This window comes from Lemur catta, chromosome 14 (assembly GCF_020740605.2).
Source record: "Lemur catta isolate mLemCat1 chromosome 14, mLemCat1.pri, whole genome shotgun sequence".
NCBI classification, from domain to species: Eukaryota; Metazoa; Chordata; class Mammalia; order Primates; family Lemuridae; genus Lemur; species Lemur catta.
This window is the reverse complement of record NC_059141.1, coordinates 68,526,122-68,659,603: the sequence shown is the minus strand read 5'-3', so window position 1 is coordinate 68,659,603 and position 133,482 is coordinate 68,526,122. Positions and strand designations below refer to the sequence as shown.

At 42.2% G+C, this 133,482-nt stretch overlaps 1 protein-coding gene and 1 non-coding gene across 4 annotated transcripts; one reads left to right on the top strand and one right to left on the bottom strand.

Moving 5' to 3' along the window:
- The first annotated feature begins 12,003 nt into the window (after positions 1–12,003).
- BMS1 (BMS1 ribosome biogenesis factor) lies at positions 12,004–69,441 on the top strand. Of its 3 annotated transcripts, none has more exons than XM_045568192.1 (23): positions 12,004–12,045; positions 14,089–14,298; positions 15,166–15,356; positions 16,309–16,388; positions 19,495–19,683; positions 20,200–20,342; positions 21,036–21,157; positions 21,573–21,766; positions 22,592–22,731; positions 24,528–25,300; positions 25,490–25,591; positions 26,707–26,861; positions 30,495–30,576; positions 51,943–52,016; positions 52,593–52,769; positions 55,217–55,405; positions 55,492–55,672; positions 55,879–55,937; positions 56,716–56,838; positions 57,767–57,914; positions 58,258–58,433; positions 68,281–68,442; positions 68,922–69,441. In XM_045568192.1, exons 2-23 carry the CDS (start codon positions 14,123–14,125, stop codon positions 69,147–69,149), a joined length of 3,864 nt encoding a protein of 1,287 aa, XP_045424148.1. In that variant the 5' UTR covers positions 12,004–12,045; positions 14,089–14,122; the 3' UTR covers positions 69,150–69,441. The 3 variants fall into 3 exon arrangements, with proteins under 3 accessions (XP_045424148.1, XP_045424147.1, XP_045424150.1); XM_045568191.1 differs by lacking the exon at positions 12,004–12,045 and adding an exon at positions 12,058–12,151; XM_045568194.1 differs by lacking the exons at positions 12,004–12,045; positions 56,716–56,838 and adding an exon at positions 12,058–12,151.
- A 651-nt stretch (positions 69,442–70,092) lies between these two features.
- Positions 70,093–70,196, bottom strand: LOC123650490. Its single transcript, XR_006739359.1, has one exon. It is a non-coding gene; the product is annotated as a U6 spliceosomal RNA (small nuclear RNA).
- Positions 70,197–133,482: the final 63,286 nt, after the last annotated feature.

Genomic DNA, 133,482 nt, shown 5'->3' with positions numbered 1-133,482 from the left:
TGGTTGATTTTTAAATTTTTCATACATTAAAGTTCACCTTCATGATGTGCAGGTCTATGGGTTTGACAGGGATAGAGTCACATATCCACTACCTCAGTGTGATACAGAACAGTGTCATCTTTTTAGAAATTCTCCTGTGTATCCTCTTTGTAGTTAATCATTCCTTTCCCTCAGCCTCTAGCAACTACCAATCTGTTTTCCATCCCTATTGTTTTTTCTTTTCTTGAATGTCATATGACTAGAATCTTTTTGGGGCTAGCTTTTTTACTTAGCAAAATACATTTAAAATTTGACCAGGCCAGGTGCGGTGGCTCATGCCTATAATCCTAGCACTTGGGAGGCCGAGGCGGGAGGATCGTTTGAGCTCAGGAGTTCGAGACCAGCCTGAGCAAGAGCGAGACCCCGTCTCTACTAAAAATAGAAAGAAATTATACCCGAATGTTTATAGCAGCAAAATTCACAATTGCAAAGATGTGGAAACAACCCAAATGCCCATCAATCCGCGAATGGATTAGTAAACTGTGGTATATGTATACCATGGAGTATTACTCAGCTATAAGAAATAACAGTGATACAACATCTCTTTGGTTCTCATGGAGAGAGTTGGAACCCATTATATTAAGTGAAGTATCCCAAGAATAGAAAAACAAGCATCACATGTACTCACCAGATAATTGGTTTCCCTGATCATCACCTGAATGCACATTGGGGAAGGATACCAATTGGATATCAGACTGAGACGGGGGGTGGGGGGAGGGGATGGGTGTACACCTACATGATGAGTGCATTGCGCACCGTCTGGGGAATGGTCATGCTTGAAGGTGCTGACTTGGGGAGGTGGGGGGTGGTTGGAGGGGATGGAGGTATGACTACATGGTGAGTTCCAGGCGCACTGTCTGGAGAATGGACACGCTTGAGGCTCTGACTCAGGGGGATGCACGGGACATGAACAATGTATATAACCTGAGCTTTTGTACCCCCATGATGAGCTGAAATAAAAAAAAAATGATAATTACTGGTCAGGAACAGAATATTGAGAAAATTCCAATAAAAACTACTTCTTTTTTCTGTCGGTTAAAAAAAAAAGAGAAAGAAAGAAATTATATGGATGGCTAAAAATACATATAGAAAAATTAGCTGGGCATGGTGGTGCATGCCTGTAGTACCAGCTGCTCAGGAGGCTAAGACAGGAGGATTGCTTGAGCCCAGGAATTTGAGGTTGCTGTGAGCTAGGCTGACGCCACGACACTCCAGCCTGGGCAACAGAGTGAGACTCTGTCTCAAAAATAAATAAATGGCGGGGGGAAGATGGCGGAGTGGAGGTAACCTCCTGGATTTGTGCTCCCGGACAGGAAGGCATAGATCTCGGCCTGCCACAATGCTAGTGGATCGCTCCCCCACAAAAGCAGTGGTGTGAATCCATGGAGAATCAGCATGGGACACAAAAAGCAAGAAAAAATTAAGGTGAAAGGGAGATATGATTGTGAAAATCTGGAGAGTGTGGGACAAACAATAGAGAGGGGAGTGGGAGATGGCTGTATCCGCCTCTCCAGCGACTGAGGTGAGTTCAGCCCCACAGGAAAGCGGCTTGTTTCCCCACTGATCTCCACACCCACTCAATTAGGGATCTGCCTGAAGTTGGTGCAGAATCACCATGGGAGACGTGGGGCTCTGTGGAGAGGAGACATTAGCAGGAAGCATCTTGGACTCCCGAGCTCTGTGCCAGGACTACACTTGGCAAGGAAGGGACTGATCTGGGCTGCAGCTGGAAACAGCTGCCTCTATCACTCGGCAGGTCTCTAGCCTGGAAACTGCTGCAGGCTACTGGGCTCACTCAGTCCCCGGTTCCAGCACCTGCCAGTCCCTGAATATTCACCCACAGTGCTGGAGATCTGTGGGCCGGCAGTTGCCATTTTTGGGGTCCACAGCCCAGTGTGGTGCGATAGGGTGCTGGGCGGCTGCCTCCCCTAGTCCGTGGAGCCTCACTAAAAGCTCTGCCCTTGTTTGAACACTGAGTGCTTCCCCAGTCATTAGAGAGTAGAGTGTGGACCTTGGAGACATTGGGGCAGGGCAGACCATTGCCCGCGGGAGCTGCAGCAGCTGGGGCACTGGGCGAGTGAGGGCACCACCCCCTCCCCCTAGCCAGTGTCTTTCATGCGAAAAGAGACAGAAACCACCTCTGGAGAGGGAGAGGCAAGAAAAAGACACTATCTGTCTGCAGCCAGTGTGAATCCTGGCTGCTAATCAAAAGTTGACAGCCCAATGACTTAACTCATCAAACCAGTTTTAGGTCAAATCAATTCTCTGGGGCTGGATCCACCAGGAGCAGCCCCCCCAACTGAGGTAGAAAAACCCTAAACAATACATAACTGGCTCCCATAGTGAGAAAGGAAGCAACACACCTAGGCTGCTACAGCCTAAGAACAGAGCACAAGGCATGCTACTATCCAGACTAAAGCTGAAAGAAGAGATCTAGTGATTGATCCAGATGGGAAGGACTTAGCAAAAGAACTCTGGGAGTATAAAGAATCAAACAGAAATCATGGCCCCGAAGAGGAATACCAGCTCTCTACCTACTGACACAAACCAGATTCAAAATAGCAAAATGTAACAGGAAGAATTTCAAAAATGGATTATAAAGAAGCTGAATGATATGCAAGAAAAAATGGATAACCAACACAAAGAAACCACAAAAGAAATCCAGGACTTGGAAGAAAAATTCACTAAAGAAATCAAAATATTGAAGAAAAATCAAACTGAACTCCTGGAAATGAAGAATTTACTCAGGGAGCTACAAAACACGGTGGAAAGTCTCAAGAGCAGGGTAGAACAAACAGAAGAAAGAATCTCAGAGATCAAAGATAACACTTTCCAATTAAATAAGTCTGTCACAGAGATAGAGCAAAGAAATAAGAGAAAAGACTAGAGTCTACAAGAAATGTGGGATTATGTGAAGAAGCCTAACGTGAGAGTTATCGGCATTCCTGAGGGTGAAGAAGACAATAAACAAGGATTGGATAAGCCATTTGAAGATATAATTGAGGAATATTTCCCAGGCCTTGCCAAAATTCTAGATATACAGGTTCAAGACGCTCAAAGGACCCCTGAGAGAGTCATACCACATAGGAAGACACCACATCATGCAGTATCAGACTGACCAAACTATCCACTAAAGAGGCCTTTCTTCAAGCTCTAAGGAGAGCATACAAAGGAAAGTCCATTCGAATCACACCAGATTTCTCAACTGAAACCTTACAAGCAAGAAGAGATTGGGGCCCCATTCTCACTCTTCTGAAACAGAATAATGCCCAGCCTAGAATCTTATACCGAGCTAAGCTCAGTTTTATATAGGAAGGTGAAATTAAGACATTCTCAGATAAACAAAAACTCAGAGAATTCACCAAGACAAGACCAGCTCTCCAACAAGTACTCAAAACAGAGCTACACACAGACCAGCACAAGAAAGACCCACGAATGTAAAACTACTCAAGAGATAAAGATAAAAACCCAGTTATCACAATGGCTCAAGAGAGAAAACAGAACTATGAAATTAAACCCAACATGAGGAACAGATATCTGTCTCACTTATCAGTTCTCTCCTTAAATGTGACTGGATTGAATTCCCCACTCCAGAAACATAGACTGGCCCAACGGTTAAAAAAATACAAGCCAAGTACCTGTTGTCTTCAGGAAACTCATCTAACCTGCAAGGATGCATTTAGACTGAAAATATAAAAGGGTGGAAATCGATATTTCAAGCAAATGGAAGGCAAAGAAAGCTGGCGTGGCGGTTTTAATCTCTGATAACTTAGTTTTTAAATCAACAAAAGTAATGAAAGACAAAGATGGTTACTATATACTGGTGAAGGGTACAATTCAACAAGAAGACATAACTATACTTAATATATGTGCACCCAACTTAGGCGCACCTAGATTCATAAAGCAAACCCTACTTGATCTGAACCAAACGATAGATAACAACACTTTAATAGTCGGAGACTTTAACACGCTGCTGACAGTACAGGACAGATCCTCCAAACAAAAAATAAACAAAGAAATAATGGACTTAAATAGAATGCTAGAACAAATGGGCCTGACTGACATCTACAGGACATTCTACCCAAAATCCACTGAATATACTTTCTTCTCATCAGCTCATGGGACATTCTCCAAGATTGACCATATCCTAGGACATAAACCATGTCTTAAAAAATTTTAAAAAATAGAAATTATACCATGCATCTTCTCAGATCACAGCGGAATAAAAGTAATAATGAACCCTAACAGAAATTCTCATTCCTACTCAAAGTCATGGAAGCAAAACAACCTTCTCCTGAACGATTATTTTATAAAGGAAGAAATCAAGATGGAAATGAAAAGATTCTTTTAATTAAATGACAAAGGAGACACAATTTATCAATATCTATGGGACACAGCGAAAGCAGTCCTGAGAGGAAAATTTATTTCCATAAATGCCTATATCAAAAAGACAGAAGACTTACAAATAGACAATCTAATGAATAGACTCAAAGGGCTGGAGATGGAAGAACAGACCAACCCCAAACCCAACAGGAGAGAAATTATTAAGATCAAATCAGAACTAAATGAAAAATACAACAAACAAACCATAAGGGAGCTTAATAAAACAAAAAGTTGGTTCTTTGAAAAAATAAACAAAATAGACACACCTCTGGCTAGACTAACCAAGAGCAGAAAAGAAAAAACTCTAATAACCTCCATCAGGAATATGAAAGGAGAAATCACAACCGATGCCACAGAGATACATGATATCATCTATGAATTCTACAAAAATCTTTATGCACACAAATTGGAAAATGTGGAGGAAATGGACAAATTTTTAGAAACACACAGCCTTCCCAGGCTCAACCAGGAAGAAATAGATTTCCTGAATAGACAAATATCTAGATCTGAAATCGAAACAGAAATAAAAAACCTTCCCAAAAAGAAAAGCCTTGGACCAGATGGGTTCACACCTGAATTTTACCATACCTACAAAGATGAACTGGTGCCCATCCTACATAAACTATTCTCCAATATCGAGAAGGATGGAATTCTCCCCAACACATTTTACCAAGCCAACATAATTTTGATACCAAAACCAGGAAAGGATGCAACAAAAAATGAAAACTACAGACCAATATTCCTTATGAATATAGATGCAAAAATTCTCAATAAAATCCTAGCAAATCGAATCCAAGTGCTTATCAAAAATATAATCCATCATGACCAAGTGGGCTTCATCCCAGTGATGCAGAGATGGTTTAACATACATAAATCTATAAATGTAATTCACCACACAAATAGAAGCAAAAATAAAGATCATATGATCCTCTCAATAGATGCAGGAAAAGCATTTGACAAAATTCAACACCCTTTTATGATAAGAACACTTAACAAAATAGGCATAGATGGGGCCTATCTAAAAATGATACAAGGCATATATGACAAACCCACAGCCAACATCATACTGAATGGGGAAATATTGAAAGCATTCCCACTTCGAACTGGAACCAGACAAGGCTGCCCACTGTCCTCATTACTTTTCAACATAGTATTGGAAGTCCTTGCAAGAGCTATCAGGCAAGAGAGCAGAATCAAGGGAGTCCAAATAGGGAAAGAAGAGATCAAACTCTCACTCTTTGCTGATAATATGATATTATATCTAGAAAACCCCAAGGATTCAACCAAGAGACTCCTGGAATTGATTAATGAATTCAGTAAAGTCTCAGGATACAAAATCAATACACACAAATCAGAGGCATTCATATATGCCAATAACAGTCAAACAGAGAACCAAATTAAGGACTCAATACCCTTCAAAATAGCAACAAAGAAAATAAAATACCTAGGAATATATTTAAATAAGGAGGTAAAGGACCTCTATAGGGTGAACTATGAAACACTGAGGAAGGAAATCACAGAGCATGAAAATAGGTGGAAAACCACACCATGCTTGTGGATTGGAAGAATTAATATTGTCAAAATGTCTGTACTACCCAAAGTGATCTACAGATTCAATGCAATTCCTATTAAATTACCAACATCATTTCTCACAGATATAGAAAAAATAATTTTATGCTTTGTATGGAACCAGAGAAGACCCCATTTAGCAAAAGCAATTTTAAGCAATAAAAACAAAATGGGAGGTATTAATTTGCCAGAGTTCAAACTATACTACAAGGCTGTGGTTCCTAAAACTGCCTGGTATCGGCACAAGTGCTGGGACACAGACCAGTGGAACAGAACAGAAAATCCAAATATAAAACCATCCTCATATAGCCATCAAATCTTTGACAAAGCAGACAAAAACATACTCTGGGGAAAAGAATCCTTATTCAATAAATGGTGCTGGGAAAACTGCATAGCCACATGTAGAAGACTGAAACAGGACCCAGAGCTTTCACCTCTCACAAAAATCAAATCACGGTGGATAACAGACTTAAACCTTAGGTGGGAAACTATTAGAATTCTAGAAGAAAATGTAGGAAAGAGTCTTATAGACATTGGCCTAGGCCAAGAATTTGTGAAGAAGACCCCTAAGGCAATCACAGCAACAACAAAAATAACTAAATGGTACCTGATTAAATTAAAAAGCTTCTGCACAGCCAAAGAAACAGTCACAAGAGTGAACACACAACCTACAGAATGGGAAAAAATTTTCGCATGCTACACATTAGATAAAGGACTGATAACAAGAATCTATTTAGACCTCAGGAAAATCAGTAAGAAAAAATCAAACAACCCTATCAAAAAGTGGGCAAACAACATGAATAGAAATTTTTCAAAAGAAGATATAAGAATGGCTAACAAACATATGAAAAAATGCTCAACATCTCTAATTATCAGGGAAATGCAAATCAAAACTACAATGAGATATCACTTAACACCAGTGAGAATGGCCTTTATTAAAAAGTCCCAAAACAACACATGTTGGCATGATGTGGAGAGACAGGACCACTCATACACTGCTGGTGGGACTGCAAACTAGTGCAACCCCTGTGGAAAGCATTATGGAGATACCTTAAACAGATTCAAGTAGACCTACCATTCGATCCAGCAATCCCATTATTGGGCATGTACCCAAAGGAACAAAAGTCATTCTATAACAAAGACACCTGTACCTGAATGTTTATAGCAGCACAATTCACAATTGCAAAGATGTAGAAACAACCCAAATGCCCATCAATCCACGAATGGATTAGTAAACTGTGGTATATGTATACCATGGAGTATTACTCAGCTATAAGAAATAATGTTGATATAGAATCTCTTTTGTTGTCCTGGAGAGAGTTGGAATCCATTCTATTAAGTGAAGTATCCCAAGAATGGAAAAATAAGCACCACATGTACTCACCAGCAAATTGGTTTCCCTGATCATCACCTAAGTGCACATTTGGGAATAACACCAATTGGGTGTTGGACAGATGTGGGGGGTGGGGGAGGGGATGGGTGTATACCTACATAATGAGTGCGACACGCACTGTGTGGATGGACATGCTTGAAGCTCTGACTCGGGGGGGTTGGGGGGGCATGGGCAATATGTATAACCTGAACTTTTGTACCCCCAAAATAAGCTGATATAAAAAATAAATAAATAAAAATAAAATTTGTCCATGTCATTGTGTGAATCAATAGCTCACTCCTTTTTATCACCAAATAATTCTCCGTTATACGGATATATCACAGTTTGTTCATCCATCCAATCTGTTTAAAGATATCTTGATGACTTCACTTTTTGGCAGTTACGAATAAAACTGCTATAAAAATTTGTGTGTAAATTTTTATGTGCACGTAAGTTTCAAGTCAGTTGGCTAAATACCTAGGAGCACAATTTTCCATCTTACAGCTCAATAAATATTTACACAGTAAACAAACCCCTCAATGAGCCCCACCCACAGAACACTGCCAGCGCTCCAGCTGTCCTCAGGCCCTCTCCCGATGATATAACACATTCCCTCCTCTTCAAAAGTCACAATTATGTTGACTTCAATTACCATACACTAATTTTGTCTGGTTTTGAACTTTAAATCAAAGTATACACCACATTCTTCTTTGTGTCCAGCTACTTTTGCTTAAAATTTTCATGTTTTATGTGTTAGTTATTTTCATTGTATTGTTACAGAAAGCTCGGCATTTGTTCTCGAGGCTGAATGAGAAGAACTAGGACAAATGGTTTGAGGAGGAAGAAAAGAGATATTTTATTACTTTGGCAGAAAAAGGAAGAGGATGGAGACTCCTGTCTGAAATGCCATTGTCCTAACAATAAGCAGAAATACCCTGCTTTTAAAGGATGGATTCTCAGCTTCAGGCAATTACTGTTCAACTACAGTTGATGATTCTGATTGTCCCATTTCTGCCAAAGACAAAGCCTGTGAACTCTGCCAGCTGCCCACCTGGGGGCTGGTGCCACCTGGGATAACAACAAAAGGCCTTCTCCCTGCTCCTCCCTCCCTCTATTACAGTTTTTTTTCCTCATCCTTTTGTTGACGGACCTTTGGGTTTTCCCCACCTTGGTTAATGCTATGAACATTCTTTATATGTCTTTCAGTATCTTCTTCTGCTGCTGCTTGTTGATTAAGTACATGCTCAGTGGTAATAGGTATGCTGAATTGTTTCCAAAGTGTTCATACCAATATAAATTACCAGTAGTGCCTTATGTTTTAACAGGATCCCTCTGGCTGCTGCATTGAGAACTGACTCTTCAAGGGCAAAGGTGGGAACAGGGAACCAGTCAAGAGGTTTTGCAGCCATCCTTTTGTGACTGGATGGGGCACCGCCCAGAGGTGGAATGAGGTGCAATGGAGGTGGTGACAAGTGGTTGCATTCTGGTTATATTTTAAAGTTACAGGTAATAGGAATTTCTTGACTGACTGGAAATGGTGGATAGAACAAGAGAGAGACAAGGATGTATCTGAGGTGTTGGGCTAATAAACTTTATGGATGGAATTGCCATCAGCTGAGATCAAAAGACTACCGGACAGTTGGTTTGAGAGGAAATATCTTGAGTTCTATTTGGGAATATTACTTCTGAAATGTCCATTAGACATGCAAATGGATATTTCAGGGAGGCAGCTGGAGTTCAGGTGAGAGGTCTGACATTGATCTACATTTTGGAGTTGTTTCCAAATGATGGTGTATTGGTCAGGATCCAATTAGGAAAGAGAAACCACACAGTAATTTGAACAGGAAAAGGTTACATAAAGAATTATTAACTGCAACAGGGGATTGGAGTAATGAGGGTAGTAGGAATTCAAGAGAATTCAAAAGAATATAGGTGGAGCAGCCACTAGCCTAGGGCTGAGGTGGGGGCCCAGGAAGAGTCTCTCCCAGTACCTTCCTCCCCCACTTCATTGGAGGGGCCCAGCCATGGCCCATTTGGTGTCAGGAAAGTCCCTGTGGTGCTTTACCACTGGAACTTGCTGGAAATCCTTCTTCTTGGTGCTAGGGTAAAGGAAGGTATCTCAGAAGAGTCACTCCATAACAAAGCTGCCTGGAGGTGGGCAGGGTGGGGGGAGCTGCTGGCCACTGGACACTGCTGGCCACCATGTCCCTAGGAAGTCACCCTTCTGCAGAAGCCTTACCAGGGATAATAGGAGAACAGGGAAAAAAAGACCCCTTCCTCCTCAAAATCTCTCTCTTGCCCTCTTCTGACAAAACTTAAATCATGCCGTTGCTAGAGGAAAAATATTTAAAGGACCCAGCTCCACTTTTGCAGAGCAGGCAATGAAGAATTAATTTGTGACAGAGATGAAATAAACTGATAATTGATACAGATGGCATATAAAACAACGAGACAGAATGAGATCATCCAGGGAACACATACAGATGCAGAAGAGAAGAAGACTGAAGGCTGAGCTCTGCAGTCTCTCTTTAACTTCAATAGGTCAGGCAGGAGCAGGAGAACCAGCAAAGGTGGCTGAGATGGCACAGCCGGGGTTGTAGGTGGTGTCCTGGGAGCTGAGTGAATCTAAGACAGAATAGGAGGAGAGGAGCTGGAGAATGTACTGACAATTATTTGGTGAAATTTTGCTGCAAAAGGGAGCAGAGAAAAGACGCAGTTACTGGTAGAGGAAATAGGGTCAAGAGGAGTTTGTTTTGAAGATGAGAGAAATAGCTGCATGTTGTATGATGATGGGAATAATCCAGTAGAGAGGGGAAAACTAATGATGTTGGAGAGAGAACAGACTGGCTGGAGTGACACTGTGGAGCAGTAAGGGATGATGGGATGCAGCAGTCCAGTGCAGGATTCCTTGGGTGGACACAGCAGTGGTTCATCTACAGTAACAGGCTGGTGGCAGGGGAAAGAGATGTGGAGGGGGAGTCTGTGGAAGACCTCTCTGATAAATTCCATTTTCTTAGTGAGGTAGGAAGCAAGGAAGGGAGAGGTGGTGGAAAGGACTGAAGGTAGAGGAAGTGTGAAATTTTCATTTTCATTTGAAATTTTCATTGGGAGATTGAATAGACCAGGCAAAGATAGAATTATCATCATTATTATTATTACTTGTAGTTTTATTTTTATTTCTTCCTATACCCCGGAGGTGGGGGGAGAGAGAAGGTGACAGGGAAAGAGGAAGGGGGATGGGGGAGGAAAGAAAGAAAAGGAAGGGAAGCGTTATGAAAAAATTTTTGCTATGTCAAAAATAAAGTCAGATCAAGTTAGGAAAAATTTAAAAGTTTGTTGTCATATAGTAAGACAAAGTGTAGAACAAGATCCTGAAAACTCCAAACCAAGTAGTAAGAAGCTCTAAAGATAGAAGTATTAAAGTGAGGACCGCTGGCATGGTCATGTTTTCCTCTAGCCATGTTTAGTCGCAGTGCTGTATCATGGAATAGATAGAGAATTGGTTTATCCGGGGCTCTCATCTTGCTAAGCATATACAATGAGGTGACAGGGAGGTGGGTGAGTTGAGGAGGTGTGCAAGGGACAAATGAGAATGATTAACCATGGAGTTGCTAGCTTACTAGAGAGGGAGAAGTCATGAAGGGAAGAACAGAGAACAGGTACCAAGTAAGATCTGGATTGGAGGTGCTGGTAAGGCTACCAGAGCCCTGGTTTCAGGGCACTGGAGGGAAACGTGGAAAGATAGGAGGTGATGGTCAGACTGGGAGGACGCGGGGGGTGGGGGTGGGGTGTTGCAGTCCTCGGACCTGACAAGGTCTAAGGTCTGATCATGGGGGGAGTGAGAAGCTGAAGGAAGGCAGAAGACAAGAGTGGGCTACATGGGACCAAGAGGAAGACGTTAATACATATTCTGACAATGTGCCAAGCTTTGTGGGCATCTCAAGTAGCTGGGACGAGAGTTAGATGAACTCCAAATCATCTCCTTGGGTGAAATGGGCGGAGCTCTGGGAAGGCAAAGCTATGCACGAAGAAAGCTGCAAAATCCTGCGTTTCGTCGGGGAAAGCCCCCTTCCCGGGAACAGAGAAAGGCGAGGCATTTCAGGCTGGGTCAGAGTTCATCCCTGCAGCCGGAGTCTCTTGATCCGGGCAAAAGAGGGTCTTAGAGCACTAGAGAATCCGAGAAGCCCCCCAGCTATGTCCTCTTTAAGGATGAGCAAGTGGACCCCCATCTAGTGACAGCCCTTTGGGCGCGTCGGGGAACAGGGTGCGCAGGGCTTTCGGAGGGCACGAGCCCGGTGACCCCGGGGGAACCAGGACTAAATATGTCTCCTTCCGGCTTTTGTACCGCACCAAGGAACCACCGCCAGGCCGCACGGTCGCCCTGGCATCAGCGGGGACTCGCCACTCACGGGTCCCACCGCGGGATTTGCCGTGGGGCGCGTGCCCGTTGGCCAGGACCACGCATTCCGGGGCGGGACGTCCCGGCAGGGCGAGCTTCCGGTGGCTGCGCCGTACTCAGCCAATCACGAGCCTTCCTTCCGGCTCTCCCCCCGAAAGTCGTCCCCCTACTCCATCGGTTTATTTCTTTCTGCCTTCGTTTCCCTCCGGTGAGTCAGCGCGAAGGTGAACTTCCGTTTCCGGCAGCGTCCATGCGGGTATGAGGAGCGGCAGTTGTGAGCCCGGTAACTGCTGCAGGTTGCGGGAGGCGGCGGCGGTGGGGTCCCTGGGCCTGGGACTCTGGGCGCATTACGAGTCGCGCGCGTGGAAGGTCCTCCCTCGGTCCTCCCGGTCAGTCTTTGCTCCCAAGGAGTTCCTCACGCGCTGGACAGATTTCGTTCCTGCCGGAGGGGCGCTCCGAGGTCGTTGGGAGAGTGGCGGGGTGAATTCGTGCGTAGGTCTCGGACAGGGAGGGAAGGTGGTGGGGAGAGGTTTCCTGGCCGGGTTGTCCCAGCAGGTGACTTAGACCTTGAGCCGGATCTGTTGACTCCAAATTCTTCTTTATTTTTTCCCACCAAAAAGAAAGAAAGAGAGACACATTTAAAATGTAGCAGAGAAGAAAAATAATTTTTCTGAAATCACACAGCTATTTAGTTTCAAAGCGTTCGTAGAGCTCAGCTCTTCTAACTACCTGCCAGTGTTCTTGACGCTATGCTGATATATAACGACTTTTTATTTCCGCTGGGGTGTGTGTTTTTGGGAAGCCACTGAATGACTTCTGTGCTCCAGTAGCACTCAGTGCAGTCTTCCGACGTGGCCCTAACCTCATGTTTTGGAAGATACTCATTGGGATTTCCTCCACTTATCAGATCATGGCTGTATCCATCTCTCCTAGCCCGGTGCCTAACACATCCTAGGCAGACACAAACATTTCTTAAACTGGAATAAATTCATTACCTTAGCTGAATGAAGTGACAACCCCTCCTCCCCCCTTTAAAACCATGTCATCAGATTGCGTGCAGCCTGATTTCCGTAAAAACTCACTAATCCAGTGGTTCCCAATTTATGGGCCCTGGATTCCTGGGAAGTTCAGAATCATTGGAAGGGTCTTTCCAAATTCATGCGGTCTCCAGGCATCACCCAGAACCTGTCATCTCACAGAGTATTACTGTTTTTCAAATGTATGTAAATGACTGTTACATTTAGGAATTTTATGGAGTCAACAGGTACTGAAAGTGATATTGTTGTTATGTTGGGGGAGGTCATTAAAATGTTTTCTTCTTCTTTTGTTTTTTTTTTTTTTTGAGACAGAGTCTTGCTTTAGCTGCAGTTCAGTGGTGTCATCATAGCTCATGGTGGCCTTGAACTCCTGGGTTTAAGATATCTTCTTGCCTCATCCTGGAGTAGCTAGGACTACAGCCATGCACAGCCACACGTGGCCTAAAATGTTTTAAATTTTTTATTGAAATTTAAGTTTTAATTTAAGTTAGGAAACCACTTAAAATGAATTAAAAAGTAACTTAACCAGGGAAAACCATAAATTTCATTTTTTTTTATGAAGAGATGCTATATTAAATATTAGTTCAACCAACAGGAGTAGAAACTGCTTAATCAGCCCCAATTCCACTTCTCCTTGTTATGCTATAAATTAGATGAGTTACCTTGTTAGTCCAATTGACATCTAGGCCGGAGGTGTCCAGTGTGGTAGCTATATGTGGCTATTTAAATTTAGAATTAAATTAATTAAAATTATCTTTTTTTTCAGTTTCCCCAAATACATTTTAAATTCTCAGTAGCTGCATGTGGTTAATGGTTACTGTATGGAAAAGAGTACAAGGCCAATCATGGTGGCACGTGACTGTAGTCCCAGCCACTTGGGAGGCTGAGGCAGGAGGATCCCTTGAGCTCAGAAGTTTGAGGTTGCAGTGAGCCATGATAATGCCACTGCACTCTAGCTGGGGCCACAGAGCAAGACTCTGTCTCAAAAAAAAAAATGTACAGATATAGAATATTTTATCCTCACAGAAATGGACACTCGTGATGTTAACACTTAAGATGAGTTAAAAAGTAACTTAACCATAAAGAGTAAATTTAGCAGAGGTAACTCATCTAATTTATAGAATAACAGAGAAAAGTGAAATTAGGGCTGATGAAGCAGTTTCTACTCCTGTTGGGTGAGCAAATATTTAATATCTCTTCATAAAGAAATGAAATTTACTGTTTTTCCCTGAGTGTTGCCCAGATTGTGAAATGCTTTCCCCACTTTCACCCCTACCCCATTCCTTTAGGTTAGAGTTATTTGTGAATTGGTAAAAAGCCACTATGGAGACTAAGGACCAAAAGAAACACAGAAAGAAAAACAGTGGGCCCAAAGCTGAGAAGAAAAGGAAACGGCACCTGCAGGATCTCCAACTTGGAGATGAAGATGATGCTCGGAAGAGAAACCCCAAAGCTTTTGCAGTTCAGTCTGCTGTGCGGATGGCTCGATCCTTTCACAGGTATTTGGTGATTCTTATATTTATTCTTTTTTAAGTGGTAGGAGCCTCTCACAGATGACAATGTGGATTTATGAATCTAGTCCAGCTACAAAGGATGTAGAGATGCATTCGGAATGGCTTTCACTAAAACCTGAGTCACCCTCCCCATGGAGCTGTTTTGCCTCCAGCATCTGTACACCGATTGGTGCTTTTTGCCCAAGAGAAAAGCATTTATAGAATTTGATTTATAGAATTTGTTTGTTCCTAAACTTTAAACAATTTCTATGGTGATAAATGTGCTCTTTTTGTTTTCTGGATATGTTTTATATAGGTGTAATGTCAAATAGTAAAATTGTAATATTTAATACTAAAATAGCTTTATTTAGTGAGTCTTTGCCGTATGCCCGGCAGTGTACTTTAAACATTATTGAATTAAATTCTTCCAGTAGCTTTTTGAGAGTAGGAATTATTCTTGTCCTCATGTTATGGATAGGAAAACTGAGGCTCAGAGAGCAAGTTACCCCCAGTCATCTTACCAGTAGGAGTAGTCAAATTTAACTGCAGTAGGAGAGTCAAATTTAACTGCAAAACCTCTGCCTCAGTGTTTGCCTTTGGTTTTCTTTTAGACTCTTAAAATCAATTCATAAAACAATCAGATTTAAGGAGCATATGATTAATTTTTAACTCTATACTATTGAAGTCATCTTGTTATATCTTTACTGAAGACCAGTTATTTCACTTGGGGCCAGAAGTTAACAATTAACAAGTAATTGTGCTCATATATTGTCTGTTCTCCTGTCTATGATATCAACACTTATAAGGTTGATACCTTTTATTCTCTTATATTTGAAAGTGAGTTTGCTTTTTTAAATTCTTTTTTACAAATAGGACTCAGGATCTGAAGACAAAAAAGCATCATATTCCAGTGGTTGATCGCACTCCTCTTGAGCCCCCACCAATAGTGGTAGTGGTGATGGGGCCTCCAAAAGTTGGAAAGAGCACCTTGATACAGTGTCTCATTCGGAACTTTACTAGGCAGAAGTTGACTGAGATCAGAGGCCCTGTGACGATTGTGTCAGGTAAGGGGTGCTGCCACAGAGCTTTGTGGTAGGTGGTGTTGTCTGTGGGACGTGCGTGTCTTTGTTTTTTTCTTGAGTGGAAAGTGTTAAAGTAATATTGTCATGTCGTGTTACTTCTCTTGGGTTTTCACTAATTTGTCTGTAGCTTCAGAAAAGGATAGGTTCCTAGAGATACTGATGTAGATGTATACCTTAGTTTGACTGCTGTACGACTTTGCCAAGTGTGTTCCTTGGAAAGGCTCAGCAGGCCTGGTCACCATGAGCACATTCATTTAACAGACCGTAAGTATCTCTTGTGTGCCAGGTGTACCTGCTTGCCCTCTTAAAGCCACATTCTTATGGAAATGAGACAGAGTTTTTTCTCTTTTTCCTGTGAGAATTTGTCTGCTTTGGGAGATAATGACCTTTCTAAGCTTGAGGGAGGATGAAACAGATTCCCAAAATGGCAGTGGTAGAATCTGAAATCCTATTAATGGTGATAATGTAGTGGAATTAAAGCTTTGCTTTATCTTTAGAATATCCTTATTTTCTTGACCATTTATTTTCTTTTAACCGTTATTTAGAAATAGTTATTGTTCCATGAATATTCCTTTGCCTTAGGTTTGATGATATTTTTAGCTGTAGTGAGAGTATGGGAAAATTTGATAAGAGATAAAAGCATTGGCCTGCAGCTGACCAACACGGTCATCATGAAGACTGCCCAGTCAGAATTTTCCCTGTTTGAGCACGTATTCATTTGTGTAGACTTTTGATATTATTTTGAACTTAAAAAGAACATAGCAAGAGAGCAAGATGGAATTTATTTTACCAGTTTTCTGCTAAAAAAATGAACTTCTGGCACACTCCTGTAAACATATATGGTGTTTTACTGGATGCAATTAAAAAAATGATAGAGTTAATGGGTAGAGTTTTTTTCAGGATTTTTTAAAATTTTTCATCTTTTCACTTATAGGTAAAAAGCGCAGACTCACCATTATCGAATGTGGGTGTGACATTAACATGATGATTGATCTGGCTAAAGTAGCAGATCTGGTAAGTCAGCAGGGGCAGCCTGGGATGCTGGCAGAGACTTACAGCAAGCAGTGTGGTAGGTTATTTATCCTGTGTTGAAGGGAAGAGAACTTTACAATTATTAAAGGAATGGTGAGTATCATCAGGGATATAATAAATGTGATTGAATTGATAATTATTGTTATCTTAATAAAAATGGAATGTGCACAATGAAATGTATTCTAAAATCTAAAAGCAAACCACAAGGTGGAGAAAACTTAATGAACATAGGTAATTAAGAGCTCACTAACTTATACATGCATATGTATACATATATAATAGTAAATACCATTTCTTGGACCTTTCTTGGCACTGTGCTGCTTTTTACAAATTTAGCTTATGTAACCCCCAATACACCTGTGAGGTAAATAGGTATTATCTACAGTTTGCATATGATGAGATTGAGGCTCCCAGCAATTAACGAACTTGTCTGAGTATGGGACCCTGCTCCTGATAGTGTCAGAACCTCCATTCTTAATGATTATGATAAAGTACGAACACAGATTATCCTGAAGAAGTTGTATCAGTAGAAAATCTAGACAGTACTCAACATACGGAAAACATGCAGCCTCAATTGCGTTTACAGAAATGGTAGCGTTCATTATTTTTGATATTCCATTCACTGTCTTTTAAGTTAGCAAATGTAAAGTAAAGTAAAACAAAAGAAATTAAGCCATATTGACCCCATTGAAGTGTGGGTGATGGATACCTTGGTTTTTTTTTTTTTTTTTTTTTTTTTTTGATTGAGCTTTTTCTGGAGAGCTGTTTGGTACAAAGAGCTGCAGATTTTATCCTTTGGGCCAGGAAGGGTCCTAAAATCTAAAATAAAAAGTAATATAGATTTTAAAGGTGTGCCATTTTAATGTCATAAAACTAAACACTGTTCAAGTTTTGAACATGTAATGTTACCATTAGTAAAAATAAGTATTATTGTTACCACAAAGTAGTTAACTTACTAAATCTTGTGTATTTGAAATGATTGAAATAGTTCAGCATAGAAGTCATTAGTTTCTCCTGTATGTAAAATATAGCAAGTTTCTAATTTAAAAAGCATACACGTTAATAGAGATGTCTTTTGTCTAAATCTTTTTAAGATTTTAGAAGGGAGCGCACACATTTGGTAAAATATTCAAATTATACTGTGGAGTACACACTATGTATGTTTTCTCTTTCCTTGCTCTGATCCTTGGTGTCTCAGTTCTGTTCAGAGCAGTATCCTTCCACATATGCAGAAACACATGCAAAGCTTTAAAAACAGAAAGTGTAATTTATTATGCACACTGTTCTATGCTTTGCCTTTTTTTTTTTTTTTTTTTTTTTGAGACACAGTCTCACTTTGTTGCCCTGGCTAGAGAGAGTGCCGTGGCGTCAGCCTAGCTCACAGCAACCTCAAACTCCTGGGCTCAAGCGATCCAACTGCCTGAGAGCTTCCCCAGTAGCTGGGACTACAGGCATGCGCCACTATGCCCAGCTAATTTTTCTATATATATTTTTAGCTGTCCATATAATTTCTTTCTATTTTTAGTAGAGACGGGGTCTCATTGTTGCTCAGGCTGGTCTCGAACTCCTGAGCTCAAACAATCCTCCCGCCTCGGCCTCCCAAGTGCTAGGATTACAGGTGTGAGCCACCGCGCCCGGCCTATACTTTGCTTTTTTAATGTAATGTATCTTGGCGATATATAACCAGTAAGTACTATAGCTCAACCTTTTTCTTTAATACAGTGTTCCATGGCATGGCTACACTGTAACTTAACCTGGCTCATGCTGACTGCTCTGCTCTGGATTGTCTTAAAGCTTCCTAAGTCATGACAAAGGCGAACTTAATACATGGCTTTGAGTGTGTTGTGCATGTGAGTGCGTTGGGGGAGTAATACAGATTTAGTTAACAAAGATTGCCAACTGAGGGACTGTTTGCTACCTTTTCTTCCTGATCCTACAGCCAATTGCTTGCCCCTTGGGATTCTGCAGGGTCAAATAGGGTGTCAGGATAGTCTACCTGACCCTTGATTTATTCCAGCGTCACTGAAGAATTCTGCTTGCTGGCTCAGTCTGGAGCAGCAGGTGTGCTTTCTCACAGCACTCAGTTGCTTACCTGCATGTATTCTGTGGTTTAGGATGTGGATGTTCCCTAGTTTAGTCAAACATGGATGTTTCTGTTTCTATTTTCTGTTACTTTTGTTAGCTAGAGAAAGATGAGAACAGAGATGTCTTTAATATATAAGCTAGAAATCTCCAGGTATCAATTCTGAAATTATTTTGCATATTTGAAGGGTCTTAAATTTTAAAAATTGATCCAGTCTGCTTGTATTTTCTTGTAGATTACCAGTCACCATAACTATACTATTTTTTGACTCAATTCTAAACTAGTGGCCTTTAAAAAATTATCTGAGCAATTAAATTATACATATTAACATGTAAGATGGAGCTTTTACATTGTATTCACAGTAAAAAACAGATTGGGTTTTTTTAGGAAGATTGAGACAAAAGATTGGTTTTCTGTACTTTTTAATATTTTTCATTGATTATCACTTCACATTTTTTGGATGTCAGAGACCTATTATTTGGTTTCTGTGTTTGAAACTTGTTATTGGCCTAAAAAGACCTTACAAAAAACTTCATTTCTTGAAGTCGGAATTATTAAATAGCAGCCAAATTAGCCACGACTTTTTCTGAGTTATTTCTCATACATTCATATTCTTGAAATGGAATTTTATATCCTTGTGGGCATTGTCTTATGGTTGCTTTTTAGAGCAAGTCAAGGGTGGTGGTTTCTCTGTCGGGGTGACACCTAGGTAGTCATTTGGTTTAGACTCTGGAGCAAGAGTTGGCAAACGTTTTTTGTCAAGGGCCAGATAGATAGTATGTTAGGCTTTGTATGTCATATAGTTTCTGTTGCAGCTACTTACCTCTGCATTTGTAGTGCACAAGCGGCCACAGATAATGTGTGAGTGAATTAATATGGCTGTATTCCAATAAAACTTTAGTTAGAAAAGCAAGTAATGGGTTGGATTTGGCCCCATTTACTTACCCCTGGTCTAGATTTTTTAGTTTGGTAGCTTCCTTGATACATTTTGTGTTCTGTTTTTAGGTGCTGATGCTTATAGATGCCAGCTTTGGGTTTGAAATGGAAACATTTGAGTTTCTAAACATCTGTCAAGTTCATGGCTTTCCTAAAATTATGGGAGTTCTCACCCACCTAGACTCCTTCAAGCATAATAAGCAACTGAAGAAGACAAAGAAGCGATTAAAACACAGGTTCTGGACAGAAGTCTACCCGGTAGGAAGAGGAATAATTATTGGATACTAACACTATAATCCTTTTAAAATAGAATGTAGAGACATTAATAAACATCTCTGTAGGATTCACCTTCTGAGTTTCCTTTATGTATCTATTCACAGTCCTCATACTCCCCCTTTACCAGGCAGTGTTGGCTCTATTTTTGGGTTGTTATTTAATAGAGTGTGTCAGAATTTTCTCCCAGTTAAAGGATTAGGCATTGCTACTCTTCCCAACCTTCTGTACTCACAGAACGTTTGCTGTGCTCAGAAGCCTCACTTACCTCCCAGCGTCATGCGCAGGCTGATGCCACTGTTCAGCTGGAGAGCATTCTGTCCCTCTGAGACCCTAACATAAGTCCTAAAAGAAGCCAGCAGGGATCCAGAAGCATCTGGACAGTGGCTTTGCTAGAAGTCTCCCTTTTTAGGATTGCTTGTTATTTAGGACCTTTATTTTGGTTCAGTATTAACAAGAATTTAATTGAAATTTAATTTTTAATTTTCTTTTAATGTTTAGGGTGCCAAGCTATTCTACCTTTCTGGAATGGTACATGGAGAATATCAAAACCAAGAAATTCACAATCTGGGTCGTTTTATTACAGTTATGAAGTTTAGGCCTCTCACATGGCAAACTTCTCACCCTTATATCCTGGCAGACAGGTAAAAAATGGATGTAAACTTTTCTTCCTGGCCTATATACATCGAAGCTAAAACGGTTAGAAAAGAACAGTGATAGCACTTCTTTTGGGCCTATTTGAACAGTGGGGGGAGAAGTATAGGTGATGGAAAATGTCTACTTATATCATCACTTAAAGGTGCTGTGCCTTTTGGAGTAAATCACTTACGCTATATTTAGGAAACTGGGAGGATTTTGAAGCATTTAAGATTATAGGATGTGTCCCTGTCCTACTTTCAACCTTAGCTTTCAGTGACACTGTCTTTGTGCATGCGAGTCATTCAAATGTGCCTTGACTTTCCTTCCTTAGTGCTTTTCCTTAACTGGTTTTCTTAGCTTGGAGTACTCTTCCTCTACCTGCTGGAATCCAAGCCACACTAAAAACCCCAGGTCACATGCTGATCCTTTTCTAAAAGGGATTTTCTGAATCTGTTCTTCACCCTTTCCTGACCCCAAGTGGCCATCATTTCCCTTTCTGGTGTCTTACGGAATGAGACACGACTGTGTATTTGCTCTTCTTCCTCTGGTGGAACGTGAACTGTGCTTCCTTATTTTTCTGTGTTCTAGTTTTCTAAACAATGTGCTTAATGAACAGGAATAGGACACGGTGAGTCATTAACATACGAAGGGAGGTATAGGAACTTCTGACATTCATTTCTGCCATATGATTTTTCTAGGATGGAAGATTTGACAAACCCAGAGGATATCCGAACAAACATCAAATGTGACCGAAAGGTGTCTCTTTATGGTTATTTAAGAGGAGCACACTTGAAAAATAAAAGCCAAATTCATATGCCAGGTATCCTCTTGTTGTAAAACATACTAGAAATATATGTAGAATTGTTGGGGTGGCTTTTTTTTTCTTTTTTATTTCAGCATATTATGGGGGTACAAATGTTTAGATTATGTATGTCTTTTAACAATTTCTTAGGAAAACTGAAAAATGACCAAACAACGGAGAGCTAAAGCTGCCTTGCTGGTGGTTATAAAAGTAACCCAGCCATGTGTCGACCTGCAGAGGTGTTGACTGGACTGAATCTCCTCTTCTCTGACCCTGGTGTCATCTAGCTAGAGAGGCACAGTTCCAGTGTTGCAGGATGCCCTTTTTTAGCACCATGGCTTAAGCCTTTGACCTGTAGGGGCATTTTTACCAACGGTTGATACTTGTTGCCTCCCTGTCAGCTGAAGCTGGCTTCCTGGGTTCTGTCTTTCAGGTGTAGGAGATTTTGCTGTGAGTGATGTCAGTTTCCTCCCAGACCCCTGTGCTCTTCCTGAACAACAAAAGAAGCGCTGTTTAAATGAGAAAGAGAAGCTAGTTTATGCACCTCTCTCTGGAGTTGGTGGTGTGCTGTATGACAAAGATGCTGTCTATGTTGACCTTGGTGGCAGCCATGGTTTTCAGGCATCGGTGAGATAGGAGTCTTTGCTCTGAATTCTCATCATTGTTTCCTAACCTAGTTTTTATTACAGAAAGTAATGTATTCAGCCTTTATTTATTGCAGTTTTTCTTGTTTATTTATATTTATGATAAAAGCCCGTATGCATATCAAAAATATACAGAATATAGTGAACACTTCATTGTACCAGAGTACTTCTTTTTTTTTTTTTCTTTTTTAATTTTTTTACCCAGAGCCACGCCCAAGAAGTCTTGTGCAAGTGGACTCCCAGAGTACTTCTTTGTATAATAATACTTTTGTACCATTGTAGCAGAAAGTCAGAGTCTAGTCCTCCATGCCTCTCTGATCCAGTGCCAGGGTGTGGGCACTGTGGTGTCTGTGGCCTGTTTCTCTTTATACAAAAGTGGTGTTTTCCAGCTCTTGTTGATCCTTTCTCTTTTTCTCATTCTGCTTTTCTATTCAGAATGGTCTCCTCATTCTGCTTTTTAAAATGAACTCCATATTTTTATTTTGTAATTCTGAAATGGGATTTTATTGGGTTAAAATGATATTTTAAAATGCTAGAAAAGCTAGATTTCTGTAGAATTGGGACCTATGGTTTTTTAGGTTAGTATTTAGGTTATGCGGTTACATACTCCATGCACTTTGTAAAAGTTTAATGAAGAGGGAGATCAATTTCAAGCTTTGTAGTAACAATTTTCTTCTCTTCTTTTTGAGACATTAACAAAGGTTCTCAGGAACTGTGTTTAGGATAATTTTGAGAAATGTTGAAACCCATGTGTTTCTCCAGAGTGCTTGTGCGTTCCTTACTTTCCCTTTCTTGGTTGCCTTGGCAGGACGAGGCAGGGCCCACTCATGAGCTGGTCCAGAGTCTCATCTCCACCCACTCCACCATTGATGCCAAGATGGCTTCAAGTAGAGTGACACTTTTTTCTGATTCCAAACCACTAGCATCAGGGGATATAGAGAACCAAGGGTAAGTCTGCTGTTTTTCTGTTTTTAATAAAAGGTATTATATTACAGAAGATTATATCCCCCATAACTCTGCCATCATAACATCTTGGTGAGATTCACCCTAGATTGTTTTGCTTTGCATATACAGGTGTTTCTGAGGGTCTTTCACTTACGGAACATTACATGAGAATATTTTTTCGAAATAAAGGATTCAGTTTTTAACAGACCCAAAATATTCCTCAAATACCACAAAATCTTTTCCATATGTTGCTTTTTGTTTCTTATGAGACCTGAGGCCACTGGCTTTCTTTTGAAAAATGGCCAAAATATTAATACTAGAGCTTCTTTAGGTGACTGTCCGGAAGCCACATACCTTGTCTCCTGAAGTTTTACTTATTATAGTATAGCATCTCCTGTGGGTAGATTTCCACTGATGAATGGTGTATGTGAATTATTTTTTAGTCTGGGTTGGAATTATACATAACAGATGCAAAACATTGGTTTTGTTGTATTGGCTTATGACTCTCAGTAAAAATCAATCTGAAGATGGTTGACATTATCTAGCATGTAATTTGTTATAATGTGCATAAACTACTTAGCATGATGCCTTACAGACAAGAAGTATTCACTAAAAGACCATTATAAGCCATGTTATTATTAGCTGTCTTCATTTTTGTATGTTTTTCTAGTCATTTTTGTCTATATGGATACTCTTCTAACATAGTTCCAGTTATAGTGTCTGTCAGTTTTTTCATCCTTAGCATTTCCTTTTTCTATACAGTGTTTATATAATCATCCTTTTGTTAATATTGGTGTATTCTAAATTGTCCATTCCCTTATGGCGTAATTTTTAGTTTTTGCTAATTGATGTTTTTGTAATTTTATACATAGTGCTACATTAAGTTTTTATTTCAACCTGTGGTTTTAGCATCTTTTTTCTTTTTTTTTTGAGACAGTGTCTCACTCTGTTGCCCAGTCTAGGGTGCACTGGAGTCATCATAGCTCACTCTAGCTTCAAACTCCTGGGCTCAAACAATCCTCCTGCCTCAGCCTCCCAAGTAGCTGGGACTATAGGCATGCACCACCATGCCCGGCTAATTTTTCTATTTTTAGTAGAGACAGGGTCTCATTCTTGCTCAGGCTGATCTTGAACTCCTGAGCTCAAGTGATCCTCCTGCCTTGGCCTCCCAGAGTGCTAGGATTACAGGCATGAGTTACTGTGCCGGGCCAGCAAGATCTTTCACTTCACTTCCTCCTTTATTTCAGTATCACTGTTGATGAGTGGACATTTGTTTCATTCTGTGTCATTATTCTTTCTGATGCCTACATTGTCCCAGATTTAGCTGTGGGAGCCCTTAGCCTGTCTCCTGTGTCCTTTCAGCACATCTCCATTAGTCTTTGAGCTCTTCTTGCTTTCTAACACAACAGAATGATCTGGGCTTACTTTGTCCTCTCTCTGCTTTGGGCCTGGAGTCAGCCAATTTCTCTTAAGCATCATGTGTTTCCAGCTTGGAAATTAATCAGCCTTCCAAAAGATCTACTAAACATTAAGTTCCCTTCTGAGCAATTTTTTCTAACATTGGATTAAGAAAAGTGATTCCTTTATTCTCTGCATGCTCTTTTGAAGTATGTTGTTAGGGAACTAAGCATGAGTTTGCTTATTAAGTGTTGCAGTGTTTATCAAATCGTTTTTTCTGTGCTATCCCATCTTAAACCATTCCTTGACATTTTTGTTTCTTTGTATTTTTATTGACTATATTGCTATTTCTACATTAGCTGATTGTTGTATAAATTGAATTATTTTGCTTGGTAACACAGGCTTTGGATGCCAAAAGAGGAAAAGCAAATGGATTTGAAAACTGGTCGAGTACGTCGGAAAGCCATTTTTGGAGATGAAGATGATGAATCTGGAGATGGTGGTGATGAAGATGATGATGAAATATCTGAAGGTGACAGGTTGGAAAATGACTCTAGTGATGACAAAACAGAAGAAGAGGAAGATGCTGAAATGACTAAGTATAATAAGTACATGACAGTTAAGGGCATCAAGCGGCAAAAACTTGAAGAGCTGGCAGAAGACAGTGAGGTGGATTTGCCGGCATTTGCAGATAGCGACGATGACCTTGAGAGAAGCTCCGGTGAGGAAGGGGAGGTGGAGGAAGCCGAAGAAAGCAGTGAAGAAGAGGAGGCCACTGCAGAAGGAGAGAGTGGCATTTTAGAGTCGAAGGCTGTTGAAGAAAGTGGTAAAACAGGACTCTGGCCCGCTAGTCACTGGGGTGACCATGTGAATCTGGAGAAGTCTTTGCCATTGGAGAAAGCAGCTCTCCCCACTTCCGATTCTGGTCACTGCACAGCTGAAGAGGCGTTTGCATCTGAAGGTGAATCTGAAGGAAGCTCCTCACTCAGTTCGGAGGAAGAGGACTCAGAAAATGAAGATGTTATTAGGAAAAAGCATCCAAAACCTTCTCAGGTGGACAGTGGTCAGAAACTGGGGTCAGAGAACTTAATTGATGAGACCAGTGATATAGAAGATTTGCTCAAAGAGGAAGAGGATTACAAGGAAGAAAATAACTATTCCCTAGAAACTTTAGGTATGCTTAAATTTGATTGGCTGCAACTCTAAACTTGGAACTCAAAATGTTGCTGTAAGTGGAATGTCTGCATTTGGGGGTCTGCTGTTTTGGAGATTTGTTAACTGTTCAAACGTTGCATTATGACTATTTTGAAGCAGGGGGGGACAAGTAAAGAGACCTAACTGGAGGCTGGCATTGTCATTTCAGGTGCCCTCAAGTGGAAGGAAGACCTTTCCAGAAAGGCAGCTGAGGCCTTTCTGAGGCAACAACAGGCAACTCCAAACCTCCGAAAGCTCATTTATGGGATGGGTAAAGAACTCTGGTTCAGAGCTAGAAGTGTTTGAGTTTCTTAGATTATTTTCTGAAAAGGCGATGAGGGAGTTGGGTGGAGGATTGAGCTGGTATTTTTGTCATCCATAATTCCTGGCCGTCACACTGTCACATCTTATATTTAGCAGACTTTTTTTTGTTTTTTTTTTTCTTTGAGACAGGGTCTCACTTTGTCACTCAGGCTGGAGTGTGGTGGCACAATCACAGCTCACCGCAACCTCCACCTCTGGGCTCAAGTGATCTTCCCACCTCAGCCTTCCAAAGTGCTGAGATTACCGGCGTGAGTCACTGTGCCTGGCTTACGTTTGGCAGATGGTTTTACTCATAAGCTCATGAGGACTGCAAATTGACCGTTTGAAGTAGATTTACTGGTTTGCTATAAATTTTTTGATGTGAATACTGTCCATTACGTCACATTGTACCTCCTATTTAAAAGTCCTTCATGAGAAATTTTTGTAGAATTTATTGTCAGGAAAATATTTTTGCCTGTAAAAAATCTTTTTCTCCTTGCTGAGAATGAGAACCCTGTGTAATGCATTCATTCTCCCTTTTGCCCTTGTCCTCTGATTTTATGTTTTATTAAACTTATCTATAGGTTGTTTTTGGAAAAAATAATGCAAAAATAAATTTAAAGTGGTGAACTGTATATTATGCTGCCCAGTTACCAATATGATTAGACATTTGGGTGAGGAGGATCGAATTGGAGGGTTGTTGGGTACTGATTTTCATTAAGGTTTTACCTAAGTACTCCTAGTTGTCAGAGACTCACAACTCTTCCATAGTAATTTAAACCTCTGCTTTTAAATGTCCCTTTCCTCCTCCAACACCCAATATTCTCACTCCTCAGTGAACTCTTGGCTGCTGCTTTGCAGGAGATCAGGAGTCTTCCATACATGTTGAGCAGTAGTTTCCTGGCCTTTCTTCCCCTGTGACTAAGCTGCTTTCTCTGTAGCTGACTCACTTGGGGCTATCACCATACCTACCACAAACTTAGTCCCCTGAGTTTTAAGACATTTGGCTTAAGTGGTTGAAGATGATAAGTCCTCTAGGGCTGTAATTTTGTTCTCACTTTTCTATCATGGTGGTTTATTTAGTGACAGAGGATAATGAAGAAGAGGGTGATACCCAAGAAGAACTTGGAGGGCTGTTTCGTGTCAGCCAGCCTGAGAGAGCGTGTGAGCACAAGGCTGACTCTTTGGACTGCTCCAGGTTTCTTGTGGAGGCGCCCCATGATTGGGATTTAGAGGAGGTAAGGCTGAGTGCTGTGTTTCGACTTACGAGAGAATTGGGGAATTGTTCTAAAAGATTATGTGATTTCAACATTGCTTACTAGTTATTGGCTTCTTATTTTTATAAGACAACAGGTCATTTTCACAGATACTGCAGTGGATATTTCATGTATCCTAAGCCATAACATGTTCTGATTTTAGTTAGACCGTGTGTGCATGTGTTACGGAGGAAAGGAGTATGTTCAATTTTTAGTGTGGATAGTAGTGTTAATCTTTGTTTTGAAGCATCACACGTAAGTTTTCATACATGTGAAATATTTTGTGTCCCTAATTAACATTTATAGTTTCTACTATTTGTAACCCAAAAAAGCTATGATACCTATAAATATTCTTCCCTCAGCTCACCATTCTCTAGTCACATGGGAATTCATTTAGTTCTCAAACTTGCCAAGGCCTAATCCCGTCTTAGACATTTCCCCCTTCTATTTTCTTTTGTTTTTTTTTTTTTTTTTTTTTGGCAGAGTCTCGCTCTGTCACCCTGGGTAGAGTGCAGTGGTGTCATTGTAGCTCACTGCAACCTCAAGACTTCTGGGCTTAAATGATGCTCCTGCCTCAGCCTCCTGAGTAGCTGGGACTGCAGGTGCACACTGTGATACCTGGCTAATTTTTCTATTTTTAGCAGAGATGGGGTCTCCCTCTTGTTCAGGCTGGTCTTGAACTTCGGAGCTCAAGCAATCCCCCCACCTCGGCCTCCCAAAGTGCTAGGATTATAGGCGTGAGCCACTGTGTCCAGCCCCCTCTATCTTCTTTTCTGGAATGTTCTGATGTTTCCAAGGCTGGTTTTCTTTTTGTCATTCAGTTTAGCTTAGGTGTCTCTCCTCAGAGGGGCCAAATCATTGTCATGTCACCTAGCATAATTCACTAGGAAGCACTTAATACACTATGAGATTTTATTTACCCATTAAAAAAATTTATTTTAGAGATGGGGTCTTGCTATTTTGCCCGGCTGGTCTTGAACTAGGTTAAAGTGATCCTCCCACCTCAGTCTCCTGAGGAGCTGGGATTATAGGCATGAGCTACTGTGCCTGGCTGTTTTTTTTGTTTTTTTAATGGTGAGATTTAATACAGAAATAGAAGACCACATAAAAATAATTAACTCAATGAATTGCTAGAAGGTGAATACTCATGTAACCACCACTCTGGCCAAGAAATCAAGCATTGCTGCTGCCCAGCAGCACTGTGTGTGACCACCCCAGCTGTGTCATTTTCCTCCCTACGGGAGGAACCATGATTCAGATGCTTAGGGTAATCCTTTCCTTTCTTCATAATTTCTTCTTTGATGTTTGTATCACTAAATATCATAGTTTACTTTTACCTGGTTTTTATTGTTTTGCACTCTGCCTTTTAAATTTCTTAATTGAGTCTTCCCCCTCCCTCCCCATTTCTTTTAAGTTAGATATTATTTCTTTAAGATATTAAATATTTGATGGGTAGAGTTTCTCATATTCTTGATTTTCTGTATCGTATTGCATCCCTGTGTGCAGTTTATCAGGCTCTTTCGTCTGTATTTCCTATAAATTTGTGCGCAGCAATACTAACAAAAGTTTCTGTGATGATGTAAATATCTGAGCTGTGGCCACTTGTGGCTATTGATCACTTTAAATGTGGGTAGTGAGGCTAATCAAACTTTTAATTTGATTTAAACTTTAATATTAATTTAATTTAAATTAATTTAATTAAGATTAATTTAAATAGCCGCATGTTTATAGTTACCCTATGATCAAAACATCTAGAAGTTTGATAGGATTTAGGTTTGATTTTTATTTTTGGCAACACTGTTTCATAGTTGATGGTGTTTTATCATTAAGAGGCACATAAAGTCTAGTTGTCTCTTCATGATGTTAGCAATTATTGCTACTCAATGCCTAGAACCTTATTGATTTCTTAAGACTAGTGATGTTCTATTCGATCACTTCTGTTATTACCCAGAATACTTCTATAAAGAGAAACTTGCCCATATCTACTATTTGGTTACCCAGTTCCATATAAGCAAGGTAAGGGTAAATGCTTGATTTTTTTTAAAAAAATCAGTTTATGGAAAGATTCTCCAAAGGTGACTCTTTTTTTATTTTTTTTCTCTTTTAAAGTATCATTATGAAGTCATGCATTTAAGTATAGTTGATGTGCTTCATTCTACTGTGCCTGTTATCCTTACTGATGCTCATGTTGATCCCATCCGTGGCCTGTGGGAGGCTCTTGATGTTGGCTCCTGAGTTCTTTTGACATGATCCTAGTCATCCTTGATCGAGTCTTTGCTTTGTGGTGTGATAGGAAATCCACATCATCTTGTGCATTTTTGATACCAGACTTGGAATCAGCCATAAGAAATCCTCATTTTTTTTTTTTTTTTTTAGAGAAAATGGTATTTCAACCTCACTCTCTAGGCATAGGAATGCTTACTGCCATGAATTGGTCATTGTTTCTAGGCCTTCTCAGTGACCAGAACTAGGAGAATTCATACAGACATTTTTCAACTCAAATTCAGGACTGTGTCTTAGATCTGTGTCCATTTTTCCACTGGAGAATTATTCTCTGGTTGAATCTGAAGATGATGAAATTAGAAAATCACATAATTACTCCATTTGCTTTATCCCATATTACTCACAAAACAATATCAGGGTAATATGATTACTGAAAAAGTTTTCTTTTCTCATGCACTCTCTCATTTCTCTTTTCCCACCAGCAGTGTATGTGGGTTCTAGTTTATCCAGGTCTTCACCAACATTTGTCATTCTGTCTTTTTGATTATAGCCATCCTAGGGGGTATGACGTGCTATCTCATTGTGGTATTGATTTGCATTTCCCTTATAGCTAATGATGTTGAACATCTTTTCATGTGCTCATTAGCCATTTGTATTTGTATGGGCATTTATATTTATATATGGCTATTTATATACATTTACATGTATTGTATATATGACTTCAAATGGCCAACATGAAGAGATTCCCACAGGCCACAGATGGGATCAGTATGAGCACCAGTAAGGATAACGGGTGCAGTAGAATGAAGCACATCAACTATATTTAAATCCATGACCTCAAGTGGCTTCTTGACCATTTATTTACTCTTTGAAGAAATATTTTCTTATCATTTGCCCATTTTTTTAAATTGGGTTATTTAGTATTATGAATTATTTATATCATCTACATAATAGTTCCTTGTCAGATACATGATTTGCAAATATCTTTTCCCATTCTGTAGGAATTAAGCTTTCAAACAGACACGATAGGTTTGGATTAACAAATAGCAAGACCAGCTTTGTAAAATAATATCTCACTGCATTGCCTTAGAAACCTTATTAAAGCTTGAAAATTAGTTGAATTAGTAAATATCTGTTTGCTTACTTATGAAGTCAGTGGCCTAATAGTACTTCCCTTATCTGCTATTATATTATGACATGTTTTATCTTTATGGTTATGCTGTCTGCATCAAAGGTAGAGTTATCCCATAGGTCCACTTGGAATGAGAATATATGTGAAAGTGTCTTGAGAAGTATTTAAAGGCAAGTTGTTGCCCACTACCATTTCTTAATAGCAGTTGTTTTGTTGAGTGATTGGAGCATATCAGCTAAGTGCTGACTTTTCTGCTTAAGGTTATGAACAGTATCAAAGATTGCTTCGTGACTGGGAAGTGGGAAGATGATAAAGATGCAGCCAAGATCTTAGCAGAAGATGGTAAGTAAAGAGCTGCCTTCTTCAGAGAAGACCAGCTTCTGTATACTTTTATTTTCTTTCATATTTAAAGTTATAGTCAAATTAGAAATAATAGTCAATTGTGAAATGCCGGGAGTTAGCTACTCTCCCAGCAAAACAGGTCCCAGGCAGGATCATTGAAAGAGATTTGGAAATAATAGAGACAGAGACAAAGTAGTTTAAAGTGATGGGGGAGTCAGGGATCCTCCAGCATTCCCGTGAGCTAGGAGGCCCTGAGTGAAATCCCACATCAGTATTTATTGGTATAGCAATTAGTTGTTAGTGGTTACAGATTTATGTGTACAGATTATTCGTTTAGGTCTCAAGGCTCCCCAAAAGTTTCTAGGGGCCCCTTGATTAATTCTATCTATGTGAGCAAATGGTTAGAAAATTTTTCTAAGATAAACTTCTTAAGCCCTAAGTTAAGAGTAGACCTAGCTGAGTATACAAGTTAAAGATAAAATTCCCAATTAGCAGAAAAGCTAAAATGGAAATACAGAGACCATGTATTTCCTTATCTGGTTTCTCATTAACTGAGACGTGATCAGGAGTGAAGCAGTGAGGCCACTTGGTTTTAGCTGCAGGTGTCTGCTGGGTGGGCATTCTTTGATCAGTCCTTAACCTGTGACCCCATGCCGAGCTCTGCATTGCACAAGCATTAGGCGCTGGCCTGCAGGTCTCGAGACAGGCATTGCTTTGCATTTGCCCCTGACCGGTGAAATGCCCCCCTTGTTGCTAAGCAGCTTCTGGTCTGTGAACTAACACGCTCACAGATTCCTTCAAGGCAAAGCCCTGCAAAACTCATGAAACGTTTCATGTCTCTTAGCCCTATTTCCCAACAGTGAAATACTTTGGGGAACTCTGATAGGAGTTAAGGGTAATATTCTGGTTTCTCCTTTCATGATGATTTTATTTTCTCCCCTTGGCTAACTGATTGGTTAAATACAGACCTTAAAAAAGGAAAAGAGAGAAGCTTTCTATAAATTTTATTATGCATTTCTTACATAGATTTTATGTGCGTGAAAAGTGTATTCAAGTGTAATGTTTATATTTTTCTTTTGATGAAAGATAGTAGGCATTGTGGAAAATGTTGAATAAAAAGTACATATCATACCAGAATTCCACCACCTGCAAAAAACCTTTGTTAACCTTTTGAAGTATTTCCTTCTTGTCATTTAAAAATTGTGTGTAGATATATAAATTCTTTTGGTTGTAATCATACTTTATATAAATTTTATCATTAAATTTTTTCAAAGATTTTGTTTTTGTGGTTTAAATTTCATCCTATAATTCAAGTTACAATTCTATTGTCTGACATTTAAGCATTTTTGTACTTTGTCCACCCTGAGCAAACTTGAAATAATTCTTGGATCACATTTTTTATTTTTGTAAGATAGATTCATCAACGTTAGAATTGAGTCATTTTTACGGATCTCAATTGCCAAATGCTTTTTCAGAAGGTCATTCTTATATACGTGCCTGTGAGCAGTGTATCTTACTACTTATTTTATTATGTTCATTTGGCATTGAGTACTGTCTATTAAAAAAATATATTTTGCCATTTGAAAAATGGTTTCTTACATTTGTAACTAGCATTTCTTTGATTATTTGTAAGTGATAATATTTATTTAAGGTGTATTGGTTGTGACGTTTCTTTGGTGAATTGCTTATTTGTGTCCTTTGCCCATTTTTCTAATGGGGTGTTAATGTATTTTTTACTAATTTGTAAGATTTCTCTCTAAAGAATTTCTTTCTGAAGGATATTTATCCTTTGTTGTAAATCTTTTTCTGTATTTTATCATTTGGTTTCCAATTTTTTAGTATTACTGTGAACGTTTTAAAAGATTATATAGTTAGATCCATCAATCATTTTGGGGGGGTTCATTTTATTTTTTCTGTAGAAATCCTTTTTTATCACTGCATTAACTGGGGCAGTTTAACAGATTTTCATTGCTAAAAAAAAAAAAAACTCACATGGCCCAAATGACAGTGCTTTCAAATCTATAGTTCATTATAGGAAAAGGGTGCATGGAGCAATATCAGTGCAGGCTGCCACCCAGGTCAGGCTTACAGAGGCCAGGTGCAGTGCCAGCTATCCTCCCTTTTTGAAAGCTGTGGCTGGACACACTTTCATGGAACGCCCACCCAGGCATCAGGAAACTGAGTGGAGTCTTGGCTGGACTTTCGCACTTGCTTATCTCATGGGCATAATCTACTACATAACCGGCTTCCCATAGCAGAGCCCTCTCAGCGTCTTACCTCTTCCATCCCACTGTTATCAGTAAACTGTGCTGACAAGCTCCAGAACAGATGGCTCCCAAACTCATTGTACCTGTGGTTCCAAAGCAAGAGGCTGATTAATAATGTTTTTGCATTAATCAGGGGTCCATGCAAAACAGCTCAGGCTAATTCCAGACCCTTGGAATGAACCCTTACAGCACAATCACTGTAGCACTTAAACCTTGGATGGTTAGCCCTAGAATAGTTTTTTATGGTTTCATTTTGTACATTTAGCTTGATCCCTTCTGGAACTCACATAAGGATCAACTTAATTTTATTTACAGGTCATTTTCAATCACAGTTGGTTAAATAATGTTAGTTTGTGATACATTCTTATTGTGTCTGTATGTGTACATCTAGAGTCAGTTATAAAGCCATTTAGGCTAGGTGCAGTGGCTCACACCTGTAATCCTAGCACTTTGGGAGGCTGAGGTAGGAGGATTACTTGAGGGCAAGACTTTGAGACCAGCCTGGGCAATAACAAGACCTCATCTCTACAAAAAGTAAAAAAATTATCTGGGCATGATGGCGAGTGCCTGTAGTCCCAGCTACTCCAGAGGCTGAGCCAGAAGGATCGCTTGAGCCTGGGAGTTGGAGGTTGCAGCGAGCTGTGATTGCATCATTGCAGTCTAGCCCAGGCAACAGAGCGAGACCCTGTATCAAAAAATAAATAAATAAATAAAGCCATCTCTTCTGTTATTGATCTCTTAATTCTCATGCCAATATCGTACTATTTCCTCTGTGAGTTATCTTTATTATACTTTTTAAAACCTTGTAAGGCAACTTGTTTCATTTTGTATTATTTTCTTAATTTTCTTAACATTCACAATTGTTAGGGTTTTTATTAGATTAATTTCTATTTAATTTTTATATTTTTGTTTAAATAATAGCAATATTTGCAAATTTTTCAAACAAAAAAGTTTTTACTATAGAAATTTATAAAGTTTAACAGTAGATATGCTGAATCCTACTTTTCCTCAGTTACTACTTCCAGCTTGGGGGTTGGTGGAGGAGTCCTAGCCAGCATGATACATTTTTTTCTTTTAACAAAAATGCTGTTTAACCTAACCTGTTTTGTTCTACAGTGGGCTTATTTCACTCAAATAGGTGTCATAGACATCCTTCGGTGTCACACACACACAGCAACAGCAACTTCATTCTTTCTGATGGTCATTGATGTGCCCTCATTTATTAACCATCGATTAACATTAAATTTTTTGTCTTTTACATGAATGTCCTTAATAATGTGTGGGGATTTTTCTGTAGAGCAGATTTTTAGAAATAGAATTACATTGTCACAGAGCATATACATTTTAACTTTGAAATTAAGTTGCCCTAGACAAATCTCAAATATCATACTCCAGCCTACAGTATGTGAAAAGCAGTTGTTCTTACATTTGGACCAAAACTGAATATTATCAGTTTTTAGTTTTGCTGGATTGATAGGCCAGCAGTGGTCCAAATTAACTTTGAAAGCCATTTTGATGAATTACAAAATATATATATATTTTTTAATTGGTATTACCTTAATCTGAAAAATTAATTTGGGAATAATTGAAACTTTCTTAAGTATTCAGTTCTGTTCAGGAATATAGTCTGTCCTTATTTAAACCTTTCAATCTCTGATTAAAGTGTCATGTATTGGGCCAGGCGCGGTGGCTCACCCCTGTAATCCTAGCACTGTTGGGGGCCGAGGCGGGAGGATCATTCGAGGTCAGGAGTTTGAGACCAGCCTGAGCAAGAGCGAGACCCGCCTCTACTAAAAATAGAAAGAAATGATTTGGACAGCTAAAAATATATATAGAAAAAAAAAATTAGCCGGGCATGGTGGCGCATGCCTGTAGTCCCAGCAACTCAGGAGGCTGAGGCAGGAGGATCACTTGAGCCCAGGAGTTTGAGGTTACTGTGAGCTAGGCTGACGCCACAGCACTCTAGCCTGGGCAATGGAGCGAGACTCTGCCTCAAAAATAAAAAATAAATAAATAAAGTGTCATGTATCACCATATATTTCTTATTATGGTTATTCCTAGACATTTTATATTTTAATACATTTTTAATGCCTTTTTGTCATTGCCTTATTGTTAATGATGTGTTTTACCTTACTGGATCTGTTGGTGTGATGTGTAATAGATTTGCTCTTATTAAACCATCCTTAAACTCCTGGGTTAAGCTATATAGGTGGATAATTGTTGTAACTGACAGATGCATATGGTTTGCTTTATTCTATTTCATTTGTATCTATCTGTATCGATCAATGAGTTGGATTACTATGTCTTTCTGAATGTATTATTTTTCAGGTTTTGTTATCAAGATGGTAGGTTCATAAAATAAGTTAGATAGTTTTCTTTGGATCTTTTTGTGAACTAAAAGAGTTTTTATGGCAAGGGGTTTGTCTTAATCACAAATATGAAAGAATTCAGTGGTGAAACTCTTGTTTCCTCCTTCTTCCTCCCCTCTTCTCTCTCTGGTAAAAAGGATTATATGCTTTCTTTTTTCTTTGGGAATTTTTTTAATGAAATATTTTAAAACTATAGAAAAGTTGAAATAATGATACAATAAACACAAATGTACCTACTATCTACCTTCAATAGTGGTTGATGTTTTGCCATGTGTGCTTTTTCTCTGTGTGTACGTGGTTTTCTGAACCATTTGAAAGTAAATAGCAAACTAGTATCTCTGCAGGCACCTGCTAACTATAATATCTATATGGAAAATTAACTATTAATATAATATTTAATTTAATCCATGTTCAGATTTTTCCAGTCAATCTCAAATGTTTTAAATCTGTTTTTTCCCCTCTTATTGGATCTGATTAGCTTTGATGATAACATTCGGCTGGTGTCTCCTTGGTCTTTTACTCTCCCTCTCTAGTGGGTCCCCACCAAATTGGGTTTGCAGGCCAAATTCACCCTACCACCTGTTTCCTGTGGGCTAAAAATGGATTTTACACTTTTAAAGGGCTAAAAAGCCTCAAAGGAATAATATGATGTGAATATTATATGAAATTCACGTTTCAGTCTCCATGAGTAAAGTTTTATTGGAACACAGCCATGTGCATTTGTTTGCATATTGTCTGTGGCTTCTTTTGTGCTATAGCAACAGAGTTGAGTAGTTACAACAGGAACCCTAGGGCCTGCAGAAAAGCCTAAAATATTTAATACTTGGCCATTTACAGAAAAACTTTGGCAACCCCTGATCTGGAGCAATACCCCAAATGTCCACCCATTTTTTTTAATGACAGTTGACTTTTGGAAGAGAACTGGTCCATCATTGTCTTGGAAGATGTCCCTTATTCTGGGTCTTTGTTTTCTTTTAGTGTCCTTTAACTTGTTCTTCTAGTGTCATTTAACATGTTCTTCCTCTGTTTCCCCAAATTCCTATAAACTACACGTTAGGATGGAAATCCTGATTAGATTCAGGTAAGCATTTCTGGCAGGTGTGCAGGTATATGTATCTATTAATAGAAGGTTATCTTACAGGTAATTTTAGATAACATTTTCAGTTTCTTCTGTGATTATTTGTTGAGTTTTTTATGGTGGTGCTTGTAGTTTTTGTGTTTATATTTTAACATTTTTATTAATAATTTTTCTTAAAGCTGTTTTACTGAAATTTTAAATTTATTATATAATAAAAAAGCTTTCATCTGTTATGTACTTTCTCATTTCCAATTTTGTTCCTCTCTTTTTCTTAAAGTTAGCTTTGTAAATTATTTGCTTTGTTAGATCCAGTGGCTGTCCCAGGCAGTCACTTCAGAATTTCTGTCACCACAGATTTGTTTTCCCAGATCTTGGACTTCATACAAATGTAATCAGCATGTATTCGTCAGTGTCTAGGTTCTTTGCTTCATCATGTTTTCATTTTTAATCAAACTTTAGATATATTTTGTATCTGTTTTATTAATAGCAATATAGTTTGGATAGTTCAGAGAATGTACATGTTCATGTACATTACAACCAAGAAATAAAACATTCCCATCACTGCAGAAAGGACCCCTGTGTCCCCACAACACCACCAGCCCCAAGGCAACCAGTCACTACAGATTAGGTTTGCCTTTTCTAGAATTGCATAATGAAGTGTAGTCTCTTTTGCCTGTGGATTCTTTTAGTTAGAATATTTTTGAGATTCATTTATATTGTAGTTTCTTCTTACTGCTGCGTGGAATTCTGTTGCATGGATATGCCACAATTGTTTATCCACTTTTCTCTTGATGGCCATTTCTGTTTATGTTTTTGGTTATTACAATTAAGACTGCTCTGAACACTGTTTTTTTGTAGAAACCAGTTTTCTTTTCTCATTGATAAAGACCTAGGATAGGCTGGGCCATAAGGGAGATGAATGCCCAACTTTATAAGAAACTGTGTAAGAGAGTCTGATTCTATCTTTTTAATATTTGGCTGCTGACAGCTTTTGAGCCCCTTCCCTCTTCTCCTCCTGCCCCACCCTGGGTAAGCTGATAAGAAGGCCCAGGTGCTCCCTCTTGTGGCGCCAGCAGGAAGTTTCCGTGTACACACCTGCCCTCACACAAGCCCCACCCTCTGAAACATCCACTGAAGCCCCCAAGCTCTCTTTTCCTTCCCAGTTCCCTCCTTGATAGAACTAGCTTGGGAAGCCTGCCCTGCTCTCCTCAGAAAGTCTCATTATGTGAGTCGTAAATCTTCCCGAACCCTTTTGCTGCATGTATACTGTCCCAGTCTCAACATCCAAACCGAATTTTGTAGGGGAGGTCTATCCTGTCTCCATGGGCCACCACAAAATAAACTGCCCGACAGTTCTCCAAAGAGAACTGGGCAGTGGGTAAGAGTTTCAGTTTACCTCTTCACCAATATCTGGTAATCATCAGTCTTTTTTTATTTAATCAGTTTAGTGGGTATGACATATCTCATTGTGGTTTTAATTTGCATTCCCTGATGAGAATGATGTTGAACATTTTTTCAAGTGCTTATTGGCCATTTGAATATCTTCTTTTTGTGAGATGTCTATTTAAGTCTTTTACTCACCTAAAAAAATTACTTTATTTCATAATAGTTTTAGGTTTATAGAAGAGTTGTGACTATGGTATGGAGTTCCCAAATACCTCACCCAGTTTCCCCTATTGTTATCATGTTACATGCATACAGTACATCTGTCACAGTTAGTGAAGAGAGTGCTAGCAAAATCTTGGATCTCTGGGAATCTGAGCATCTTTCCATGGGTTAAAGGGCCATGCGTTTTTCTTTTTCCGTGAGCTGTATTTGCATATGCTTTGCCCATTTTTCTATTGGGTTATTATTGATCTTTTTCTTATTTGTTTGTAGGAATTCTTTATATATTAAGAAAATTAGCCTTTTGTGATATGAGGTACCACCCCTATCCTCAGTTTAACATTTCTATTTAACTTTGTTTATGGTTCTTTTATGTGGAATTTTCTTTTCTAATGAAGTTATAATTGTCAGTTTTGCCTTAAATGGCTTTTGGACTATACCTTATACTTCAAAAAGCCTTTTGTATACAAATTGTAAAAAAAAAATTCATTGTTCTAGTACTTGATTCCAGTTTTCAGTTTAAATTACTGGTTCATATACTGATTCATCTGCTTATTTTGGTGTAAGTTGAGAAGCATAGATACAGTTTTTTTCAGGTGGTCAGCAAGTTCTTCCCAATACAATTGTTCTGTTTCCAGCTCATTAAAATGCCCTTTTTGCCATATTCTTCATATATGTGTATTTTTTTGGCATTTCTAGTTTACATCATTGGTCTCTGTTGATTCATTTATCATTAGGATAGCTTTATTGTGGGTTACTGAGACACCAGTTATTAAAGCTGTATATCTTTGTAGATTCTGGATATTAGCCCTTTATCGGATGTGTAGATGGCGAAGATTTTCTCCCATTCTGCAGGTTGTCTGTTTGCTCTGTTGGTTATTTCCTTAGCCGTGCAGCAACTTTTTAATTTAATCAAGTCCCATTTATTTATTGTTGTTGTTGCTGTAATTGCTATTGGGGTTTTACTCATAAATTATTTGCCTAGATAGGTATCTATTAATAGAAGAATTTTTCTTAAATTTTCTTCTAGAATTCTTACGGATTCATGCCTTACTAAGTCTTCTATCCGTCTTGAATTAATTTTTGTGAGTGGTGACAGATAGGGGTACTGCTTCATTCTTCTGCATGTAGCTATCCAATTTCTCCAGCACTGTTTATTGAATAGTGTTTGTTTTTTCCAGTATAAGTTATTGTCTGTTTTGTCAAAAATCAGTTGGGTGTAGGTACATGTTTTTATATCTGGGTTCTCTGTTCTGTTCCATTGGTCTGTGTCTCTATTTTTGTACAAATACCATGCTGTTTTGGTTGGTATAGCTTTGTAGTATTGCTTGAAGTCTGGTAATGTGATGCCTCCAGCTTTATACTTTTTGCTTAGGATTGCTTCAGCTATTTGGCCTCTTTTCTGGTTCCAGAGGAAGTGTAGAATTAGTTCTACTAGATCTGTAAAAATATGCCATTGGTATTTTGATGGGGGATTGCATTGAATCTGTAAATCACTTTGGGTAGTATGGACATTTTAACAATGTTGATTCTACCAATCTGTGAGTATGATTTCCATTTGTGTCCTCTGCAATTTCTTTCCTCAGTGTTTCATAGTTCTCCCTATAGAGATCTTTCACCTCCTTGGTTACGTATATTCTTAGGTGTTTTATTTTCTTTGCAGCTATTGTGAATGGTGTTGAGTCTTTGATTTGACTTTCAGCCTGACCGTTATTGGTATATAGAAATGCTACTGATTTATGTACATTGATTTTGTAACCTGAGACTTTGCTGAGTTTATTTATCAATTCAGTAGTCTCTTGGTATTTTTACTACCAAGAAAACCACTAGTCTTCGGGGTTTTCTAGAGACAAGATTATATTGTCAGCAAACAGCAATAGTTTGATCTCCTCTTTCCCAATTTGGATACCCTTTGTTTCTTTCTCTTGCCCGATTGCTTTGGCTAGGGCTTCCAGAACTGTTGAATAGCAGTGGTGACAGTGGACATCCTTGTCTTGTTCCAGTTCTTGGGGGGAATGCTTTCAACTTTTCCCCATTCAGTATGATGTTGGCTGTGGGTGTGCCATGTGTGGCTTTTATAATTTTGAGATGTGCTCCTTCTATGCCTAGTTTCTTGAGAGTTTTTATCATGAAAGGTGCTGGATTTCGTCAGATGCTTTTTCTGCATCTATTGAGATGATCATATGGTCTTTGTTTTTGCTTCTGTTTATGTGGTGAATCGTGTTTATTAATTTACATATGTTGAACTATCTTTGTATCACTGGGATGAAGCCCACTTGGTAATGGTCGATTATTTTTTTGATGTATTGTTGAATTTGGTTTGCTTATATTTTATTAAGGATTTTCACATCTATATTTTTCTATGTTCATAAGGGAAATTGGTCTGTAGTTTTCTTTTTTTGTTGTGTCCTTTCCTGGCTTTGGTAATGAGGTGACACTGGCTTCATAGATTTCTTCATTCCTTCTCAATGTTATGTGATAATTTTTGCAGTATGGGTACCAGTTCTTTTTTGTAGGTATGGTGGAATTTGACAAACAGATCAGCAAAAAAAAAAAAAAAGAACAAACCCACAAAGAACCCATTAAAAAGTGGGCAAAAAACATGAAGAGAAGTTTTTCAAAAGTAGATAGACAAATGGCCAACAAACATATGAAAAAATGCTCAACATCACTAATTATCAGGGACATGCAAATTGAAACCACAATAAGATATCACCTTACTTCTGTTAGAAAAGTCCAAAAACAATAGATGCTGGTGCGAATGCAGAGAAAAAGGACTGTTTATATACTGTTGGTGGGACTGCAAGTTACTACAACTCCTGTGGAAAATAGTATGAAGATTTCTCAAAGAACTAAAAGTAGACCTACCTTTGGATCCATCAGTCTCACTACTGGGTATCTACCCAGAGAAAAAGAAGTCATTTTATCAAAAAGACACCTACACTTGAATGTTTGTTGCAGCACAATTCAAATTGTAAGGATGTGGAATCAACCGAAGTGCCCATCAGTTCATGAGTGGATTAATAAAATGTGGTGTATGTATACCATGGAGTACTACTCAGCCATAAAAAGGATAAATTAATGCCTTTTGCAGCAATTTGGAAGGAATTGGAGACCATTATCCTAAATGAAGTATCTCAAGAATGGAAAAACAAAGACTACATGTACTCTCTAATAAATTGGAATTAACTGATGGGCACACAAGTGCACAAAGGAAAGTAAAAGTTATTGAAAATCAAGCAAGTGGGAGGAGGAGGAGGGGGGAGCAAAAACCCACCTAACAGGTACAGTGAACACTATTCAGGTGATGGGTACGTTTGTAGCCCTGACTCAAGCCATGTAGCAAAAACATTTATAGCCCGTTAATATATTGAAATAAAATTAAAAAAAGAAAACTGTTAAGAGAATAAAAAAAAAGTAAGCCACAATCTGGGACAAATATGTTAAACCATTTACCTGATAAAGGACTTGTATCAAGAATAAGTAAGTAAAATATATATATATTTTAAAAACTGTGTATCACCACTTCCTTTCTCTTCCCATTGTTACGTTGTTTTAGAATTCTGAGTATTCTCACTTGCTTATTTTTCCATGGAATTTAAGAATCATCTTTTCTGTTTCCAAAAGGAAGTTTGATGGGTTTCTTTTTTTAAACTGCACTATTTAAAGTATACAATTTGATAAGCTTTGATATATGAATATATCATCACCACAATCAGAATAATGCTCCCATTTGTCACCCCCTAAGTTTCTTTATGCCACCTTATAACCCCTCCATGCTGTCCTCTTCCATCACCAGGTAACTTCTGATCTGCTTTCTGTCACTATCCAGTAGGGTGTACCCTCTAAAATTTTATATAAATGGGATCATGCAGTATGTACTCTTTTCTAAATTCTTCTACGCAGTGTAATTATTTTGAGATTCATCATCTGTTGCATCTTTTTATTGGGGAATAGTATTCCGTTGTATGATGTACTGCAATTTATTTATCTGTTCACCTGCTGATGGACAATTCCCAGTTTTTTAATATTACGAGTAAAGATACTGTGAACATTTTTATACAAGTCTTCATATGAACAACTGCATTTATTTCTCCTGGGTAGATACCTCAGAGTGTACTAAATGGGTCATGTGATAGATGTACGTTTTAGTTTTTAAAAAATCGCCGAAATGTGACATTTTGGGCTGAATGATTAAAAACAAAAAAGAGAGAGAGAGAAATTGCCAAACTGTTTTCCAGAGTTGTTGTACCATTTTTTATTTCCTCCAGAACTTTATGTGACTTCCAGTTGTTCCACTCCATATCTTTGCCAATCTTGATATGGACAGTCTTTTAAATTGTAGACATCTTTTAAGTGTAAAGTTGTATCTTGTGGTTTTAATGATTAATGGTATTGAGCATTTTTAAATGTATTTATTTGCCATTTATTTCTTCTTTAATAGTGTCTGTTCAAATCTTTTGCCCATTATTTTAATCTGGTTGCTTGTCTCCTTACTGAATTTTAAGAATTTTTACATATTCTTGTTACAAGTTCTATGTCATATGTGATTTGCAATTATTTTGCCTGGTGTATGGCTTATCTTTTCATATTTTTTTTCATAGTCACCCGAGATTGTATCTTTTCATGTTTTTAACAGGCTCTTTATAGGGCAGAGTTTTTAATTTTGATGAAGGCCAACTTATTAAGTTTTTCTTTTATGGACTCTGCATATCATGTCTAAAAAATCATTGCCTCACCCAAGGTCACAAAGATTTCCTCATATGTTCTATCAGTCTTACAATTTTAGGTTTTACATTTAGGTCTATGATCCAATTTGAGTTAATTTTTTATATGGTGTTAGGTTATATGAATATCCACTTTTCCCAGCACCATCTGTTGAAAAGACTATCTTTTTCCCCATTGAATTGCCTTGCATTGGTTGACCATATATGGGTGTTTCTGGACTCTGTTTTATACCCTGGATACATTTGTTTATTTTTATACCAATACTACAGTGTCTCAGTTACTTATAGCTTTATAATTAGTCTTGAAATTAGGTAGTTTAAGTTTTCAGACTTATTCTTCTTTTCAAAGTTGTTTTGGCTATTCTAAGTTCTCTGCATTTTCATATAAATTTTAAGATCAGCTTGTTGTTTGCTACACAAAATGCTCACTGCAATTTAGATTGGTTTTTCATGGAACTTGTAAAACAATTTGGGAAAATACACACCTTAACAATATTGAGTTTTTTGATCCATGAACACAACATCTCTTCATTTATTTTGTTCTTCTTTAATGTCTCTCAGTCTTTTCAGAATATAGTCTTGTACAACTCTAAACAAATGTATCCCAAAGTATTTCATATTATTAATGTTATTTAAATGATACTATGAATTTGTATTTGTGTGTTGCTAACATATAGAAATACAGTTGATTTTTGTATGTTGATCTTGTATCCTGTAATCTTGCTAAATCACTCATTAGTTCTAATAGGTTTTTTAATATATTTTGTAGAATTTTCTGCAAAGACCATCATATATGATCTGTGAATAAAGATAATTTTACTTCTTTCTTTTCTATCTGGGTGATTTATTAATTTTTCTTGCCTTGCTTCACTGGCTCAAACTTCCAGTATAGTGTTGATTAGAAGTGGTCAAAATAAACAGTCTTGCTTTGTCCTGGTTTTGCTTATTTTTCCAAGTGAACTTTAGAATCATCTATTTCCAAAGGAAATCTCTGTGGGTTTTCTTTTTTCCTAATTAAGCTTTTTATTTTGCAGTAATTGTAGGTGGAATTGTAGATTCACATGCGCTTATAAGAACTAATACAAAGAGATCTCTTGTACCTTGTACTATACTATATGTATACTGTATGTACTGTGTATATTATTATATATAGTATAAGATCACAACCTGGATATTGACATTAATACAATCCACTGATCCTATGTAGATTTCCTCAGTTGTACTTGTGTGTTGTGTGTGTGTGTGTGTATGTAGTTCTGTGCTCTTTTATCACATATACAGTTTAGTATGTCTGCCAAAAGTTAAGATACAGAACAGTTACATCACAAGGATCCTTTGTGTTGCTCTTTTATAAACACACCCACCTCCTTGCTCTTCCTCTATCCCCCAATTCTTATCCCTATCAACCACAAATCTGTTTTCCATTTCTGTCATTTTCAAGGATGTTAAGTAAACAGAATCATACAAGATATAACCTTTTGTGACTGACTTGTTTTCACTTAGCATAATTCCCTGGAGAGCCATTCCAGTTGGTGCATGTAACTATAGTTCATTACTTTTTATTGCCGAGTAGCATTCCATGGTATGGCTGTATCAGTTTGTTTAGCCTTTCACCCCTATAGGAGATCTGGGTTTTTTACTATTAAGAATCAAGCTGCTATGAACATTTATATATAGGTTTTTGTGTAAATATGTACTTCCCATTTTTCTGGGATAAATTGTCAAGAATGCAATTGCTGAGTAATATGGCAATTGCATATCTTGTTTTTTGGGAAACTTCCAGAATGATTGGTCCATTTTATATTTTTAACAGCAATATATGAGTGAGCTAATTTCTTTGCATCCTTGCCAATGTGTGGTATTCTCACTATAGTTTATTTTAGGCATTCTAATAGGTGCGTAGTGATATTTCATTGTGATTTTAATTTACATTTCCCTGATGGCTAATGATGTTGTATTTTTTTCAGATGCTCATTTGCCATCTTTTATGTCTTCTATACAGATGTAAAGTGTCTGTGGTTGTCTTTTGCCCTTTTTTAATTGTTTTTTTTTTTTTTTTTTTTACTGTTGAGTATTGGAAGTACTTTATATATTTAACTCCATTATCAGATACCTGGTTTGCAGATATTTTCTCCTAATCTATAGTTTTTCTTTTCTTTTCTTTTCTTTTTCTTTTCTTTTTTTTTTTTTTCAGACAGAGTCTCACTTTGTTGCCCAGGCTAGAGTGCCATGGCGTCAGCCTAGCTCACAGCAACCTCAAACTTCTGGGCTCAAGCGATCCTTCTGCCTCAGCCTCCCAAGTAGCTGGGACTGCAGGCATGTGCCACCGTGCCCGGCTAATTTTTTCTATATATATTTTTAGCTGTCCAGATCATTTTCTTTCTATTTTTAGTAGAGACGGAGTCTCGCTCTTGCTCAGGCTGATCTCGAACTCCTGAGCTCAAACAATCCTCCTGCCTCGGCCTCCCAGAGTTCTAGGATTACAGGCGTGAGCCACCACACCCGGCCTTTTCATTTTTTTTAACAGGGCCTTCCACAGAGCAAAAGTTTTTTAATTCTGATGATATCTAATTTATCAGGTTCTTTTTTAAGGGATTGTGCAGTTGGTGTCAAGTCTAGGAACTGTTTCTTATTCTTTGATCCTGAAGATTTTTCTCCTGCATTGTTTTCTAAAAGTTGTATAGTTTTTTGTTTTCTGTTTATATCCATGATCTATTTTGATTTTTTTTTTATATAAGGTGTGAGGCTTAGGTCAAAGTTTATATTCTTACCTATGGGTATATAATTTTTCCAGCACCATTTGTTCCATTGAATTGCTTTTGTACCTTTGTCAAAAATAAGTTAAGCATCTTTGTGTGGGTCTATTTCTGGGTTCTCTCTTATGTTCCGTTGACGTCATTCGTTAATCGCTTGGCTAATACCACATTCATGGTCTTGGTTACGGCAGTTTTGTAGCAAACATCAGTGTTGAGTAAGAGTGATTCCTTTCACTTTTTTCTTTTTCAAGATTGGTTTAGCTATGCCACAGCCTGTGACTTTCCATATAAATTTTAGAATAAACTTGTCTATGTCTACAAAAACTCAGCTGGGATTTTGACAGGAATTGCATTAAACCTATAGATTAGTTTGGAGAGAATCTTTTCTATTTTAATTATTCAAATCCATGAACACAAATGTTTCTCCATTTATTTTTTTATTTATTTCATCAGTATTTTGTGATTTTCAGCATACTGGTTGTGAATATATTTAATAAGTTTACACTTAAGTATTTAATTTTGATTGATTTTCATGTGTTTATCTTTTATCTTGCTGAACTCACTTATTAGTTCTAGGAGGTTTGGGGGTTTTTTGTGGATTGCCTGGGATTTTCTATACAGACATTCATCTTACTTGGAAATAAGGACAGCATTATTTCTTCCTTTTCAACCTGTGGAGCCTGTTCTTCCTGCCTCCCTCCTCCTTTCCTTCCTTTTGTCCGTCATTGACTAGGACTTTCAGTACTGTGTTGAATGAGAGTGCTAAGAATGACCTCACACATTGTTCTTGATATTTTCACTGTGGTTTTTTTTTTTTCTCTCCATGACTGGCTGTTGGATTTTGTCAGATGTCTTTTAGTGTCAATTGATATGACCATATGAATTTTATTCTTTACCCTTTTGATATAGTGGATTACATTGATTAATTTTTGAATGTTGAGCCAACCTTGCATACCTGGAATAAATCTCACATTGGTGATGCCTGAAAATGAAAATGCAACATATGAGAATTTGTATACAAATCTTTTCATATGTTGTTAGATTCCATTTGACAGTATTTTGTTGAGGACTCTTTGTGTCTAAGTTCATGAAAGATACTGGTCTATAGTGGGTTTTTTGTTTGTTTTGTTTCCCTTTCTGGGGGGTACTGTCTTCATCTGATTTTGGTATCAGGGTAATAATAGCCCCATAAAATGAGTTGGAAAGTGTTCTCTATTCTTCTGTTTTCTGGAAGAGTCCACCTAGAATTGGGAAGAATTCTTTTACTATTTGGTATAATTCTCCAGTGAAACCATCTGGACTTGGAGATTTCTTGTTCAGAAACTTTTAATTACAAATTTTATTAATATTTCTTTGATGATTGAGGTTATCCATTTCACCTTGCCTGAATTTGGTAGTTTATGATTTTCAAGGAATTTCAAGGCCTGTTGGGGAAGTGGAAGCTCCACTGAATGTCTTCTCCTAGAGGCCAGCTTGGGTGTTCTGAGGGTGATGTTCACTCTTTTAATGGCTGCAGTATCCTTTTTGATAATCCCGTTTCCTTCTTGGTATTGTTGATTTATCTCTTCTCTGTTTTTATCATTATAAGATTTGTTAATTTTGTTGATTTTATTCAAATAACCAGCATTTTATTTCATTGGTTTTCTGTTGGTTTACTATTTTCAATTTTGTTGATTTTTTTCTTTTCTTCTGCTTGTTTTAGGTTTATTTTGCTCTTTTTTTTTTCAATTTTCTTAGATTATTGGTTCAAGACCTTTTTTCATTTCTTGTGTAAGCATTTCCCTCTCATCACTGCTTAGCACAAATTTTCATATGTCGTATGTTCATTTTCGTTCGGTTCTGTACATTTTTATACTTCCTTTGGGACTTCTTTTTGGCCCATGCCTTGTTTAGAAGTATATTGTTAATTACCAAATGTTTAAAGAGTTTCTTCTTGTGTTCCTATTATTGATTTCTAGTTTGATTACATTATATTCTGAGAATATACCTTAGGATTTGAATTCTGTTAAATTTATTGAGATTTGTTTTGTTGCTCAGAATGTGCTTTGTCTTGGTAGATGTTCTGTTGATGCTTTAAAAATTTATGTATTCTGCTGTTGGTGGATGGAGTGTTCTACAGATGTCAGTTAGATTCTGCGGGTTGACTGGATTGTTCAGATCTTCTGTATCCTTGCTCATTTTCTGCCTAGTTTTAACAGTTGCTGAGAAGAGGATATTGAAGTTGCAAAGTATAATATAATTGTGGATTTTATCTACATTTTCTTTCAGTTCTATCAATTGTTGCTTCATTTATTGGAGGCTCTGTTGGTGCATACAACATTTAGGATTGTTATGTCTTCTTGGGGATTGATCCTTTTGCCATTATGTAGTTGTTATGGTCACTTCCTTTTCACCCCTTTTGCTCTTGAGGGAGAGCTCTTCGCCCTAAATAGTACAAGATGGCCAAACACATGACACCCAACCTGGACAGATGAAATTGACAGCAGTTTTTTAGTCACATCTACTCACAGCTCAGGGGAGGGTGACGCTGCACACCAAGAAGGGCCGCAAAGGCGTTGTACTCAGGAGCAGAGTGAACAGCCAGGGGCTGTGGGAGGTGAGCTTTGTAGCAATGAGAACATAGGATGACCATTGGTTCCCTTGGAAAGATGTGATTGGCTTGTTTGAATAACAAGTGGGCAGACCAGTGAAGAAAAAAACTAGCTGGGTGAGGAGGCTTTCCTGCTGGGGGCTGCGGGACCTATCTGACAGGAGCAGGGAAACTCACAGTTAAGCCTTTGGCGCCCTGTGAGGCTCAAAGATATTAAGCCAGCACATGCCAATTTTACATCTTAAAATTGAGCAAAGATCCTCTCTCACTTTAGTAATTTTTTTCCTCTCAAGTTTACTTCATGAGATATTAATATAGCCACTCCTGCCTCTTTAAAAAATTGTTTGCATGGTGTATCTTCCTCCATCCTTTCAGCCTATTTAGGTTGTTATGTTTGAAGTGAGTTTCTTATAAACAGTGTCTATTTGGGCCATGTGTTTATATCCTCTCCATCAATCTGTCTTTTGGTGTGTTTGTGCTATTTACATTTAAGGTGCTTATTGATACATAATTGCTTAAGTCTGATATTTTATGATTTGTTTTGTTTCCTCTGGTTCCCTTTCTTTCCACCTTGATTTATTTATAGTGTTTTTGAGTGTGTCTCTTTGTGTAGTTTTGTAGTGGTTGCTCTGGGTGTTACAATGTGCATGTGGTAAAATAATAGTCTACTAGTGCCAACATTTTACCACTTTGAAATGTGGAACCCTGCCTTTCATTTAGTCCCTTTACCTTCCCCACTTTTAAATATCATTGGCTTGAGTATTTGATGCTGGTATAGTGTTTTAGTCATCAAATGTAATTCTAAAAACTCACGAGGAAGATAGTCAATTGCATATATCCACATTGTATCTACGTTTCTGGCCTTTCTGCTGTTTCTCCCCGCTCTGCATGGTCCCATATTCATCCTTTTATAACTTCCTTTCTGCTTAATAACTTTATGTAGCCATTTTTCAAGGATAGGTCTGCTAGTGACAAATTCCTATAGTTTCTTTCATTCTTCTGAGAATGTATTTCCTTCTTCATTTCCAACGGATTGTTTTGCTAGGTGTAGAATTCACAGCTGACCGTTCTTTTCTTCAAGCACTTGAAAAATGCTGGGTTACCTCCTTCTGGGTTCCATGATTTCAGAGGAGAAACATAACTGTCATTTGAATGTGTGTGCCCCCACATTTATTCTACCTTTCATTCTGGCTGCTTTAAAGATTTTGCCTTTGTTTTTAGTGTTCAAAACTTGAATGGGTGTGGATTTCTTTGGGTTCACTTTGAGGTTTGCTCGGCTTCTCAAATCTGTAAGTTTCTATATTTACTAAACTTGAGAAACTTCAGTCATTATTTCTTTGTGTACTCTTTCAGCCCTTGTCTCCTTTGGGACTTGGCATAAATGTTGGGCGTTTTGTTATTGTCCTGTATGTCTGTGAGGCTCTGTTCGTTTGTTTCCGTCTATTTTCTCTCTATTGTTTAGTCGGGGTGAATTCTGTTGATTGGGCCTCAGTTTCTCCATTTATCTCCTCTGTCATCTCCATTTTTACTGTGGAGCCCATCCAGAGAGTTTTTAATTTCTGTTACCGTATTTTCATTCTCTAATTTCCATTAGACTCTTGTTCAGTTGCTTTGCTGAAGTTTCAGTTTTTTTGTTTGTTGCTGTAGGATTTGTAGTTGCTTTTAGTAATGCTTTTAATAATTTTCTGAAGCATTTTAATAATGGCTGCTTTACGATACAAGTCAGACAATTCCAAAATCTGATCCATTTCGGTCTTCAGTTGTCTTTTCACACTCAGATTATAATATTCTTGGTTCATGTAATGACAGGTTATATTCTCTTGTATACCACATACGTGGTTATTATGTTAGGAGACTGGGCCCCATGTAACATTTTTATTTTCACAGGCAGTACTCCTGTTTAGGTTTAGTAGTACTGGTCTACTTTGTGGGCTGTGGTTCCAATGACAATTTAGTGTCAGAGCCTTCATGGTGCTATTTTGGTCTGCTTGGTTTATCTGGTGCCACTGGCACTCTGCCTGGTCCCTCCTGGTGCCCACTTGAGGGAATAGGCGAGCTGCCCCAGGCTGGGCCACCTGCTGCAACTGGGTTGGGGGAGGTTGTTTTGGCCTATGTGGGGGGGGATTGCTTATTTTTGGGGGGATATCCTTTGCTGGGCTTGCCTGGCCCCACATTATTTTTGGATGTGGGAGGAGAGCATCAGACCAGGTAGAATTGCCCTTGCCAGTAACCTTCAGCCACCCTGATGTTTTGATAAAAGAGGGGCGGTTGGCCCAGGCCCTCGGGGAAAGAGAGCACCTTTAGGCCATTGTTGTCAGTGAGCCTCCCTGTCCCCCTACCAGGGCTGCTGCAGGTGTACCTCTTTCAATCTGGGGGAAGAATGACCTTGCCTAGTTGCCTTCTGCTGCTGGATTGTGGGCTGGGAAACACTGGGCCTGGGTCACCTTTCTGCTGGGTGAGGTCTGGTGAGACATCCTGCTCTACTGTGTCATTCCTGTGTCCCAGGGTCCCTCACCAGTCCATCTTTTTCTTTCCACCTTTCAGAGTTCTTTGATTGTCTCTTGTGTCTCGCACTATTTCTAGAGTTTGGGTTATAGGAGAGAAGAACACTGTGTTCTCTTCTTTAGCCAGAAATCCTTATTGGTGATTTCGTATTGGAACTGTGTTAAAGAGAACTGGCATATTTGTGATGTTTAGTCTTTCTTTATAAACTAGGGTATGTCATTATTTGTTCAGCAGATAGTATTTACAGTACCTACATCCTTGGGTTGTACTGCAGAGTGCAGTTAGGGCAAGTAAAGTACTGAAAGTGGTGCCTGGTATGGAGAGCACCTGGAAGCATTATTAGCTTATGGTGCTATTGGTAGCATATTAAAACTTTTTAATTTTATCTTTTAAATGAAGTTCCCGCACATTTCTCATTAGATTTATTCCTATTACATCCTTTTTAAATTTTTATTATTGTACAAATAGAAGCTTCCCATCTATTTTATCTTCTGCCCAGTTCTTTGGTTCTATCTTATGTGAAAATGTTTTAATACCTTTTTAAATGTTGCCTTCCTAAAGGAGTTTCAACTTGTCTATTTAAGAGTAGGACCTATAACTGAGCTCCAGAAATGAATGAAGGAATGAGTGAATGAGCACTTCCTGTGGGCCTGGTGCTGTTTTGGGCTTTACTTTTATTTTATTTTCTATACTTTATAGAATATAAGATTTTCCCTGGGTGTGTTACATGGTTGTGTTGTGTTGAACTTACTTCAAGACTCTTTTTCCTATATGCTGTTACCAAGCCAGGGCTTTTTGTTTGTTTGTTTGTTTGTTTGTTTGAGAGAGAGAGAGAGTCTTGTTCTGTCACCCCAACTAGCATGCAGTGGAGTGATTATGGCTCATTGCAGTCTCTAACTCCTGGGCTCAAGTGATCCTCCCACCTCAGCCTCCTGAGTAGCTGGGACTACAGGCACATGCCACCATGCCCAGGTAATTTTTCTATTTTTAGTATGTACAGGGTCTTGCTTTTGCTCAGGCTGGTATCAAACTCCTGACCTCAAGCCATCCTCCCACCTCAGCCTCCCAGAGTACTAGGATTACAGATGTGAACCACCGCGCGCCTGCCCAAGCCAGGGCTTTTCTATTCACTCTTTGAACTGTTGGTTTTGGGGACTCCCCTGCTGGCCCATGCCTGCCACCTCTGTGTCTCTCTCCTCTAGAGTGTTAATAGCTCTTGGCTAAGTGGGATTTCGAAATAAAGTATGGAAGTGTGGATTGGATCCATTTACTTTACCTAAACAGATGATGAAATACTAACAATTTTTTTAAAAAGCCTTTGTAAGTGCAGAACCCTCTTGGTATGTATGGTAACGGGAACAACAAGACCGAGGTTTGGAATGCAGAGCACACAGCCTGCCTGGGCAGGTGGTCCTGGTGGCTCACACAGGCCCCATTCATAGAGGAGCCTTTGGATGTTCTTTTCTCAGAGGAGCTCTACGGCGACTTTGAAGACCTGGAGACAGGAGACGTGCACAAGGGAAAATCAGGCCCGGATTCCAAGGTATGACTTTGCCATGGCCGGCTGTCAGCTCAAGGGGCCTATATTGAGAAATGCAAATCTTACCTGTTATCTGTGAAGATTATAGACCAGATAGAGAGATTCATTCCTGAAAGTGTGGAGATGTCGGGACAGATAAAAGGTTATTTGTTTATTTGTTATTCTTGGTCTTTTGATGACACCTACTACCCCTTCTTGCCATACTCATTTACAATTTTTTATTCATGGAAGTTTTAGCCCCTGGATCTTCCTCTCCACCATTCCTTTTGCCATCATCTTCCTCTTTGTACATTTAACTGTCATTTAGAAAAGCAAATTCCCTGTTCTCCCTAGTACTTATTGAGAACAGTTTCTGGAAGCATCTGAGTCGAGGACACTTACTATTGTTTTTATTCCTGTTTGGCATTCCCAGCCAGATTAAGGAATGAGAGTTAATCGTAATGCAGGTGTCCGTTTCCTGTAGCAATACCATTTTATTTAGAGATAAAGGCTGTGTTTTGTTTTATTTAAACTCTGCTTTAATGATTAAAGAAAAGATCTCTATAAACTTTACAAAATTTTCTTTTTTGGAAATTGAAGAGTAAAGATGTAGAGAAAGAAGTTAAGGAAGAAATTGGCAGTGACGCAGAGGAAAGTGCCAAGAAAAAGCATTTAGATAAGAAGAGAAAACTGAAGGAGATGTTTGATGCAGAATATGACGAAGGAGAAAGCACATATTTTGATGATCTTAAAGGAGAAATGCAGAAACAAGCACAGGTAAGAAAACTCAGTTCCTCTTAGTCTCTTGTCAAGGCTGTAACAGACCTAACTCTGGGTCTCTGCTTCTGTGCTTTTCATCCTGACTCCTGGGTCGAGATGCATGTGAGTGTGTTTCAGTGTGTTTATTCATATGGTGATCTAATTGCTCCTTCAGTCTGAAGTTCACCAGAAAAATATCATTACCTATTTTTTATACCAAGCATTAGGTGCAGATGAAGCAGAAATCGCTGAGGCATGGTGGTCACTTTTGAGGATCTCACAGTATAGTGATTTGAGACAGTGTGTTATTCAGTTCAGTGCAAGCATTGGCTTCACATTCCAGCTGCTGCTCCCTGGTTTGTGGTCTGTGTGGCTTATGCACATACCAGTGCTTTCCGGGGGAAGTTTTCTGAAAACTCTTCTTGGTCGGAGTTCAGAAGGACATACTGAGTGTAAGGTCAGATGTGGAGCTGAAGGGAGATAGTGTGGCCGTCCTGCCTGGGGGTGCTGAGCAGGCTGTTCCAGGTGATGGTCTCACTCTGAAGGAGACACAGAGATGTGTTTACAGTCGATAGTGAGCGTCTGAGTTGTGCTTTGTTAGTGGGGCCACCGAGCATCTCTGTGAGCTGGACCATACAAATTAACCATATGATTTGTGAAAATGTGGTTGAAAGGCTTTGCTCAACCTGGGCCTTCATCTAGTCAAAGAAGTATCTCGTGATTAGTCATTAACTTAGTGGTTACAAGTCTGTGTTGATCTTTGACAGACATGAATAACAAATGTAAAACCAGTTCTGAAGTCTTTGCCTCAGCCCATTTACAATTTAAGGTTACTTAGAGCCTTGTGGGCCATTGTAAAAGACTTTGAATTTTCACTCAGTGAAGGGAGCCCTTGGACAGTTTGGAGCAGAGGCCAGATATTCATGATCAGCTTCCCTTTGAAAGGATTGCTCTGGCAGTTCAGTCATATGGCGCAAACCAGGGAGGTGGCAGTAGAGGTGAGACAAAGAGTCACATCTGGATATACTTTATTTGAAAGCTAAATCACAAGGATTTCCTAGTGGAGTGAATGTGGGGTGGGTGGGAGTAAAAGAGGATGACAAGCAGAAGTTAACTGGAAGGATGGGTTGTCATTAGGTAGGTAGGAAAGCCTCTAGTTGGTGCAGCCTTGTCTGGGAAGATGATTTGTGGGGTTGGGTAGGTTTGAGGTATGCTCAGACAAGTGGAGTGTCAAGTCTAGAGAGAGAGGTCTGGCCAGGGACTCAGATGTACTGTCCTCAGCATATAGATGGCTACTTAAAAGCCACGAGATGGCCTGGGGAGTGAGTGCAGAGACGGGGCAGGCGGAGCAGGACTGATGTGGGTGAGAGGAGGGAGCAGCAGTGGGGCCCAAGCAGTGCCCAAGAGGGAGAAGAAATCTCCAGAGAATGCCAGGCATGCTGGAAGCCAGCTGTAAAAGGAGGTGAAACATTGTTCAGTTCTGTTATGTTGACCACGATGGAGACAGAACTAACCACTGGAGTAGGAATGTGGGGGCCTTTAGTGCCTTGGCAAGCATTTTCATAGAGTGGTGAGTCAATTCTTATGGATTGAGGAGAATGGGAGCAAAGGAACTGGAGACTGCTACTGTAGAGAACTTTTGTGGGGTTTGCTGCAGAGGGAAGCAGAGAAATGCAGCAGTAGTTGATAGAGGAAGTGGAGTCAAAAGAAGGTTTTAAGATGAGAGAAATAACAGAGGGAAGGTCTGTTGGAATAAAGTCCAACAAGAATGGTTGGTATGTAGTGTGCAGCTTTATTTGGCATGAAGTAGTGGAATGGATAAATAATCTAAGCCAGAGCTGCCAGGTAGAACTTTCTGCCTTCAGGGACGTGCATATCTGTGCTGTCCGATATCGTAGCCACTGGCCACGTGTTGATGTTGACCACTTGCAGCGTGGCAAGTGTGATTGAGGAACTGAATTTAAATTTTATTTAATTTTAATTTAAGGAGCCACATGTAGCTACCCTATTTGGCAGTGCAGAGTCTGGATACAGGTGTAAACGTGGTACAGGATTGACAATGGAAGTTCTTTAGGTTTTCAAGTGAGTTAGGAAACAGGCATCAGCTGAGAGTGAGGATGAGGGAGGAGGTGTTGGGTGTTTAAAGACAGGAAAAAGTATGAAATAATTGGAGAGTAAGAAAAGGCATGGACTCGGGAAGTTTTGAGTGTGGACATTCAGGGCTCCTCTCAGAGCTGTTTACATTTGCTGTATGTTGGAGCAACAGAGAAGAAAACAGTTGGGACATATTCTGAACAAACTGTAGGGATATTTATATAAAATATAAAAATAATTTATATTATTTTTAATAGGTTATGGCTAAATAATTCTGTCCTTGGTTTATTTAGGAAGTACTCACTTTTTAATATTAATCTTATGTTTATTAAAAATAACGGCATTATGAGTTTCCCCCCTCTTACATGCAGCTTAATCGGGCAGAATTTGAAGATCAAGATGATGAAGCCAGAGTTCAGTATGAGGGTTTTCGACCTGGGATGTATGTCCGAATTGAGATTGAGAATGTTCCTTGTGAATTTGTGCTGAACTTTGACCCCCATTACCCAATTGTTCTGGGTGGTCTGGGCAACAGTGAGGGCAATGTCGGATATGTGCAGGTAGGTGCCCTGTGCTGCATGTTTGGCAACTGAGGGTCTTTGGATGTGCTCTCCACCGGGCATCTTACCGAACTCTCTTCCCTCAGATGCGTCTGAAGAAACATCGCTGGTATAAGAAAATTCTCAAGTCGCGAGATCCAGTAATTTTTTCTGTAGGATGGAGGCGGTTTCAGACCATCCCACTTTATTATATTGAAGACCACAATGGAAGACAAAGGCTTCTAAAATATACCCCACAGCACATGCATTGTGGAGCGACCTTTTGGGGTAAAATGTGATTAGAATAACTTGCTTGTAGGTTAATTTAAACCTTTAGGCTGTATCATTATAGCTTTGTTCTTTTCCTTTCATGAAATCCCAATTCATAAGATTTTTCTGTCTTTTGGGGGGTGGGGGGTGTTGGAGTAATATACGTAAGACAGAATCTAGAATTTGTGGTTTACTATATTTCCTTTTTTCTTGTTTTCTTTAAGGTCCTGTCACTCCGCAGGGAACTGGGTTCTTGGCAATACAGTCTGTCAGTGGCATGACGGTAACTGCCTTGGATGGTTTATTTTATAGATTGTGTTTCAGAAATATATCTTGAATATGGATTATTATGTACATGAAACTTTAAGTTGAAAATTACTCATTCTTAATGTGTAATATAAAGTAAATTTCTTTTTGCTTTTAATCTTCCTATATGCTTTTAAGTAGGGCATGGGAGTAGATATGGCAAAGTAGAAGAATTACAATGATACTGAAGATAATTTATTGTGCATTTTTTGGACGTATTTAGCTAAGAAAGTATTTATGCAGTGTTCATCATATGCTAAGCAGTATACTAGGTATGAGGATACGTCCTAGACTAGCTAGACATGAGTCTACCCTCCTAGTCATGCTGGCTTAGCAAAGTATGTTCACTCATCTTCATTTGACCCGTCAGAGTAAGTTTTATTGGCCCCATTTAACAGAGAAGAAAACAAAATAATGAGCAGAGGGAATCTGCCCTAGAGGGCCAAAATTTAATTTCTTAAACATTGCAACTGTATTTTTATTTTCCATTTCATTCCAAATAGATTGTGAAATTATGTTCTTATGAAATCACTCTCAGGAAAGTAGTCAAGTCATCATCATTAGTTTGGCTTACCAGTATTAAAATTTTAGATTGCTTCTGTTAAAATACTGTGTTTCATGTTCAGATGTTCTCTCTTGTTCTTTCTTAGCTGATTGTAAGTGAAGTACACTTGGTAATTTATTGCATCACAGAGAATTGTAGGTTTTGTCTTGGTGATATTATTCCTATATTCAAATTTGGGGGTTCCTTTTAGCCTGATTTCCGGATAGCTGCCACAGGAGTTGTCCTTGATCTGGATAAGTCCATAAAAATTGTGAAGAAATTAAAGCTAACCGGTTTTCCATATAAAATTTTCAAGAACACTTCATTTATTAAGGTCTGTATATCTACATAGTCACATATTTATAAATGTATATATTGTTAAAGGAAGGATGAAATACTCTAAATTATGGGTCTAATGTTTTTAGAAAAGTCTTTGAAATCTTTTATAAACTGGATCTTTAATATATTCATTTACTTTTTTATGTTGGTCTCTGTGTTACCTAAATATGCTGAAAAATCTTAAGGTGAAGTAAAACATATTTCATAATTGAGGCTATTACTTATTGCTCCCATGTGAAGCTGCCACAGAACTGATATTGGAAATATATAATTTTATCCACTGGGTTTTATTTCCTACCTTTTTGGTTTGTGTTAAGAAAGGGGAAAAAAATCATATGTTTCCATTCAGTAGAAAAATAGACAAACCAATTTATAGGAAACTTGGCAAGAGTGCAGAGAAATGGACACACTGTTCTGCAGTATTTTGGGAGATTAGTTTGAGCAGCTTTTATTGAAAATGTCATTGGGGGGATGTTTCCATTAAAAACAGTTAAGATCATAAAATGTTCTTTCAGTATAATATAATAATACCACCAGCGTTGGTCTAGCTCTTTTTAGTTTATAAGTGCATGCACCTAAGTAATTGGATTTGAGCTGCAGTCCAACCTGTGAGATACCAGCAAAGGCTAGGCCAGTTCAGTCTAATAAATACCTCTTTGACTTTCTCTTCTACAGAGATACCAGTGATGAGTATGCTAATAAGCCCACAGTAGAGTCTTGATTAATGTTATTTGGGGGAAAATAAAATAAAGTTGTATTCTTTTTGAGGTAGTAATCTCACTTTTAGGGGGCAAAATACATTTTGATTATTATATCATCCTTAAATTAGTTGTTCTTGTTTTTTAACCAAGGATATATTTATGAACATAGAGGTAAAGTATATGATTCTATGTGTATGTATTTTTATTTTTATATGCCTGTAGGGAATGTTTAATTCTGCCTTGGAGGTGGCCAAATTTGAAGGTGCTGTGGTTCGAACTGTCAGTGGAATAAGGGGACAGATCAAGAAAGCACTCCGGGCTCCAGAAGGAGCTTTCCGGGCCACCTTTGAGGATAAGTTGCTGATGAGTGGTAAATATCCTTTGTGGCGTATTCAAGACAGTGTATTACTGTTCATTATAGTTTTCTAGCCAGAGTTGAGTAGAGGTTGGAGTTCACGTCTCTAGAAAGTCAGAGTCAGCTCCAGCTCTCCCCAGTTGGAGCACGTTATGCAGCATGACCATTCACGTTGTGTCTGCAGCCCCTTGGTCACCCTTGGTAAAAGTGTTGTGATATACGAGTAATTTACTTAGTGAAGTCCCTCTTCAAGTACTGTGCAACCAGGTAGAGAAGTTTGTGGTGAAACTTTGGGTTTTATTCCTTGGCGAAATGGATATTAATCTTCTTTTGAAAATGTTAAATTTCCTCTTTCCAGATATTGTCTTCATGCGAACGTGGTATCCTGTCTCCATTCCAGCCTTCTATAACCCAGTCACATCTTTGTTGAAACCAGTGGGTGAGAAAGACACCTGGTCAGGGATGCGAACAACAGGTCAACTCAGGCTTGCCCATGGCATCAGACTAAAGCCCAGCAAGGATTCCCTGTATAAGGTACAGGTTGTGTGTGCGTTAATGCAGATGGCAGCATCTGCTCTTACAGATAGGGAGTCACACAGATGTTTTTATATGTAATATTTTACGTGCTTTGAATTTTAAAGTATAAAGTCTAACATTAAATTTGAACAATTGTATATTCATAGAATGTTTTAGAAAAGGAACATGGGAAAATGGTAATAGTGTTTTTTTTTCTGAATTGAAAAGGAGACTTAAACTTTTTTTAAAAATAAATTTTGTGTATATTTTAGGTTTACGACATGATATATAAAACATAGATAGTGAAATGGTTACTATAGCGAAGCAACTTAACGTATCTGCTATCTCACATAGTTACTTTTTTTGTGTGACTGGAGCAGCTAAAATCTACATATTTAACAAAAATCCCCAATAGAATACATTTTTATTAACTATAGTCCTCTCATTGTACATTAGATTTCTAGACTTGTTCATCCTACATATTGACTTCTTTATATTTTTTTACCTTATCTCCCCTTTTTCTGTTGTTAATTTTTATTTCTTCTTTGGAGAAATGTCTGTTCAGGTCCTTTGCCCATTTTTTAATTGGGTTATTTGTTTTTCTGCTATTAAAATAGTTTGTAAGAGTTCTTTATAAATTTTGGATATTAACCCTTTATCAGATATGTGGTTTACACATATGTTTTCCTGGTCTATAGGTTGCCTTTTCATTTTGCTGTAACGATTTGTTTATTTTGCTATGCAGAAGCTTTCTAGTTTGATATAGTACACTTATTTATTTTTCAGTTTGTAGTCTGGCCTTTGGTGTGATATTCAAAAATCGTTGCCAAGGTCAAGGGCATTTTCCCCTATATTGTCTTGTAGGAGTTTTATGGTTTCAGGTCTTATTTAGGTCTTGCATCCATTTTGAGTTGATTTTTATATAGGGTGTAAGATAAAGGTCCATTTTCATTCATTTGCATGTAGAAATCTAGTTCCCCCAGCACCGTTTATTAAAGAGATCCCTTCTCCATCGTGTCCTCTTGGTTGCCCTTGTCAAAAATTGATATGAAATATGTTTGAATTTATTTATATGCTCTCTGTTCTGTTCCATTGGTCTGTGTTTCTGTTTTTATGCTAATATCATACTGTTTTGATTATTATAGCTTTGTAATATAATTTTAAATCAGGAAGTGTGATACCTCCAAGTTTGTTTTTCTCAGTGTTGCATTGGTTGGTTGGGGTCTTCTGTATGTATTTTAGGATTGTTTTTTCTATTTCTGTGAAGAATGCCGTTGGACTTTTGATATGGATTGCATTAAATCTGTCTATTTGCTTTGGGTAGTATGGACATTTTAACAATATTAATTCTTCCAATCTACAAACATAGAATATCTTTATTTATTTGGTTTTTTTGTTTGTTTGTTTTTTGAGACAGAGTCTCGCTCTGTTGCCCGGGCTAGAGTGCCGTGGCGTCAGCCTAGCTCACAGCAACTTCAAACTCCTGGGATCAAGCAATCGTTCTGCCTCAGCCTCCCGAATAGCTGGGACTACAGCATGTGCCATCATGCCCAGCTAATTTTTTTTTTCTATATATATTTTTAGCTGTCCAGATCATTTCTTTCTATTTTTAGTAGAGACGGAGTCTCGCTCTTGCTCAGGCTGGTCTCAAACTCCTGACCTTGGGCAATCCTCCCAGCGTGCTAGGATTACAGGCGTGAGCCACCGCGCCCGGCCTATTTGTGTATTATTAAATTTCTTTCATCAATGTTTTATAGTTTTCAGTGTTCTTATCTTTCACCTCCTTTGCCAAATTTATTCTTAAATATATTAATTTTTTTGATGCTGTTGTAAATGGGATTGTTTTCTTGATTTCTTTTTCAGCTAAGTCTAATACTATTTGTACATAGAAATGGTACTGATTTTTATGTTGATTTTGTATTAATATCTTGCAACTTTACCGAATTCATGTATTAGTTTTGACAGGGTTTTTGTGGAATCTTTGGATTTTCTTATGTAGAGGATCATGTCATGTGCAAATAGAGGTAATTTTACTGTTTTTTCTGATTTCAATGCTTTTTGGTTTTTGTTGTTTTTTTCTTGTCTGATTGCTCTTGCTTGTACTTCTAGTACTGTGTTGAATAAAAATGATTAGAGTGGGTATCCCTGTCTTGCACTCAATCTTAGTAGAAAAGCTTTCAGTTGTTCCCCATTGATTATTATGTTAGCTGTGGATTTTTTATAAATGGCCTTTATTGTGTTGAGGAACTTTCCTTCTATACTTGTACCGTTGCGAGGTTTTATCAAGAAAGGATGCAGAACTTTGTCAAATGCTTTTTCTGCATCAGTTGAGATGATCATGTGGTTTTTATCTTTCATTCTGTTCATGTGATATATCACATTGATTGATTTACATGCGTTTAACCAATTTTGCGTGCCAGGGATAAATCCCACTTGATTTTTGATGTGTTGTTGAATTCCATTTGCTAATATTTTATTGAGGATTTTTGTGTCAGTGATTTATCAGAGATATTGGCCTATAGTTTATTGTGGTTTCTTTGTCTGGCTTAGGTATTAAGGTGATGCTGGCTTAGTAAAATGTGTTTGGAAGTATTTCCTCTAACTCTATTTTTGGAAGGGTTTAAGAAGTATTGGTAATAATTCTTCTTGGAATGTTTGGTAGAATTTAGTCATGAAGCCATCTGGTCCTGAGCTTTTCTTTGTTAGAAGGTCTTTTTTGTTATTGTTCTGTTCAAGCTTTCTGTTTCTGTTTCTTCCTGATTAAATCTTGGTAGGTGATATTTTTCTAGAAATTTATCCATTTTTTCTAGGTTATCCAATTTGTTGGCATATAATTGTTCATAATAGTCCCTTATGATCCTTTTTATTTCTTAGGCATGTGTTGTAATGTCTCCACTTTCATTTCTGATTTTATTTATTTGAATCTTCTTTCTTTTTTTCTTAGTCTGTCTGGCTAGAGGTTTGCCAATTCTTGTTTATTTTTTTTTAGAGAATCAACTCTTGGTTTTATTGATTTCTCCTCCCCCCCCCCATGGTTTTTCTGTTGTCTATTTATTTCTGTTCTGATCTTTATTATTTTCTTTCTTCTGCTAATGTTGGATTTATTTTATTCTTTTTCTAGCTTCTTGAGATGTAATGTTAGGCTCTTTATTTGGGATCTTTCTTTTTTTAACATAGGCATTTCTTGTTATAAGCTTTCCTCTTGGAACTGTTTTTGTTGCATCCTATAGGTTTTGATATGTTGTGTTTCCATTGTTGTTTGCCTCAAGGTATTTTTGATTTCTTCTTTGATCCATTGGTTGTTCAGGAGCATGTGGTTTAATTTCTACGTATTTGTAAATTTTTCAAGATTCCTCCTGTTACTGATTTCTTGTTTTATACGGTTGTGGTTGGAAACAATACTAGATGTGATTTCAGTATTCTTGAATTTGTTTAGACTTGTTTTATGACCTAACATATGGTCTAGCCTGGGGAATGTTCCGTGTGTTAGGGAATAGTGTATATTCTGCTGCTGTTGGATGGAAAGTTTTATATAAGTCTATAGGATTTTGATTTGAAGTGCAGATCAAATGTAGTATTTCCTTATTAATTTTCTATCTGGTTGATAATTGAAAGTGGGATATTGTAGTCCCCTACTATTGTATTGCTATGTATTTCTTCCTTCATGTCCACTGATATTTGCTATATACATTTAGGTACTTTGATGTTATGTCCTCCTGATGAATTGAACCTTTATCATTAAATAATGACCTCCTTTGTCTTTTGTAATGATTTTTGACTTGAAGGCTATTTTCTCTAAGTATAGCTACCCCTGTTCTCTTTTGATTACTATTTGCGTGGAACATCTTTTTTCATCAACTTCACTTTTAGCTTATATATGTTTCTAAAGCTAAAATAGTTCTCTTGTTGGCAGTGTATAGTTGACTTTTTAAAAAACTCACTCAGCCACTCTGTCTTTTGATTGGAGAGTTTAATCCATCTACATTCAAGGCTATTATGGATAGCTAAGGACTTCTGCCATTTTGTTAATTGTTTTCTGGTGGCTTTGTAGATTCTTTGTTCTTTGCATCGTTTCTTATTGTATACTTTTGGAATTTGATGATTTTCTGTAGTGCTAAGCTTTGATTCTTGTCTCTTTTCTTGTTTATGTGTCTACTGTAGTTTTTTGCTTTGAGGTTACTCTAAGGGCTTACATAAAACATCCTATGATTATAATAGACAACTTTAAGCTAATAACAATTTAGCTTTGGTCACATACAAATACTCTAGACTTTTACCCTCCCCTCACAATTTATATTTTTATTGTCACAAGTTACAATTTCTTATATTGTATATTCCTTAATAATTTGTTGTAGCTGTAGTTGTGTTTGACCATTTTGACTTTTAATCTTCATACTAGAGATTTGAAACATTTGCACACTACCATTAAAGTAATGGAGTATTCTGAATTTGACTATAAATTTACCTCTAGTATGTTTTATGCTTTCATATGTTTTTATGATAATAATTATTGTCCTTTCATTTCCATGCTTAAGAACTCTCTTAAGCATTTCTATTAAGAGAGGTCTAGTGTTGATAAATTCTCTCAGCTTTTGCTTTTCTATAGTATTTTTCTTCATTTCTGAAGGCCAGCTTTGCTGGGTGTAACATTCTTGGCTGGCAAGTTTTTGGTTTTTTTCCTTTTAGCACTTTGACTATATCATCCCATTCTCTCCTGGTCTGCAAGGTTTCTGTTGAGAAATCGACTGATAGTCCAATAGGGACTTGTATGTGACTTGATGCTTTTCTCTTGCTACTTTTAAAATTCTCTTTCTCTTTGACTTTTGACATTTTGATTATACTGTGCCTTGATGAGAACCTCTTTGTGTTCAACCTGTTTGGGGATCTTTGAGCTTCATGAATATGGATGTCCATATCTCTCCCAAGATTTGTGAAATTTTCAGCAATTATTTTCTTAAATAATTTTTCTGTGCCTTTCTCCATCACCTCCATAATGCAAACATTTGTTTGCTTAATGGTGCTTCATAAGTTCAATAGGATTTTTTCAAGCTTTTTTGTTTTTCTCCCCCTCTGATTGGGTTATTTCAAAAGACCGGTCTTCAAGTTCAGAGATTCTTTCTTGTGCATGATCTGGTCTGATGTTGAAACTCTGTTGTATTTTTTATTTCATTCACTGAATTATTATTTCTCCAAGATTTCAGTTTGGTTCTTTTTTATGATTTCTATTTCTGTTGAATTTCTCTTTCAGATCACTGTTTTTCTGATTTCATTGAATTGTCTCTTTGTATTCTCAATGTATCTTGCTGAGTTTCCTTAAGATCCTTATTTTTAATTCCTTTTCAGGCAATTTGTAAATTTTTGTTTCTTTGGATCAGTTACTAGAGCATTACTGTGATTCTTCGATGGTGTCATGTTTCCTATGTACCTGCATCGATGTCTGCAATTCTGGTGGAACAGTCACCTCTTCCAAACTTTACAGATTGTATTTCCTGGGGAGAGACTGTCATCCACATAGGTCTTTGGGTACAGGTTTGGAAGGGTGCCATGGCTTAGGTTCCAAGTGGATGCAATGGGATCTGCATCTGTACAGAATCTGCCTCTGTGCAAATTCTTCAGCTGTGATCAACATCAGCAATGACTGCTGGCGCCTCAGAGGTTTAGTTAGGCTGTAGGAGTTTGTGGGAGTGTATGCTGTCCTCAGTGGCAAGGGCTTTTAGGGTCTTCCTGTTCTCATTTTCCCCCCAATGAGAGTCTTAGCTGAGGTGATCCTTCTTGGCATTGGATCTGACATGACCCACAAGCAGCTGCAGTGGTGTTGGGTTCCAGGGCACAAGTGCCCAGAGCAGCTGTGGAGTCCAGGTCCAGGGCTTAGGGTCTTGTGAACCTGCTGTGGCACTTGGGAGTTGGGGCACAGGTTCACTCCGAGGTACAGGTAGGCGCATGTACCCCACAAAGCTGGGTCCTTTGGCTCTGAGGTGCCCTCCAGCTGCTTAGGCCTACAGAGCTGGGTTGCAGCTGTGACTTTGATCCTGGGGGCAAGACACAGTACTGGCCTGGCTCTGGGAAAGTGTGCTGTGGAATTTCAGGCCCTGGATTGTAGGGCACAGCTGCAATTTGGAAACCAGAGCCAGTAGGGCATAGTGGCAACACACCCCAGGGGACGAGGTGCCATGTAGTGCTGACTTTGGACCCTACAATGGAGGGATATGGCAGTATCATGGGCTCTGTGAGGCCAGGTGCAGCATCAGGAAGTACTTAGGAATGGCAGAGTGCGGCTGTAGCTTGGGCTCTGAGGGGTAGGGCGCAGCACAGCAACCATTTTACTCCTTGAGGAGGCAGGTTGCCTCAGCAGTTTAGATTTTAGGGTCAGTTCAGTTCCAGGAAAGCAGGGTGCTGCAGTTGTTTGTCCTGCAGGCAGGGTACCCCAGCTCAGCCAATGCTTTGTTTCCCTGGGATGCATGGTACTGCATTGGCTCAGCCAAAGCACCTGTTCTTTATGAAGTGGGGTACTGCTTCAGCTCTGGTGCCAGGGAGTGTGACTGCTCTGGATGACCAAGGCACAGATTTACCAGTAGGTAGGGTGCCAAGTCAACTCAGGCTCTGAGGGGCCAAGCATGGCAGCCTGGCACCTCAGGATAAGATGTATGCTGTGGTTTGGATGTGGTTTGTCCCTGCCAAAACTTATATTGAAATTTGATTCTCAGTGTGGTGATGTTTGGGAGGTGGGGCCTAGTGGGAAATGTTTGGGTCATGGGGCAGATCCTTTGTGCTATCGATTAGTTACCAGAGAGTGCAATGTTATAAATGTGAGTTCAGCTTCCTGGACTCTCTCTTGCTTCTTCTCTTTGATATGTAATCTCTTTGCATGCATCTGTTTCCCCTTCCACTTTCTGCAATGAGTTGAAGCAGCACGACAGCTTCACAGATGGGCTCCCGGGTCGTGGACTTTCCAGTCACCAGAACTGTGAGCCAAATAAATATCTTTTTAAAATAAAGTACCCAGTCTCAGGTATTGTACAGCAACACTAAATGGAGTAAGACAATATCAGCAGCTCAAGGGTGGTGGGCCACCAGGTGGGGGTGGTGTGGGGTGAGAAAGCCTCAGGGATGGAAGGGTGCAGTGGCTGCTCACCCCTGCAGCGGGACACACTCTAGCAGCGTTCCCAGTTCCAAGATGGCACATCTGCAGCGTGGGTTGTGGGGGCAGGGCACAGTGTCAGCTCCTTCTCTGGGGGAGCACAGCTATCTGGACTCCAGGTGGCTCTCTTAGCTAGCCTTAGCACTTGTAGGGGGTGCGGAGGTCCTCTTGCTTACCTTTTCCCTATAGGGAGCATTCCGCCTGGTTCAGGCTGATCCTGACTGGGAGATGGGGGGCCAGAGGTATGTTGTTGCCTTCCCTTTATGTGACCGTCCTGGTTTCTGTGTTCTACCAGATTTTTGCCACCCCTTTGATGTGCTCTGGCACTCTCCTTTGGTTATTCTCATCAAAATATAGTTTATTTGTTGCTTTGGCTATCCTTGTGGTGGGGGGACAAGCGCAAGGGGATTCTGGTTGGCATCACTCCCTCTTCAACTTTTCGTTGTGTAGTTTTTTGAACTTTATACTCTTTTAAACTTTGCCCCCCACCATACACATGTATTTTTAAAATGTTAATGTGCTAATTTTTATTGAAGCAATGTGGGTTTTTATTAAATTTTTAATGTTTTAGTAAACTTTTTATTGAAATGTTAACATACATACCGAAAAATATCCAAATCATAAGTGTACAGCTCAGTGAATTGTAGGACACCAAAGCCGGATGCCCTGGACCAAGCAACAGAATTACCAACTCACCAGAAGCCCCTTCTCCCAGGCCCTGTTTGTCTCCTCCTCAACGATCGCTACTATCCCAACTCCTGACATGTAGATTAGTTTTGCCTGATTTTGAGTTTTCTAAAATATAGCACATACTATTTTTCTTGGCTTCTTTGATTCTATCTTAGAGGCATCGGCCATATTCTTGTATATGCCAGACATTGATTTATTACTATTATTGAGTTCCATTATGTGACAGTGTCATAGTTTATCTTTATCCATTGATGGATAAAAATGATTTCCAGTTCTTGGTCATTATAATGCTGCCCTGAACACTAGGTCTTCGGTGTGTGAGTTGTTTGGTGCGTACACTTCTGTTGGAAGATCCCGGGGGGCAGGGGCGGGGGGAGTTGTGGACTCCCGGGTGCGTGTGTGCTCAGCTTCAGTGCAGGAGGCCTGGGGTGTTCTGGAGTCACAGCAGCTTAGCGTCTACCCACAGCTCCATAGCGTTCTCGTCCTTCCACTGCCTTGCCAATAGTCGGCCTGTCAGTATTGTTTTATTTTAGGTTTTCAGTGCCTGTCTGGATTCCCACTTTCATTTAGATTTTGGTCTCAGAACTTCATTACTTTCTTCACAGCTTAACAATGCATTTGAAAAGATTTATTTGTTTTAATCTAGGATGTTATTCAGTTGTTTTGTAATAAGATGGTAGTTTGAGGTTTCCTTCTGCACTTCTGCTAGAAACAGAAGTCCTCAGGCATTATTCTTTTTATAAAATAGTTAATAAAATTTTGGATCAACTTACATGAATTTTTATTCAAGTATACTTGAAGATGTGGTACCATTACCCAGGAGTGGTGCTTACACTTTTGTGAGAAGGACATTTCTCTGAATTCTTTAAAGCAATTTGGGTGTCTTAGCAGAGAATTTTGAATATTATTGTGGATGATGTCTTTAATAATAAATTTAAAGACATAAGAGAAATATTCTCTATATAGTTGATGCTGACCTTGGTAAAGGCCGAGGGCAAAACTTGCAACTTTCAATGTTTCTGAGGCAGTTAGGAATTTTGGTTATTTTACTTACTTTAAATGGAACTTAGATTACCTTGAAAATTCAATGTAAAGTGTTTTGCCTTCATCTGTTGTTTTTTTGTTTGTTTGTTTTGTTTTTCTTCTTATATCAGCATATTGTGGAGGTACAAAAGTTTAGGTTATGTATATTGCCCTTGCGCGCCCCCCCCCCCCCCCCCCCCCCCGCTCCGAGCTTCATCTATTGTTTGAATCTCACTTTTCAGTCAGCTTTCTATTAGAAACAGAATAAAGTTAAACATCTTAATTAGAACCAGAGATGAGGACGCTTGGCTGCTGCTTAGAGGAGGAACTCTGTCCTTAAATCAAGAGAGTTTGATAGTCAAGATGAAAAGCTAGATTATTATTCTTAGGGTGGAAAACAACCACTTCAGTGCTCCAAAGATAAGTGCCCTGAATTTTCCGTTAAAAGAAACTTTGGAAGCCAATGCAGGAGGATTGCGTGAGGTCAGCAGTTTGAGACCAGCTTGAGCAAGAGTGAGACCCCCTTTCTACAAAAAATAGAACAATTAGCTGGATGTGGTGGTGTGCACCTGTAGTCTAGCTACTTGAGAGGTTGAGGCAGGAGGATCCCTTGAGCCCGGGAGTTCGAGGCTATAGTGAACTATGATTGTGCCACTTTACTCCAGCCTGGGTGACAGAGTGAGACTCTGTCTCTAAAACAAATAAACAAAAATTTTGGATCTGTTCAGTTTGCTCTGTTGAGACCCCATAGTTCCATGCCAAAGAAATGGGCACAATTGATTTTTTGGAAGTTATAAATAAATATAATCTGCTCTTCTGTTTGCCTAGAGTTGTGAATGTTCACTGAGGTGGTCTGTATTTGATGAATGATTGAGTCCTGGTTTCTGAGAGACCGCAGACTAGTTTTACTGATCTTGTGGAAAAGTTAATTGATGAGATTTTATGTAAAAGTTTTAAATGCACATACATCATAGTTTATATGTGTCACAGTCTTTGTTTTCTTTTTCTTTTTAGCCAATTCTGAGGCAAAAGAAACATTTTAATTCATTGCACATTCCAAAAGCTTTGCAGAAGGCCTTGCCATTTAAGAACAAACCCAAGACCCAGGCAAAGGCAGGCAAAGTGCCGAAGGACAGGGGGAGACCGGCTGTCATACGTGAGCCTCACGAAAGAAAGGTACTGTCGCGGGGTGGCTTACCACATGTTGCGTTTAGTTATGAAAGTAGTGCTCTCAGTAGCACACTTGGCATTTCTACCGCAATCTCAGTTTTCATCAGGAAAAGGGTAAGGGCCAGGGTTATTCAAGGCAATAGAATTGGAAGTTAGAGGAAGGGCCAGAGTCCCTGTGCATTTTAATAGGGAGTAACAGGCACATATCTAGGGAACCACTCTGTCCTCATTATTTGCACACAGTATCCACAGAGTGATTAACTGAGGTGGTTTTGTGGTAAAGGTAAAATACGCTCACACATGTATCTCCATGCCTGTTGTGATTTCCTAGGTGAGGGTGAATTTTCACTGAGTTACTGTTTATGTGGATCATGGATTGCCTTTAGTTTTGATACCACCAGCCAGGGTGTTAGCCACTGAACACAGAATGCAGGCGTGCCGTGACTGTGGGGACGCCCCGATGCTCACTGTGTTTGTCTTGTCAGATCCTTGCACTGCTGGATGCTCTGAGCACGGTCCACAGACAGAAGATGAAGAAGACCAAGGAGCAGCGGCACCTGCACAATAAAGAGCACTTCCAAGTAAAGCAGAAGGAGCAGGAGGAGAAGCTGAAGCGACAGAAGGACCTCAAGAAGAAGCTCTTCCGAATTCAGGGTCAGAAGGAAAGAAGAAATCAGCAGTCCAGTCTGAAGGGGGCTGAGGAGCAATTGTAGCGAGCCTTCAGAATGGAGGGGCTGTCCTCAGGATCTGCAGAGACAGATGGTTTCAGATATCACAGTGCTTGTAAATAGCAGGTTGGGGGGCAGAGCCCCAAGGAGACGTCTTTGTGGGATGCATCACCCAGACTGTGTCTTCGAGAGGAGGAGTGGAGGAGGGAGGAGACAGCACTGGTAGGACACATGTTCATTCTCAGCTATGGTTATGTGGATTCTCTTACTTTCCTCTACCCATCTCCGTTTCATTATTTTGTGCTACAAAGATATCATTAAAATATTTTCCTGTTAATTTTGGCTTAGTAATTTTCATTAGGGATGAATGCCTGACAGTTGATTGTGGGTGTTTATTCTACCACCTTCATGAGTAGTCTTCCAGAAGGGAAAGAGATATTAACCTGAACCCTCAGCTTTAATATAAAATTTTAGAGAAGGGTGTGTAGTGGTTTCTGGTTTTTGATCTGTTGTTGTCTTCTTTGATAACTGACTAATGGACATTTACATCATATTTCATATGTTTTGCATATTAGTATAATAGCTAGGTAACAGTAAATACTTATTTAAAGCTTTAGACCAGGAGATTGCTATCTCAGATACAGAGACCAAGGAAATAGTATTAATATATACTAGTGAAGCAGATGGCTCTTATTATGCTCATAAATTATACCTGCCTACCTACATTGCCCTTTTTTAATGGAACATTTTATTGATATAATCATACTATTATGTAGATGATATATATTTTATGATTGTGTATTGACATAATGTAATCCTACATGATATAATCAGAGATTCACATACAGTTGTGCACTTTGCCTAATTTCTCCCAATGCTAACGTTTTGCAAATATCACAATCAGGATATTGACATTGATACAGTCCACAGATTTTGCTGAGATTTCCTGTATGTAGGCATGTGCGTGCATGTGTGTATGTGTGTGTGTAAAGATATGGACTGCTTCGTGGATTTGCACGTCACCTTTGTACAGAGGCCGTGCTAATCTCTGTATTACTCCAGTTTTAGTATGTGTGCTGCCAATGTGAGCACCACATTGCCTTTTAAAACATCATATGGGCCAAAGAAAATTCACCTGAGCCCAACCAGTGGGTTTCTTGGCAGGATTGTGAGCAAGTGGCCTAGTCTGGGAGGTTTATAAAAACCTAAAACTATCAGTGGGTGAGTGCTCAGCCTTTTGTCTCTATAACAAGTGAGGGAAATGTGAGAATCCTGCCAGGGCTGCATCTACCTAGGAAGGGACAGTTGGAACATGCCCAGAGGAATGAACTCTGGGTGTAAATTTTCCTCTGTTGCTTAGGAGCAGTTATGAATATCAGCATCCAGTGTGCTGATAGGTCTGGGAACTGATGCATAATAAATCCATAAACATTATAAAATAATTAAAAACTAATTTTTGTTTTATATGTATAAATAGCATAATTGACACTATAGTTTATGAAACTATAATTCAATTAAAAATATACAAGGCACCCTAAGTCATACCATGTTTTGCAGTTACGTAGCTTACAAGGTCATTCAGAACAGATGAAACCTAACTTTAAAAGGGTCTTAGGGTCTAGGGAAATGTTTCCAGATAATAACTTGAATCCACAAATGAAAAAAAAGTGTCTTATACAAGTAAATTTGTTCAAAGAGTAAACATTGCAAATAATAAAGTATATATAATTGTATAGTCTCATATTTTAGCCAAAAGAGTGAAATTCTTTAGTAATGGGGGAAATAAAAGAATGTTTAAGCACAGTTACAAATAATTGTCTTTTCTAAAGACAGTATAATGTATGTGTAATCGTATCTGCTAACATTAAAAATCTTAGTTCATCATATTTGGAGAACAAGGGAAATGAAAAGTTCTTACGTCAAGGTTGTTTAAAACTAAAGAAATCTCTAATGTCTGAAAGAAACAATAAATAGTATTTTCCATGTAGAATTTTTACTGGTTTAAGGGGCCAACTGGCCAGGTTAGTAAAGTACAGTCGTGCATTGGTTAACAACAGAGATACATTCTGAGAATGTGCCAATTAGGCAGTTGTGTCATTGCGTGAACGTCACAGAGTGCACTTACACAAGCGCAGGTGGCATAGCCTGCTATACACCTAGACTGTATGGAGTGTCCTGCTGTTCCCAGGCTACAAACCTATACAGCATGTTGCTGTACTGAGTACTGTAGGCACTTGTAACACAGTGGTGAGTATTTGTGTATCTAAGCATAGAAAAGGTACAGTAAAAATATGGTACATATTATAATTTTAGGGGACACCTGTCGTATATACAGGCCATCATTGACCAGTATGTTGTTAATGCAGTGCATGGCGGTATAAAACTGCATCATTTTTGCAACTGAGAGCTTTACATGTATTTTAGAGGAAGATAGTATATCAAAATGGACTGGGAGAGTTTATAAATTACTTTTCAATACTAATGCTTTATTCATTATATATTGTCAGGAAGTGTTTTGCAAAAGTAAATTCCACCAGAATGTGAGTTCCATGAGAACAGGAACTGGGTTGTTCACCTTCTTGGCACTTGGCATAGAGCCATTCATTGAGTGTATCTTGGAGTAGAGCCACTGGGCATAGAATAAGTGCTTAATAAATGTTTGCTTGGAAGGAAGAAGGGAGGGCATGCCAACTGAAGCTTGCTGTGCAAAGTAAACATTCACCCTGTAAAATATTTTAATAGTTTTAATAGAAACCTTACTAAATTGCATTAAACTTTATAAATTGTAAATATTATTCTTTTGTTGTAATTAATACATTTGACAACAATTGGGAATTGAGATAACCACTCATTATTATACTCTTCTATCTTTTTACCGTATACAAGCAGCATGGGTTCTAGTTATTTTTTTTAAAACTAATATTGGCCTATAGTGTACGTATCGTTCTATGCCATTAAATATTCTTATGTAATAATAGATGTGTTCAGGTATATTTGGTTTCCTATTTGTGGACTTACTAGATGGTTTCTTTCTTCTTTTTTTTAACATGTTAACTTGCTTTATTTAAAACTTTGCTATATTACTATTTCATGACATGCCCACTATTTCAGAAATAAATCTTTGCGCGAAGCAGGAAGCCATGTGGCCTGTATTCAGCTCTCTGGAGGCTTCAGGGCTCACCCTGGTGATGGGAAGAGGGCATCTGCTTGGTTGCCCTTAGCGTTGACTTCTTATAGCTAATATTTTGCCAGACTCCTATGTGTTTTAAAACCATCGTTCAGAGTCTGCCTTAAATACATTGAATTTCATTTGCCTGTCCTTAGTTTTACCTAGTTTATTCCATGGTTTTAAAGTCTTGTACATTTTTGTAACCCTTAAACTAATAAGATCAAAAGCTGAGGTGTTGGACAGTTAAATGCCAAAGGTGTATATTATGAAAGTGTTAACATTTCATATTTTGGAGTAGTACCTTATGATTAAAAATTAGGTAAACGTTGGTTGAGCTGGCATTTGGAGGAGCATTTTAAATCTTATTTTAAGCAAAGTTATGACCTTCTAAAATAAAGTTGCCGCTGGTATGTAGAGAGGGAAGATTGTTTCATGCATTTGAATCGATTAGGTAGTAACTTTTTTGAGGTCCTGTTTTTGTTTTGCTTTTTTTTCCCCAATTTTTGTATTGTGATAAAATATGCATAACAAAACTTGACATTTTAACCATTTTTAATTCTACAACTCAGTGGTATTAATTGCATTTACTGTATTGTGCACCCATCTCCAGAACTTTTTAATCATTCCAAACTGAAACTCTGTATCCATTAAACAATAACTCCTCATTCCCTCCTCCCTCGGCCTCTGGCAACCACCATTCTTCTCTTTTCTGTCTCGGAATTTGAGTACTCTACTTTATATAAATGGAATTGTTACAGTAGTTATCTTTTTGTGTCTCATTTATTTCACTTAGCATGTCTTCAAGGTTCATCCACATTATAGCATGTGTCAGAATTTTCTTCCTTTCTAAGACTTAATAATATTTGAGCATGTGTCTGTTTCACGTTTTGCTTATCCATTCATTCATTGGTGGATGTTTGGGCTGTTGTGAATGATGTTGCTGTGAACATTGGTGTATAAATATCTGTGAGTCCCTGTTTTTAGTTCCTTCCTGTAGATACCTAAAAGTGAAATTACTGATCAAATGTAATTCTATGTTTAATTTGTTTGGGAACTGCCTTACTATTTCCATAGCAGGTATGCTATCTTGCATTCCTGCTAACAGGGTACAAGGGTTCCAGTTTCTCCACAGCCTGGACAATCCTTGTTATTCTGGGTTTTTTTTAATAGTAGGCACCCCAGTGAATGTGAAGCTCTCATCGTGATTTGCATTTCCCTGATGACTGCTGATATTGAGCATCTTTTCATGTGCTTATTGGTCATCTGTATATCTTCTTTGGAGAAATGTCTATTCAAGTCCTTTGCCCAGTTTTGAATCAGGTTGTTTGGTTTTTTGTTGTCGAGTTGCAGAAGTTCTTTATATGTTCTAGATATTAATCCCTTATCAGATAAATGATTCACAAATATCTTCTCCCATTCTGTGAGTTGCCTCTCTTACCTCTATTGATAGTGTCACTTGATGCACGAAAGTTTTTAACTTTGATTAAGTCCATTTATTCTTTTGTTGTCTGTACTTTTGGTGTCATATCCAATAAATTGTTATCAAATCATTGTTTACTTTTCTTAAAAAGATGGTATTTATGTGATTATTTGGCAATGTCTGTCTCTATTGATTGCACTTCTTGAGGGCAGCCTTTAAACATGCAAATTTGATGTCCCCAAATCTTTCAGTGGCTTCCCTTTGTGTACAGACCGAAGTCCCTAGCTCTGCTTCACTGCCTGCTCTGGCCCTCATCTCATACCTCTCTTCTGTGGCTTTGAGCTCTGGCCACGCTGGCCCTTTATCCCTCAAGTGTACTTGCCTCAGGGCCTTAGCACATGCTGTCCTTCTTCCTGGAGTGCTTTAGGTCCAAGGTTCACCTCCCTGTCTTCTACCAGGTCCCGCTGCTTTTCCTTCTGACCTTGGCCCCTACCCCTTGTCAAGTGGTCCCTGCACTGGCCCAGGTCTCCCCTGGACCCTCTCAAGGCTTCCCCATCCTCTTCCAAACTTTTCTCCCACTAAACCGGCGGTTCTCAGTGTGCGGTCCAGGAACCTCGGGCATCCAAGTCTGTTTCCTGACAAGAGGAAGACATTATTTGCCTCTTTTACTCCCACTTGTTCTTAAGTGCCAGGCCAACTTCCCAGAGGCCGTGCGACATTCAGAAGTGCAGCAGCCTGACTGCACATAGGAGAATCCAGCTCGTAGCAAGTCAGACGTGACAGGGACTGGAGAAACTGTCAAACGATGCCACCTTTCCTGCAGATTATTTTTACTTTGGAAAATATTTTTCACAAGAATATGCTATTTATGTCACCATATAATGGGCTTGTTTCTGTTATTTTAAAACAAATTAATATTTTAAATATTTCTCAGCTTTAACCTTTTGTTGCTGTTAGTCATGGGTCCTTTTATTCTCTTTACCCCCAGCTTTATTATAGTATAATTGACAAAAATGGTATATATTTACAGTGTACAGCGTGAATTTTTGATATATAGGACACGTTGTAAAAAGATTAAATCAAGCTGGTTAACATGTCCGTCACATCACATACTGAACGGTTTTTTTGTGGTGAGAACATTTAGGATCCATTCTCTCAGCAGTTTCCAAATGTACACTGGAGTATGATTGGCTGTGGTCCCCACGCTATCTGTCAGCTCCTCAGGCCATATTCCTCCTAACTGAAACTGAGTCCCCTCCCCGGCTTCAGCTTCTCATGTAGTAAAAGCTGGTAGATAATCCACATGAAGGGTAACTCTCTGGGGTCCTCAGTCACTTTTGGGCATGTGAAGGCCAGAGAGACCAGAATCTGGGCAGCATGGCCCCGAGCCGCCCCCCACAGTGGGCAGGATTCAGTGCTGTCCCCATAGGAAACATGGGGATGGACGAGTTAAACTCCTGCTCTGTCACCGGGTGTGCTTGGCCGTTCCATGCCCACAAGGCCGCGTGGCCTGGCAGCCAGTGCAGAGGGGAGAGGGAGCGGCGCCTGCCCAGGTGGGGCCCCTCCGTGTGCCTCCTGAGCTGCCCCTGCCTGCCCAAGACCCCGGCCCAGCGATAAGGTGCTTTCACACTGTAAGTTCTGGCAAAGTTCACAAAGAACATGATGGAGCCATCTCACCATCATCGTAGGTTTCCTTTCCCTCCCAGGGACTCTGACTGAGGAGAGGGGACTGAAGTGGCAGCAGGAGCCCGGGCCCGAGGCGGCAGGGGAGGCCTCCACTCTGCGCCCGGTGTCCACAGGGATGCAGTGCCACCACGTTAAAAAGAGGGAAAAAGAAGCAGGTGAAACTAATTGTCATAACATTTTAATTTTTTAAGCCAGTATATCTAAAATATTATCAATGCAACCTGGAATCACCGTGAAAATCATTTACGAGCTAGTCGACATTCCTGTTTTGTGCCAAGTCTTTGAAATTTGGGGTATTGTACTCTTAGGGGACCTGTCAATTCAGATGCTAAATTTTGTGGAAAATATTTGATCTGTATTTAGATTTCATAAAATTTAAGTTAAAAAATAGATTTTTATCCCCTAGTTGTTTCAAATGTAACTGAATCTAGTAACCAGTTTTAATTTAAAATTAATTAAGTAAAATTAAGTTTCCAGCTCCGCAGCAGCAGCTGCACATTTTAACTCCTCACTGACCATGTGACCAGTGGCTCTGTAGAGGACAGTATGGCTCTAGACATAGTGTAGGAAGCTAAGGGGGGGGGCTTCCTTAAGGAAGCAAGTGATCTTTGACCCATGATCTGAAGAAGGAGATGAACTTGGCAAAACTGGGAGTTGGGGAGAAAGAGCATGTCCGGCATGGGAATGTCATGTGCAAAGAAAGGCCCTGTGGCACAAGGAAGCGTGACACCTGCAAGCCAGTGTGGCTGGAGCCAGGATGGGCAGCAAGTTGCAGGCAGCTGGAGAAGGAACTGGAGAGGTAGGGGCTTAGGGTGCTTTAAGATGCTGTCTTTATCCCAAGACACTGGGAAGCCCTTGGGGAATATTTAGCTGGGACGGCATGGTCAGATTTCCATTTTAAAAAAATTCTCTTTACTTGTAGGTAGCGATAGTTTGAAAGGGAGATCAGGGGTAAGTCCTGGGAAAAGATCCCAGAGAGGGAGAAGTCGTGTATGATAGAGCTCTGGGAGGTAACCTTGGAGGGGCAGGGGATTAGGGGTTGTGAGGAATGGAGGGTGTTCAGGTGTCTGGCTGGAACGCCAGGTGAGTGATGGATGAGCTTGGGTTTGGGGTGTGGTGCCTTTAGGACAGTTGGGTGGGACGTCTGCGGGGGCAGGTAGGAATACTGTGGAGCTCAGGTTGATGTGCCGCCTGGGCCTGAAAGGTACTCCCAGGAGTTGTCAGCACCTACCTGGGAGTGGATGGATTATCTAGGGCGGTGTCAAGATTGAACACAGGTGGGTCTTTATCCAGCATTTTTACTATTAGCTTAGTATCGTCATATACTGCATAGAGATCCTCAAGTCCAACCCACATACGCAAACCAGTGTGCAGGGAGTCCATGTGATCTGGCTGAGATTCCTTTGACCGAAACAGCTGGACGAACTAAACGAGGCTGTGCGCAGATGCCAGGTGTGTGAGTGACGTCAGCAGAGGCCAGCCGGCGTCTCCCGTCTCCCCAGTCTCCAGCTGCTCTATGCAGACGTGGCCACCCGGCGCTGCGGTGCGGGGAGCCTCTGCCACTCACTAGTTCTGTGGCTCTGGGCAGGTTACTGAGTCTGAGTTTCAAGTTTCTTATTTGTAAGATGGGGATAATTTACCAATCTTGGCAGTGTGTGAGGATTTAACCAGACTGGTACAGAACAGATGACCAAAAAAGGTTAGTTTTATTTCCCCTTCTGATCCCATTTTAAAGAGGCATATAGGTCTATGACTTTTTAACACATATGTAGATTCACGAAAGCACCGCTGAGGTCAGGATGCCCGGGAGACCAGGCCCTCCTGCTGTGCAGCCCAGCTGTGCCTTTCCTCACCATAGCTTTGTCGTTTTGAGAAGGTGATGTGAGTGGAAACCTATAGCATATAATGTTTCGTAACTGGCTACTTTCACTAAGCACCATGCCTTTGAGATTCCTCCAAACTGCCCTGTGTACCAGTGGTGTGTGCCTTTTGTTTGCTGGATAGCCTTCAACTGCAGGGAAAGAGCAGGGTTGGCCACCTGCACATCGACGGAACGAGGCGTTGTTTCCAGATTTGGGCAATTATGAATGCAGTTGCTATAAACATTAGAGCTTGTTGTGTGAAGATAAGCATTCCTTATTCCAGAGAAAGTGTTCAGGAGTAGTACTGCTGGGCCTTAACAGTGTCTTTTGCCAAGCTACAGTTTTAATTTTGATCGAGTCTAATGAATTAATTTTTACCTTTATGGATTGTGTATTTGGTATCATATCTAAGAACTCTCAAACTTCAAGTCATGAAGATTTCCTCCTATGTTTTCTTCTAAAACTTATATCTACAGATACATATTACACACACAAACATTCATAACAAATAAGGAGGAAATATTCATGACAATTATAGTCCTTGTCTGTAACTGGTCACATGGTAACATATTTACCTTCTTCCATTCCCCTCTTCTATATTCCCTTTGCCTTCAGCAAACCTCAGTAGTTCTTTACCTGGTGGTGTGACCCAAACCTTCATTCCCAGAGGAGACCATTACTAATCCTGTCTGGATTGGCTGTTGTACTTCTCCGTTGTCCTTTATCACAGGGCATGGTTATACTAGCAGATGCCCTAAGGGATCCCGAATATCCCAGACACACTATTCCTTACTCCATTATGTAGTCCACTTTCCCCTTGGCAGTCAGGATTGGTCTCTCTGGCCACCCCTGCAACTGCCTTCTTTACCTGTTCACTCAGAGGCACGAGGAGCCCAGAGTCGCCGGGTGGCAGCCTTAACTTCCAGTTCGGTGGAATCATTATTGTGTTTCCTGGTGGCAGCATTTCTCCCTCTGGAACTACAACCTCTAGGCCAGCAGAGCATAAGGTCTTGGGGGCAAGAAGCAAAGGTTATGCTAGTGGGTCATCAGGGGTAATAGTGAGTAGCCCCACTCCGATTTCCACCCATGAATCCTGGCTGTGGGAGAAACAGCACCATATATTGGACACTGATTCAGAGCACATCCAGACTTCTGGGAACCCTGCTCCAGCCCTGCACACACTGCCACCTAGCTGGTGCTGTAACTGAGTTCTCAGAAGGCCATTCCACCATTCCGTCAAGACAGCTGCTTCAGGATGGTGAGGAGCATGGGAGTAAGGCCAATGGATGCCGTGAGCAGTGGGCCACGTGGCACTTTTGCTGTGAAGTGAGTTCCTTATTCAGAGTTAACACTGTGTGGAATACAGTGAAAGTGGATAAGGCATTCTGAAAATCCACAGATGATGATAGTTTTGGCAGAAGCATTGTGTTCAGGGAAGGCAAACTGAGATCCAGATTAAGTGTCAGTTAGGACAAAACACTGCCCCTTTCATGATAGAAGTGGCTCAATGTAATCAACCTGCCACCAGGTAGCTGGCTGATTACTCCAGTGAATGATGCCATATTGGGGACTCAGTGTTGGTCTCTGCTGCTGGCAGATTTATCGACACAGTGGTGGCTATGGCCAGGTCGCCCTTGGTCAGTGGAAGTCCGTGTTGCTGAGCCCGTGCATAAGCTCCATCCCCGACACCATGGCCACTTTGTTCATGAGGCCCTTGGGTGATGACAGGGGTGACTGGGGAAAGAGACTGACCTATGCACAGAACTGGTGGTCCTACCCACCTGATTATCAGTCCCGCTCTGCTGAGGTTGCCCTTCAGTGAGTATTCACATGGGACACAAATATCTTCACATTCTTCACCGATTCAGAGAGGTGTATCCACATACCTCTTTCCCAGGCTTTACTGTCACCAATTTTCTAATCATGTTCCTTTCAAGTCCCGGACCATCCAGCTAAATTATTGACCACAACCTATGAATCGGTATATAATTGCATGGCTGGCCATTTCTTCTTCCAAGCAAAGTGCACAACCAGGTGCACTACCCAAAGTTCTGCCCATTAGTGGAATCTCATTGTGGTTTTAATTCATACTTCCCTAAGGGCTAATGATTTGACCCTCTTTTCGTGTACATATTTGCCATCTGAATATCTTCTTTAGTCCAGTATCTGTTCATGTCATTAGTACCTTTTTAATTGGATTGCTTATTTACTGTTGAGCTCTGAGAGCTCTTTATTTTAGAAACAAGTTCCTTGTCAGACACGTGATTTGCAAATATTATCTCTCAGTCTGTAATTTTTCTTTTCATCATTCTAACAAGGTCTTTTGCAGAAGTAAAAAATTTTAATTTTGACCAGGTCCAAATTATTTTTTTCTTTTATGGATTATACTTCTGGTGTCAAGTCTAAGAACTCTGCCTTGGCCCTGGTCCTGAAGATTTTCTCCTTTTTTTTTTTCTTTCTGAAAGTATTATAGTTTTACCTTTTTAAGTCAATGATCCTTGAGTTAAGTTTTGCATAAAATGTGAAGGTTAGATCAAGGTTCATCTCTTTTGCCTATGGATGTCTATTCCAGCAGCTCTCCTCTACCAAATTGCTGTTGCATCTTAGTCAACAATTAATTAAGCATATTTCTGTGGGTTTTTCTGGGTTTTTTGTTCTATACCATTAATCAATGTGTCTATCCCTCCACCAATAGTACTACAGTGAATTGAATACTGTAGTTATAGAGTAAACTTTAATATTGAATAGAGTGATTCCTTCTATTTAATTATTCTTTTTCAAAACTTTTTAGCTATTCTAGGGCCATTTCCTTTCAACATAAATTTTAGAATAAGTTTACATATACATACAAAAACATTGCTGATATTTAGACAGGAATTGTGTTAAACCTCCAGTTTGAGAAAAGTTGACATCTATGTTGAGACTTCTCATCCCTGAATATGTTGTGTCCATTTATGTAGATCTTCTTTGATTTTTTTTTCATCAGAATTTTATAACTTTCACTATACTTTCTAGTATATAGTTTGTTAGATTTATCTGTAAGTATTTCATGTCTTTGGATCACTTGTAAGTGGTACTGCAGTTCTTACTTTGGCTTCCACTTGTTCATTGTTAGTATATAGAAATGTAATTGTGCTTTTGTGTTCTTGTATACTATGGTCTTGATGTTCTCACTCTAATTTAGATCAAGGGTGTTTTTGTATATTCCTTGGGATTTTTTTTTTTTATGAAGATGATTATGCCATGTGCAAGTAGTAATAGTTTTATTTCTTTTATTTTTTTCCAGTTTGTATGTACCTTTGATTTCCTTTTCTTGCCTTATGGCACTGGCTAGAACATCTAGTACCATGTTGGACAAAAGTGGTAAGAGGAAATATCCTTGTCTTGTTCCTGCTTTTAAGTGGAAAGTATTCACTCTTTTACCATTAAGTATGATGTTAGCAGTAGGTTTTTGTAGATGCTTTTTATAAAATTGAGGAAATTCCCTTCTATCCCAAGTTTGCTAAGAGCTTATATCGTGAATGAGTTTTGAATTTTGTCAAAACCTCTTCCTGTGTCAATTGATATGATCATATTATTTTTCTTCTTTAGCCTGTTTATATGGTACATTATATTGATTGGTTTTTCAAATACTGAGACAGACCTTGCATAACTTGAGTAAAATCTCTCTTGATTGTGGTTTATTATTCTTTTTATACATTGCTGGATTTGATTTGCTAATATTTTCTTGAGCATTTTTGTATCTAAATTCATGAGCAATATCAGTCTTTAGTGTTCTTTCCTTCTTCCTTTCCTCTCCCCTCCCTCTCTCCCTCCTTCCTTGTTTCCCTCCTTTCCTCCTTTGTCCATCCCTCCTTCCCTCCCTCCTTCCTTCCTTCCTTTCCTCCTTCCCTTCCTCTCCATCCCTCCCTCCTTCCTTTTTTTGCTCTTTTCCTCCCTCTCCTTCCTTCCTTCCCTTCTTCCTTCCCTCCCTTTTTCCTTCCTTCCCCTCCTCTCTCCTTCCTTCCTGTTATTTTTGTTTTATTTTAATATCAGGGTAATTCTCACCTCATAAAATGGTATTCCCTTTTCTCCTATTTTCTTGAAAAGATTGCATAAAACTGGCATTAATTCTTCTTTAAATATTTGGAAAATTTTCTGGTGAAACTATCTGGGCCTGGATGTTTTGTGTTCAGAACTTTTTATTTATAAATCCAATTTATATAATGATTATAGGACTATTTCATCTTTTCTGAGTTTTGGGAATTTGTGATTTTCAAGGAATTTGGTCCATTTTTTCCCCCTAGGTTTCAAATTTATGACCATAAAGTTGTCTGTAGCTTTTCTCTTTTTTCATGGCTTTAGCATCTTTTGTGATATTCCCTGTTTTATTCCTGATATTGGTGATTTGTGTGTTCTCTCTTTTTGTCAGTCTCGCTAGAGGCTTATTTATCAGTTTTATTTTTTGAAGAACTTTTTTGTTTCTTTTGTTCTCTATTGCTTTCCTGCTTTTAATTTTATTGACTTCGGCTCTTAACTTTTTATTTCCTTCCTTTTGTTTGCTTTAGGTTTATTTAACTCTTCCTTTTCTAGTTCCTTTGATTATTGGTTTGAGAACTTTCCTCATTTCTTTTTTTTATTCCCTCTCACCACTCCTATTCAACCTCATTTCTAATATAAGCATTTAGTGCTATAAAGTTCTCTCTCACCTCTGTTATAGCTACATCCCACAAATATTGATATAATGTATTTTCATAATTATTTGAATTTTTAAAAATTTCATTTGATACTTTTGTCCCACATTTATATAAATACATGCTGTTTAATTTTTAAGTGTTTGGAGATTTTCCTATTGTTTTTCTGTAGTCTATTTCTAATTTGATTCCGCTGTGATCACAGGACATACTTTGTATGATTTCAGTTCTTTAAAATTTATTAAGATTTGTCTTATGACCCAAAATATGTTCTATAAGACCTTGAAAATAATATGGATTTTGCTGTTGTTGGATAGAGTTTTCTATAAATGTCAGTTATATCCTACTGACTAATAATATTGTTTGGTTATTCTATATTCTTGCTGATTTTTTTAGTCCAGAATTCTACAAATTCTGAGAGTGAGATGTTGACATCTCCAACTATAATTATAGATTTATCTATTTCTTCTTTAAGCTATATCAGGTTTTGCTTCACGTATTTTGAAGCTCTGTTGTTTGATGCATATACATTTAGGATCAACATATGCTCTTGGTGGATTGATCCTTTTGTCATTATTATTCCTCTTTTGCCCTGAGAATAGTCTTTGCTGTGAAGTCTACTTTATCTGATATTAATATAGCTACTCCTGCTTTTTAAAAAATTAATATTTGTTTGCATGAAATATCTTTTTCTGTCCTTTCACTTTCAATCTACTTATGCCATGATATTTGAAGTGAGTTTCTCATGGACATGATATAGTGGGTCATATTTTTGTACTCACTCTACCTATTTCTGTGTTTTTCCCAGATCTAATTAAACTGCAAAGTCTGAGGGCACAGTTCCTAAGACTTCCCTCATTTCTGACACCAAGCTTCAATAATTTGCTAGAAGGACTCATGGTACTCACTGAAAGCTCCATGCACATGGTTATTATTTATTATAGGGAAAGGATACAAATTAGAAGTATAGAAAGAAGAGACATTAGAGGACAGGATCTAGAAGAGTCTATGAAGCTTCTGTTGTCCGCAGCGTGTGTTACCTTCCCAGCATTGATGTGTGACAATACTATGGAGTATTGCCAATGTAGGAACCTCACCCAAGTCTTGGTGTTCATTCTTGGAGCTTCATTCTGTAGGCCTGATTGATTGATTGATTGATTGGAGACTGGTTAAACTCAGTCTCCAGCTCCCCCTTCTCTGGAAGCTGGGGCTGATATCATATGGTGGGAGGGGCCCACCAGGAGCCACGTGGTTAAACCATCAGGTGTGGTCTGAGGGGCCACCATGAATAACAAAGACACTCCTGCCATTTGGACTTAGAGCCAGGACAAACGTCAGACCTCTCTTTGGGGCAGACCAAATTCTTGACTACACGGTAATTATATGTTAGGGCTCAGGGATGCCATTTTTATTGTTTTCTGTCTGTTCCTTATGTTTCTTTTCTTTTTTGTTGCCTTGGGTTACTTGAACAGTTTTTAGAATTTCATTTTGAATTATTTATAATATTTTTGAGCGTATCACTTTGCATAGTTTTCTAAGTGGCTGCTCTGGGCATTACAGTATACACATGTGACTTAATCACAGCTTATTGGTAGCGATGTTTTACCACTCTGTATGAAATATCAAAACCTTGTTTCATTTAGTTCCCCTTTTCCTCCTCTTTCTTAAGAGTATAATTATCTTCAATATTTCGTCTTCAGACATAGAGCATAGCATCAGATGGTGTTACCATATTTTGCTTCAACTATAAAATATAATTTAAGAAACATATGGGCTGAAAGATAGTCTATTATATTTACCCCTGTTATTACCCATTGTTGGTCTTCCAAGTTTCCCTCTGTTATTATTTTCTTTCTATTGGTAGAACTTCCTTTAGCCATTTATTAGGGATAGGTTTTCAGGTAATAAATGATCTTAGTTTTCCTTCATCTTAGAATATCTCTATTTCCCCCTCATCCTTGAAGTGTAGTTTCACTGAATGGATTCCAGATGGCCGGTTTTCTCCCAACACCTGCCAATGGTGTGCCACATCCTTCTGCCTCTGGTTTTAGATGAGAAGTCTGCTGTCATTTACATCAGTGTTACTCCATGGGTCATTTTTCTCTGGTCGTTTTAAGATTTTTTTTCTCTGTCTTTCCTTTTCTGAAGTTTCATTGTGATGTGTCTGGGTGTGAGTTTCTTTGTGTTTATCCTATTTGGGGTTTACCCAGCTTCTTGACTCTGTAGGTTTATTTCTTTCACCAAACTTGGGAAATTTTCAACCATCTCTTCTTTGAATATTTTTTCAACCTTCATTCTCTTCCTCTCCTTCTGGGACTCTGATGATATGAATGTTAGACCTTTTGTCATGGGTCCACCTGTCCTGGGGGCTGTGTTCATCTTGTCAGTTTCTTATCTCTCCCATCCAAGTACTATCCAGGTGCAACGCTGCTTAGCTTCCGAGATCAGGCAAGATCAGGTATGTTCAGGGTGGTTGGCTGTAGACAGTTTCTTATCTCTCTGTCCTTCATCTGGGCCAACTCTATTGATCACCCTTGAGTTGACTATTCTGTCATCTCCACTCTACTATTGAGCCCACAGCACAGTTTCAAATTTCAGTTATGTAATTTTCCATTCTATAATTTCCATTGTGTTCTTGTTTCAAGGGAATTCATCATTGTTTTTGAAGCATATTTGTGATGGCTGCTTTAAAATTCCAATATCTGATTTACATTGATTTTGGGCTTGGTTGATTTTTCTTTTGTCATTCAAGTTGTTTCTTATGGTTCCTGATATGACAAATAATTTCAAGTATATTCTGGAAATTTTGGTTATTGTGTAAGAATACTCTTGACCCTGCCTAAATAAATGTTCTATTTCAGCAGGTGGTGCCCTCACTTGGGCATAGCAGATAGGCCCTAGCCTACTCCTGGGAGATGCAGAGTCAGTGACAATGTAGTTTGCAAAGCCCTCACAGTGCTATTTTGGTCTGGGGCTCTGGTTCAGTCCCTGCCTCTGTTGCCTGGGTTACCCTGTGCTGTGGCTTGTGGGTTCAGGAAGCACTGAGTACTGGGTGTCATCTCTGAGCTGTGGCTGGTGGAGCCCGCTGTGGCCTGGGTACGATGCCGCTGGGCACCAGGCCTGGGTAAGCAGCTGCCCTGGGTGTGCACTGGTGTGAGTCTCCTCGCTAGGTCTGTTGGGTTGCCCCTTTCTCAGTCCTTTCACCTGGGAGAACAGGATTTTCTTTTTCCCCTACACTTTTTGGCAGCTGCAGGTTGCAGGCCTCTCCCAGGCCCTATCCAGTGTATGGGAGATAAAAAGAAACCCAGGGACTCAGGGCAGTGCCCCGCCCCCCAAGCCTGAGTTCCCCATCCAGTCTTCTTTCCTTTTTCCACTTACAGGGGCCTGCTAGGATAGTCTGTTAAGGTGTTTCCAGGGTGTCTAGTTGTATGCAGAGGGAAGGAGCAGGGGCCCAGTGAGCCAGGCCATCTTGCCACGGAAAACCTGGTCAGTTTTCCAAGCATTTGGAAAGTGTTGCCACCATGTTCTCTGGGGAGGGTGTCACAGTCACACTCCCACCAGCAATGTTTGCACGCACCCATTTCCTTTACCCATGACAATGTGTGATGCTATGATTTTTGTTTTTACATTTTGCTTTTGGTTCCTAACAAGGTGATTAATTAGTGGCTGCTGGCTCCATCCCATAAACCTAAACCTTGGAGATGCCACAAAAGGGATAATAGTCGATGAAGCCCAGAACCTAAGATGGAAAGCCAGGAGAAAGCCTCCGTGAGGCAGAGCATGGTGGGGTCCTGGGTGGGAGGTGAGGCACGGTCCGAGTGGAGGCGGCAGGTGCACAGCCAGGGCCAGGCTGGAGTGGCTCCTCCGCTGCCTGCGCCGGCCTGGGGCTGCCGTCCGCCGGGCACCGCGTTCCCGCAGAAGGTCCCGCCCCAGCCCTGGGCCCAGGCAAGGCCAGAGCGGCCCCGGAGCCTCCCGGAGCGCGTAGTGCCTGGGCAGGTTGACTCCCTCTTCCCCAGCCCAGGGACAATTACAACCCAGGATGGCAGCCGTTGGACACAGCTGGGGACATGGGACTGGCACGACACAAGCGCTGAAATGACGAACTTGGTGGGGAGTTTGGAAAAGTGAATGGATGAGCAGGTAGTTCAGGCTGGGAGCTTTTCTAGAAGGGGCAGGAAGGGGTTGGCGAGACAGAGGGGAGGCAGGCCAGTGAGAAGAAGTGAAGCGTTCGGCACCGGGAGAGGAAAACTGAACGGGGAAGAGGAGATCCCTGAAAGGTGACACACATCCTCACATTGAAAGGGCCCGTAGAGTGTTGAGTAGGAGAAGACAGAAAAAGCATTTACATTTTTAGGTTAAAATGTTATGTGTAACTTTTATGAAAAACATCTACATTTTGAGTCAAAATTTCTAAAAACTTCCAAAGAGAAGAAGCAGATAACCTGCAAAGGGAAAGGAGTCTCGCTGACGCTGGCATCGAGACAGAAATAAAGGACGGAGAAGAACGAGGAGAGCTGCCGTCACTGTGCAGGGAGGGGACTCGCACCCACGGCCGCGTCCTGCCAGTCCAGCGCTGGGACTCTGGGCTCAGTAAGGTGTTTCCAGTCGCAAAAGACCTCTGGAAGACAACCCCAAGGACACCCTCGGAGAAAATATTTCAGCAAGAAAAATGACCCTAGGAGGAAGCCGCCTGGCTCGGGGAGGAGCGGTGCTTCCCCAGCTGGGGACAGTTCGTGGGGATCCAAAACTCAAACGGCAGGTGACAGCAACCTGGCCGGGAAGTGGCACCGGGCTGAAGGGCCACATAGAATTATTGTTTCCGTTAAAAGGAAACGTGTTCTTTTCAGTGGAAAGTAGAAAAAGAGAAATGAAGGCAACGCACGGAAGCCCCGCACGTGTGCGGGACTGTTCGGGCCTTTCCACACTCTCCCTGCCGTCCGTGCCTGCCCCGCGACCCAGCGGGTTTTGCACCATTCGCGCTGGCCGGTTCACCCGGCCGTTTAACACTGGCGAGGCACGGTCCTCCTCGGGACGGGGTTTCCTGCCTGGTTTGTGTTTATTCTTTCAGATAAGCTTAGCTCTTTAACCGTTTCCTTTAATGTCCTCCTGTAGAACTTCATAGTTTTTTCACAGTTTCTGTGTGTGTCTTAACCAAATTTTTTCATCTTTCAAAATGTTTTTAACTATTTTTATTATAGGAGTACACGAATATACTCCTGCTGCAAATTATTCAAGTGATACATAAATACAAAATGTAAGTCTCTGGTTCTTCCACCTGAACCCCCCTGCTCTTCTCAGAGGTTACAACTGGTAACAGTTCAGTTCATTTCGTTTTTGCACTTGTACGCACCCCACACATGCACATGGGTGTGTTCAGGAGTGTATGTGCATTCATGTACCTCTTTAACATAGCTAGGCTCATCCAGTGCACATTTTGCTAGGACTTGCTTTTTTCAGCTAAAAATGTACTTTAGAGATCTCTGCATGTCGGTGCATTATCCGTTGCAATAGCTGCAAGGCATCCCATGGAGCGCTTGGACCATGGCTTATTAATGGGTGTATTGAGGTTGTTTCCACTCCCCCGCCCATTTCCAGCCATGCTGGAGTGGGCATTTGTGTAGTGTCGAGGTTGAAAGCAGAAGAGTTACAATACTTGAACTCAAAATGTTTCTAATAATACTACAGTGGCCTCCTATCTGCAGGTTTCCACATCTGTGGATGCAACCAACCAGGGTTTGAAAATATTTGGAAAAAAAAATGGACGATTGCATCTGTATTGAACATGTACAGACTTTTTTTTCTTGTCATTATTCCCTAAACAAAACACTATAACAACTATTCACGTGGCCTTTACATTGTATTAGGTACTATACGTAATCTAGAGGTGGTTTAAAGTGTATGGCAGGGGCCACGGGGGTTACCTGCACATACTACACCATTTTATATCAGGGACTTGAGCATCCACAGGTTTCGGTATCTGCAGGGTCCTCCACGGATACCAAGGAATGAATGTATGCGCCAGTCCTGTGGTTTGGGCCAGGCATTTCAACTTTCTCAGCCTCAGTTTGCTAATCCTTAAAATGGTGACAACTGTTAGTGTTCCAGTGTTGTGGGGGGCACACATTGGTGACCGCTTTCCCAGGGTAGACTATTTGAAGTAGAATTGTTGATTGAAGAGGAGGCACATTTTCCCGTTCACATTTTAGAGTCCTTTTCGTGCTCCTAAAAGGCTGTACCGAATTCCCTTCCCTCCCGCAGTGCAGGCAGCGCCCGTTCCCCGATGCCGACTGGTGGTGAATGGACCTTTCATTTTTGCCAGTCTGGTGAGCACAAGACACATTGCATTATTGTTTAAATTTGCATTTTTATTAGATAGCTCCAGGGTTTAGCATCTCTTCAAGTATTTATTGGCTTTCTGGCATCTTCTGTGACTTGTGCATAGTCTTTGCCCATTTTTCTTTTGGGTCGGTTGCCTTTTACATATTGATTTTGTGAAAGCTCTTTATATATTCTGCATATAAATCCTGTGACTGTTTATAAATTTATAAGTATTTTTCCCAGTATGACACTTGCCTTTTGACTCGTCTTTGATGCGTTTCTCTCTTCAGGGATGTTGAGTATTTCTACCATCAGATCTGGTGTTTCTCCTGATGGTTTTGAGGTTTTGTGTCTTGCTTGGGTATGTGTTTCCTACTCCCTTTAATTACAAAAATGCCCTTTTATTTTAAAATTACAAAAGATATTTCCACATGGTTCCTAAACAAATTTTTAATTTTTATTCTTTAGCTGAAAAATATTTTAATTGTAATTATTGAAGTATTAATTACTTTTCTCTTAAAATTATTTACTGTTATTATTGGCTTTATTTACATGTATTGATAGATTTACGTTTAGTTTAATTATTTTGAAGTAATATATTAATATAAACATGCCAGTTTGTAAACACTCCAGTCATACAAGAAGGGAGTGGAAGAACCAACGTGTTCCCTCCCTGACCGCCTCCCCATCCCATGTCCTCCCCACGGCCAGCGCAGCCAGGCTGTCTGGCGGCTCCTCCAGGTCTCTTCCTGGTCATCGACATTCAGATATTATTTTCCTCCAAGTGCTGTCATTTATAGACACTCACACAAGTGTCTTAGGGGATGTCTTCATATCACCGCAGCGTGAGTGTGTGCCTGAGAGCCTCGCGGAGTTGGTTAATCTTGAAGGAAGAATCGGGGCAGCCTCCGTCCCTCCCGGGCTCTGGCCCATCCCTGACACAGCGATCCCATCCCTGGAGGCTGATGGAGCCCCTCAGCCACCTCTGATCACCCTTTCCATGTGTTCTGTGTTTATTGTTCTCAGGTTTTCTGCCTCCTGTTAAGCCAATTTTGGTAATTTACATATTCCAGGAAAATCTTACATTTCATCCAGATAAAAGAACCTAACAGAATGGACCCCCCCAGGTCCCCCTCCACCCGGTGCTTGGAGAGGCTCCTCCTCCACACCTGTAGTCAATAGTTATGTCACTTTTTATAACCTAAGGTTTTAAAATTTGCACTTTTCTCGTTTTTCTTCTGCTCAACTTCTCATAGGTTTATTTTTCAAAAATCTTGTGTTATTTACTTTATTCATATACTTTCATATTTCTTACGTCCAAGCATATATATAAAATTTCCCTTGAACAGTAGTTTGGACAAACTGCTTTGGATTTTGATAGGTCATACTGTTATTGTAGTTTGTTTCTATAGAGTTTTTCATTTTAGTTTTTATTTTCTCTTTAGCTCAAGTCATCATTAGCCTTCCCCTTTGTCCCTTTCATCCTGTTTATGACAAACTAATTTGAGGATACAAATTTCCCTCTAAATATCAATTGTGTTGAATTCTATAATTTTAATATGTAATACTTTATTGCTATTGAGTTCTAAACATTTTGTGATTTTCACTGTGGAAACTGATTTTGTGCGGGGCCTCACCCTGTTGTCCAGGCCGGAGTGCAGGGGCCATTCACAGGCCTGTCATCATCCCGAATGACAGCCTCCAACTGCTGGGCTCAAGTGATCCTCTTGCCTCAGCCTCCGTTTTAAACGTGACTTTTTGTTGCTTCTTTCTAACTTTACTGCACCCTGGTGAAAGAATGCAATTTGTACAATACCAGTTCTGGGAAAGGTGCTGAGGTTTCCTCGCTCACCTAGCACATAGTCAATTTCTCCAAATGCTACACATGAGCTTGAAAAAAACGTTTATTCTCTGTTGAGTATGGGTTCAAACCCCTCTATAAAAATGAGTTAAGGATATTCCAATATGTTCTCCTGTCTTTAAAAATAGTCTCATTTGTTTTGTTTGCTCAGATTTTTCAAGCTAGTGAATCTTAATATATCCAGAATGTTTCTCAGCTTGCTTAGGCTGGGATGGGGGAGCGGAGAGAGGCCAGAAATCTGTCCAGGACTGGGAAATTTTCACTTGCCCAGGTCGTGCCTTGCCAGGGAAGAGCTCCCTTGCCTGTCTCAGAGTGTGGTGGGCACAGTGGCGGTAGCTACGTGGCATGGCGTGGCAGGGTGCATTTCCCCTGGGTAGGTGGGCTCCCGCCTCTGTTGTTGTAGCTGAGATTCTGCTCACTTCTCTGCTCCCTGATGGGTCTTGCCGGCCATCTGGCTTCCACCAGGGCTCCTGAGCAGGCCCACCGGAGCGTTGGCGGGAATGAGGCCCCCTGCACGAGTTCCCCAGTCCCAGCTGAGCTGCTGCTGCTCTGGCATGGAGGGCATCTGGGGAGCCCCACCCGGCAACACCCGGTGGGCTTTCCCCCTGCCCCCTGCCCCCTGCCCCTGGCTGTGGCCCTCAGGGTGGGCGGCAGCCCTGCCTGGAGCCGTCTCAGCGCCTCACCCCTGCTCTCCCAACAGTCTCGCCTCACCCCTGCTCTTCCCTGAGGTTACGAGAGGTGATTCTGTGTGGTGCTAAGAATGTGGATTTTTTGAAAGCAGGGATTTGAACAGATATTTGCACACCCATCTTCACAGCAGCACTATTCACAATAGTCAAAAGGTGGAAGCGACCCTAGTACCCTTCGATGGATGAATGAATGAACAGTACTAAGCCTTAGACAGGAAAGAACTTCTGACACATGCTCCAACATGGGTGGACCTTGAGGACATCATGCTAAGTGAAATAAACCAGTCACAAAAAGACAAATTCTATATGATTCCACTTACTTGAGCAACTAGCAGAGGCAGATGCATGGAGACAGCGAATAGAACATGGTTTCCAGGAGTGGGGAGTTAGTGTTTAATGGAGACAGAGTTTCGGTTTGGAATGATCACAAAGTCGGGAGATGGATGATGATGATGATGGTTGCACAACAGTGTGAATGTCCTTAATGCCCCTGAGCTGTACACTAAAAATGGTTAAAATGGAAAATTTTATGTCATGTGTATTTTACTACAATTGAAAAATAAAAAAAGAGCTTGGATTTTGGAGCCAGTCTGCCTGTTTCAAATCCTCCTTTTGCCATTAAATTGTGTGAGCTTGAGCCGGTTACTAAACCCCCTGGTTCCTTGGTCCTCTGTAAAATGGGGCCGTGCATCTCTTCAAGCCTGGCGCGGGGAGTTCATAGGTAGTGCTCATGGAGCGCAGAGTTGGTGAAGGCTGTTGCCACCTTCCTGGGTGCCTCTGGGGTTCTTGGAAAAGGGGGCTGCGGAGTGTGATTGCTGCCTGCTGCGGAGAGGCCGTGGCTGAGCACTTGCTGATCGCAGCCCTCTGGGGGCGCCTGCACACGCTCTCCCGGTCTCCTGCCTCCCCGACCTCCCTGCCCTGCTGGTTCCCTAACCTTCAATAACCTTGTCCTTCAAGACTCAGCTCGAGGGCCACCCCACCCGGGGCCCAGCTGTGCCCTGTTCTGATGCTGTGTCCCTGCCCTCGAGAGCCCCATGAAGGTGTCCTCCTCCTCCTCCTGACACCCCAGCGCTGTCTGCTGGAGCACCTGCTTCCCCACTGGATTCTGAGGTGCTGGACAGTGCTCAGCTGTGACTGACCCAGGCGGCAGCAGCACCTCCGCCTGGCACCCGCCGCGTCTGGAAGTCAGTCTGCAGTGCGTCCCCCAGGCCTGCTGGGCTGCCCGCTGGCTGGGGACTGACCAGGACGCCATGTTTCCTGCTGCCCGGCGCCCTCTGGGCCATGCACAGGCGGCACAGGTCAGCGAACGCTGTGGCTGGACACAGGGTGTCTTCTCTCTGGCCTGTTTTCCCATCTACGGAATAAACAAAATGAGAGCACCATGGCTGGCACAGCGTGCCCTGTGGCGGTGAGTGGTATCGAGTCCTAGGGGAGCCAAGGGGTTGTGTATGCGTGCGTGTGTGTGTGTGCTCAGAGGACAGCCCCAGCTCTCAGCAGTGCTGGACACCTTCCTGTCACAATTCTGGGGAGGAAGGGAGGAGGCCACGCTGCCCCTGTCTGAGTGGCCGTGGTGCACGATGCCCTCCTGGCGAGCCCCGGCTCTCGGCCGCGGAGGGACCCTGCCTTCCGGGCCTTGTCCGGGCAGTTACACGCAGTGGCCACGAGGTGGCCGTGCAGACAAGCGACTGCCCAGGGGAGGCGGGCGGGCCCTGGGACGCCGTCAGCCCCCGGCTCTGGCCCAGCCCTACAGGCGACAAGGAGAGTAATACAAATTGTTAGTCACGACAGCAGTTGCTTATTTAGTGCTTATGCCCCCACACCATGCTTTCTCTTATTTTACTTCCCCAATATTTGGAACCTTGTATTTTTGTAAAATTGTCATTTAAAAACACCCAGAGTAGAGTTAAAACCACACATGCTCTTCAACTTCCGATAGGGACACACCCCAATAAACCCACTGTAAGTTAAAAATACAAGTCAAAAATGTATTTAATCCACCTAAACTACCAAACATCATAGCTTAGCCTCGCCCACCTCCAACGTGCTCAGAACACTCACGTTAGCCGACATCGGGCAAAATCGTCTAACACAAAGCCCACTTTATGATGAAGGGGGTTGAATGCCTCACGGGAGTTATTGAACACTGTACTGACAGTGAAAGCAGGATGACGTACGGGTGCTACGGAAAGGCTCTCACACCATCTTAAAGTAAAAAAATTTTAAGTCAAACTATGGTGAGGTGGGGCTTGTCTGTACCAGAGGCCTGAATTCTGCCACTCAGCAGTTGTGTGACTTTGGATGCATCTTTGGGCCTAAGGGTCTTCTATATAGAACAAGCTTTTAAGCATAACTGTGTATGCATATACATATGTGCATGCACGTGAGAGTGTGCACGTATGTGTATGTGTTTGCATGTACACATCTGTGTGTGCACATGTCTGTGTGTGCATGTTTGCATGTGTCTGAGTCTGAGCATGCATTTGTGTGCATGTCTGTGTGCACACGTGTGCAAGTGTTTGTGTGTGTGTGCTTACACGGGTGTTGAGGCCCCGGCGGTGGGCTGGGGGAGTTAAGGGGAGATGCCGGGAGGGGAGAAGCACTGCTCCAGATGCATCCTGGGGGTCAGGTTTCGGGGTGTGAGAGTGGGGAGCCTGTTTATAGTAAGGAAAGGGGCGAGGGGGACAGGGCAAGGGCAATCCTATCCCTCCGGCGGTGGACAGAGCTTGGTCGAGAAGACAGTGGTCAGAGAGCCAAGGAGGAGCTGGAGGCATCAAGGAAAGCACAGGCCACCGGGAGAGCAGTGGGCCCGGGCGAGGCTGTCCCTTGGGAAGGAGGCCGGTGCTCGCTGCGCCCCAGAAGGGGAGGGCGGGTCTGGACAAGTGGGAGTATGACAACAGTGGCACTTCAGAAGCAAAAGTCGGACGTTATTCCACCAGCAGGACTGGGACAACTAGTTATCCCATTGAAAAAACATAAAGTCACTGCTCATACTACACTTTAAAATAACACATGGGCTAAAACTTTAAATGTGTGGGAGGAAAAAAAAACCAAAACATAAAAGAAAAGGCTTGCGAGGAGGTGGTTAGTGTGGGGTGATGGGGGAAGCAGGAGTGGGGAGAAGATGAAGGGTGGAAAGGGGGCGGGGGCGGGGAGGGCAGGGCCGACCTTGACCTGCCCAGGACTGTGGCCTCAGGACCCTCGGGCTGAGTGGCCCCCCTGTGCATTTTCTCAGACCCGCGTGGCTTTCCACAGTTGCAGTCATGGAAGGGTCAGCCTCTGAGCAACGGAGACTCACCCCCCCAGTTCCTCAGCACGCAGACCTGCCGCCGCCCCCGGCCACGCGGCTGGTGTCCTGGGCATCCTCCCCGGCTCCCGCCACTCCGCCTGCCTCTCCTCCGGCCGACGCTCCCTCGCCATCCTCACCGCATTAGTTGGGGACCTTCCACCCGGATTCCTTGGGCCTCACGCTGCGGGCAGCAGCACTGTTGTCACCCGGCCAGCAGAGGAGCCGCTGGAGCTGGCGGAGGCCAGGCAGGACCAGGCAGGACCCAGGATGTGCTGCAACTATCTCCTCTCCCAGCCCTCGCCCCGGGCCCACTTCTCACTCAGATTTAAAGAAGCCACCAGAAGCCTCCTTGGTGCATCCAGGCGGTGCGACGGCCCCATGGGCCTGGAGGTCCTGGGCTGTCCACACTCCAGCTCCAGGACGATGGGCCCTGCCGTCACCTTCTCCACGGATCCCGGGCCACGCCAAGGGAGTGGTGAGGGCTTGTTCAAGGCCGTCTGTCCCGTGATTTTAGACTCGGCGAGTCCTAGGGAGACCTTGTTCTGAGAGCCCCACAGTGCACTCAGAGCCCCTGGCCAGCACGTTGGCACACGCACACGTCCACTGATCTCTGCCCGAGTCCCCCTCCCCTGCTTGGCTTGCCCATCCTTGCCCGCCCTTCAAAGCCTCACTCAGAAGCCACAATTTCCAGCCATCTCGGGCCCTCTTTTCTTTCCTTCACTGTTGAAGAAGTGAAGCTCTCCTTAGTCATGGAGCGTTGATGGGCACCTAGTATATGCCAGGCCCCGATACAGGGCCAGCTCTTGTGTCCTCAGGGCCCCTCAGTGAGTCCAGAGTGAGGTGACCTTGTCACGCGGGTGAGGATGCAGACGTGGGGGCACAGGGCACCGTGGGTGGGCCAGGGCCACTCTCAGGCTCCAGAGCTGAGTCCTCCCTGTTGTGTCAGGGTGACCAGGACACGCAGGGGCCGGGGGCCGAGAGAGGGAGCTGCGGGGTCAGTGAAGGACCCCCCGGAGTCTCAGAGGAGCAGTGGAGAAGTGTGTGAATGGGCGGGGAAGGCGGGGGCCCAGGCGAGGAGCAAGGCCTGCCCCCAGGTGCCTCGGAGGTGACTGAGCTGCTGTGTCTGGATGTCCTTGTTTGTCCCTGCACTTGTACATCTGTTCAGCAAAACCTGTTGAGAGACTCTTACATGTATGTTTTCTGTCTGTGGTCAGTACATTAGGAACACGGAGTTCGCTTCCTTGGTAACCTTCATAGGAAGTATTCTTAGAGAAGAAACCAGGGGACATCGCTATGAGACGTTGGCGTTGGCTGCCTCCCTTGGTCTCTCATGGGTTGGGTTAGTAGGAGTTATGTCTTGAGGTGCCGGGACTGCAAGCACAGTTTCCCTCCTACCTGGCACTGCGCAGGTGGGAACCGCCTGGCTGCTCCTGCAAGGACAAGCCCAGCTGTGGCTGCTGTCGGCCACTGGTGCTTTCTCGTGCTGGGCTCTGTGTTTAGTGCTTGTCGTGCATTTTCTTAGTTTGTACTTCAAAACAACGCTATTATTACTCCCATTTCACAGATGAGCCCCTCGAGGATAAGCAGATGCCCCACAGTCCCTTAGCTGGGAAGCGGCAGAGCCAGTGTCGACCTGGCCTACGGACCCTGAAGCTCACGCCCACACACCTGCCCCGGGCAAGCTCCTCGCGGGGGTTTCTATAGTCTCAAAGCCACTGTCCTGGTCAGCTACGGGCAGACGAGCCTGAACCAGGACGGCAGAGCTGGAACCAGAGCCGGTTCCTGGGCAGGGTGCCCGGGGCCTGCGATGCTGGGCGACAGGACAAGCTCAGACATGCTGTCCCTGCAGCCTCGTCTAGGCACCCTCCTGACCTATAAAATCAAGAAGGCCCATGACTTGGGGCTGCTGTCCCAAGACATGTTCCAGGTGTCTTTATATGACTATTGGGAAAGGCTGGCCCCCGCCCGGGCAGACAGCACTGCCCGCTGGCCCTGTGCCGTCCACAAGCCCAGCTGGGGTGGCCCGAGGCTCCTCCAACCTCCTGCCTGCGGTCCAACCACAGGGCTTCCCTCCGTCCGCTGCATCTGTCCCTGGTTGCCCTAGTTCTCCCACGTGCAAGCAGCAGCCCTTCCGGAAACCACATCCAACAGGGAGATTCGATTATGTCCTGGTGGTGCGACCTCGTTAATGCAATCAGGAAGTTTTCTCAAGACTTCAGCTGCTGTGCTGGCAGCCGGGCCTGGCTCCTCTCTTCTCTCCAGGCTGGAAGGGCCCAAGAGACCCTCCACCGACCGGCTGGGTGGCAGGTTCTGACAGGAGGAGCCGGAGCTGGCTCTAGGGCACACCTCACTGGGGGGCGTGCTGGTCGGCCCACCTCCCTTGCTGAGGTAAGCTCCTTGGCTCTGATTTTATTCAGAATTATCAAGGGCCTTCCTCTGTTTAGAAAAAGCACTCAGCAATGAGGAGAATACTCCAGAAAGTGGCCATTTTCCAACAAGATTAAACTGTTAATTGAAAATTTTAAGAGGAGAGGAAATTTGGGGAGAGTCTAGAAACTCCCTCCGTTAGGGTGATAAGCTGCCATCAGAACCTAAGAGCTGTGTTCAGCCCCAGGGGCCTCTTCCCAGGACTGCCCAGAGTGTGTCGTCAACAGACACTGGGGGTCGGGTGGGAGGGGACGGACCAGGCCAGAGGAACATTCCAGGAAGCAGATACAGGAGGGCTGGGGCGACGCCAGCCCTCCCCCAACCCCACCCAGGACCGACCTCAGAGGGGACTCAACTTCAGGAAGTTTGAAAATGCACGGATAGGCCTTTCGGGCAGAGGGGAGATGAGGTGTTTCCCCCGCAGGGCCTGGGGCCCGAGTGGAGTTGAGGGTCCGAGTTCTTCCAGCAGGGAGGGCAACGCTGCAGGTGAGGCTGCTCAGGTCAGAGCGATGACAAGAGTTGGGGAGACGGGGCCGCGGGGCAGTGAGGGTGCTGCCCCCGCAGCAGGGTGCACTCCAGAGGACCCGGAAGAACCCCTTTTGGTGTGCATCCTGGTGGCCCGGGTACAGCCTGGTTGGCCCCTGTGCTCACCTGTCCCAGGCACCCCTCCACGTGGGGTTCCACTGAGCTGGCTTCAGTGGGGCTGTGAGGAGATGGCCTGGCCTGGGCCCCTCACTCCCTGCACCCTGTGGACAGCACCCTGTGGGTTGCTGTGAGCTGAGTGGACAGAAAGGAGATGCCCAGGAATGTCAGCTGTCTCCTGTGGGGCTTCCAGGTCCTGGGCTCTAGGCTGGCGGCAGTACTCCAGGGATGGGCTCTAGGCTGAGGTCCCGGGACAGATGCCATCTCCCTGGCTTCAGCAGAATGACCCACAACCTGCCCCACGGCCCCACCATCTAACCACGCAGAGCAGCTGCTGGAGAACATGGCAGGGGCTTCAGAAACCTTGGGGGACGTGGACATGGGGAGACAATGGCCAGGATGGTGATACTGGCATGGCCACGCCATCACTGATCTCCACCCACCTGCTCCTCCTTCTAGACCCCCACGCAACTGCTCTCGATTTCCTACTTGTAGCCCAGGCTGGAAGAAGAGGTGGGATGTTTGCTGTCTCTGTGGTTAAGATGTAACCCAGGCAATTAGAAGAGAAACAAGCACCTGTGAGCCAGGAGCCTCTGTGCCGTCCAGTCCCCAACATGATTTTGCTGCTTCCACTCCGTCACCCTGGGTGACTCTGGAGGAAACGGGGCTCCAGGAGGCTCAGTGACCCTCTTCAGGTGACTGGTCCTAAGTGCCCATGTGACCTCAGTGACCTGTCCCAGGCAACCTGTCGCAGGTGACCTGCCGCAGGTGACAGAGCTAATTTGGGCACCCTGTCCCTGGGCCAAGCTCTGAGAGGACAGAGGTGTCAGTGCAAGACATAAAGCCAGTCCCATGTTATGCCACTGCTGCAGCTGACGGCTCCCGGAGACAGCTTTTAGGGCTGACAACCCTCCTTTCTGCTGCCTGCCTCAGTCCTTGGCCATGTGACAGCAAGGTCTTTTGTGCCCTAGTAGCAACCAGGAGCTCAAATCGAGCGGCAGGCCTACCCCAGCCCCGCCCCACACCTCCCGGCGCGGAGCCAGACCACTGCTTGCGGCTGTTGTCATTCTGTGCCTCCCTCGTGTTCATACTCATCCTGGGATAAAGACCAAGGTGGTGCCAGGGAACCAGGAGCTGTGGCCATGACTGCCACCCACTTCTGATAATGTCCATATTTGGAATAGTTCAGAAGGTGACCTGCCTTGATTGTGTTATGAAGTTCTGCACAGAAATGTGTTAGAGAACCAGAACTTAACACAGCACTGTCATGGGGTTTGGGTAAGATTAGGTCACATGAAGAATGTTTCTACATTCTTCTCTGGCTGGGAGCCCACTAGAGACCCTCAGATGTCTTCAGGACCGTTACATCAGCAAGCACATGGCAACACGTCTCTTGGAGTAGGGTCAAGAAGACGGGTCTTTCCCAACAAGCAAGCATGGCTGTTTGTCCTGGTTAATGACGGTTAGCACTATCGTTTTTCCTTTGGCTTCCAGGAAGCTCAGTGCCAAGTTTTATGCTCAACTCCAGACCTACCTTCCTTGGGCTGTTCCTTGATGCAGCCCCTGGTCCCCCTCCCTTCTTCATCGCATGAGCCTCTTGTTTAATTTGTGCGTGCTGCCCACTGTGGCCGCCTGCGGAGCGGCCTTTTAGGGGGGAGGCCGGGCGTCAGAGGGCGGGCCAGGCCCACGGGAGGGGCAGGGCGCTGGCACGGCCGCGTGCTGTGCCGCGGGGGCGGGGGCGGCGACCGGGGCGCGTGCCGGGAGCGCACACGACAGGACGCAGAAGCCAGGGCACAGCCTCCCTCGGCGGCCTCTGCTTCTGCGCTTCTCGGCCTCGGCGGCCCGTCCCTCGGGCTCCCCTGGCGCGCCCGCGTCCGTGAGAGCAGGCGGCGAGGCAATGGCGGCCGTCTCGGTCCCCTTGCCCGCGAGCTGGGGTCATTCCGATCGTCCCTGCTTCTCTTCCTCTTGCTGCCGAAGACGCCCTGCAGCGAGCCTGTCAGCGCGCGAGGCCTCGCCCTCCGCGCTCCCCGCAGCCGTCAGGCCCCTGCGCCCGCGCTGCCCGGCCGACCCCGGCCGGGGGCCGCCTTCGCCGCCGGCACTTCCCGGGCGCTGCGGCGGCCGAGCGGCGCCCCGCCGCGTTCCGTCCCTTCGCGCCTGGCAGGCCAGAACTTGATGAATGCATTGAACCCGCAGGGAACTTTTAATATGTAATGATATTAGCTACTGGTCTGTCACATTTGATACAAGTATCTTTCTAGCCCGTTTCCTTATTATTTTATTTTGGGTTTTTCCCTCTGAGAAATTCAGATTGTTTCCCAATCAGGCCCGATTCCGCCGGCGGGAGCGGCCGCCCTCGGAAGAACCCGGCGCCCGGCGCGCTCCCTGCGTCTGCGCCTGCGCTTTGCGTACCCAGGGCCGCGCTGCGCGCTCCCTGCGTCTGCGCCTGCGCTTTGCGTACCCAGGGCCACGCCGGGCGGCGAGGGGCGCACGCAGGCCGCGGTGGGTGCGCGAGCCCCGGAGGGCCGCCGCGAGTCCTCGCCACAGGCCGGGTTCTCCAAGACGTGCCCGCACCGAGAGGCCGAGATGCCGAGACGCGGGCTCCACCACTCCCCGGGTGGCTGGGCACCCAGCGCTCACGTGGCCCGCAGGGCGCGGACCTGGAGCAGAGCGCACTCGCGGGAGGACGTGCGCGGGCACCGCGGCTCCTCCCGACTCTCCAGACCCCCACCCAGCATCTGCCCAGTCCCCTGCCCACTGCACCCTCCCCTTGGGCTGCCTTCCTCGCCTGTCCCAGTCCTCCTGATCCTGCACCCTTGCTGGTTGCTGCAGTCAGTCCCCAGGCCTCTGCACACTTCCTGATAGTGCATCTGGGAGGACTTCCAGGTAGAGGTGTCCTGGCAGGCACAGGCTTGCTATATGCCCGGCCCATAGAAATGCGCAGCAGGAATGCCTCTGTTGCATGGCCGAAGCCCTGGCTCTGGGAGGCAGAATGTGGTTCCCTTCTGGTCCCTTTGCAACCTCCTCGACCCCTTCAGATGTGAGTGGGGCAATTTGGGGCACTTTTAGTGGGGTGGGAAGCCAGAAGGGCTCCACTCATGGCCACCTCATTGCAGAGCTTGGAAGGGCAGCCAGCTGTCTGTCCCCTTGTCTGTGGACTCCTTTGTGCGTGAGTCACCCTTGGGAAGTTGACAGCATTTGTTTTAATTTAAGGTGACTGGGCTCATCCCTGGAGTACTGCCACCAGCCCCTCCTTCCTGCCACTGTAGTGGGGGAGGGGTGGGTGCAGAGTGCTTTGCAGTAAAGCACTTCCCCCTCATCATCTTTTAAAAACAAATTTTCTTAGCAGAAGCAATGGGAGAAATTTACTGGCCTGTCAGAAAAACCATTGCTCATCAGATGAGAGAAAGGAAAAGCAAAGGCCATCAATTCATGGGAATGTCTCAGGAAGGGATTAAATCATTTAGAAGCATGTCCTTAAGAAATCATTGAAGCCTCATACTGCTATTTTCTTTCCCTAGGCCTTCCCAGCAAATACGTTTCCAAATGCAAAGCAAGTCGGAGGCAGATGGCCTCCTTCCCAGCTGTTCAGAAGGCCTTGCCTGCACCATTGTTGTTAGAAGTCTGGGCAGACCTGTGTGTGCAGGGGCGATGCACACTCGTGTGCCTACAAATAGGTATGGTGTGATACGTAAAAGGTTACATAAACACACAACTGTTGTCTAGCCGTGATGGTTTTTGTTTTCTTGTATTTGTGCTATATTGTGAGCTGCCACAAATTCATTCAGATAAATAAGCGTATAAATAAATATAAGCCCCTGGCTACAGGACTCTGGAAGGCTGGTTCGAGTCTCCCAGGAGTGTGTGGTCTGTCTCCTGCTGAGCAGCGCTGGGCATGATGGCGTCCTGGTTCGTGTCGGCAGGTGATGGGGGAGCTGCAAAGCGCCCCGGGCTGGCACGTTGCTTGGGAGTCAGTGGAGAGTGGTCGGGAGCTCTGGCTTTGAAGCCAGCTGGGCCTGAGTTCACAGCCCTGCTCCCACTAGTTAGCTGTATGGCTAACCCTCCTCAACTCTTAGGGTCGTGTGAGCTGGGAACATGTTTAGATTGATGTGTAGGGCCCTTTTGGTCACTGGGCGGCCTGTCTAGGCAGGACAGCCAGCTGGTCCATGGGGCATGAGACCAGGCCTGAGCCATGAGGTTTGGCTAAGATGCTGTGGTGGTTCGTGTATGTGTCAACTTGACCAGGCCACCGGGTACCCAGATTAAGCATTTTTCCAGCATGTCTCAGAGGGTGTTTCTGCATGAGACTGACGTGTGAATGGGCAGAATAAAGTAGGGCCCCCCACGTGGGCAACATCACCCCGTCTGCTGAGGGCCTGGGCAGGACAAGCAGGCAGAGGAGCAGAGGATTCTTTCCCTGCCCACCTGTGGAGCTGGGACACGTGTCTTCTCCCGCCTGTGGATGAGGATTTACGCCATCGGGGCCTTGGTTCTCAGGTCTTTGGGCTCAGCCTGGAACTACAGCACTCGCTGTCCCGGGTCTCCAGCCTGTGGACGGCAGACTGCGGGACTCCCCACGCTGCGTGCCAGGGGAGCCAATCAGTCCCCATGATAAATCTGTGAGATACACGAGGTGTCTCTTACCTCGGCTGTTCTGGAGAACCCGACACAGATGTGAAAGTGGCTGACACAGCCCAGCCCATAGTGAAAAACAAAAACACGAAACAGGCAAAATGTCTTTGTTGCAATTAAATAGTATTAATCACCCCCTTTTGTTCATCAAACTCTGGCTGTGTGCCTCCCAGTGGGGCCCTGGCAGAGGGACCAGGGGTAGACCCACTGCTTGTGTCAGTCCTGGAGGGGCTCGTGTTCTTGGTGGAGGTGGGCCTCAAGCTGGCCAGTGAATGAAGCAGCCCAGAGGACACTGCAGAGCCGGGGCTGGGCTGGGCTGGGCTGGGCGCTCCCTGTGCAGGGCACTCCCCGCACAGGTGCCTGGGCCGGGCCAGAGCCCTGTGGTGCCATGTGCCTCCCTGCAGAGGGGGACCTGGGGGAAAGGCTCAGCAAATCTGTGGAAGAGAAGAGGGTTGGAGAGGTGCCAGCTGTGGGCAGGGCAGCCGAGGCTGGGCTGGGCTGCTAGACCCACCTTCAGTCATTTCCATCTTACAGCAGGCAGAGACCACACAGGCAGGGTGGGCATGGCCTGTGGACTCTGAAGACCCTGGAGCACCCTGCCCCGGCCCACCCTCCCTGGAGTGCCTTCCCATCTCCTCTCTGTGAGATGACACCAGCCTCCTCCCTGGTCTCCCAGGCCAGGCCTGGTCAGTGTCCTGTGCCCCTTCATCTGGTCTCCACTGGTCACCTGAGGCCCGCCTGGCACCCGGCAGCCAGGAGTGTCAGCTTCACTGAGGGCCTGGTGGGCAATCATGGCCTTGGCCAGTGGGAGTTTGAGTGCCCCCTGTGGCCACCTGAGTGGACATTGTGTGGGGCCACCCTGCCCCTGGCTGTGCTCAGCCTCAGGCCCCAAGGAGGCTCCTAGGGCAGCTCCCGCCCCTCCCCCTACTCTGTGTCCCCATCACCGCTCAGATGGCAACAGCAGCTGGACATGCCCTTTGGGCTGCTGGGGGCCGTGGTGGGTGGGCCGGTGGGAGGGTTGGAGGGGAGTGCCATCTGGGATGGCCAGAGGCATCCTCATGTTGATGAAGTTGGTGGCCAATGGCTGGAGGACTAACTGCGGGGTCTGGGTCATGGGACAGTGCTCACTCCGCGCAGGGGTGAGGGACCCTCAGTGCCGACCGCAGGCTCCTTGCAGACCTGTCCGCAGCCTGGTAGTGGTGGGGGTACAAGTTCCCCTGATGTACACGCTCTGCCTGTCCCGGTGGAGAGGTGAAGCCCCCGCACGGAGCCAGCCATGCCTTCCTGGGGCCCTGGGTCACTGAGTCTTACTGTTGTCGGAGAGGCAGGTGACTGTCCGTCCTCTGTGCCAGGTGTCCAGCCCCACACCCAGGGACTCGGGGACCCATCGGGCTTCTCTCCTGCCCTCCTCTCCCCTGAGAGAGACTGAGGCTGGGGCAGACACAGCCGGCCCGCCCTTCAGCCTCACCAGGCAGGCTGTGGATGGAACCCCCGGGCTGCAGGCACTAACTGGTTGGGGATGCAGAGATCAAGGCCACTGTCCCTTCTCTGCAGAAGCCAGAGCCTCCGGGGAGTGCGCAGGAGCTCCTGCCCCACCCAGTAGGGCCCAGCAGGCTCCCTCAAGCTACTCCTGGAGTAGGAAGAGGGGACAGGGCCATCCAGGCCAAGGTGACGGTTAGCAGAGACCAGGGCCAGCTCATCCCTCCATGGGGATGTGCTAGGAAGGTGCTCCCTTTCCAGCGTAGAGGGAAAGGCTGTTCCCCAGCAGGTGTGTGCATCGGAGGAGGGCCAGGCTGGCGGCAGGGCTCGGAGGTGACAGGCAGGCAGGAGCTTGGGCTTGGCACTGTGGGGGCTGTGGAGCCACAGAAAGGCTGAGTGCAGGGACCCCGGGGCAGGTTGTGCTTCATGGGCATCCTCAGCCTGCGGGTGGGGGGGGGCTGCCCAGAGGCGCAGTTAGAGCCCTCACAGGTCTGCCAGGGGGTGGGCCCCGGGGAAAGGCGTGGAGGGGCAGGATCAGGGCCCTGGAGGAGAACAGATGTTGGGGTGAGGCAAGTGCCCTGCCCAGGCCCAGGTGTGTGTGGGGAGCTGTTCCTCCAGCCTGGACCCAGGGGACAGGAGGTGGCGACAGCGGCTGGACGGGGCCTAGGCTGGAGGCAGCATGATTGGAGGGTCCCCACTGAGTCACCCATCAAAGGTGAAGGGTCCCGTGGGAGTGCTCAGGAAGGAGAGGCTCAGGAAGGAGGGCAGAGAGAGTGTGGGGTAGGGTGGCCATCTGGGCCATGAAGGGGTCAGAGGATGGAAGGTGTCCTTCAAGGTCACCAGTTCAGTGCTTCCTGAGGTGACCTCTGTGAACCAGCGAGGGACAGTGATGTGGCTGGTGGTTCTCCAGTTGGGTTCCTCAGGAAGTGAGGCAGGTGTGTTCGCAGGTGCCCCATGAGAAGTGGTGCTGAGTCAGTTAAGCTTGGGGAAGCTGAATCCATCACCACCACTGGGCTGCACCTCAGTCCCCTCGACGACTTTGTCACAGGGAGCATGTGGGGAACATGAGCTCAACAGAAGCAGTTATGGTGACAAACAAGCGATGTGGGGTGTGAAAAGCATATCATTGACAAATATCATAGGATTTATAGATATAATTATAACTAAATATAATTGTTGGAACAGGATGGGAGATTTCACTGAGGGACCCTGCAGCAAGCATCAGGAAGGGGTCGGGAGCGGGAAGGTGGAAGGTGGAACAGGACGGTCCCTGCCCCTTGCCCAGCAGTCCCGCAGCCGAGGAGAGAGTCCTGGGCAGGGGGACGTATTTGAAGAGAGGCTGGCAGAATTTCCAGGAAGTAAAGAAAGACAAGACTTTGGGTCGAAGTATTCACAGAGTGCCAAACACACAGACCAGAAAAGCTATTCCAGAGGGAAAACAGTTGCGGATAAACAAGACTGAGTCTGACCTCAAACTTCTTCAGTCCCCGCAGGAGCTGGGAGACAAGCCACCGGGCCGTGGGGAGCACAGGCAGGAGCGGAGGGGGTGCGGCTAAAGAAGGACAAGAATCCGAATGGAACCATAGCTCAGTGTACCGTCAATGTGCACAGAAGCCCGCGCAAATTATGCTTTGTAGTTTTCTTATCTACAAATGCATGTAAATAGAGTCCACTCTTGAACAACTTGGGGGTTAGGGGTGCCAACCCCTTCACAGCCAAACATCTGTGTATAACTTTTGACTCCCCCAAAATGTAACTACGGATAGCCCATTGTTATTATCAGAAGCCTTATGGTAACATAAACATTCAATTAACGTGTATTTTGTATGTTAGATGTATGATATACTGTATTCTTACAATGAAGTAAGCTACAAAAAAAATGTTATTAAAACATAAGGAAGAGAAAATACACTTAATATTCATTTAGCGGAATTGGATCTTCACAACGGTCTTCATCCTCATTGTTTTCACGCAGAGTGAGCGGAGGAGGCGGAGGGGCTGGCCTTGCCGTCCTAGGGGTGGCACAGGCAGCAGCACAGCTGGGTGTAAGTGGACCCACACAGTCAAACCTGTGTCCGTCAAGGGTCACATGTAGGTGGCACAAGGCCTGGGAAGGTACCACACGGATGGGGAGGCTGCTGGGGCAGGGCGTGTGAGGAAAGGGATAGGGACTCGGGGGAAGGGGTCAGACCAACCCCACAGTCGCAGGGACTGAAGCAGGACCCTCAGAGCAGATGGAGGGAGGTGCCCACCAGCTTGAGGAACTAGCGGCTTTGTGTGCCCGAAAGACACTACACACAGAAAACGATGTGCAATTGAAAGAGAGAGGTTTTATCACCTCTAGACACACAGACGAGGGAAAGAGAGTAAGAAAATGCAACCCACTAGAGTCCAAGACAAAAATGTAGATAGGAAGTATTAAGGTTATTAAGCATGAAGTGTCCCATTTCCTTATCTACTAAGTTTGACAGTTGAGATCTCTGACATTTCACTCTGACACTTCTTGTTTTATTTTTATTGTGAAGATGCATCCTCAGTCTTTCAAACACATATTTTGGCTTGTGATTATCTTTCAAAATTTTTTAAGAGCAATTTTTGTAAAACCATGGATAAGTCAAAAATTCGTGTTACTTTTGAATATGAGTTCTGTTGTGGAATCAGAGCAGCACAGACAGCTTGAGATATCAACAAAGTGTTTGGAAAGAATGTGACTAATGAACGCACAGTATGTGGATGGTTTGAGAAGTTCCACTCTGGTGATTTTAATCTTGAAAATGAGCCGTGTGGGAGACCTGAGACCAAGGTGATAATGATGAGCTGAAAGCTGTAGTGGAAGCGAATCCATCTCAACCTACGTGTGAATTAGCAGCAGGGTTTGATGTTACTATTCCAACAATATTGGACCGTTTGAAACAAATGGGTAAGGTAAAGAGGCTGGATAGATGTGTTCTGCATGAATTAAATGAGCGTCAAAAGGGAAATCATCTTGAAGCTTGCTTTTCTTTGCTGTCCTGACATAAAGATGAAACATTTCTACACCATATTGTTACATGTTTTGAAAAATGGATTCTTTTTGACAATTGTAGGCATTCAGCACAATGGTTGGATAAAGACGAAGTGCCAAAACACAGTCCAAAACTGAATATTCATCAAAAAAAGCTAATGGTGTCTGTCTGGTGGTCCAGCGCTGGTACTGTCCACTACAGCTTCATGAAACCTGGTCAGTCGATTACAGCGGATGTCTCCTGCAGCCAGCTGGACAAAGTGATGAGCATGCTTGTGATTAAGCAGCCGAGATTGGTTAATGGAGACAGGCCAGTCCTCTTGCAAGACAATGCTTGACCACATGTCACACAAACAACACTGCTCAAGCTAGAGGCTGGACTTGGAAATTCTGTCATCCACTGTATTCACCATCCCCTGCACCCACTGACTATCACTTCGTCCAGGCTTTGGACCACTTCTTGCAAGAAAAATATTCAGTTCTCAACAAGCATTGGAAAACATCTTTTGCTGCTGGCATAAACAAGTTACTGTTAAGATGGCAAAACTGTGTCAATAGTTTAGGCACATACTTTAATTGTATTGCTTCCTGTTTGAGATATACTAAACTTTTGATTTGAAATCAGACATTTCATATTTAATGACCTAATAAAATAGTAAAGGCCATTCCAAATATTCCACTAAGACAACCCAATGTATTGAGATTAAAATCACCTATTCAAAACACAGATTCTCAGGCTGGGTTTTTGAAAAGCAAGCTATCTGGTGCGAAATGCTAACAGAAAAGAAGTGGGTGTAAGGACCAGTCATCGAGGCAGGAAGCAGTGGGAGTGGGGGTGGGGAAGTGCAGCAGTGACCCCGCCAGGTGACAGCACACCCGGAAGACAGAGAGTGCTCAACTCGCCTCAGAGTGACAATGGCGCACCCAGGAGGCATGGACACGTCCACTGGCATGGCAGGGGCTTTTAGCACACCTCAGAAAGTGGCATCAAGTAAAATAAAAGCATGAAAATAAAGAGATTTGTAATACGCAGCTTAAGTTTGAGCTATTGGGCAGATGTAGAATCCCACACCCAATGTGTCGGGCATTCACTTCTTCCCAGCACAGATGGACAGAACATTTACAATATTGACCACGTAGGTGACCACAAAGGAAGCTTCACCAAATGCCAGCAATGATAAACTGTACCTGCTCTCTAATCACAAGGCAATAATGTTAGCAGTGAATCACAGAAAGATGGGCCCCAAGCCTGAATACATCTGGAAGACACAGTAACTCACGGGCCAAAGCAAAGATGATCATGGAAAATATAAAAGACATAAACCAGGCAATAACAGAAGCAGTGCATATTGACTCCCTTGGGATGCAGGTAAAATGGCATGAGAGGGAAATTTATAATCTTAAGTGCTATGTTAGAGAACAAGATAGGAGGAGAATTGATGAGCTCTGTGTTCGGCACACCAGATGCTAGGGAAAGACGCGCAGAAATAGCTCAGGCAAGAGGCTGAAGGCACCAGAGGGCAGGTGAGGGGAGAGGCAGAGCCAGGAAGGGCATGGGGCAGTGGGGCAGCGGTGCTGAATTTAGTATTCAAGAATGGGTAGCTGCTGTGTAGGACGGGCCATGCAGCCAGACGTCCAGCTCCTGCAGGATTTGGCAAGACTCAGTGGAGCCAAGGGCGTCAATGCCAACGCCCTGGATCACTGTGGGGTTTGGCGTGGAGGGGGAGAGACCGTCCAAACCCCATGAGCCTTGAAGGTGGTGGGTTCCTTCTACCCACAGGGCAGAGCTGGGGTTTAGGGGAATGAGAGGCTTGGGGAAGGGAGCTGGCAGCTCAGGGAAAGGGTCTGCCAGGTGACAGCCAGGTTGGATTAAGATGAGCTGTACGTGCAGGGTCCAGTGGGGAAGTCACAGGGCACCTGCTTTCGCAGGGGCAGGGAGAAGCTTGAGTGGGGCCCAGGGTGGCTGCGGGTGGTTGCTGTGCCCAGGCACAGCGGGGCCAAAAGACTGGCAAGCTCATCTGGCTTCAGGGACCCCATGGAGGCCTAAGAGCTGGGTGCCCTGAGGACTGTGGAGGGCAGTGTGGGAGCGGCTCTGCGGTGCCTGGAGGGAGGTGCGCAGGACAAGCCCGCACCTGCCAGTGCCCTGTCCTCCCTTGACACCAGCAGGTCTGTCAGAGCACTGGGCCTAGAGCAAGGTGCCTGGGGGCCTGAGCTCGATGCCCCTCTGCCAGCCCTGCCTGTACAGGGGCTGGGCTCCCGGGCCTCCCCCTCTGCCTGTCCGCACAGAGGTCTCCACGCAGAGGTCTCACACAGAGATCTCACACAGAGGTCTCACACAGAGGTCTCACACAGAGATCTCACACAGAGGTCTCCACACAGAGGTCTCACACAGAGATCTCACACAGAGGTCTCCACACAGAGGTCTCCACACAGAGATCTCACACAGAGGTCTCACACAGAGGTCTCACACAGAGATCTCACACAGAGGTCTCACACAGAGATCTCACACAGAGGTCTCACACAGATCTCACACAGAAATCTCACACAGAGATCTCACACAGATCTCACACAGAGATCTCACACAGAGGTCTCACACAGAGGTCTCACACAGAGATCTCACACAGAGGTCTCACACAGAGGTCTCACACAGAGATCTCACACAGAGGTCTCCACACAGAGGTCTGACACAGAGATCTCACACAGAGGTCTCACACAGAGATCTCACACAGAGGTCTCACACAGAGATCTCACACAGAGGTCTCCACACAGAGGTCTGACACAGAGATCTCACACAGAGGTCTCACACAGAGATCTCACGCAGAGGTCTCACGCAGAGGTCTCACGCAGAGATCTCACACAGAGGTCTCCACACAGAGGTCTGACACAGAGATCTCACACAGAGGTCTCACACAGAGGTCTCACACAGAGATCTCACGCAGAGATCTCACACAGGGGTCTCACACAGAGGTCTTCAGGGTGCACCAATGTGTCCAGTCCAGACCAGGCCTATAGGTGAGACATGCTCAGTCACCCAGCTCCTCACCAGATGCCCCTGCCCTCAACGGCCCCTGCACCATGTGACTGCACGTCCCACTAGCAGTCCTGTGCCAAGGGTGCCCGTGCCCACTCACCACCAACCTTTGGCTTCTCCTTCAACAGTAGATGCAGGAATGGGCTGTTAATTAGCTTGATTTAATCATTTCACATTGACAACATATATTAAAGCATCACATTGTGTCTCATAAATATATACAATTATTATTTGTCAATTAAAAATAAGATTTAGCTTCGAGCTCTCTCTGCCAGGAAGCCTCAGTGCTTGTCCCTTGCTGAGGACCAACTTTACACCAATTCTTACCCTGGACAGAGGGCACACGTACTGCCCACCGGGGACACATGCCTCCCAGGTGGGGCTCTTTCCAGATGTCTTTCCTACAAGCTTCCTGTCTGTTTTCTCAGCCCGGGACTTTGGTGTGGCTGATGTCACCATCCTATAGCTGGGAGAGCTACAGTTCAGAGGAAAGAGACACAAAACACACTGAAGTTGCCTCGCTCAAATCCACTGACATCCCGCTGGAACAGGATGGTGACACTCCCAGTGTCACTGTGGCCCTGGGGCTAGGGCCCCTGCCTGCAGCACAGAGCCCAGCAGCTGGTGGTAGCCCTGGGCTCCCCTTCCCGGGAGCCCTGTGGGAGGCTGGATGCTGGCTCCTGGCTGTCAGGTGGGCCTGGTGGGAGCAGGCCCCTGAGCAACCGTCTGGCCTGCCCTGGAGGGCCAGGGCTGGCTGGGCAGGTTGGCTCCCCATACCAGGCCGGCCCCACAGCCAGTGAAGAGGATCAGGACAGGGAGGCCCCGGCCATCCAGGCTGCACCAGCCACCGGGTGTGAGTGGGGGTGTGTCCCCACTGCTGCGAGCTGGCGGCTCATCTGGGCCCAGGACACGTCTCAGGGAACGCAGTGCACAGCCCTCTGGGCCCGATTCCGTTGTCGTTGGTTCTGTGAGTGGAGTTTAAACCCAGCTCAATTATCTTAAGGTTCCTAAGCATACTGGGATTTCTATTTCTTTTTGAGACATTTTTAAATATTTGGTTTCTTCAGGTTACTATTTTGCCAGTTTTCAGATGTATTGGCATCATAATGTTCTATAATGATTTAAAAATGTTATGTTTAAAATTACAGTCTTCTTCTGATTTCGTATATGCTGTGCTGTCTCTTTTTTCTTTTTCTTAGTTGTTCCAGAGATTGGTTTATTTCTATCAGTATTTTCCAGGAACCACCATTTTGATTTTGTTGATTCTATTTTATCTTTATTTTCTATTTTATTAATTTTTGCTCTAATCTTATTTCCTTTGATCTACAAGTTTATTATTTTATTTTTGTTAACCATCTTCATTTGGGCCCTGAATAGCCTTTCCTAACAGATAACACCAAAGATTCTAAATTCCCATACATGTACCTTCTGGTGGCATCCCTCAAGTGTTGGTGTGTGTTATTTTATATATCAGTGCTGAGTTGTAAGCAATCATACAGTGTGATTAATTGTGTGTCTTACTTTTTGCACTCAATATTTCATTTGTGAGATTCATCTATGTTGTTGTACGTGGCTGTGATTTATTCATTTCCAATTATATGATATTCCACTGAATGAATATGTCACCATATGCCCATCCTACTGTGGAGGATATTGGGCCTATTTCTAGTTTTTGGGTTTTGTGAATAATGCTGCCGTGACCGCCCTTGTATGTGATTCTTGAGGTCCATGTCCACACGTTTATGTTGGTTATATATCTAGGAGTTGGATTGCTGGTCCATAGGATATGCTTATATTAAACTTCAGTCCGTGATGCCTACTGTTTTCCAAAATATTTGTACAATATGCCCTCTCACCAGCAATGTGTGAGTACCTACCTCTTGCTCCACAGCCTTGTCAACACTTACTGTTGTCAGTCTTTTAACTTTTAGCCATTGTGATGGATGTATAATGGTGGTTCAAAGAGATGTGAATTTCTATTTTGTGTGTGTGTATTAGCCGTTTACATATCCTCCTGTATGAATTCCCTGTTGCTGTGGTTTGAATGTACCCTCCAAAACTCATGTTGAAGTTTAATCCCAAATGTGGCAGTATCGAGAGCTTTTAAGAAGTGGTTGGAGCTGGGTGCAGGGGCTCACACCTGTAATCCCAGCACTTTTGGAGGCTGAGGCAGGAGGATCACTTGAGGCCAGGAGTTCGAGACCAGTAACATAGCAAGACCCCATCTCTAAAAAAAAATAAAAAAATTAGCCAGGCATGGTGGTGCACACCTGTAGTCCTAGTTACTTGGGAAACTGAGGCAGGAGGCTTGCTTGAGCCCAGGAGTTTAAGGCTGCAGTGAGCTATGATGCCACTACACTGTAGCCCGGGCTACAGAGTGAGACCTTGTCTCAAAAAAAAAGGAAAAAAAGTGATTGGATCATGAGGGCTTTGCCTTCATAAATGGATTAATTCATTCACGGCTTAATGGATTAATGGGTTGTCATGGGAGGCATGAGCCAGCACGATAGCTCACCCGCCCCTCACCATGTGATGTCCCGCGCCACCTTGGGACTCTGCACAGAGTCTCCACCAGCGTGAAGGTGCTCACCAGATGCGGCCCTTTGATCTTGGACCTGTCAGCTTCCATAACTGTAAGAAATAAATTCCTTTTCCTTATAAATTACCCAGTTTTAGGTATTCTGTTATAAACAACAGAAAATGAGCTAATACACCTGTTTGATTTTCTAGCCTGTTTTTCTTTTGATTTACTTTTTTCTCACTGGGGCTATTGTTTTAGTCCATTTGTGCTGCTATAACAAAATATCTGAGACTGAGTAATTTATAAAGAACAGAAATTTATTTCTTGAAGTTCTGGGGACGGGGACTCCAAGATCAAGGCACCAGTGCTCAGTGTGGGTGAGGACCTCCTTGCGGTGTCCTCACGAGGTGGAAGAGAGGAAGGCACAAAAGGACTGACACTGTGTCCCGAATGGCAGAAGAGATGGAAGACCGAGCTCGCCACTCCGCCCCTGTACAGGAGCGCTCGTCCACTTGGGAGGGCAGAGCTCTCGTGGCCGCAGCACCTGTGCCGCTGTTGCAGTGGGGATCTGGGAGTGAGTCTCCGCGTGAATTTCGGAGGGACACAAACTTTCACACCACAGCACACACATTGAGACGATACAAGTACTCTGTTCTTCCTATGTATTGTAAATTTAATCTCCCAGTTTATGGGGTGAATTTTCAGACTCATTGGTGTCTTTTGATGGACAGATATCCTTAATTTTGATGTAGTCTAATTCAGCAATCTTTTCCTTTATGGTTAGTGCTTCTTATATCCTGTTTAAGAGTTCTTTCCTTACCCCCAAATCATTCTATATTATCTGCAATCTGTCTGGAGCTGGTGTTTCTGCCTGGTGTGAAGTAGGAGTCGAGCTGCATTTCCCCCATCTGGCCATCCCAGTGGCCCAGCACCATTTACAAAACCCCCTCCTTTGTTCTCTGGTCTACAGTGCACACTTGGTCATAAAACCAAACGTCCATGTACATGTGAGTCTGTTCCTGGGCTCTCCATGCCGCTCCACTACTCTGTCTGTCTATCCTTGCACCAGGACCACCCTGTCATACAGCTTAAAATGATTTGTATTGACATCTGGTAGAACATGTCTTCTTGCCTTATTTGTCTTCTTAGAGCATGGCTTCGCTATTAGAGGGCCATTTCATTTCCATTCTCAAAACCTTTAGAATTAATATGTGTCTTAGTCCATTTGTACTACTATAACAAAATATTATAGACTGGGTAAATTATAAAGAACAGAAATTTATTTCTCACAGTTCTGGAGGCTTGGAAGTCCAAGATTAAGGCACTGGCAGGACAAGTGTCTGGTGAGGGCCTGATCTCTGATTCCAAGATAAAACTTTGTTGCTGCATCCTCAGAGTGATTCTTCTTACTTTGTTTTTGTTTGTTAAGTTCATTTTAGTTATTCTAGGACCTGTGCCTTTCCATATAAATGTTATCATAAGCTTGCTTATGCCTACAAAAAGCCTATCAATCAATTTGGGGAGAATTGACATTTTTACTATGGAGAGTTCTTTGATCTAGGAACACAGTATGTCTCCACATTTATTTAGGTCTTTGATTTCTTCCATCAGCATTTGGTAATTTTCTATGTATAGATCACACATATTTTAAGTCTATACTTAATTTCATTTTCTTTGGAGTGACTGTAAATGGTACAGCATTTTAAATTTTGGTTTCCACTTATTTATTACTGTATATAGAAATGTGATTGATTTTTGTGAGTTGATCTATGACCTGTGACATTGCTGAATTCATTTCTTAGTTCTGGATTTTTTTTGCAGATTCCTTAGAATTTTCTAGGTAGACAGTCTTGTCATCTACATGTAGAGACCATTTATTTCTTCCTTTCCGACTGGTATGCCTTTATTTTCTTTCCTTATCAGAGTGACTGGAACTTCCAGTACTGTGTTGAGAGTGGACATCTTTACCTTGTTCCTGACATTAGGGGGAGGTAAATGGTCTCTCACCACTAAGTCTGATCTTGGTTGTATATTTAATAGATGCTCTTTATCAAGCTGAGGTAATTCCCTTCTACGCCTAACATTCCTAGAGGTTAATTAATGGGATCACATGATTTTTATTCTTTAGTCTGTTGGGATAATCTATTCTATTACATAGCTGGAATAAATACCACTTGGTAATGTTGTTGGAATTGGTTTGCAAATAATTAGTTGAGGAAGTTTATAAGAGACCTCGTCTGTGGTTTTCTTTTTGTGTACTGGCTTTGTCTGGTTTTGTGAGATAATACTCTTCTACATTAAATGAATTGGGAAGTGTTTCCTCTTCTAGTTTTTGGAAGTGATTGTTTAAAATTGGTGTTATTTCTTCTTTAAATGTTTAGAAGAATTTTCCAGTGAAACTATTTGGGCCTGGAGATTTCTAGTTCAGGAGATTTTAAATTACAAATTTAAATTTCAGTTTTGTAATAGTTGTAGGATTATAGAAGTTATCCATTTCATCTTTGTTGAATCTTGGTAGTTTTTGGTTTTCCTGGGGCCTGTCCTCGTTTGAGAAAGGAGACCTTCTCCATTTTCGATGTTCCCCTTCCAGCACTGCCTTAGCTGCATCCCACGTACTTTGATGTCATATGTTCACTTTCATTCAGTGCTATGTATTTTTAAATTATATTTTGGGACTTCTTCTATGGCTCATTTCTTGTAAGTTGTTGAGTTTATAAGCATAAAGTTGGTCATAGTATTCTTTTAGTAGCCTTTTAATAACTGTAGGATCTTTTATAATTTCCCCGTTTCACTTCTTTTATGGGTGATTTGTTGTTCTCTCTTTTTATCTCTATCAGTCTTGTGAGAGGATTATCAATGTTATTGATGTTTCATAAAAAAAAACAGATTTTAACTTTATTAATGTCCTCAGTTGCTTTCCTGTTTTCAATTTCATTGATTTCTGCTGTTATCTGTATTGTTATTTCTTTTTCTTTGCTTTGGATTTATTATGTTCTTTCTTTTCTAGTTTCTTAGATTATTGATGTGAGACTTTTCCTCATTTCTCAAGTAGGCATTCAGTGTGTGAGTTTCCCTTTCAGGATTGCTTTAGCTGAATCTCCACAATTTGATATGTTGCATTTCCAGTTTGATTCAGTGCTATGTGTTTTTTAAAATTTTACTGAGATTTCTTGATGTGTGGATTATTTAAAACTGGATTATTTAGAAATTAGCTTAATTTACACGTTTAGAGATTTTCTTTATGTTATTGATTTCTGTTAATAGTTTGACTACTTTATGGTTAGAGAAGATACTCTGCATGGTATTTATTATTTTAAATTAGTTATGGTTTGCTTTATGACTCCGGCCATTGTATGTTTTAGTGACTGTTTCATGGACACTTGTAAAAAATGTGTATTCTACTGTTTTGGGGTGAAGTGTTCTGCAGATGTGAGCCAGAGCCATTGACTGATAGTGCTGTTCAGGTCTTCTATATCCTTGCTGATTTTCTGTCTGCCAGTTTTAACAATTGCTCAGGGGAAGGTGTTGAAGTCTCCAGCTATAATTGCGGGTTTATCTGTTTCTCCTTTCAGCTCTATCAGTTTTTGCTTCGTGTACTTTGAGGCGCTGTTTTTGGTATATACACATTTAGAATTGTTGTGACTTCCTGGTGGTTGAGTCTTTTATCATCATGTAATGGCCTCTTTGTCTCTGGTAATTCTCTTTGCTCTGCAGTCTACTTTGTTGGCAAATATAGCCACTCTTGGTTTTTTGAATTAATGTTTTCATGGTAAGTTTTTTACCCATGCTTTTACTTTCAGCCTACCTAGGTCATTAAGTTTGAAGTGAGTAAATAGTACACAGTTGAGGAGTATGTGTGTGTGTTCTAATCTACCCTTCCTCCCTGTCTTTGTGTTTGTGGATTTAGACCATTTACTCCTGAGGTAATCATTGCTCTGTCCGAGCTTACACCTGCCATTTTATTCTTTGTTTTCTGTTTGTTTCCTCTGATTCTCATTCCTGTTTCTCTTTTCTTGCTTTCCTATGTGTTACTTGAATAACCTTTAGTTTTTCACTTTGAATTATTTATAGTGTTTTGAATGTGTTTCTTTGTATAGTTTCATTTTGTTTGCTCTGGATAGTTAACACAGGCATGTGACTTATCATAGTGCAGTGTCAATGTTCTGCCACTCTGAGTGACATGTGGAAACCTTTCATCCATTCAGTCCCCTTTATCTTCCATGCTTTTATAGCTTGCTATCTTTAAGCATCAGATAATGCTGTGCTTCTTGTTTCAATCTTTAAATTTGTTTTTTTATAAAACTCATAAGAAAAAGGACAGTAATTTGTTCGCATATATCTGCTTTTTATGTTATTTTTTCTTCCTTTCTGATGCTCCATGATTCTTTCTCTTATAATTTCTTTCCTGCTCAAAGATTTTCCTTTAGCCAGTTTTTAAAGACAGATCTGCAGCCAACAAATTCTTTTAGTTTTCCTTCATCTGAGAATGATTTATTTTCCCTTCATTTTGGAAGGATAGTTTCACCAGATACAGAATTGCGGTTGACAGTCCTTTTCTTTCAGCACTTGAAAAATGTTGTACCAATTCCTTCTGGTCTTATATATAACAAAGATTCATTATGATAATAAATCTTTTATAGGAGATTATATCAACCATGGTTTCAAACAACAAATCTACTGTCATTCAAATGGCACTTGTAGGTAAGGTATCATTTCTTTCTGGCTATTTTCAGTACTTTATCTTTAGTTTTAATAAGTTCAATTATGATGCATCTTGATTATCTTACATATATTTTACATATGTGTGCGTGCGTGTGTCTGTATCTCCTCTTGGGTCTGTTTCTCTGGAGAACCCTGACTGATGCATGCACTGTGAGCCCTAGAACATTCTGTTGTGCCAGAAAGTACAGAACTGCTTCAAACCTGACTAGGGCAAAACAAAAGACCCAGGACCCAGCTCGACAAGGCTCCCACTGGCCAAATCTGAGACAATCTGAACACAGAAATGAATAATAACAGGATTGTAACGCAGTGAATAGAAATAGAATACATGCTATCACAGTGCTAGAACAAGTAATGAAATGAACGGATATTCTTCTGTACAAGGAATGATGCAGAGCTGGGAAACTGCCATTTTGTAGCCACCATTGTAGTAGCTGATTCAGGCAAAAAACATCGATGGATGCTCAAACCATTATTATTATTACTGTTATTGTTTTTTAGAGATAGAATCTTACTCTGTCACCGAGGCTGGAGTGCCCAGGCATGATCATAGCTGACCGCAGCCTCCAACTCCTGTACTTGAGGGATCCTTCCACCTCAGCCTCCTGAGTAGCTGGGACCACAAGCATGTGCCATCATGCCCAGCTATTTGTCAATTTTTTTTGTAGAGACAGGGTCTTGCTATGTTGCCCAGGCTGGTCTCGAACTCCTGACCTCAAGTGATCTTCCCACCTCAGCCTCTCAAAGGGCTGGGATTACAAGCTTTAGCCACCATACCTGGCAGGAATAAATTATTTATATGGATGACTTTTTAATTTTAAAGGGGAAAAATGCCTTAATAGTGGAAAAATCTGGCAGACACCACTTTGATATTGACTCAAGGTTAATAGCACCAGTAACACAACAAACCAGCATTGTGGTGATGCCTTCAGAAAGACACAGCATCATTCCTGCCAAAAATGCATAACCTGAATCTAATCATGAGGGAACATCAAACTTGAATAAAACATTCTATGAAACAACAGGCCTGCACTCCAACAATGTCAAAAAGAATCAATGTTAACTTAGATAATTATATTATAGGTATATAAGAGAATGTCCTTCTTTTAGGAGACAGGCTGAAATGTTTGGAAATGGTTGTGATAGCTGCAACGTATTCTCAAATGGGAGAGAGAAAAAGAGAGAGGTCGAGTGAGCGAGGGACTACAAGTAGAACAAAGTGTCACCTGGTGACTCCAGGTGAGGGGTTTTCAGAGATGGACTGTGTTAATTTTAAAACCAAGTGGGTCCTGCTGGCTCAGGGTCCCGGGCTGTTGGGATGTTTGAAGCAAATAGTAAATACTCACACTCAGCAGGTGGCTATCAACAGAGCAGAGGAGACCTGAGCACAGCTCACTGCTATCTTGGTTAAAAAATGCAGACTCTGGCCGGGCGCGGTGGCTCACACCTGTGATCCCAGCACTCTGGGAGGCCGAGCCAGGAGAATCACTTGAGCTTAGGAATTCAAGACCAGCCTGAGCAACAGTGAGATCCCATCTCTACTAAAAATAGAAAAATTAACAGGGCACAGTGGCTCACACCTGTAGTCCCAGCTACTCGGGAGGCTGAGGCAGGAGGACCACTTGAGCCCAGGAGTTTGAGGTTGGTGTGAGCTAGGCTGATGCCACGGCACTCTACCTGGGGCAACAGAGTGAGACTGTCTCAAATAAATAAATAAATAAATAGACATGAAACACACTACCCATATAGGAACAAATTTAAAAATATAACCATAGTAAAACTGAGAACTTCTGATAATCAAAAGTTACCTCAAAGGGAACATTTTTAAAAGTCACGATATGGGATACAGTATTTGTAGCCCATATAATCAACAAGTGACTGGAGCCTGGGTACCTGAAGAACCCCTGGTGTTGTGCTGGAAAATGTTTAACAACTGGCTCTCAGATCCCCTCAAATCCTGATACTTAGCATTTGCTGACTTCCATGATATGAATACTTCCATGTGGCCAATTTCCAACCACCAATGTGAGGTCAACAGGTGTGGACTTGGGAAGAGGTGGCTGCAGCTGGCTGTCATGATCCTGGTATGACAGCTCCAGCACAAAGTCAGTGACAGAGAAAATAACCTAGTGGGAAAATGTGTGAGAGAGGACTTCCATGTGGCTGTCTTGGTCTGTCTGCGTTGCTATAAAGGAAATACCTGAGGACAGGTAATTTATAAAGAAAAAAGGTTTACTGGGCTCACGGTCCTGCAGGCTGTACAGAAAGCATGGCACCAGCATCTGCTTCTGGGGAGAGCTCCAGGGAGCTTCCACTGGCGACGGAAGGGGAAGCGGAGCAGGTGCGTAGAGGCCACCTGGCGAGAGAGGAGCGAGGTGGAGGGAGGTGCCAGGCTCTTTCTAACAAGCAGCTCGCACAAGAACTTACAGAGAGAGAACTCGCTCATCCCTGCCCCCAAGGAAGGAATTAATGATTCATGAGGGATCCACCCCCATGACCCAAACACCTCCCATCAGGCCCCACCTCCAACTTTGGGATCAAATTTCAACACGCCATTTGGAGGGGACATCCAACCATATCCATACTGTAGCAAGGGCATGAAAGAGAAAACCTGAATGGACAATACAAATATGAAAAGATGCTCACTCGTGTTACTGATGAGAGAAATTCAAATTAAAACTGCAGTCGGATACCACGTCACACCCTCCATATTGACAGAAGTTGAAAAGTTTGTCAATCAGTGTTGGCGACGTGGAGACAGGAAACCACGGCCACAGGTGGCGCTTACGTCGGCACCAGTCGCTCTGCGAAGCAGTGTGGTGCTTCTGGACAAGCTCAGCCGTGCACACCCTACGGCCCTGTAAATACAAATATAGCCTAGAGAGCTTCTTGCCCATGAGTCCCACAGCACGCACAGGGTTCCTGGGAGCACTGTCGGCAACAGGAAAAAGGTGAAAATAACCCATATGCCCATCAGCAACAGAATAACTAGATTGTAGTCTACATGTATGATGGAGCACAATTCACAGCAGTGAAAATGAATGGATTGTAGCTACCTGCACGATGTGGTTTGGATGTTTGGCCCCTCCAAATATCATGCTGAAATTTGATCTCCAGTGTTGAATGTGGGGCCTGGTGGGAGCTGTTGGCGTCAGGAGGGCAGAGCCCCCATGAAAGGCTTGGTGCCCTCCCCGCAATTAGTGAGTCGCTTTATTGCTCTATGCCAGAGCTCGTTGTGTAAACTGAGACCTCTCCTCCCTCTCTTGCTCTTCTCTCACCACGGGACACACCTGCCCCCCTTCGCCCTCAGCCTTAATTGGAAGCTCCCTGACAGGCCCACCAGAAGCAGATGCTGGCTGATTCTTATACAGCCTGCAACCAGGAGAATAAGCCTCGTTTCTTTCTACATTGTCCAGCCTCAGGCATTTCCTCTATAGCAGAGCAAAATGGACTAATACAATGTAGCAATATGGATAAGTCCAAAAAACTTCATGGAGAGAGAACATCACAAAAGAACACAAGTCATATAGTTGCAACAATACAAGTTCATTAGACATACTAACAAAGAGCAGGGATGTTTGCCGCCACGGGCAGGATAGCTGTCTCTGACAGGGGCTGTGGGGGTATATTCCGAGCTACTGGGAATACTCCCTTCCCTTCTCAAACTGGATGTGAGTACAAAGGTGTTCACCGCACCATTGTTATTTGGGCAGCACTTTTACTTTGCATAGATTCTTCCATGTGTATATTTTGCATTTTGTTTCATCAAAAGGTGTATATGGGAGCAGCTGCAGCACAGCGTGTCCTGTGCCGCCTGGGGAGGGCGCGTGGCAGCTGGGAGGGGCCCTGATAACCCGGAGGCGGGGTGGGTGCAGGGCAGGGCTTCCAGACTGCAGTCTGAGATGCCAACCGTGGGCAGGAGGCAGCCAAGGAAGGAACAGTGTGTGCAGAGGCCACAGGGCCAGCCGGCTGGGAGGTGGCCCTCCAGTCTGCCTGGTTCCACGTTGTTTTACACGGAGCTGCCTGGCCTCCCACACACGCGTGGCACGTGCACCGAGGAGAGGCCTCACACGTGGCCCCACAGACTCAGAGGCCAACACAAATGAAACAAGAACATAACCTGTTAGTCTTCCCTCTTCCCACCTCATCTCCCTTCTTCCTGTTTCAAAAAATCCCAAAATGTGCATTAGCCTTTTCTCTAGTTGTGCGTCTTGTGATTTTCATACTTCATCACTACAATGATCTTTACTAAAGAGTCTAGCTGTCCTCACTGCTGTCTGGTTTTTAAGTTGGATGCGTGTGTTCACTTAGCTGCTTGGCTCTGGTGCGGTTTTCTGCTTGAGTCTTCCCAGGATTTAGCAGAACCCCCGGCCTTTCTGAGCAGTGAGAACAGCTCATTCGGCAGCAGCAGCCCTCCTCACTCTGGGCCACACGGCCTGGGTGACCCCAGGACTCTGGCCAACAGCTGCATCAGAGCAGCAGCCAGGTGGGCCCCGCCCCTGTGTCCGTGTGAAAGGCGTGGCCTGCAGAGTCTCCCTGGGGGGCCGGTGCCCAGCACGCTCAGCAGCGGTGGCGCTACTGTGGGATGGAGGGGACAGTCGGCAAAGGACAGTGGCAGAGGAGGAGGTGGGCAGGAGGGCGGTGCAGGGAGGGGCCTGGGGGCTGCAGCCCAGGCTCAGACCCTGGCACAGGATCCTTTCTGCCCTCCATAACAGCAGATCTCCATAAATCTGCCACCCAACGCCCAGGACCTGGAGCTGGGACCCACGCGCCTCAGCTTGGTCTTCTGTTGTTACTGCGGACTCTGCTTTGCCTCACTCAGCCAGAGCCACTTTCCAGCCCAAAGGGGGGAGATAGCCCCTTACTTAGGGGGATGTGGTGGGGCCGGGCAGTCTGGTTGTGACGACCTGTGCCTCTGCCAGGCCCCATTCAAGCTCCTTTCCCAAGAATTCATTTCCTTTTTTGAGGTCGGCAGTCAGCGTTGGAAGGTTTCTCCTCACTGTGTTTCTTTAATTAGTGACAGAAAAGGGGGACAAGACAGACCAGAGATGCAGACTCACAGCTTCCTTGAGTAACAAGCAACCATAGACCCTGGGCTGTAGGCGTCGTGATCCCCAGAGGTCCTGAGAGTTCCTCCCACCCCAGCCTGGGTTGCACCCGGCACCATGCGGGCTCCGCACCAACGCGCAGGCGCCTCCTGCATGGAGAAGACCATTGCAAAGAGCCATTGCGTTTGGGAGCAAACAGATGTCCCCATAGATAGGAAGAGTGAAGGAGGGGCGCCAGGGCCTGGAAGCTGGAGGTGGAAGGAACTGGCCCCTGGCCATGAGCGGCCCTGTCCCTGGGCCCTGGCTGGGAACGCGCTTGGCTGGAACACAGGGGACACGAGACTTTTCCCCGTGAGCCGTCACTGGTTCTGAACGGTCCTGATCAGACAACCTTCCACCAGATGGGAAACAAAATATACATGGCCAGCAGATGTTTTCTTTCCTCGAGCCGCCTGCCCGCTGTCTGCACGCCTGCCCTGCGCTGGGAGGGCACGGAATGCTGCCATGCGGTCCCCATCTCGGGGTCCACGACTTTACAATGCTGTCCTCTGTTTCACTGAGAATGATAAAAGAGACTGTGGCAGGGACAAAGGCAAAAATTATCTTAACTAAATTCCTTTTCAATGTTTTAAATATGTCCTCCCTTCTCTCCAACATACACATATTCCTCCTGGAGCCAACACCTTCCAAGACCAAGGCAAAAGAAGACATTGTTCTGTAAGGGGAGGGGACACACGGGCCCTTGGTGAGACATGGGCGGCCAGGTGGCTGTCGTCCGTGACTGTGGGACCTGCTGGGCGGAGGGAGGCACTCCGCTCCTCAGAGCAAGGAGCTGCTTGTTTTGTTTTGTTTTTTAATCACAGCAAATGAAAATTTTAGTTTACTGAGAGACAAGAGCAGTCAAAGCGTTTCATTTCCTCTTTATTCCTTGTTCATTACAATTTACAAGAAAAATGACAAACTGGAAAAAATGTAATACATATCATAGATTATCAAATACACATAGTTACTTTTTTTCATTGCATATATAAGAAAACTTGATAGACAGGAAATCCCGTTTGGATCTTAAGCATATATAAAGGAAGCTCTACCTCACTCATGATAAGAAAACGACACAGTAAGATACCATGTTCCAAGTTAAAAATTCTGAGAGTGGCTGGTGTTCGGTGAGGCGGTGGGGAGCCACACTCCCGCCCCTCACTGCAGCGTGGGCACGCTGGTGGGACCGTGCAGCCAGCAGTTTGTAACCCTTTCCAAGTTAACAGTGCAGATACCCAGCAATTCTACTTATTTGTCCAAAGACAGATTTGCTCATTTATGAACTGGTCCCAGTGAGGACGTGCATTGCAATATGGTTTCCAATAGCAAAAATGAAAACAATCTACAGCCCCAAAAATAAGACATGGGTTAAATAAATAGTGATAAATCTACTTAACCGTGAGTGACCATTAAAAAGTGAGGTGTCTTTATATGAATGGATATGGAAAGATCTCTAAGATATGTTACTAAAGGAAAAACTCAAGGCGCAGAACTGTGGGTACAGTTATCATTAGGGTAAAACACAAAACAACATTTTGGAAGGACATATAAGAGACTGTTAATATTGTCTCTTTAACAGGGGAAGAAAACAGGATGACTGGGAGAGAAGGGTTGGAGGAACTTAACTTTAACTTTTGAATCTTGTACCATGTTCATACTTTGTCTCCTCAAAAAATTAATAAAATGGATTTTTAAAATTATTTGACCAGGTACTACGCACACTGTTTCCAGCCTTTTGTCTGAAGGCAGGTGTATTAGGGTTCTCCAGAGAAATAGAGAGAAATTTATTATGAAGAATTGTTGGCAGAGAAATCCAGACCCAGGAGAGCTGGAGGTGTAGGATCTTGTCCAAGTCTAAGTCCAAAGGCAGGAGAAGACTGAAGTCTCAGCTTGAAGATAGGCAGAGGGAAATCTGTTTCTTACTCAGCCTTTTGTTCTATTCAGGTTCCCAGTGGATTGGGTGGGGCCCACCTGGGCCCACCCACATTAGGGAGGGCAATCTGCTTTAGTCAGTCTACTGATTCAGATGTTGGTCTTACCCAGAAACATCCTCACAAACCAACCTAGAATAATGTTTAACCAAATATCTGGGCATCTTGTAGCCCAGTCAAGTTGACACATAAAGTTAGCCATCACAGGATTCTTTTTTTTTTTTTTTTTTTTTTTGAGACAAAGTCTCACTTTGTTGCCTGGGCTAGAGTGAGTGTCGTGGTGTCAACCTAGCTCACAGCAACCTCAAACTCCTGGGCTTAAGTGATCCTCCTGCCTCAGCCTCCCAAGTAGCTGGGACTACAGGCATGCGCCACCATGCCCGGCTAATTTTTTCTATATAGATTTTTAGTTGTCCAGATAATTTTTATTTACTTTTTTTATTTTTAGTAGAGACAGAGTCTCGCTCAGGCTGGTCTCGAACTCCTGACCTCGAGCGATCCACCTGCCTCGGCCTCCCAGAGTGCTAGGATTACAGGCGTGAGCCACTGCGCCCGGCCCACAGTAGGATTCTTGAAGTGTCCAAACAGTCCTGTTTCCGGACACCAGACCTGGTGTTGAGCTAGCTCACTTGGTAAGTGGGACAGACAGTCAAACTTGTGGAGGAGGATAACCTCCCAAGATAGCCACCATGAATTTCTTCCCTACTATATGTGCATGCCGCATCATCCACCGAGAGATAAAATCTATTGCCCTTCCCCTTCTATCTGAGCAGGCTTTAGGACTTGCCTGGACTGACAGAATACGCCAGAAGTAATGTCCTAGGGTTTACAATCTCAGGTCTTAAGAGAACTGTTAGCCTCTTCTATTCTGCAATCCAGGCAATGCAAGGAGTCCAGCCATTCTGAGACGGCCATGTTGTAAAGAACCCCAAGTTATCCATGGTGAGAGACCATGTGGGGGAGCACTGCAGTGCTGGACTCATGAGTGGAGGCTTCTTGGACCTTCCAGCCCAGCTCAGCCACAGCTGGACACAGTTCATGCCATAAGGGGGAACAGAAGAGCTGCCCAGCCAAGCCCTGCCCAAACTCCCACCCACAGAATCATGAGAAAGAATAAATTGTCTTAAACCACTAGATTTTTGGAATGGTTTGTTACACAGCAATCAGTAATTGAAATCATTGGTCTCACCCGCAACATACTGGATGTCACCTACAAGGTGACAAGACCTTTAGAGGGCTAGCCAAGTGACCGTCCCATGGGAGACAAATATTTGCATTCCTTCACTGCATTACTGAGCTGACATCCAATTGTAATCTTCTCTTTGCCTTATACAAGACACTAATGGGCAGTTTCCTCCTAGGTCTTTTACGAAAGCAAACACAACTTCCAACAAGGGACTCCTAAGAGGGCATTTGCAGATGGGCAGCCTATCCCAGAATAGGGCACAGAGACCTTGGGGTACAGAGATCCATAGACAGAGTGGTCACTGTTAGTCACATCTACTTGCCATGACAAAGAAAGAGTGGCACGTGTGGGGTCAGGAGGCCCCAGGCCTTTGTGGGAGCTTTTCTGGAGAATCACCCCAGAGGCAAAGCCACCCTGGGGCAGAGCCCCCTCCTAAGACACAGCAGCCCTCTCTGACCCCACGCGGCCGCTGGCCCTGATGGAGCAGAGAGCACCGTGTGATCACGGAGGCCGAGAAGTCCCACGACTTGCCATCCACGAGCAGGGACCAGAAAACCCCGCGCTGTGATTCAGTCCAAGGCCTGAGAACCAGAGGCTCCGGTGTTCACGGGAGGAGAAGGTGGATGTCCCTGCTGAGGCAGCCAGAGGGAAAATATGCTGCTTTTGTTCTGTCGGGTCATCAACAGACCGGGTGACGCCCAACCATGGTAGTCCAGCAATTCACGTGCCAATCTCTTCTCGAGACACCCGCACAGACACATCCAGAAATAATGTTTTACCAGCGATCTGGGCATCCCTTGGGCCAGTCAAGTTGACATCTAAAATCAGCTATCAGAGCGCACTTTTCCTGCCCTGGTCTTGGGTTCAGCCCTTTTCCCAAGAAGCTTGGTTCGGGTTAGTGGACACGTGTCATTTGGAAACCCAGGTTCAGGCCCCCGTCACTCTCATTGCTCCTGGAGCATCCGCTTCTGGGCCCTTTTAGAACAGAGGGAGGAGTTATGTAGGTTTTTTGTTTGTTTGCTTTTTAAAGCAGTTTATGCTGTTACCTCCAATTCTAATCCAATACTGCAAGATTCTTCTCCTGGCCCCACTTTTATTTTCTTCTCTCCAAAAGAGTAATAGATTTACTCATTTGCTCAACTCTACAATGCAAACAAAATAGTTTCATAAGTTAATGTGTTTTCAAATTTATTTGCAAGTAACCCGTAATCTTTAAAATTCTTCCATTTCAGTAATTTTTTTCACCTTGCTATTTCCCATTTTATTTATTTCTTGTACCTTTACCTGTTTTTTAAAATATTTACTAAATAATCAGAATTTCAATTTATTAATTAGCCCCGTTATTTTCCTGTTCTCAATCTCATTAATTTTTGCTTTTATTTTATTGCTTTAGTATATGCTTCTTTTGATTGACTTTTTTTAAAGGTTTTTAAGCTAAAATTTGTTCACTAATTTTTATTCTCTCATATTATGAATTTTCCTCTTACAATGTATTAAACGAAGCATTTCTATATCTTTATTTTTTATATTCTATGTTATTTTCTTGTATTTTTACTTTGATCCAAGAGTAGTTTAATAAAAGATTTGCAAATTTTCAGAGGGAAGATTTTCTTAAAAATTTGCTGTTGGCCAGGCACCATGGCTCGTGCCTATAATCCTAACACTCTGGGAGGCCGAGGCAGGAAGAGCACTTGAGGTCAGGAGTTCGAGACCAAGCTGAGCAAGAGCGAGACCCCGTCTCTACTAAAAATAGAAAAAAAAAATAGCCAGTCAACTAGAAATAGAAACAAAAAATTAGCTGAGCATGGTGGCTTGCGCCTGTAGTCCCAGCTACTCAGGAGGCTGAGGCAGGAGGATCACTTAAGCCCAGGAGTTTGAGGTTGCTGTGAGCTAGGCTGACACCACGGCACTCACTCTAGCCTGGGCAACAAAGTGAGACTCTGTCTCAAAAAAAAAAAGAAAAAAAAAATTTGCTGTTCATTTCCAAGTTTTATCGCAAAGTGATAAAAATGTTGGTTATGATATTTTCACACCGTGGAACTTACTGATGCTCTCCTTGTGAAGTACCATGTGATCAGCAGCTAGGAACATTCCACATGTACTTGAGAAGAAGCTATGGTCTCCATTACCAAGATGTAATATTCAGTATATGTCTGGAGGCTTTACCTTATCAATTAAGTTGTTTGTATATTCTGTTTTTGTTCACTTGATCTATTTTGTATGTTAAAGTCTCCTACTATTGATATTTTTCTATCTATTTCTCCTTAATGAAATCCGCCATTTTGATGAGCATAAATTCATCAACTTTTGCCTATGGTTTGTGATTTGAGATTCTGTTTAAGGATTCCTTTTTCATCCTTAGGTCATAAAAGTATTCCTTTATAGTTTATTTTGTTGCTTTCAGAGTTTAGCATTATAGACTTTATCTTTTACCCATTTAGATTCATTTTTGCAGATCGTGTTATATAGACATTCAATTTTATCATTTCCGAAGAGTGAGCCAATTTTCCCAACACCCTCTACGAAACTGAAATTGTTTGAGCTCCCATATATATTTAACACGTAGGTCTGTCTTGGGTCTCTATTTTGTCCCTTTGTCTATTTGTATGCTCCTGCATCAATACCACGCTGCCCTTTTTGTTTGTTTTAAATGTGTTTTGTAGCATGTCTTAATATCTACGTCCTAAAACAAATGACCTTTCGTTGCTCTTCCTTTTTAAGGTTGACTTATTCACATCCCTTTATTTTTTCATATAAATTTTACATTGTTTGTCCAGTTGCCCAAAAAATATAATTGATTTTTATAGGGGTTATATTGAATTTGAAGCTTAGAATATTAAAAAATAATATTATCTAAGAGCTTGAACTCTTCTTCCATTTTTCAGATCATCTTGCCTTTTGATAAAGTTTTTAAGAAATTTCCAAACTGGTGTGTGTATATATGCAGAGAATGCTGTTGATTTTTATAGGTTGATCTTAATCCTGACAACTTTCTTAATGTTCTCAGTAGTTCTTTTGTTTGATGATTCTGTTTGTTTTCTGGGTATATGAATGTATTGTTGGCAAATGATAGCTTGATATCTTCCCTTCCAACGCATGTACTTTTTTTTTTTTTTTTTGTGAGACAGAGTCTCATTTTGTTGCCCGGGCTAGAGTGCCGTGGCGTCAGCCTAGCTCACAGCAACCTCAAACTCCTGGGCTCAAGCGATCCTCCTGCCTCAGCCTCCCGAGTAGCTGGGACCACAGGCATGCGCCACCATGCCCGGCTCATTTTTTCTATATATATTTTTAGTTGTCCAGATAATTTTTATTTCTATTTTTAGCAGAGACGGGGTCCCGCTCAAGCTGGCCTCGAACTCCTGACCTCGAGCAATCCACCTGCCTCGGCCTCCCGGAGGGCTAGGATTACAGGCGTGAGCCACCGCGCCCGGCCTTAACACATGTACTTCACTCTCCTTACCAAACCGCCTAGAACATGACCTTTACCCTTATCTTATTAGTGATAATGTATCCAAAATTTCTCCAATAAGTGTGATGTTTGCTGCAGGATTTTAGTATATAATTTTTACCAAGTTAATGAAAATTTCATTAAACTTATAGTTTTAAAAGTTTTTTTAAAAATTCCTAAATGTTGAACTTTATCAAAATGCCTTTCTTCATCAACTGAAATAATCACATCATATTTTTCCTTCAATTTATTAAGTGTTCAATTACATTGATAGATTTTATAATGTTGAAACTTCCTTGCATTCTTGCAATACACTTTATTAGCTGGGCTGCTTATTTTATACTACATTAGTGGACTTGACTAATATTTCAAGATGTCTGGGAGACCAGAGTAATTAACCACGTGTACTTGTTTTGATTGTCTGGTCAGCTAAAGAACACATTCACTAAAAAGCGATTGAGTTGGTTGTTATTCCATGAGACAGGGCTGGAGTATGACCCCTTCATGAGTCCATCAACAAACCATTTAAGATTTATTTAAAGAAAGAGCACAATGTCTGTTTGTTGTCTTAAAATCTTCTACTGGTTGCAAATTCTGGTAAGATCATAAAAACACTAGCATTGACTTGCCAAATGCGGCTGATGTCTTGGAAGAAAAATCCGGGAGACAACAGTGGGGCACTCTGAAACAATGTTTCATCCAAATTCTATTTAATATGATCATGGAGAGGATATTTTAGAGTGCTTAAAGGCTTGGGCAACTGAGTGAAAATGTGATTCAGAAGAGTTATACTCTGATGTGAAAAAGTTTTGGTTTTATGTATTAGGCGTGATATGTGATAAAAATCTACATCTAAATAGGTCTAAAAGAGTTATTTTAATACATGTAAAATAAAAATTCTAAGTAGTAAGAAAACATTGTATCATTGTTTAATGGGTAGAGATTTTTTCCTTTCTTAGTTATACATAAAATAATATGTTGTAATTGACGGAACCTCAGGTCGTCCGCAATATAGGCATTACTATTGTTCCACCAGAGATTTTGATTGATTGTTTATACTTTCATGGAATGTCTATTTCCAACATTTTAGTTTCAATTCTTCTGTCTCTTTATTTTAAAAGTTTCTCCTGGAGGCCACAGATTGTTGGATTCTGTTTTTGCTTTAATCAATTCTGTCAGCCTTTTAATTGTTGGATTTAACCCATTTATATTTTGTAGTTACTCAAATTAGTGATTATTCCTGCCAACTTATTTCATGTTTACATTTACTTTTTCCATTGAATATATTATTTTCTTTCATTGGTTTAAATCTTATAACTATTTATGTTTATATAACAATTGCCTTAGTTTAATATCCAAACATGTTTATTTGCCTTTTTAAATTTCTTAAGCATGTTAACATATACATCTTTCTCCTAACAATATAAATGCTTTTCATGTTCACAATACCTTCAGTCCTCTTTCCTGCTCCCTCAGTCCCTGTCATATTGATATTGTTTAAAATATTGGTTCTTAGTTGCCATGCATTTGTTTTCTTCTTTTCTTTCTTTTTTTTTTTGGCCTTAGGGTAGGCTGTTTTCCTCCCTCCCTCCCTCTATTCCTCTATCCTCTACCAGACAAGGATAATATTTGCTGATCTGTTTGAGGACATTTATTATTCATATCTCCTGTATCATCTTTCTAAATTTGTACCTCTTCTTGTTTCTGTACTTTCTCCAAAAGTATTTTCAGTGTGAGTCTTTGTTGGTCTTTGCACAGCAAACCTGAGACACAGTATTCCAGAACATATTTTAAGTGTACACAGGATTTAATTTAAAAAATTGGGTGGAGATGAAAGTTCCAGTTTCAAAGGTTTTTTTTCTTCAATACTTTAAAATATTTCTCAATTGTTATGTTGCTCCCAATGTTGTGTTTGAGAAGTTTGATGCCAGTATGATTCTTCTTTGCGAGAGCTCTCTGGAAACATTTACGATCTCCTTGTTGCCTCCTGCGTTCCTCAGCCGCACTGTAATGAGTGTGGGCTGCCTTCCTCCTTTCTGTTAGGCACTTCAGGCCCCCATCTGAAGTCACTCTTTATTTTTGGCAAATTCACCTTTGTCTTTATTCAAATATTTCTTTTTCTCTCTCTCTTCCCCTTTTCTCATGGGTCTCCATTTCCCCCTCTTCTCTGGGTTTTAGCACTCCTATAGCTGCCCTCTATATCTTTTACTTATGTTTGTGGTCTTTACCCTTTTATTCTTTCCTGCCTTCTGAAGCATTCTCAACCTTTCCTTCCAACCGCCTAAGCTGCTCCTACCTAGCACTCTGTAAGGCCTGTGCTGCAGGCCTTAAGTGGTTCCCGGACGCACCTCTGCTGCAGACAGCACTGCGGGGGGTAACCCACGGCATCTCACACATGCGAAGGATCTCCGTACCATCAATACCCAGAATGGGAATCGTGACTCAAAGGACATCTGAATTTGTAATTTCTGATAGTTAAATTCCTCTCCATAGGAGTGGACCAATTTGTACTGCAGCCAACGATGTTGTAAAAGTACCTGTTATATCCTAGTCTCAAACAAAAAACTCCAGATTTTTAAAAGATTTTGTCAAGCTGATAGATGAAAAATAGTTCTTAGTGTAGCTTTAATTTGCATTGCTCTCGATATAAGTAAGATTGAACATCTTTTCAGAGTTTTTTACATTTTTAATAGACTTCCTATTTCACATCTTTACACATTTTTCAAAAGTTGAATTACTGGTTTTATCTATGACAATCCCTAGAGCTCCTTGCATGTTAGGTAAATTTGCTCTTTGTTTGATATGAGATACAATGTTTCCCTCCAGATTACCATTTGCCTTTTGATATTGCTTACAATGTTTGATGGTCACACTTATCAATCTTTTCTTTCATGGATTTTAAATTTTGAGCATTATAAAAAAAGACTTCCCCTACTTCAAAGTTTAAAAAAATGATCTTATAATGCTTTCTCCTGGACATTCTTATGTTCAATTTTTAATATTATAACCTTTGATTTCTTTGGAATTTATCCTGGTTTAAAGGGTCAAGTATAGATGCACTAATTTTTTTCAAGATGGCTACCAAGTTGTCACCACATTATTTATCAAAAAGCCATCTTTCCTCCGCTGTTCAAGGTGCCACCTTTGCACACTTATTTGCTCCATATATTTGAATGTATTACTAGATTTAAAAATCTACCCCATTGGTCTATCAATGAAATCAATACCACACTATTCTAGTTATTGAGGTGTTATAAAACATATTAATAACTGATGGCATTGCTATCTTATCATTACTTTTCTTCCTCAGAGTTTTACTGGGCATTCTTGTTTTTGTTTTGTTTTTACTTCCCAGTGTATACTTAAGGACCAAGTTTGTCTAGTTAAAAAAAAGGTCTAATGATATTTTCATTCCAGTTATATTAAATTTATGAAGTAAGTTAAAAAGAATTTCCATTTACATGTTTTTGGCTCTTCATGTCCAATATCATGAGATGTCTTCCCACTGGTTCAAGACTTCTTTTTTGTTTCTTCAGTGGTGTTTTACTACTTCAAGATTTCCTTCAAGTTTAACATATAAATCTTCATATTTCTCAAGTTTATTCCTAGGTATTTTAACTTAATGCTATCTTGAAACTTGAGTCTTAATTCAAATTTTCTTTTCTCTTTCAGAGTTTCATTAAAATATACTTCACATACCATGATATTCACAGAGTTGTGCATATCTGATTTTAGAACATCTTCAACACTCCAGAAAGAAATCACACATACATCAATAGATAGTCCAATTCCCACTCCTCCCCTGCCCCACCTGCCCCAGTTCCAGCCACCACTAATCTACTTCCTGTCTCTGTGGATTTGGCTATTCTGGACATTTTTCATGACAAATGGGATTAGAGAATATGTGGTCTTTTGTGACTGGCTTCCTTCATGTAGCATGTTTTCAAGGTTCATCCATGTTTTCACATGCATCAGTACTTCACTTTTTTATTGCCAAATAATATTCCATTGGGTATACCACGTTTTGTTTATCCATTTATCAGTTTTCAGCCATTATAAATAATGATACTACTAACATTTGTGTACAAGTTCTGTGTGGACATATTTTTATTCTCTTGAATACATACCTAGGAGTAAAATTGCTGGGTCATATGGTAACGTTATGTTTGGCATTTCAAGAAACTGCCAAACTGTTTTCTAAGTGGTTGCACCATTTTACGTTGCAGTCAGTAGTTTATGAGTGTTTCGACTTCTCCACAACCTCACCAGCTCTTGCCATTGTCCATCTTTTCTTATTATAGCCATCCTGGAGAATGTACAGTGGTATCTCATCATGGTTTTGTTTTCCCTTTCCCTAATGACAAATTATGTTGAACATTTTTTCATGTGTTTACTGACCATCTGTATAGCTTGTTTGGAGATATATATTCAAATATTTGCCCATTTTAAAAATTAGGTTATTTGTCTGTTTGCTACTGGGTTATTAATTCATAGTTTCTACTGGATTGTTGCCTTTTGACTTTATATGTGAAAAGCTATAGATTTCAGTGTTAATTTTGTTCTCTGCTACTTTAGTAAATTTTCCTATCATTTGTTGTACTTTATCATTGCTTATCTTGGATTTTTCAAGTATAAAATTGTATTACCTGCAAATAGTGCTAGTTCCTCTTTCCAATTATTTCTCTTGTGTAATTGCATTGGCTAGTACCTCTTTTGCAATATTAAATAATAATGGTAATGGGAACATCCTCATTTTGTTTCTGACACTAATAAGAATCGTTCTAGTGACATGAATTTTTGAGCGGGCATGGACTTATATTTTTCATGTTATGAAGTATTAATCTATAATTGGTTTATTTAAAATATTAAAATCAAGACTATATTAAAATTTTTTATAGTCTATGGAGGCAATCATATTGTTTTTCTCTTCAGAGCCATTAATTTTGTGAATTATATTAATTTCCTAATTTCAGTCATCCTCTTTTTCCTAGAATAAATTCTGTTTAGTCATAATGAATATATTCTTATTTAAATGCATTGTTATATTACATTTTCTAATATTCTATTTAGGATTTTAATATTAGAATTAATAATTAAAATCAGTCTAGATCTTTCTTTTTTGTGGGTATATTCCCTGCCAAGCTTCAATGTTACATTTACTTCAAAGAAAAAAATGTGCAAGTTTTTCTCATTTTTCAATGCTTTGTTAACAGTTTAAAAGGCACTGAAAATGACTGTTATTTATTAAAGGCTATATAAATTCTCTTATAAAATTATCTAAGGCTATTCTGGAGACTGGCTTATTGA

What these genes read in the sequence shown, in the direction of transcription:
- BMS1 (XM_045568192.1), top strand. Translation starts at nt 14,123, where the DNA reads ATGGAGACTAAGGACCAAAAGAAACACAGAAAGAAAAACAGTGGGCCC. An exon ending in GGGGATATAGAGAACCAAGG is followed by an intron (nt 22,732 to 24,527) that starts GTAAGTCTGCTG and finishes TTGGTAACACAG; the next exon opens with GCTTTGGATGCCAAAAGAGG. An exon ending in GCAATGTCGGATATGTGCAG is followed by an intron (nt 55,406 to 55,491) that starts GTAGGTGCCCTG and finishes CTCTTCCCTCAG; the next exon opens with ATGCGTCTGAAGAAACATCG.